This window comes from Thamnophis sirtalis, unplaced genomic scaffold (genome assembly GCF_051295495.1).
Source record: "Thamnophis sirtalis isolate CommonGarterSnake01/CBP01778 unplaced genomic scaffold, rThaSir2_p1.2 scaffold_2, whole genome shotgun sequence".
Classification (NCBI taxonomy): domain Eukaryota; kingdom Metazoa; phylum Chordata; class Lepidosauria; order Squamata; family Natricidae; genus Thamnophis; species Thamnophis sirtalis.
This window is the reverse complement of record NW_028261382.1, coordinates 167,734,607-167,850,698: the sequence shown is the minus strand read 5'-3', so window position 1 is coordinate 167,850,698 and position 116,092 is coordinate 167,734,607. Positions and strand designations below refer to the sequence as shown.

Below are 116,092 nucleotides of genomic sequence, written 5' to 3'. Positions count from 1 at the left end.
CCAACCTTGGCAACTTTAAGACTTGTGGACTTCAACTCCCAGAGTTCCTCAGCCAGCAAAGCTGGCTGAGGAACTCTGGGAGTTGAAGTCCACAAGTCTTAAAGTTGCCAAGGTTGGAGACCACTGGCTCTAGTCTAAGTGAAAAGATTTAGCCCATAGAATTATGTAGCTGGTCCCCAAATCATCAATTCAGTCTTCCTTCAACAAAAAGCCTCTATTGTTTTTCTCTAAACTAACTGATCACCGTTGTCATTTTCACACATTCTTCCAGATTCTTTTATAATCTGATCCAGGGGTGGCAATAGCAATAGCAATAGCAGTTAGACTTATATACCGCTTCATAGGGCTTTCAGCCCTCTCTAAGCGGTTTACAGAGTCAGCATATTGCCCCCAACAACAATCCGGCCCCTCATTTTACCCACCTCGGAAGGATGGAAGGCTGAGTCAACCCTGAGCCGGTGAGATTTGAACCGCTGAACTGCAGTCAGCTGAAATAGCCTGCAGTGCTGCATTTAACCACTGCACCACCTCGGCTCGATGAAACTCAATTTCATTGAGGGCCGCATCAGGGTTGTGTTTGACCTCGGCTGGGATGGGGGTGGCCAGGGTAGGCGGGTCCCATTTTCGCTGGCAGAGTGCTGCAGGAGGCTCCGGGGGAGCTTCACATGGCCCCCCCAAGCTCCATTTTTGCTGTCAGAGGGCTGCAGGAGGCCGTTGTAGCCAAAAATGGGACTCGGGAAGACCATGTGTGGCCCTCCTGAGCTCCATTTTCATTGACAGAGGCACCTCAGGCCAGTCTTTTGCTATTCCCAGGGCGTCCCCACGGGCCAGATCTAAGTACCCTATGAGCCATATCCGGCCAACGGGCCTTGAGGTTGACACCCCTGATCCAATCTATCACTTTGGCCATTTCATTATTCTATGTTTGTGCATATAATAATCTTGCCTCAAATGCTGTACACAGTACTGGTTTCTCAGTACTGAGCCGAGGTGGCGCAGTGGTTAAATGCAGCACTGCAGGCTACGCAGTGGTTAAATGCAGCACTGCAGGCTACTTCAGCTGACTGCAGTTCTGCAGTTCGGCTGTTCAAATCTCACTGGCTCAGGGTTGACTCAGCCTTCCATCCTTCCGAGGTGGGTAAAATGAGGACCCGGATTGTTGGGGGCAATATGCTGACTCTGTAAACCGCTTAGAGAGGGCTGAAAGCCCTATGAAGCAGTATATAAGTCTAACTGCTATTGCTATTGCTATAATTCTTTTCTTATTCAATGTCCATAAAACCCAATAGAAACAATTCTGCTTTCATCATACCATTACTTTGCTATATTAATTAGGATTTGTACCCAAGATCTCTGCTTTTTCACAGGTCCACCATGCATGAGAGAAGATCCCCCTTTTTTTATTTTTACTCCCCCAACACAGGTTTGGTATTCCTTTATACAATTTTCATAGCTAGTGTGAAACAGACTAGTGTTCAACGATATATCATTTTATAAAAAAAAATCTTAAATTGTGACATGGCATAAATTTAACACAAGTATCACACATTTTTTCCATGTATCTATATTTATAAGCAAAATTTGAAGTTCATGCAGTCCATTTTACCATGGACTTTTTAAACATTTTATCTTCTGTTTCAAGGTCTTGACCTTCCTTTATGTCAGGGGTGTCCAAACTTGGGAACTTTAAGACTTGTGAACTTCAAATCCCAGAATTCCCCACCCAACCATGCTGGCTGGGTAATTCTGGGAGTTGAAGTCCACAAGTCTTAAAGTTCCCAAGTTTGGACACACCTGCTTTATGTGATCCCTCTTGTGTTTGAAGAGAGCTATCCTCCCCCCACTCTTTAACTGATGCTGAACATGTTCAGTGCTCTCAACCTCTCATTGAGCTGTTAGGCTTCCAGATCCTTCAGAACAGTTTCACAGTTTATTATTCCATGCCTTGTGCTTAGTTATACAGGTCTTCCTTACTTACTGGACATAATTGGGACTAGGAACTCTGTGGTTAAGCATGAAGTCATAAGTTGAAAATCCAAGGGACTGTTGCTCAGTCACACAGCAGTTCAGCCAGTCCCAGTTGCTGTCATTAAGTAAGGACCATGAAGGCTATTTAACAAGGATCTTACCTGACTGTTGTGACTCAGCAGCAGTCTTCTGTGAGTCTTTTCGGGATGCAAGTTTTACCAATGCAGCTGGGGCTCGTTAGTGGGTCTTCTGGTGATAAAAGGACGGATGATGCCACGCCCTGGTTGCAGGAGTCAACGTTCATTTGTTCGTTCAACATTCATTGATCATGGTTTATTTGAGATACACTTGGAGGAGTGATTTGCTTTCTGTAACCCTGATTCAAGGAGACACTTGGAGAAGTGCATTGCTTTGTAAGAGTTTTTGTTTGGTATTCTGTTATCTTGTCAGAGACTTTATTTATGTTTATTTTTGGGCTCGCAGCCAATCTGAACCGAGAACTGATAAAGTGAGTTCTTTTTACGTTTGTCTGCCTGTCGTCTGTTAACGAGCGGAGAAGGGGGGACAGAACACCTGACTATGACTTCCAACCTATCAGCTTCCCCACTGACTTTGCTTGTGGGAAATTGGCAGAGAAAGTCACCAATTGCAATTTGGGATGCTCTAACGTCATGATCACGATTGGTGTGATGAACATCTGGTTTTCTGATCTTGTGACTATGGGATACTGTGCTATCTGTAAGTATAAGGTCCAGTCACTCGTTCAGTACTATTGCAAGTTTGAATGGTCATTAAATGAGCGGTCATTAAACGAGGATCACTTATAATGACAGAAAGAGGCATTGTATGAATTTTTGACATTTTGATTTTGTGTTTATGAATAGTCTGAATGGAATTTTTTTTCATGTGAACGCTAGAGGGAGCTTTGCTTCAAAGTGCAACAATGATTTTTGTAATCCTCAGGTTTAGTTAAAACAGATTTTCAGGATCGACTTTCATGCACACATAAGCAATGTTAGGAATTTTTTTTATAAGATTTGAGTTAAACTTGCAAAACATTTAGCTATAATAAAAGCTTCATACAAGATAAAACCCATTGTTTCAATTTCCTTATTTCCCCTCTCTGTTACAATAATAGACTTTAAAAAAAACCTCAAAAATGCAATGCAGGTAGTCCTTGAGTTGTGATGCAATGGGGACCATTGCTAAACAGTGTGGTCATAAAGCATGATGTCATGTGACCACATTGGCTAATGGGGGCAATCCAGGCAGTCTCTAGTGTCATTGTCACCTGAGATGTGTGGGTCATCAAGTGGGAAGCATGGGTGTCCCAAATAATGAGCTGTGGCAATATCTCAGGGTGTGAGGGAGACTCTAAGAGGGCCAGCACAGGCCACATGTGAGTGGAGGGAGAGGGCTGCTGCAGTGTGGCACAACCCATAGGAATGCAGGGAGGCCAGGGAAGGAGGGTATGTCTGTTGGTGAGTATAGGAAGACCTGGGAAGGAGGTGCATGGTATATTCAGAGAGACCCAAGAAAGAGGGGGGGGGGGTGCATGCAAATATAGGGAGGCCCAGAAAGGAGGGTGCAGATGTAGAATGCGAGTTCTGCCCCGTGCAATGAGGTTCTGCTCGGGCAGCCAGTTAACTCCAGAAAGAATTGCTACCAATTGTTTCTGCTTTTCATGAAGCGTTTCCCTGCAGTTCTTCCTTAACAGTTCTGTGATTCCTCAGTCTTTCCATTGAACCTGGATCTGAAGAAGCAATAATCTATTTTTGTAAACAGAAGACATTTGGGGAACAATCCTGACCATGGTGTCTTTTTGGGCCATCTGAAGGGTTGGAACTTGAGGGCACTTTTCTTTCTCTTCCTATTGGGCCAATTTTAGGGTGTGTCAAAAACTTTCAACTTTCAATTTCCAAATATTAGAATTGCTCAAAAGTGCCTTGGGGATTGTAAAGATATTTTGGTTACTTTAATATAATTTAGATGTGCTTGGTATGTAACTACCCTGTTTCCCTGAAAATAAGACGTCCCCGTATAATAAGCCCAATTGGACTTTTGAGCACATGCACTAAAATAAACTCTCCCCTGAAAATATTGCAACATAGCAGCAGCCATGAGGTGACCACGCTCGCCACCTCCTGCACCTCAAAAATAATAAGATCTCCCTGAAAATAAGGCCAAGCGCTTATTTCAGGGGTCATAAGAAAATAAGACCCTGTCTTATTTTGGGGGAAACACGGTACATAAAAATCATCACTTTTTAACATTTCATTTGTTTCATTTGCACCATCTATGAACGATGATTTGAGGGATAAGAACAGTTAGTGGGTCATATTGTGTTAGTGGCACAACTGGCATTTCTACTGGGACACATTTGTCTTCCATGTAGTGACTCTGCTATAGATAGAGATCTAATGTACTAATGGGTGGGCAATGATGATACTTTGTATGTGTTTAGGAGCTGATAGTTATATTTTGCTGTGATTCCCTGCTAAATAATGAATTCTCTATGAACAAACTTATCATACATTACTTTTTGTTTTCCTTTGCAAATACCTTATGGGCATTTCCTCCCTCTTTGGGAGCTCATAAGAAAATAAGCAGAGATAAATTGATCCTATAAATACATCGTGATCTATTATTTGTATATCTATCAGATTTTTCCCCTATCTTTTATGTTCGAACCTAGTCAACGCATGCAAAGGAATAGAATGCATTCATTAATCTTATAATCTCATAGACAGAAACTTGAGAAAGAGAATGAAGAAGACATATATTATTTATAGCTTCTGTGTAATTTTGAGAGTACAGCTTGATTCCCAAATATTTGTTTGATGCATTTCCATCCTCAGAAGGGATGATTCTATCATTTGGCAGTTTGAGGCAATTGCCTCAGGCTCAGATGCTGGGAGATGGCAGCAGCTGTGGAAAGAGAAAGCTGAGGGCAGCATCTGTCTTGCACACTCAGCTATCCTGTTTTCTTCAAGTTGAGTGATAGATGTTATTCTATCCCAACTGTGAAAAAAGGGTTAGTCATCAGTCAATTTATAGAATTAGGTGAATACCAGTTCGCTTGCACTGGAGGCATCCCAATGTCTTCCAAGAAGCCCTGTGTCAGATCTGCCTCACTCTGATCCCTTAGAGAAGGAAAACTCTTGATTCCATTTGGTTGAAGCGAAAAGCACTTTTACTAAGAGATGCTTGTTGCAATAAAGCCAGCCGGAATCTAAAGTTCCTGAGCAACAATACAGAACTATGCCCCTTGGTTCCCTATTCCTTCCCCCATGAGCAGTCCATCTTTAGCCAATCTGACATCGCCGAGATGTTTTGGGAAACGCTGAGGTGTCGAGGCTGGTGAAATTCCACTCTCAGGCAAATGGCCTTGAAGATGCCCGGCATGGACCAAAATGCTCTGCTCTCCATTCCTCCCTCCCTAATTCCCACCATAGGCACATATTTATTGCCCATGTGTTCCCCCTCCCTTCCCCGGTGTTTTGATGGCAGGATGCCAACAAGATGCCAAGCCGAAGATGGTGGACCTGATTTTTCAGACACATTGGTACTCTAATAGAGAATGTCAACATCATTGTGGGTCTAACAGCTGAACAATGCTGAAAAGGAAATTATCCTTACTGTTTGGCAATATCTATAGAAGATATTCTCCAATTTCTGGTAAAAATGGAAAAGGCAGTAGCATATCTTTATATTTTTCATCAAGCTGAATGTTTACTAATGGATCAACAGCAATAAATATTGATATCCACTAAAGTACAGATAGGCCTATTTTAGAGACTACTTGCAGTTAGAAAAGTGGTGAAAAAGTAACTTTATGATGATATGATCATCCTTCATAGATCTGTAAAGGAAAGCTGAAATGATCATAAGTACAGTCATGTTTTCCCTTAACTTGGCTTAACAACTGAAATACCAGTCCCAATTCTGATTGCTAAACAAAGACTACCTGTAGAGGTCTGAGGAAAGCTTTAGAAACATTACATCCATGCAAGGATTAACACAGATTTCTCTAAACTAGTACTTCCCAAATGTGTGGGTTGCACTCAGCCTAAAGTGATTATTCCTGAAAGATCTTTCTTTCCTAAAGAATAGTTTGGTCTGATTGTTTTGGTACTGTATGTTTCATAGTGTTATTCAAATTCCTAGCACTCCTTGGGTAGAGATAATAACCACGAAGTTAACAGTCACCACAATAATAACATTAATTTGGAAATATTCCTTTTATAAGTAGCATTTGGAACTTCTTTGGATAAGGAGAGAACAGTAGATTGTCTACTTGTGCTCTGGATGGTGGAGACACTGGCTCTAAAAGTTGTTTTGAAAGAGAAACATGTTCTACCTGAAAGATTAAGACTGAGTTGAAAGATTTACAAATGACAGGCTACAGATATGACATGGGAAAAGTGTTACACCGTATGTACAAAAGAAACCGACGTACTTAATTATTAAATTAAAAGAGACATGCAAACAGTAAACCAAGAGAGTCACCTGACTAATTTTCCTATATTGGATTTACAAAAGAGGCTTGCTAATGTTTCAAAGATCCTTCCGTAACATTGTAAATGTTACAACAGTGTATTTTTTTCTGTTGCATTTTTTCTTTCTTCCCTTTTTAAAACAGGTTTTATATATTGTTCTCTTTTTTTGAGAATGCATATATCTGCATTATAATTATTTTTGTGTTTATTCATTTTTCTGTTAGTATTTTAGAAGCAATACAAATAAAAATGTTAAGGTGATTAGCAGTAAAAGAAAGAAATAAAAGTTGGTTTATTTGATCAAAGTTAAAATAGATACGTTGTTATTTCTGGTAACTCTTAATAGACTTTGGTGACATCAAGACTGAAATGATGTTGTATGGATTTGTTTATAGATTAGAGATGAAATATGGAAGAAGTCATTTGCTAGATTTAAAGAGAAGGCAATAAGTTTTTAAAATTTATAATAGTTGAAATGAAGATAGAAAGTCCTGTATATATTTGTTTTATTTCTCCTTTTGGTACTCTTATTTTCTTTTCTATTTTACTATTTGTCCCTTGTTTTCTTTCTTTTCTGTACCTTCAACGCTTCCTTTTTATTTTATCTTTTTTTCAGTTTGCATTAGTTTTTACTGTTGTAAATTATAATCTTTAATAAAATTACCAGGAAAGAAACATCAGATTACCAGGCCAGTTTTGCAGAGCTACCTCAGGGTATCAGCAGATCAGAATGATTTCCCCCCTATTTCTGTGATACTTTATTTTATTTTTGTGATCCCTTTCCCCCACAATAAGTTGGAGATTCTGCTGATTCTAGTATGAGGAAGTTTGGCCGGATTAATCTATTGTGCCAATGCTACAATTTATTGAATCAACATAATTGGGTGGGAACATTCAACTGAATCAAAACGAAAGAAAACACAACATTATATGAAGTAGTCCACAGAGAATGAATACAAGTTTAAATCAAACTTTTACATACAGTATGTCAAAATGTGTGATTTGTATTACAGTCTTTTTCTACTTGCCTGCTTTAAAAAAGAAACAACCCTTCCTCTTTTTTTTTTGCGGAATATCACATTTGTTCTTGAGATAGGAAAAAGGAAGGAGCTACTTCAAAGGCAATTTCACCTGTGCTCATTTTCAAATATTTGTTTCGGCACAGGTAGGAATGTGTTTAATCTTGTTCTTTTCTGGCAGGCTACTTTGTAAAACCTGTCTGAGTAGTCCCCCCCACACCCAATCCTTCAACTAAACCTATTCAATTACATCCAGCTTTACTAATAACACGGTAGCAAGTAGCAGTTTACAGTTGGCACTGGGGAAATCCAGTTTCAAGTCATGAAGCTCACAGGGTGACTTTGGGCTAGGCACATTCAGTCGGTTCACCGACAAATGCGCGCTCGACAAAAGCGTGCCGACAAAACTGCAGCGAGAAAACCGCGAGGTCGAAATCGCGCCCACAGAAGAGCGCCGACAAATGCGCGCCGACGAAAGCGCGCCATAAAAATAGCAATAGTTAGACTTATATACCGCTTCATAGGGCTTTCAGCCCTCTCTAAGCGGTTTACAGAGTCAGAATATTGCCCCCAACAACAATCCGGGTCCTCATTTTACCCACCTCGGGAGGATGGAAGGCTGAGTCAACCCTGAGCCGGTGAGATTTGAACAGCCGAACTGCTGAACTGCAGTGCTGCATTTAACCACTGCGCCACCTCGGCTCAAAACAATGAAAACAACGTAATAACCCTAACCCTAACCGTAACCCTTACCTTAACCCTAATAGTGCTTTTATGGGCACGGTTTTGTCGGCGCTCTTTTGTGGGAGCACTTTCGACCTCACGGTTTTCTCACCACGGTTTTGTCGGCGCGCTTTTGTCGGGCGCGCATTTGACGGGTCACACATTCAGTCTGCTACACAACATTGTGATGGAGGGAAAAGTGAGGATGAAGTACATTGTAAGGTATCCTCAGTTCTTGAAAGAAAGGCGGGCTATGCATCTGTTGGTTCTTCACCAGAAATGTAAACATTATATGTAACTTTCAAGAAGTGGGGATTATAACAAGCAAAATCACAGCTCCCTCTGTTGATAGAAAAGTGGCGTTTTAAAAGCAATTCACTATTACTGCACCTAAAACAACATAGCAGAAATAAATTGTAAGCACAAAACAGAGAAAAATTGCCCTGCTTCATGTTCAATTCTACTACTTTTGGGGTATAGTCTTTAACATACCACAAAAATATGATGTGACTCTTCCATAATCCAAAATTGCCTGTCCTGCACTTAAGCCGTAAATCACAATTTACTATTTCCTGTAGCTGTTTTTTTTTTTGGTGACAGTTACCAAAAATGCACAGAGCCATTGCTTGGTGCATGTAGCATTAGTTGTTGACTACAGTTTTTGAAATGTTATTTCCTAGGTAACGGCAAACATTCTCATTTTATCCTCCTTGTTTTGACTCATGCTTGATAGAGGCAATCTAGTAAACCACACTGATTACTGGATTTCTTCATGTTTTGGTTTCAAAAATATTTACTCAGACTTTTCTAAGAGAATAATATCTGCAACCCCTTCACTTTATTTGCCCAGCAAAGTAGCCTGTTGAATTACAGACACTCGTATAAACTGTTCCTACCTTATATTTATTCAGTGAAAACAATAAATTCAAAAAGCAGGAAAATATACTTTTTTTTTTGCTTTAATGTGATCAAATGCAAACGTATAAATACCACAAATAGAATTCTATAAATAAATACAACCTCCAATTCAAGGTGTTAGTTATTATTTTATGGCATGGGGCCAAGTTACCGGAGGAACTGTCTCGCCCTAATGGGATTGGCCAATCCCATGTGCACCGGCAGAAAGGGCATGCTGCGGACCACATCAGCCAAGCAATTTCAGCTGGCAGTGTCCAAGAAAAGCCTTTTCTGCCACAGGGTCTGGCCTTTGGAACGTCATATCCTTCGGGTGAGATCTGCCCCCAATCTTATTGGCCTTCCATAGTAAAGGTCTTAAAACCCGAGTCTGCCAATTGGCTTGTGGCCCAGGTAGGGGAGTGTCATCCTGGTTACTGGATTAACTGGAAGATCTCACCACCACTCTATTATCCTCCTCCCAGCTACCTTGGCTATTTCTTGTTAAGTTTGATGTTTTGTTTTATTGCTTTACTGTACAAGAGAAGGCGCGATGACTCAGTGGTTAAAGATGCTGAGCTACTCTGCTGAAAAGCTGACAGCCCGAGTTTCAGATCTGAGCGTTGCGCAACGGGGCGAGCTCCGTTATTTGCGCCAGCTCCTGCCCACCTACCAGTTTGAAAGCATGCGAATGCGAGTAGATTAATAGGTATCACTTCGGTGGGCAGATACCAGCATTCCTTGCATATTGGCACATAATCATGTTGGCCACCTGACCAGAGAAATGTCTTTGGACAATGCTGGCTCCCTCAGCTAAGACATGGAGATGAGCGTTATCCTCTAAAGTTGACACAACTGGAAATAGGAACTTTTCGCCTTTACATTTTAATGTTTATACTATAGTTTTATCGAATTGTAAGCTTCCCAGAGCTGTACAACAGTGAGATGGGAGATGAGTAAATTTAATAAGTACATGAATAAATAAGAACTGTGTGGGTTGAAAGGATTAAAAGTTTTGCTCGCTGTCTTCCTCTCACAAAGACCATGAAGATCAGGTTCTAAGAACTGTGGACATTCCATCATTAGGAATGGGTACATTGTGCCATTGCACAGCTGCTTCCTTGTAAGAAATAGGCAGGTACAAATCCCTCAGAACATGATAATCGACATGTATTCTGCGGGTGGATTGTGTCCTCAGAGGTGATGAGCTATTAAGATTGTTGCCTCTGTTCTCATTGTGATAAGCCACAATTTACTTTGTTGGCTAAGGCCAACTGGATGACTTCAAGTATCACTCTAAGGCCAAATTATAAACCAGTGCTTACAAAGCATTCAGATAATCCTCCGCGAGCTGCACTGGCTGCCTATTAGTCTCCGGATACGCTTCAAGGCGCTAGTCGTCACTTATAAAGCCCTTCATGGTATTGGACCTGGGTACTTGAGAGACCGCCTGCTGCCAATTACCTCCTCTAGACTGATTAGATCCCACAGATTAGGCCTCCTCCGAATTCCATCCGCCGGCCAGTGTCGACTGGTGACTACCCGGAGGAGAGCCTTCTCTGTGGCCGCTCCGACCCTCTGGAACGAACTCCCCGTGGAGATTCGAACCCTCACCACCCTCCAGACCTTCTGCAAAGCCCTTAAAACCTGGCTATTCCGACAGGCCTGGGGCTAAAAAGCTTCTACCCCCTTCTCGAATGGTATGACTGTTGTGTGTTTTAAATTATGTATTGTTGCATGTCGTTTTAATTTTTGTCTGCATCCCCCTCCCTTGGTTGAGTTGTGAGCCGCCCTGAGTCCCCTTCGGGGGGAAAAGGGCAACATATAAATAAAATAAACATTCAAACATTCAACATAATACATTATAGTCAAACCATCCAAAAGTGGGTTTAGGACAACTTGCTCCAGCCAACTTTCCATGGGTCAATTCAATGCAGGATAACTCAAGAGAGAATTGCAGAGACCTGCCTTGCTATAGGTTTGAACCTTCTCAATTTAGGAGTCTATGGCGATCTGTAATTCGACTTGTCTCTGCCTTGAGTAATCCCACATTGAATGGGTGGCGAGTTGTCCTATGGTTGCCCTGCGGCAATTTAGCTGGGGTGAGTCGGCTGGGGCAACTTGCCTCGTTCTGTCTAAAAGTTACACTTAGAACCATAAATATATCTGTCTATTAATTGTTTCTACAATTTCATTTTAGCTGTAAAAAGGGACAGGGCTCTTTAAATCAAGGCCTGGTGTCCCCTAGAAAGAATCAGTTGAGTACCTTATACAGCTGTTGATTTAATTTTGTTTCACTATATATTCTTTACATTTTAAAATTGTGCAAATGTTACACTACCTTCTATTATGATCACAGGGATATTGCTTTTTCTATTTTTCTTTTTTTGGGGGGCTACTCAGAATAAGATCCCTATCATCGATCAGAGAAGCAAGTGAAGGTCCTTTTATTGCTAATGATGTAGAAAATGGGAAGCTTGGGATTCTAGGAATGAAGATTCATCACCCTGTTTTTCTAAGCAATGATTTTCTTTTTTCAGTACAGTGCAATGGATTTTTTTTAACATAATCTATTGGTGATGTCTAAGCCAGATGATGATTGATATTTACTCCAATGTTGCAATTGTTTCAAAAGTGAGCAGAAAATTGACAAAGAAAGCAACTTAAATCAGAATAAAGTGATGGCATCTCAAACCAAGGGAAGGACAGACATTATTTTAGTGCTAGTAAAAATAGAATTCTACCTACTGTTCCACTTTTGTATCTATCCACTGTATAATTTGGGATAACAATGCAGTAGTTAGATAGTGGGTGTGAAATTCCATATTCCAAAGAGATTAATTTTATTAGCCTTTGTTTCTGCTCTGAATTAGAAAGAGATGCATTTGGTACTATAATCCCCAGTAGTGGAACAAGGGTCTTAAAAAAATCCTCTGTGTATTGAATTTTCAATATGTTTTAAAATGTATGTGTTATGGGCTTACCAAATCATACAGGTGGAAATGTCCATTGAGTCTATTCCAGGGGCCTCCAAACTTGGCAACTTTAAGACTTGTGGACTTCAACTCCTAGAATTCCTCAGCCAGTGGTCTCTTCCATTGCTTGGAGCAAGAATCCAAATTAAAAACTGCCATGAGAGATATAGCCTGTGCTTAAACATATCCAGAGAAGAGAAACCCATTCCATTCTGGATCATTGTCTTACACGAATCTGCCGCCTTATAATTGAAATTCATTATCCCATGTCCTGTATTCTATTCAGCTCTATATTGTCCAGTTAATTGACATGAAATGGAGAATCTCTCAATTCCAAGACGGGATAGCATCCGTCTTCCTGGGAGGCTGCCATTTTTAAAACACACTGTGTATCTTGAAGCAGTTGGGCCCAATTGATTTTGCTTCTACCTGATCATTCCCAGCAGGAACTGAGAAGAATTTTGGATATTTCAACTTTCTACTTTCTACCAGTTCCTTGAAGTAATGGCTGCATGATCCCAACTTTGCAAGTCCCTCACTTTTCCATGTGAAAGGGAAAAAAGATGTGAATTCAGGAAGGATGAGGAGTGTCTCCTAAGGCCTTTACACTCAGAGATCTTCTGTGGTTCTATACAGTATTCACAGAGGTGGGCTTCAAAAACTTCAGCAATGGGTTCTCTTCTCAGTTGCTGGGTGGGCATGGCCATGGTAGGCGTGGCCTAGTCAGCCACCTGCACCACAGTGGGGGGCATTTTTGCCCTCCCTGGGCTCCGGAGGCTTTCCTCAAGCCTCTGGGAGGGCAAAAACTCTGGAGGCCCTCCAGAAGCGAATGGAGGCCCTCCAGAAGCAAATGCTGGCTGGGGAATTCTGGGAGTTGAAGTCCAGACATCTTCAAGTTGCCAAGGTTGAGAAACACTGCTTTAGAGTTTGCCTGCCAGAAATGATACTATCTACTGAAGTCTGATGTGCACCAGTTACAGGTAGTCATGTTATACTGCACTGAAGTTATGAAAGGCACTCAGTCTTGGCAAATTGATTGTTTTCATAATAAGGAACATCGGACTCATAATCAAAGAAAGTACATCTCAGGTTTTTTTAACGGCTTATTGCAGAAATCCAGTTATAGGTGACTTAGAACAGTGGTCCCCAACCCCCGGTCCACGGACCGGTGCCGGGCCGTGGAGTACCTGGCACCGGGCCGCGCAGCGGCCGGGGGCCATGATCGCTCTTTTAAATCCGCTCCTCTTAAATGCATTTCTCTCCCCCCCCTTTGGTCCCACCCTCGGCTCTCTCTCCCTCCCTCCCTCGCCGTCTCCTCCCTTCTCTCCCCCCCCTCCCGCACCGATCCATCGCCAGGGAAAGAGAGAGTGAGAGAGGAGAGAGAGAGGGAGAGAGGGAGGGAGTCAAGAAAACTGTTCCGGCCGCCGCTGAAATGACTCAGTAACTTTTGCGCTTGGATCTGCTTTTTCAAACCTCCCCCAATCATCATCGCCTTCCTTCCCGCCCTGCCGCGCTTGGTCTGTCTCTTTTCTTTTTTTGCTCTCTCCTCGGCTTTTCCTGCTTTCTCCCTGCAATTTTGTCACCCAGATGCATGCTGTGGTTCGAGAGTGCGGCTCGGTTTTATGTGTCCACTTCTCTCCCTTTCCCTCCACACACACCCCACCTCCATTTAATTATTTTTTTAAAAAAGAAAGAAAACCGTAGTTCTGCCAATTGCAAAAAAAAAAAAGTGTGTGTGCGTGCATATCTGCCGGTGGGTGTGTGTTTGTGTGGTGTGTGTGTGTGTGTGTGTATGCGCGCGCGGAGAGAGACTGGTTGGAAAGGAAGGACAGGACTGGCAGTGTGTGTTTCTGCAGCCCCTCCGGTGGAGGCTGCACTAGCTGTCAGATCTGGTTTTTTTTTTCCCCCCCTCTCCTTTTTCCGGCAGGTCGTTTTAATCCTTGCTAATTACTTTCTGTTCTTCGCTTGCCAGCTTCCTTCCCACCCTCCTTCCTCCTCCTCCCCCGCCCCCCGCCGGGTGCGCCTCCCCGCTTTTACTCTCAAACAGTTATATATTTATATATATATTTATTTTCTCTCTCTCCACGGCATTCGCGCGTGGGCGCTCTGTTCTTTGCCCGCCGAATGTGGTGGGGAGGGGGAGGGCAGGCAGAAAGGTTGGTCCGGGTTGAGGGTTCAGGATGGTCTTTGAGGAACATAAGTCTGTCCGGGTGGGGGGGGCATATTAAAGCACTTTATATTTATGTAATTGTATTTTATTTTGTAAGGCATGTTTAAATACAATAAAATAAAAGTTGTTTAATCAAAACAATCTGATATATAAACAATCAATGTGTCGTCGTGAACAACGCCCCCCCACCCCTGCGCGCGCTCAGCGGGCCACAGTAAAATTATCAAAGGCTGACTGGTCCGCGGCGATAAAAAGGTTGGGGACCACTGACTTAGAACATGCACTCCGTCTTAGCGCAAAGTCATCTACGCTCCTATTTCTCTTTTAGCTTATGCTATTTTTTCTCCTGCTCCGAAACCAATTGAACAACAACCACTGGTAAACGGCTGGAAAAATTTAGGGTAGCCTTGGACACTTCTTCAGATTTCCAAGGCAAGGCAAATTTCATGCTGATTCAACGAGGGGAGGAAATATAGCATTTCAGTTCAGCAATAGGAAAGCCTCATTGGTACGGTTTAATATTTCAGGATATGGCAGCAGTATTTGTATATTTTTACACTGATAATGTCTGCCTGCCTGCCTGCCTACCTACCAGTGGTGGGTTCCGGATTCGTTTACAGCTACAATGCATGCGCGCACCGCGCACATGTGCACACATGCTGCATGCGTCCATGTGGGCGATGCCGGGCCCGGCGTCGGCCACATGGATGCATGCAGCATGCGCGCACATGTGTGCGGTGCGCACATGCATTGTAGCTGCAAACGACGCTTCCGCAAGCCTCCGTGATGCTCCAGCTGCTCAGCGCAGGTGCTGTACATGGCATGCAAATGCGCAGAAGTGCCGAAAGCTTTAAACCACGGTAAGGAGCTCAGGCAGGCGGGCCCTCCGGAGAACCATACCGGAACATATCCGGTGCTCTGGGCAGGCTCCGGTATGCCCGTACTGGGGCGTACCACCTGCAACCCACCACGCCTGCCTGCCTGCCTGCCTGCCTGCCTGCCTGCCTGCCTGCCTGCCTGCCTGCCTGCCTGCCTGCCTGCCTGCCTGCCTGCCTGCCTGCCTACCTACCTACCTACCTACCTACCTACCTACCTACCTACCTACCTACCTACCTACCTATCTATCTATCTATCTATCTATCTATCTATCAATCATTTCTATCCCATCTTTAATTTGCAGACATACAGTCAAGGAGATATAACATAATGCATCTGGTCCCTACTTTCCCCATAATAACAGTCCTGGGTTGAGCTGAGAGAAGGTTCCTTGCCAGTCACACAGCCAGATTTCATGCCTAAAGGAGAACTTGGACTCAGTCTCCCAGTTTCTAGTTAGCATCTTAACCACTACTACCTCAATCTAATGTTGCTTTTCCGTGTTACATTCAGTATAGTTTCTCTACCATGCCTAAACTTTGGGGGTGCTGAATAAGGCAACAGAAGAATGAATTCTGAGCAACATAGCCCATCTCTAGTCTAAACACACCGGCTGTGTCATTAATAGATGTGTATAAGGTAAAGAAATTCAGTGGATGCAGCCCTTATGATACCTTTTATTGTGTTTCTGCGTCTTTCACAACAGTTAAAGACCAAGAAGTCTGGAGGAAATAAAAAGCAGCAGCTCTAATCAAAAGCTTATGATGCTTTTGTCTTTGTGTGTGTGTGTGTGTGTCTGTGTGTTCCAAATCAATTGTGATCCAGCTCTTTAATTACAGCTGGAACAAAATGTTTTGATAGCTTTCCTGGACTAACCAGTTAGAATTCAGGAAGTATTTGCTCTTAATTAAAAAAAAAAAAAAAGGTAAGTTAGACATCAGCCAACCTCTGGGAGGGTTAAAAATAATCTCACCTGCAGTTGAAATGGGACTTGGGAACTAGGAAGTGATGTGGCTCTGGCTTCTTGTATAAATAAGTATAGCTTTCACACAGCTTTTGTATATGTGTGGTGACATGTGCTTTACGAGATAATGGTAACATGCTAATAGCAGGGAGGAGATTATTTCTCGTAGTGAAGAGAGGGAGGGAGAGATGAGTGCACTTTCAAGTGTATAATGTGTAAAGCTTTCCCATGCAGCAGGGAAGAAAGACGGAAAGGGGAAAATGGTTTTATTTTTCAGTCTCTGAGCTCTTGCTGGCTGTGACATGTCTTGGAACTACTGAAATGTGAGAGAAGCTGTTGAAAAGTCTTAGCGCCGAAGAGGAAATCCTCTCCGTTCATAAGGTACGTCAGAAAGATCTGCATTTCTTAAGAGCAACGACTGTTGATTCAGGGCTGTAAAGGTTTTTTTTTTCCATTTTCACATGGAATCTTAAACAGAAGTCATGATTGCTATCTAATTTAAACTTAAACTGTGGGTAGTGCAATTCTAAGAAAACCGAGGCAAAAATATATATTGTTTTTAGATGTTCATTGCCAGGGTTGAAACGGCAACACAATTGTGTGACTGTAAATATGTGTTTTGTGAGTGGGTATTTCTGAAAAAAAAAAAAAAGGATGATTTGGTCAGTGCAGCATTTAAAAAGAGTAATTTTATCTGTAGGGAAGATGAAACTCAAATGGCTAAAGTTACAGGCTCATCCATTTGAAATGGAAACTTAACAATTTATGCAAAAAAAGGGATGAATGAGAGGGTCTGCCTGAAAACATACTCATGTATTGTGGCTTATGGATATAATTGGCAGTACAGTTTATCTGCAACTTGTCTGTGGAAAAAAAACCACCAGTTTCTAGGGATATTTTATTTGTTCAGTAATTTAGAAAGTACATTACAGTGATAGGTTGGCTGGCAAATATTGAATCAGTAGTATGTGGAGGTCTGTCTTTTAAGACAGATTACCATTTTCTAAGCAGAAAATGAAATGTGTGTTTACATATTTATAGACCTCTGGGAAACCAAATCCTCGTGTGATGGTCTTGGTACCAAGCAGTTGTTTCTGCTTTGCCTTTGAAATATTATTGTATGCCACAAAGGAGCTAATAAACCCCCAGAGTTCGAATTTCAGTTAAGTACTTTTTAAAAAAATACTTGTATAAAATGTGTTTTTTTTGCAACGTACATTGGTTTACTTCTGGAAACACAGTTTCAGAGACTTCGTACAGCCTTTGCTCGTGGAATTTTGATTCTTTCACTTTCATCTTAGCCTTGTTGGGATGATCCAGACCGGATTTATGCACGAGTAAGAGAGATTTAGTATCATACCTGCTGGCATTTTCACAATATCCAGGCACTAATTGTAACCCTTGCTACCTGCCATTTCTGCACAGTATACAATATGTGCGCAGTGTTTACCTTCTTTGGATGAATGTTTGCTTAGATACTGTAATACTGGCAGGAATTAGGCAGGGCTTCAGGCAAGTTCCTCACCCCACTATAATGACCTCACCCACTATGGTACAGAATAACAGAATTGAAAGGAATCTTGGAGGTCTTCTAGTCCCACTCCCTGCTCAAGCTGGAGATGCCAGGAAAAATGTTTGTCCAATCTCTTCTTAAAAATCTCCAATGATGGAATACTCACAACCTCTGAAGTCAAGCTGTTCCACTGGTTAATTGTTTTGTCAAAATTTCTCCTTAGTTCTAGATTGTATCTCTCATCGATTAGTTTCCATCCATTGCTTGTTGTTCTGCGTTCGGGTGCTTTGGGGAATGGGTTGACCCCTCTTCTTTGTGGCAGCCCCTTAGATATTGAAAAACTGCTATCGTGTCACCCCCAGACTTTCTAATTTGCTCTTGAAAATCAGCAATGCTCTCAAAGCTTAATTTATATCCACTTTCCCCCTTGCAAGCAACCTTACAATATAGTAGGACAGGGCAGCTCTCATTATCTGGCAAATAAGAAGACTGGAGAAGTAAAATTGTAGTATTACAACCACTGGAGAGGGAAACGGTGACATTAGCTGATAGAAGGACTAGTTCTAGTCGACAGTTCAGTCAGGGTTTATGATATTCTCCCAATAAAACCTTTTCTTGTCTTTTATTCTGCTTTTTGCTTTGAAAGCAGCTGAATGACAATCCCTGGTAAGTGGCTTGGAAGAGTTTAGTGTGGTTCCTGGCATTTCTTCAGGTTTCCAAGGCATGCTGAATAAGTCCTATCTGAGAACCCTTTGTAAATATTACTATTAACCTTGGCACTTGGAACACTTCTCCTATCTCCCTCACCCCTGGAGAGCTGGATGTTTTTGAGTTTTCCTATTAATCTGTTGCTTTCAGTAGAGGTATGCTAATCTGAGTAAGTTCCCCATTGCATGGTAATGACCAAAGGAAAAAAAAATGACAAAGTGAAGTCCTTAATTCATTCTGCAGACACGCTGAGGACTTTGGAATATCGAGATACGAAGAGCACAGACTTTTTCTGTTAAATTGTGGCTAATAGCCTGCAATCAGTAAACTTGACTGAGCTCATTTTCATTCAGGTGCAACGCTGGATCAGCTCTGCCAAATGTTTTGAATAACAGACGGGGCCTTTTTTCTTCTTCTTCTTTCTGCATGTGATTCAGATCTATGTTTATTTTGGTAGAGCTAAGGGAAGAAAGCCTGAATTGGAAGAAGACGAAAGTCTGTATGAACCAAGGCAGACATTGTTACGGATGAGAATACAATAGTTAAAAGGGGCTAACAAATCTAACACTGCTCAGTGTAGGAAGACAAACGAAAGCACATTTTTCAGCACATTATTGTCTTGTCTCCACTTCAATACATCCATAACTGACTACAAAAACTTATTTGCCTCTGAATAAGCTAAAAACAGCCTGGAATTTTCTCAAAGAGGATTTTTTTTTTCCAGCCTTGAGAATTAGAAATTAACACAGCCGACTTTTCTCACTGTGCTAGGCTAGAATGCTTCAGGTTTCCAATTTATTGATTATAAGCAAGAATTCCAGTGCACCCTGCCTTATCACTACCACGTGGCTCCTCCTCCAAGTGGGAGGCACTAAATTAATTAGGACTTCAAGTCTTAAAAAGCATAATTCTATGGCTCACTCTGGACTTCGTTTTCCTTAAGGTTTGGTGAGTAGAAGCAACAGTCCTTAACTTATCGAAATAAGATACAGAGTACCTAACTGTGAGGCAAAGGCAAATATTCTTAAACAATAAATCCAGGAGTAATATGATACTTGTTTTATTCTCTGCTGACATTTCTGAACACAAAAGTTTTGGGATCCCCTGTACTTTCACCCTCATCAAGAGACAATTCTGAGTATTATTCAGTAGTAGGTAAAGTAGCCAGGTTCCAAATGTTGATTTAGTGGTCTGTGCCAAATAACTCTAGGCTCAGAGTTTGCTATCTTTGTTTTCATACATACATTCATACATACATACATACAAACACACACACACACACAGACACACACACAAACACACATATATGGGTCTTTCAGGAGGGACTTAATTGATCTTTACTGTACAGTAACAAGAAAGTCTAAAAACTAAATTTTAATTTGAAAATGATATGGCCAGGTGTAATGATGAACTTCCTGTCTTGATACATTCATATGTTTGAAAGCCAAATCATAAAATGTATGTTTTCATTAAACTGGCTTAAGCTATGACACTTCCAAATTCTTTTATGATGAATAATAGAGTAAAATTTCCATTGTTATTATGAAAGCAGCTTGTAGCTGAGTAGGGTAGGAAATACTATGTGACCAGTAATGGTTTTAAGGTCTAGGTTTAGCAACTTGGGGGCTAATCTTTTCCTACAGATACAGGACTCTTGTGAAAATTGGTGAAAAATAAATGATCTTGTGAAAAATGGTGAAAAATAAAGTCAGCCCCTGATTTTTAGCGAGAACCTACATCATTATCATCCAATTATTCTGCGTGGCACGACAAAACCGCGCTCGACTAAAGCGCGCCCGATTAAACCGCGTCGCTGACGTCATCAACAGGGCGACAACAGCGAGCGCGGAGAAAAAAGGGTGCTTTAAATAACGCTTTGAAAGCAAGCCGATTCAAGTTAAGGTAAGGGTTAGGTTTAGGGTTAGGTTAAGGGTTAGGGTTAGGGTTAGGGTTAGGTTAAGGGTTAGGATTAGGTTTAGCGTTAGGTTAAGGGTTAGGTTTAGGGTTAGGTTTAGGGTTAGGTTAAGGGTTAGGTTTAGGGTTAGGTTTAGGATTAGGTTTAGGGGGGTTAGGTTTAGGTTTAGGGGTTAATTTTAGGTTTAGCGTTTACAGCGTGCTTTTTTCTCTGCGCTGTTGTCGCGCTGTGATGACGTCAGCTATGCGGTTTCGTCGAGCGCCCTTTAGTCGAACGCGGTTTTGTGGTGGAACCATTACTCTGCACATTTATTTTGGTCGATTGCACTCTAATGCTAATGAAAAGGGATGGAATTAGAGTGTTTTGATCCTATAATTTTTCTTTCCTTTTTCTTTGTCTTTAGTTGGTTTATAATAATCTACCCAGCCCAGTTTCACAGTTGGGGAATTGAATCAGGTTTTTTTTCCCCCCATGAATGATGTAGAACGGGACAGGATAAAAATTTTGGTGTCATTTGAATAAGTGAGCGATTAATCCGCTAGAAAATTAGCACTGAGGGATATTTGTGCCCATACTTCTTTCCCTTTGGGCCCTGCCCACTGTTTGACATTCCGTACAAGACTGAATGTGCCTCTTGGCACAAAGGAGTCGTGCCGTCTCTGCTTTGATAAATTGCTGTTCTTTTGTTCCAGGAGTTTCGGTTCTGTAAATTGGTTAGTGAACCTGAACAGTGCTGTTGACCTTTATCTGGAGACGCTAGCATTTATGATATCCACAAGACTTGGCATAGATAATACTACATTCCATTCCAATACCACAATGTCCTGGCTTCCTTACAAAGATTGTCGAAGTTTGGTCCAGACTGGATGCAATGTTTTTGTTGTCTACCTTTGTTTTCCTTTACTTCTGACCAGACTAAAGCTAGTGGAAACGCATGCATTGGAAATCAGTGAGAAGAAAATTCAGCTATAGTAGCGGAATTCAACGGGGATTCTGGGAGGTCCAGGACCTCTGCTGTTGCTTAGAGCTGGTGCTTTACAAAAAATAGGCGGCTCATTGAACTAAGCCGAGGTGGCGCAGTGGTTAGAGTGCAGTACTGCAGGCCACTTCAGCTGACTGCTGTCTGCAGTTCGGCGGTTCAAATCTCACCGGCTCAAGGTTGACTCAGCCTTCCATCCTTCCGAGGTGGGTGAAATGAGGACCCAGACTGTGGGGGCGATATGCTGACTCTGTAAACTGCTTAGAGAGGGCTGAAAGCCATATGAAGCGGTATATAAGTCTAACTGCTATTGCTATTGCTATTGCTTTTTATTTAGTGCAAGGATCTCCACAGAGGCAGCCCTCCACTTATGACTGCAATCGAACCCAAAATTTGTATTTCTAAGCCAGACAGTCGTTAAGTACATTTGTCCCCATTTTATGACCTTTCTTGCCACAGTTATTAAGTGAGACACTGCAGTTGTTAGGTTAGTAACATGGCTGTTAAGGGAATCTGGCTTCCCCATTGACTTTGAAAGGTTGCAAAAGGTGATCACATGACCCTGGGACACTGCAACCATCTTCAATATGAACCAATTGCCAAGCAACTGAAATTTGAACATGGCCATGGGGATGCTGCAGTGGTTGCAAGTGTGAAAAATGGTTGTAAGTTCAAACGGTCAGTAAATGAATGGTTGCAAAGTCCAGGCTTACCTGTACTGCTTTGGAGTTGTTATTGTTACTTATTGGGTCTTGAGCAGAGGTGGTATTCAGCCGGTCCTCTCCGGTTCGGGTGAGCTGGTAGGGGCGGCTGCGGGAGGCTCCTGCCAACCGCCCTGACGTAATTTGCGAGCACTGTGCATGCATAGAAGGCAGTGCGCATGTGCAGACGAGGCCCGTGCGCTCACTTTTGCGAACTGGTAGGGAAGGTAGGTGAATCCCACTCCTGGTCTTGCGATGACGATGATCACAAAGAGGCATGATGGAACGGTAGCCTTACTGTTTATAATTTTTTCTGGGTTTTTGTACCCAAGCTTACTCCCACTTGTGAAATATTGACATTTCAATATTGGAAAGGTGAGGAATGATGTATTGTTTTGTCTCTCTTCCTCTACTGTAGTCATGGAGTTAATGAGGCATTTAGAAACACACAAATATGAGTCATCCATTAAGAAGATTGCTCTTCCTGAGAAGAGGCGGCAGAATGTTGCTTGGGTATATGGATAACGTATTATTCCCGCTTTAGGTAGAAGTCACTGACTTGAGACTTCTTTCGTATCCTATATGCCTGCTCTTTTGGATTTAATTTAACAGCCTTTATGTACAGCTGCTCAGCTCCTGTCAGACTAATATAATTTAGCTTCCTTGAATGGAGCAAAACAGTGTAAGACCATCTGTAAAACTTGCCATTATTTGATTGCCTTGAAGATGTAGTTACAATTATATGTTTATATTGTACTTAACTTGAAACAGGATTCATTTATTTTATTAACCTACAGAATTCTGGTCCATAAATGTAATAAAGAACTATAGAGGTAGTCCTCAACTTATGAATAGAGCCGAGGTGGCGCAGTGGTTAGAGTGCTGTACTGCAGGCCACTTCAGCTGACTGTTATCTGCAGTTCAGCGGTTCTAATCTCACCGGCTCAAGGTTGACTCAGCTTTCCATCCTTCCGAGGTGGGTGAAACGAGGACCCAGACTGTGGGGGCCATATGCTGACTCTGTAAACCGCTTAGAGAGGGCTGAAAGCCCTACGAAGCGGTATATAAGTCTAACTGCTATTGCTATTGCTATGATCACAATTGAGCCCAAAATTTCTTTTCCTATATATGAGAAATTTATTAAGTAGGTTTTGCCCCATTTGACAACTTTCCTTGCCACATTTGTTAAGTGAATCACTGCAGGTATTAAATTAGTAACAAGTGCTAATTTGTGACGTGAATCCGGTTTCCCCCTGCTTGTCAGAAGGTCACATGACTCCGGGACACTGCAACCGGCATAAATGTGAGTCAGTTGCAAGCATCCAAATGTAAATCAGGCCACCGTGGGGATGCTGCAACAGTCATAACTGTGAAAAGTGGTCATAAGTAACTTTTTTCAGTCCCTTTGTAACTTTGAACGGTTACTAAGTGAACTTTTCTAAGTCAAGGACTACTTGTATTACACTTTTGCTCTTGGCTAGACTGAACCAGATGGCAATGGTGGCTGGAAATCGTGACCTGACAAAATCGGGCACGACAAAAGCATGCCTACAAAACCACGTCGCTAAAACCACGACGTCATCAACGTGCCGACAACAGCGCGTTGACAGAAGGGCGCTTTACAACAGCGCTTCAACAGAAAGCCGATTTAACTTAAGATAAGGGTTAGGTTTAGGGTTAGGTTTAGGTTTAGGGTTAGGGTTAGGTTTAGGGTTAGGTTGAGGGTTAGGTTGAGGGTTAGGTTGAGGGTTAGCGTTACGTTTAGGGTTAGGGTTAGCGTTACGTTTAGGGTTAGGGTTAGGGTTAGTTTTACAGCGCGCTTCTGTCGCTGCGCTGTTGTTGGCGCGATTCAGCGCTCATTCGTCGGAGCGCTTTAGAACTCACGGTTTTGTCACCGCAGTTTAGTCGGGCGCGGTTTTGTCGTTCGCCCTTTTGTCGGTGAACCGCTGGGAATACTTTCCTCCTCAACATATGTTAGTATACCAGCTTTGTCTTTTTATGGAAAGGAATGATCTATGTATTATCAGCCTTGCCCTATTTATGGTCAGATGCCACACACTCATCTTTAAAATGGATTTTCACTGCAATGACACAGTGCCTTTGAAAAAGATTTGGAGGTATCCAAACTCCTGTAGGGAAAATTTCATGGGGCATAAAGATACATACATATCCACTTTTTCTTCATCCACAAATCAGATAACCAGTGGTGAGATCCTGCCGGTTTAACAACCGGTTTCATGATTGCATGTTTTGTGTTGAGCGCACGAGCACAGTTTTACCGAAATTTATCTTTCATGTTACTTCTTGGGGAGTAACACAGCTGAGATTGTGGCAATCTGCTCTGCCGCGCTAATCAGCTGAGAGGATATAGGTAAGTAAAGCGCAAGGGCAGGTGGGTAGGTGGGTGGGTGGGTTGGCCAACCTGATCATTGGAGTGAACTAGTTCGCTCTCAGCTGATCGTCAGAGCTACCGGTTTGCCTGAATCGGTCCAAACCGGCTGAATCCCACCTCTGCAGATAACGGTTGAGAAAATTCAAAGGGAAGAATTTACAAAAGGTGGTTTTTGACTAGGAATCTTAACTATTAACTTATTGGGTCTGATTTGATTCTAAATCCAGTTCTAAATTCGGAAACTAACCCCTGGTGCTGAATTATTGCTTCAGTAAAATTCTATCGAAGACTGCTAACTTCCCTTTAAACTTTCCCAGGCCTCTGAAGAATTCTGGGGACTTTGTTTCATCTATCTCCATCACCTCTGGGAAACTGTGAAATTATGGAAATATTATTTCTAGGGAAACTGATTCATTTACAATGTAAAGGATGATCCTGACAATTATAGACCAATTATCCTCCTCAACATAAACAGCAAACTTTATGCAAGACACTAGAATGGAAACTCCAGTACTGGCTGAAAGAGAGAAGCAATTTGGCTTTAGGGAAGACCAATCTACCATTGATCAATAGTAGATTGGCCTAGTATTCGATCATCTCATTGAAAAATGCTTCTCCTTCAGCACAGCTTCCCTACATGCTGCTTTCGTAGACTTCAAAGCAATTTTTGATTCTATATCCCAAGCTAAATTGTGGGAAAAACTAGAAGCCTCCTTCTGATCAACATCTACTTCATTTAATAGGTGTGCTACATGAAGGGACTTCACTCAAAATAAGATGTAACTCCTGGGACAATCTCACCAGTGCCGTTGGAACTGAGTAAGGCATAAAACAAGGCTTTATATTGACCCCCGTGTTATTCAGTTTCTGTATTAACTTCATGGTGGGCCATCATCTCAACATGAAATTTCATACATACCCAAACCCACACTCAGAAGTTATTGGAAGACATATATCTCATGCATACATTTTACTCTATAAAGACAATGTAGCAATATTTTCAAAAGCATCCATTGGCCTTAAAAGAACCTTGATAACACAGTAGTGCAAGGAGGCCAACTGATGCTCAAATATCAGAAAACCAAAATCATGACATTTGCCAAAAAGCCCAAGAACCACTCCTGGAGGATCGATGGCCACCAGGTTGAGCAGGTCTCCTGGAGATAGTCCTTCATTCTGCCAAGCATAGGGAACGCCATGGAGAATACACTGCTGAAAATGCCATCCTCAAATTACTTGAGAGTTGGCTACTGTACACTTCCCGCACTCAAATTATTTGAAGCTAAGCCAACAACACAACTACTTTATGGTGCTTCAGATCCCCTTCCCGAATTTTGCATCAATAGAACTTGTTCAATCTAAATTTCTAAGATCAGCCACTCAAAGAGCCACTCAAAGAGCCGCTTAAAGAGCTGAGGTGGCGCAGTGGTTAAATGCAGCACTGCAGGCTACTTCAGCTGACTGCAGTTCTGCAGTTCGGCTGTTCAAATCTCACCGGCTCAGGATTGACTCAGCCTTCCATCCTTCCGAGGTGGGTAAAATGAGGACCCGGATTGTTGTTGGGGGCAATATGCTGATTCTGTAAACCGCTTAGAGAGGGCTGAAAGCCCTATGAAGCGCTTTATAAGTCTAACTGCTATTGCTATTGTTATAAGTCCCCAAATGGGTCTCTAATGCCATCCTGAGACTGGAGACAGGCCTGATAAAAGTGGAATCTAGAGTGTGGGTGACATACTCAATTATTAGCTCAGACTATGCTTTTTTCATGAATGAAGGTGAATATAGGTGTCTCGGGATAATGTTGCAGTATCCAATCTGAATCGGTCACTGGGACCAGCAGTTTTGTCTTTCAGGTTTTCGGCCTCATACTGGAGCCCATCTTCAGGGATCTTCTCTCTAGAAGAGTGTGTGCACTGAAGATGGGCTCACGTCCAAAAGCTCAGATGATAGAACCACTGGATGACCAACCCAGATTAGATCCTATCCTTCTTTTCACATTTGGTCTTGCCTCATTTACTCTGAGGGATGACTTTCGGTTCACTTTGAAGAAACAAACAATGGCAAGTGAAATCTCTCCAGGTTTTCCATTCAGCGTGAGTTATGACGATCAGGCCAAAGCTCTCATTAAACAGTGTGTAGCAGACACAGAGCACTAATTGGACTTAGCCAAGTCCCCAAACTTTATTGCCAATGAATCCAATAGGTACTCTGTCTCCCTTGTGACATACCTAGCTAAAAATACCTAACAACCAGAGACCTTTACCCTGGTACAATGTCATACCCTCAGCTGTCCTTGAAGGCTGATAACAGGAAAATTCCCTACCCAGAGAGACAATGTCCTTGTAACTCGGGACACACAGGAACAACACAGCACGTATTTTTCCAGTGCCTGTATTACAGAGAAATCCATACTAGTGTCATCTCACCATTACAATATAAATACCTAGAGTGCATAGGACAATTCCACATCTTCCTGTTGCTTGCAGATCCTAATCCTGCTACAACTTATAATGTTGTGAGGTACCGGGCAGCAGTGCATCATTGTGGATCTGTGCCATAAACTAATCTTAATGAGTGTTTAATTTGTTGTTTAAGAATTCCTTGCATTGTGATAGATTTAGTCCTCCCTATACTAGATTTGTGGCTCAGTGGCTAAGATGCTGAGCTTGTTGATCAGAAAGGTTGGCAGTTCGGTGGTTGAAATCCCTAGAGCCGCATAACAGTGTGAGCTCCCGTGACTTGTCCCAGCTTCTGCCAACCTAGCAGTTCGAAAGCACATACAAAATGCAAGTAGAAAAATAGGGACCACCTTTGGTGGGAAGTTAACAGCATATAATATTCTTGTAAGCTGCCTTGAGAGACGCAGTGGTTCAGTGGCTAAGATGCTGAGCTTGTCGATCAGAAAGGTCGGCAGTTCGGTGGTTTGAATCCCTAACGCTGCGTAACAGAGTGAGCTCCTATTACTTGTCCCAGCTTCTGCCAACCTAGCAGTTCAAAAGCATGTAAAAATGCAAGCATAAAAATAGGAACCACCTTTGGTGGGAAGGTAACAGCATTCTTTGGCATTTAGTCATGCCGGCCACATGACCACAGAGACGTCTTCGGACAGCGCTGGCTCTTCGGCTTCGAAACGGAGATGAGCATCGCCCCCTAGAGCCAGGAACGACTAGCACATAAGTGCGAGGGGAACCTTAACCTTTACCTTTATAGTAGATTTTAAGTTTCCCTGAATCAATATGATGTTCTTACCTCTCCCTTTAGATTTTTAATGATTGTTTTTAAACATGTTTTAGTTTTGTTCTCATATTGTTAGCTATTTTTTATACTTTTATACTATTTTCTTTATCTGTTGTACTTGTTTTTTAAATCCTCCGAACGCCATCCTCTTTATGGCTGTTGTGTGTGTGGGTGTTTGCGTAGGTACTGTATATAATAATAGTTTTATCCTTTTAAAAATTATTGTTTATATTCCACTCTCCTTATGCTGGTCTGTGACCTTAATAAAGATCTGATTGATATCTACAACAAGAAAAGGGAGTTAGCCTTGAATCTGTTGCTGCTCTGAGTCAGGATTGTATGAGCTTTTTGACAACAACAAAAAAACAACCACATGACCATCCCAGGAATTTGCACGGCAAAGCACGGGGCCTGAAGGAAAACATCTGAGAGCTAAGATAGACAAAATAGGTTTCTGTGGCTAAAGCTTGCTCCATCTGTCCTTCAAATCTACTTTCAGGCCTGCATGGTTTTGTTAAAGTAATCTTAGAGTAAAATAGAGTAGATAGTTCTGAGTTTGCACATTGAGGCAACCGATATTGTTTAGCCCTAAAAAGGAATGGATACGGCGATCCATGGAAGCTGTTTCGGCTGGATATACCCAAGGGGACGCCAGTCCCAAGGGTCGACAGAGCCCGATTTCAAAACCGTTGCTTGCGTAGACTTACGAAAATCAAGTACTCTGAAAGAATATCCAATGCTGAAATCCGCCGAAGATGTGATATCAATGAAAATGTATCTGCCATTATAGAACTTAGACGCTGGCGCTGGCTAGGCCATACATTGAGAATGCCAGATAATCGAATCCCAAAAATTTCCCTGCTTGCAGAGCCTGGTCCGACCTGGAAACGGCCAAAAGGAGGTGTTCGTCTAACCACTCTGCGTCACTTCAAACGGAAAGCTGAAGATATAGTCATGCGCCCATTCAATCTTAGCCGAAAATCATATAATAGCGACTGGCTGCACCACCTGACAACCTTAGCCCAGGACCGAAAACAGTGGCGTCAAATTTCAATGGAAGTCGCCTATACCCATGATGGGTGAAGAGGCGTCAAGTACAAGTACAAGTACAAGTTCTGAGTGTGCTTCTTGTCTGGATTACCTCGCAAGCAGAGCAGAGGTGGGTTGCTCCCGGTTCACCCCGGATTGGGCAAACTGGCAGTAGCGGCAGTGGGAGCCGAAGAGGCAGCGGAGGTGGCGTTGGTGCTTCAGGAGGACAGGCGGCAGGTGGATGTCCTGGGGCTGTTGCACATGTGCACCATCTGCCCTCCTAGAGCACTGCTGCCACCACCCCTCTCAGCCCCAGAGCAGTGGCTGCGTCTTCATTAAGGGCTGCCTGCCCACCCACCCACTGGCCAGCCTGGCCTGGATGCCAACCTCGGAAGGCAAGCAGGCATTGGGGATTGCCAGGAAGGCCGTGTGGAAGGCAAGCAAGCATGGCAGGTCTGCAGGGAAGGGAGTAGGTTGTTAGCAAAAAGAGCCGAGGTGGCGCAGTGGTTAGGGTGCAGTACTGCAGGCCACTTCAGCTGACTGTTATCTGCAGTTCAGCAGTTCTAATCTCACCGGCTCAAGGTTGACTCAGCCTTCCATCCTTCCGAGGTGGGTGAAATGAGGACCCAGACTGTGGGGGCGATATGCTGACTCTGTAAACCGCTTAGAGACGGCTGAAAGCCCTATGAAGCGGTATATAAGTCTAACTGCTATTGCTATTCACATAAATCTCGGCATAAAAACTTTCTCCTGGAATGTCTCCCAAGGACCTTTTGCAGGCAGAAAAGTAGAGTCAGCCAAGGAAGTCATACAATAATGAAGAGTTGGGCAAAGCAAAGCAAAACTGACACCTTCTGCTATTTGCAACCATAAAAATATGCCAAAGAACATTATTTCTTTAGTAAGCTACATGAACAGCAAGGGAGAAAAATAGAAAGCTTTTCCACAGGAAAATGAGGATTTGGGGAAATGGGCAGCAGATTTCAGCCCAGTAGAGCTTTTGAATATAGATCTAAGTGTTGGCAATGCTCTGGTGTATTATTTACTGCCTGAGATATTTTCTTTTTTTTTTTCAATAGCCTTGGGGCATGGCATATCACTCCTGCTTCTGCCAACCTTCATTAGATCTCTAAATATCGCAACATTGCTTGTGCAAAACTGGCCTGCTTACTTTAAAAAAAAAATAAAAGATGTTGTTTTGAAAATTGTACACAGTTCTAGGACTGTCCTGGGTTTAGGATGCTTTGTTTTGGGTTTGTGTTAGTTTAGGTTACCGTTGGTACCCAGAGTCAATTGGAGTCAGGCAGTGTCCAAGTTGAATTAAATAAATAAATAAATAATAAAATGAGATAAAAATGATGAAGAAACAATGAAAGAAACGACAGTGCTTGACTTGAGGTTTCTTTCTTTCTTTCTTTCTTTCTTTCTTTCTTTCTTTCTTTCTTTCTTTCTTTCTTTCTTTCTTTCTTTCTTTCTTTCTTTCTTTCTTTCTTTCTTTCTTTCTTTCTTTCTTTCTTTCTTTCTTTCTTTCTTTCTGCCTGCCTGCCTGCCTGCCTGCCTGCCTGCCTGCCTGCCTGCCTGCCTGCCTGCCTGCCTGCCTGCCTGCCTGCCTGCCTGCCTGCCTTTCTCCTTCCTTCCTTCCTTCCTTCCTTCCTTCCTTCCTTCCTTCCTTCCTTCCCTCCCTCCCTCCCTCCCTTCCTTCCTCCATCCCTCCTTCCTTCCTTCCTTCCTTCCTTCCTTCCTTCCTTCCTTCCTTCCTTCCTTCCTTCCTTCCTTCCTTCCTTCCTGGTGTATGTAGGATGATTTCAATTGAAGACTTCTATCTAATGCAGTGTTTCTCAACCTTGGCGACTTTCAGTCCTGTGGAGTTGAAGTCCACAGGACTGAAAGTCGCCAAGGTTGAGAAACACTGATCTAATGCATGATTGTCAAACTCAAGTCCTGCAGGGTTCCCCTAGAAACAGTGAAGGACTGGCCCGCAGTGCCTCTGCCAGCAAAAACGGAGCTCGGGAGGACCCTCCTGAGCTCTGTTTTCACTGGTAGAGCATTGCAGGAGGCCATCCCAGGCAAAAACAGAGCTTGGGAGGATCACACCTGGCCCTCTTGAGCTCCATTTTTGCTGGCAGAGGGTTTCAGGAGATCATTGCAACCGAAAATGGAGCTCGGGGACCTGTTTTCACTGGTGGAGTGCTCAGGCCACCACAGGCACCCCCAACAGGAGTGACATCAAGGTAGCCATGCTCCCCCCCCTTGAGGTCAAACACAACCCTGATGCGGCCCTCAATGAAATTGAGTTTGACACCCCTGATCTAATGCAATCTTTCTCAGCTTTGGAATTTGAAGTTGTGTGGTCTTCAACTCCCAGACTATCACAGTATCATCTTCCTTTCTGCCAGCCTCGAAAGCAATGTTTTTCGACCTTGTCAACTTGAAGATATGTGGACTTCAACTCTCAGAATTCCTCAGCCAGATGCGCTGCCCGAGGAGTTCTGGGAATTGGAGTCCATGCATCTTAAAGCTGCCAAGGTTGAGAAACACTATTCAAACGAAAAGCGAAATGAACAGTTCATATGCGGGATCAGAATCAGTGATTGTCAAAGGTTGGATCGTTATTGCATAATTGGACAAACTCTTATTAGAATAGAATAGAATAGAATTTTATTATTTGCATGCCGCCCTTCTCTGGGAGGACTCAGGGCGGCGAACAATTCAAGGGGGAAAAAGGGGAACATAAAAAACAAAATACAAATAATAAAAGTAAACAACAGTCGCACAACCATACATGTCGAGAGGGGAGGGAACTCATCACCCCCAGGCCTGCCGGCAAAGCCAGGTTTTGACGGCTTTTCGGAAGGCCTGGAGAGAGGTGAGGGTCCGAATCCCTGCGGGGAGCTCATTCCAGAGGGCCGGAGCTGCCACAGAGAAGGCCCTCCCCCGGGTAATAGCCAGGTGGCATTGGCTGGTAGATGGCACCCGGAGGAGGCCAACCCTGTGAGATCTAATGGGTCTGTGGGAGGTAATTGGCAGCAGGCGGTCTCTCAAGTACCCAGATCCCATACCATGAAGGGCTTTATAAGTTACGACTAGCACCTTGAAGCGTATCCGGAGACTGATCGGTAACCAGTGCAGCTCGCGGAGGATAGGTGTAACGTGGGTGTACCGAGGTGCACCCACAATCGCTCGCGCGGCTGCGTTCTGGACAAGTTGAAGTCTCCGAATACTCTTCAAGGGCTGCCCCATTTAGAGCGCATTGCAGTAGTCCAGTCTTATTCAAGTTTCCATTTAGTGTTGGAAAATCAATTAAAATGAATCCATGTTAGGATAATGGATTTTGTTGGCTTTTCATTCCTTTTTCATAATTGTTGCGGTAGACCCCTCAAACTAAATTGATCTTGTCAGTCATCTTCACTTTCTTGTATCATATCTCAGCTATGCATTTGATTCCATTATGCATCCATTACGGTACAGTTGTTATGATGCTGTAAAATCTCTTTTCTACTTAAAGTATTTATTCTTACTTGGTAAGGGAAGCTGACATCTTTGATAGGCTGTTTTCAGCTTTCATTGTACCTACTGTATATAAAATTCATGAATGTAGCTAGTGCCCAATAAAACAGCCAGGAAATATATAACTAATGAACTGTATCAGCTCTTAGCATTGTTTTATATTCTAATTGCTCAGCTTTGAAATGTCATACAACGTAGAAATGCAATCACAGCATTCTCTTACATGGTGCCACAAAATGTTTGCCATTCTAATCTGCATTGGTTCCACCACAAAACCGCGTTCGACTAAACCGTACTCGACGAAACCGCGTAGCTGACATAATCAACAGCGCAACAACAGCGCGGAGACAGAAGCACGCTGTAAACGCTAAACCTAAAATTAACCCCTAAACCTAACCCCCCTAAACCTAAACCTAATCCTAATCCTAAACCTAACCCTAAACCTAACCCTTAACCTAACCCTAACCCTAACCCTAACCCTAACCCTAACCCTTAACCTAACCCTTAACCTAACCCTAAACCTAAACCTAACCCTTAACCTAACCCTAAACCTAACCCTAACCCTTAACCTAACCCTAAAGCTAACCCTAAAGCTAACCCTAAAGCTAACCCTTACCTTAAGTTGAATCGGCTTGCTTTCAAAGCGTTATTTAAAGCGCCCTTCTTCCTCCGCGCTCGCTGTTGTCGCCCTGTTGATGACGTCAGCGACGCGGTTTAATCGGGCGCGGCTTAGTCGAGCGCGGTTTTGTCGTGCCATGATCTGCATCATTTCTCAAGACGGTGAGCCAATACTTCTGGGGGACCCCCAAGTTGAGAAAAGCTGCTTTAATTTATTGTTGGCCTTTGGAAAGTAACACATTTTATGCATAACAAAGATCTTGATAGAAAAAATATTTTGCATAGCTGCATCGTACTACCACTCAATTTCTCTCTCTCTTTCCTGTTAGTTGTGTTTTATTGCTTCCAAGCAACATAATGTATTCTTCACATTGGGTGCTTTTAAATGGACGAAGCATTAGCATTTGCTTATCTCTTCTAGTCTTTCCCAATATTCTGTGGGGAAATTAATTTTTAAATAGACTTTGTTATAATCTATACTCATAATGTTCTTGAAAGATTAGAAAGAAAAATGCTGTGTTGCAGCGTTGAAGATAAAACTTCCCGAAGCCAATTTTAAAAAAAGAAGTTTGCTTTATGATACATTAAGGACTCAGATTTTTAGACTAACAGGTTTCAAAGGTTAAGATTGCTTTAGCTTAAGGACTTAGATTTTTGGACCAGCAGGTTTCAAAGTAAGTATAAGTTCTTTGTCAAATGTTGATTTTCTAAAAAAGTAGGCTACTGTTTAAATATTAAGAGTTGTAGTACATAGAAACCCACTCAGACAGTGTATTGAATATTTTTATACACTTTAGCTGTAAAGTTAAGCAGGTTTGATCCTGGCCAATTTCTGGGAGAAAATCATAAAAGAGAATTCCTATGGGCATATTTATTTATTTATTTGGAAATTTATATTGCCGCCTATTTGCACATGGCGATTTAAGGCAGCTTAAGGGTAAAGGTAAAGGTTCCCCTTGCACATATGTGCTAGTCGTTCCCGACTCCAGGGGGGCGATGCTCATCTCTGTTTCAAAGCCAAAGAGCCAGCGTTGTCTGAAGACATTTCCGTGGTCATGTGGCCGGCGTGAGTAAACGCCAAAGGCACACGGAATGTTGTTACCTTCCCACCAAAGGTGGTTCCTATTTTTATGCTTGCATTTTTACATGCTTTTGAACTGCTAGGTTGGCAGAAGCTGGGACAAGTAATAGGAGCTCACTCTGTTACGCAGCGCTAGGGATTCGAACGTCCGAACTGCTGACCTTTCTGATCGACAAGCTCAGCATCTTAGCCACTGAGCCACTGCGTCTCTCAAGGCAGCTCACAAGAATATTATATATATATACAGTTTATATTTGTATATATATGCTGGTTTTCGGCTTAAAACATCAGCCTGAAGATGGCGAGTGAGACCACGCCGAAACGTTGCCAAGACAATCTCAATCTTACACGGGAAAACACCCAAATACAACAAAACCAGCATAACTACACCCATGAAAATCTACAAACACACACACACACACACACACACACACACACACACAAAACAATATAAAAACAATAAAACTAATAAAAGAGAATAATAAATTAATAACATAATATAATAAAATAACCCTCCACCCTGTCGACAACACATCACACGAGCCATCCAATTCGCTCCATCTCGCTCTGCGTTCCCCAGGCCTGGGGTGTCTTCCAGAAGAGTGTTAGAGTGGGGGCCATTCTAATCTCTGGGGGAATGATGTTCCAGAGAGAGGGAGCCACCATGGAGAAGGCCCTTCTTCTGGGTCCCATCAGGTATATCTCCCTCGGGGATGGGACCTGCAACATTCCTTGCCTCCATTCTATGGAGAAAGAATGTACAATAATGTTACAAATAAAGAATTTCAGTGGGCAATTCTAATTAAGTTCTATTTTCTGATGAAAACTCTACTATTTTCAATCATAAATGCCTTGATTAGATAATCATAAAAAATTTAGTGACAGCCAACTAACTAGTTAATCCTGGTTGTATGTTATATATGATTGCATCAAGTTGTGCCATTCTACTGATGGAACAACATTTATCAGCAAAACAAAGACACATTTATACATTGATGCATACAATATATCTTAGGATGTTCAATGACGCCAGAGATCAACAGGATAAAGTAGTGGCTTTTTGCTAAGCCGAATGGACAGAAATGCTGATGCTACACTATAGATAAATGCTGAGAGTCTACAAAATGAAGCCATGGCGACTCTCCTGATTATTTCACTGGAAGCTGACGCCATGTTCTCTTTGAAGATATCTTTATACTGATTAAGAATTCTGGGACACAATTGCGTCCTATGTCATACAGTCCCTGTACTGCAATAATACTGGAAATAGAATTTTGCAATGTTCTGATTCTACCTTGCTGCTTATTTTAAGTTAGGAAGAACAGACCTTATGTAATGAAGAGTGAACTGGGATTGCTGGTTCAATAATTCCATCCAGATCATTCTGTTCTCCCTTACTCAGGAGCCTAGGGATTAGCTCTGTAAGGTTGCCAAAATAGATTTGCTCTTGATATCATCAGGAGTCATGGTTGACTTAAGGGAAATGTTACTTTTATGTGTATAGTAATAAAACATTGGCAAATATGCACTTGACTTTACAGGGCATAGAAAAAGGAAGGCCTGGCCAGGAAGAGAGCCCTGAAGAAGACCGGAGGGATATGGAATGGGTGGATCAAATGGAAAATAAATTGTCACCCCAAATAAATACAATCTTTGATGTGTCGGTGTACCGTTGTTGCTTCATTAATAAGAATAGCTGCCTCCGTTATAGAACAGTAGCTTGTAGATTGTGAGTTTGCTAAAAGATGTTGCCAAAATTCCTGGTAATGTTTGAAAGGGACAGTTTGTTGTGTGAAAGAGTTGTCATTGTACCCCATTAGAGGAAGACAATTACTTTCATAGAAAGAGATTCTGCAATCCAATGAACATTCATTGTGTAATTTCCTTTTGAAAGCAGGGACAATTGTTAGCTTTTTTGTGCAAAAAGATTAAATATCTGGTAGTACATGCATATACAAAGTTTAAGTTGGTGATTGATACAACACAAACCGTGGCACGACAAAACCGCGCTCCACTAAAGCGCGCCCGATTAAACCGCGTCGCTGACATCATCAGCAGGGCGACAACAGCGACCGCGGAGAAAAAAGGGTGCTTTAAATAGCGCTTTGAAAGCAAGCCGATTCAAGTTAAGGTAAGGGTTAGGTTTAGGGTTAGGTTTAGGGTTAGGTTAAGGGTTAGGGTTAGGTTTAGGGTTAGGGTTAGGTTTAGCGTTAGGTTAAGGGTTAGGTTTAGGGTTAGGTTTAGGTTAAGGGTTAGGTTTAGGGTTAGGTTTAGGTTAAGGGTTAGGTTAAGGGTTAGGTTTAGGATTAGGTTTAGGGGGGTTAGGTTTAGGTTTAGGGGTTAATTTTAGCTTTAGCGTTCACAGCGTGCTTTTTTCGTCGCGCTGTGATGACGTCAGCTACGCGGTTTCGTCGAGCGCGCTTTAGTCGAACGCGGTTTTGTGGTGGAACCACGCAAACATCAATTATTGTTCCTTGGTGCTTTGCTGAACAGTGAGAGATATGTTACACAGATTGCATTTTGTTAATATGAAAAATCCTGCGTGTATGAATAACATATTCGGACAGATGTGATGTGCAGGCCAAGTTCTTACTTTGAAGAAAGTTTAAAAGCAATGTATGTTCTGGCTTCCGGTATTCATGAAGGAGAAATATAATGGGTAAAAACAAACCAGCTAAGCTATTGGATAAAACACATTTAATCAAAATGTGTCTGTATAGCAGAAATAATTTATGTTTCTGCTTTATGGCAGCATTTTCAAAAGTCTAGGACAGGTACTTTCCTAGACTTTTGTCTGTAAGGCTTGTACAACCTTGATGAACTTCAAAGTTGGTTTGCTATTGCAGTACACAAGTTTGCTGGCAAGCCAGACCTATGAATTATTTAATTAGATTAGGTTTGCAAATGTTTATGAGGTCTTTAAGCCACTTCTCATAAAATACATGCTTCTAGAACAGTGTTTCTCAACCTTGGCAACTTGAAGATGTCTGGACTTCAACTCAGCGAATGCTGGCTGGGGAATTCTGGGAGTTGAAGTCCGGACATCTTCAAGTTGCCAAGGTTGAGAAACACTGTTCTAGAAACTCACCCTGTACAGAATATAAAGAAGCAGCATTAATAGATTTCAAGCCAAGATACTAGCATTTCAGTAAACCAGATTTTTTTTAAAATTCCAGTATTTGGCAAACCATTTGGATTTGCAGTTCACCAAAACTCCCAACTGGGATTGCCAAAATATTTGCTGTGTATTACGGTATTTATGCATTTATGCTTCTTTATAATTTGGATTTATAAGGCTGTCCCCACTCAAAAATGATTAGGGGGAGTGGAAATTAAAAACTCGAGATGTTCTTATGCTAAAAAAGCAAACAAAATGAACCCAAAGTGAACTCACATATCAGGAAACACACATCACAAAACAAATAATATGTAACAGATTGACATATCCGTGACCTGCTGCTCCAGTGTTTATGAAAAAAGAGGGTTTTTGAAAAAAAAAAATCCAAAGTTTTTTACTTTTTCATACAAGTTTACACATATTATAGAAACAACGTGTTGATAGGATCTTTCATCCTCTCATTTACATAATTCATTTTACATCATAGTTTTGTTTTCACTTTTGGTCAAATTATTTTCTTCCATTATTTTTCATTTTTATACTTATTTTTTCTTAACACACGAACAATATCTTCACTTGCCCCTTCAAAGTACACCAAATTATCATTCCATATTTCTCTATTGGTATATTTTACTATAAACAATATATATATATATCCTTTAATTAAATTTTAACATAGAGAGCATTTTTTTCAATTTTTTTCTGCAATTAACAATATACTATAATTTCTTTATTTCTTAATTAGTTACATAACAATATCAATCACACTACTATTCCCTTTAATCTACTAATGTAGATTTTTTTTTAAAAAAGAGGTTTTTAAAGACCTTTTGAAGACTGGCAAGGTTTGATGCAGTCTGAACTCTTGGAGTGGGGAGGAGCCATTTTAAAGGACAAGAGCCATGATAGAATAAACTGTTTACTTCAATTACCATTTGTCAGGACATAAAGACACACAGACTGCCAGATTTTACAAGGCTGACAGAAATGTCAGAAGAAAAACTGGCCCTCAGAATGCCAGGGTCTTTGCCATGAAGAAGTATATAGTTGATCCCCAGGACGTATTGGTATAGAACATATTGATAACCAATGCAGTTTGTGTAACAGAGATGGTACATGAGTGCAGTGCACCGAGGTGCATGCACAACTGCTTGTGCCCCTGCATTTTGACCAGCCTTACTGCCAAATGGTCTTCAAGAACAGGCCTGTGTACAGTGTATTGCAATAGTCCACACACGAAACAGGGCTTCTACTCAGAGGTCTGCAGATACAATCGCCATGGAGAAGAATTGACATGTGGGAAGTTATCACCAAGCCCTCTCCCAGAAAAATGAAATATCCTAGGAAATATTGAAAAGGCAGAATATTTCTCTGGATGTGAAAAGAAAGAAACATGTTTTAAAAGACAGAATAGTTGCCTGTAGCTTCCTGCCCATCCCCACTTTGTTAATGGGCCATTAAGAAGGACCAGCTAGTCCCTTTTACATAATAAAGACTTCTCCACTGCAGCAACAGGGGGGATGGGAGTAAAGGCATGATAATATTGGCCCTTTACTCAACTGACCTCATGGCATCTGAGAACTCAACTAAACCGGATTCAAAACACAGCCTAGAGAGTTGCCCCTGCATGGCCCCATGGGAGTCTGACAACCAATCAGAATACATTTCTTACACAGGAACAGGAAACAGAGAGGTGGGACTAAACAGGTTATAAAAAGCCTAGCAAGCCCCTCCTTCAGCCCTTCTCTTCTTCTCCACCAACATTAAAGCATGTGATCACCTTTTCTGTTCAGGGCTCAAGCCATGTGGTCCCGTCCACCAATAAACCATCTTTCCAAGCAGCCTCCATGTCTCCAGTGTCTTTTTCCCCACTTGGAGCCGAACCCAGAAGGACATTTCTTTCATCAGACACTCTTGCCATTCTTATCACCAGTGGGTAGACTGAGACCTGAGCTCTTAACAGTACTTGGTGGTGTCCACTTTGAGTTTTATACCAACATCTCTTCAGGCACTCCATTTCCCTCAAATTCTTCAGTAAAGCAAACATTTGTTTTTCGACTGGAGAGAAATTGTGCTATTTTATCAAGTGCTCTGGCCATATTACATAGGTCACCCAAACATAAGGTGAATTGTTTACCAGACTGGATGATCTGGATCTTTCTGGGAAGTGCTTGAATAAATATACAGGTTGAAATTGTTGGTTGCTTAGGGGTTTATGGTCTGGGATAGATGCCAACTGGACACAGTCCATAGCAGATCTGCAGACTTAGTACACAGGAAAGTGTCACATTGATAAATTAAAAATCATTGCAGGCCACAAAGGAATACCTGGTATATTTAGCAGCTGATGGAATGGCAGCAATGCTGGAGGTGGCACTGTGGCCTGGAGGTTTTGTAGGATCTTGACAGTGCATCTTTTGGGGCAACAATGGTGAATTTATTAACTTTTAAAAAATGTCTGTGGGCTATGCAGATCTGCTCAGAAAGCTACATATTGGCAGGCCTGGTCTATAGTGATGAGCAGGGCAATGTCTTGGGGAATCATCAGGGATTATTTTGAGCATGTAGAGCAGGGGTGTCAAACTCGATTTCACTGAGGGCCGCATCAGAGTTGTATTTGACCTCGGGTGGCTGGGGGAGCATGGTTGGGGTTGATGTGGACAGGGTGGGCATAGTCAGCTTAACGTCACTCTTCGAGGCTCCGTTTTTGGCTATGACAGCCTCCTGCAGACTTCTGCCAGGGAATGGGCTCTGTTTTCAGCTGCAACAGCCTCCTGCAGCCCTCTGCCAGTAAAAACAGAGCCCAGGGGACCTGCACATGGCCCGCCCAGGCTCCGTTTTTGGCTGAGACAGCCTCCTGAGCCTCCTTTTGGGCTGAGACATCTGCCAGCAAAAACGAGCTCGGGGGGCCGTGTGTGGCCCATCCGGGCTCTATTTTCCCTGGCAGAAGCTGCATGAGGCCATTGCAACCAAAAATGGAGCTTGGTAGGTCTGCACAAAGGCAGCATGGGACGGTGTTTTACTGTTTTCAGGGCGGCCCCGTGGGCCAGATCTAAGCACTTTGCAGGCCGGATTCAGCCCATGGGTCTTGAGTTTGACACCCCTGTTGTAGAGTCTGAGGAAGTGGCTCATTTTGTCTAGTTGTGGGCCATGCTATACCTTCTTGAGCACGTTACGAACATTTCTGATAGAAAATATTTATTTCTGGTAAGCTTATGTTGTTGATTTACCTGAATGTGTTTTCTCCGCCTGAATTGATGAAGGCTGCTGTAGAATTAGGAGGGAATATACTTGAGATACTTAAGAGCCGAGGTGGCGCAGTGGTTAGGGTGCAGTACTGCAGGCTGCTTCACCTTACTGTTATCTGCAGTTCAGCGGTTCAAATCTCACCGGCTCAAGGTTGACTCAGCCTTCCATCCTTCCGAGGTGGGTAAAATGAGGACCCGGATTGTTGGGGGCGATATGCTGACTCTGTAAACCGCTTAGAGAGGGCTGAAAGCCCTATGAAGCGGTATATAAGTCTAACTGCTATTGCTATTGCTACTTGTGTTACCTTGCCCAAAACATAAGCGGGTTAGCCCTATCAGTGTATTTGACAGTCTATATTGATGAGTAAAAGAACAGGTTAAAACACAGAGCTGTGGAAGACGTCACTTATACATTGCTTAAAATTCCGCTATGTTAATTTTTAGCTTGCCAAATAATTCTCATTGGTACCTTCTGATTTATATCTTGTAGAATTGCCGGGTGTATTTAAATTGATGACCTCTACCACTGAAATCTGCTTCAGCACCATGACAACCGAAGTAGCAGAAGTTGGGGAATTGTCTTTGGAGTCTTTGGTGACTTGCAAACTGTGCTTATCTGAATATTCACTGGATAAGATGACCGCTCTTCAGGCTTGCAATTGCATCTTTTGTACCTCAGTAAGTATGGACAACAATATTGTTGAAAGAAAATAATGGGCTAAAAAAACATTTCTGTAACATTAACTAGCAGATTACTGCAGTAATTAATGATATTTTAAATATTATATTCTTTGTTAGTTGCGTGTCCGGTCCATTAAGACCCCTTGGACAACATTCCTCTAGGCATTCCTGTCCTCTACCATCCTCTGGAGTCCATTGCTTTGGTGACTCCATCCAGCCACCTCATTCCCTGTCGTCCCCTTCTTCTTTTGCCTTTAATCTTTCCCAGCATGAGGCTCTTCTCCAGTGAGTCCTTCCTTCTCATTAGGTGGCCAAAGTATTTGAGTTTCATCTTCAGGATCTGGGCTTCTAAAGAGCAGTCAGGGTTGATCTCCTCTAGGACTAACCGGCTTGCTTGCCTTCAGTGGTGGGTTCCTACTGGCATTGGTACCGTTTTGCTTTGTGTATGTTTCGCTGGCGTTGCACTCGCATGCGCACTGTAAATAGTTCTGTGCATGCGTGAAGACCATGAACAGCTAATAAAAAACATAATGGCAATGGCAGCGGAGACCAGGGAACTGATTCGGGGGCGTGGCCAGCCTGGGTTGCTGCCAGTTCTGCGACCCAGGCCAAATTACCACTACCAGTTCGCCTGAACCGGTGCGAACTGGTAGAAACCCACCTCTGATCACCTTGCTGTCCAAGAGACTCGCAGGAGTCTTCTCCAGCACCATAGTTCAAAGGCCTCAATTCTTGGGCGTTCAGTCTTTCTTATGGTCCAACTTTCACAGCCATACATTGCAACTGGGAAAACCCATAGCCTTGACTACACACACTTTTTTTTGGCAGGTTATATTCTAGAGCAGGGTAGACAACATGATGTTTATGGTCACCAATGACTTTGTGCACCAGGTTCTAAACAGACTCCCTTCATCTTAAAAAAAAATATTAGATATTTGGCCTTCCCAGATGCTTTATTTTTATTTTTTTTAAATAGGAGAAATCTGGCATCTGCAAAAGCCCTGACCTTTCCCATCAGTAATAAATATACAGCTGTATTTTTTCTGATTTTTATAAAACTGTATTACATTGAACCCGGTTCAGGGCTGTCTGTTCTAATTGGGTAGCAGCATTCCGGGGCCTCTGCAACAGAGCATTCCCTACCCTTTGCTGACATCTTTTAGATGCATGATATTACACCCAAAATCCAGCCATGCAGATCATGCGCTTGTCTGCCAAGCTGTGGGTCCTTTTTTATTCCTACTAACCCAGTGAAATGATGGAGAAATATTATTTCTGTAAGGGACTGCAAAACTCTTGTCAATCCACCTGTCAATAGGACAACTGTCTCAAAATAGATGAAAAAGAAAAGATTGACTTTGAAAATGGGAGAAGTTTGGACTGAGGTGAAAAAAAAATAGTATAGAAAAAAAAGGCATCCTTATGGGATGGACAGTGATGGAAGTGACTCAGAATGATAGCTTCTGCTCAGTGGTGGGTTTCAAAAATTTTTGGAACCTACTCTGTGGGTGTGGTCTCCTTTGTGGGAGTGGCTTGCCAGCCATGTGACCTGGTGGGAGTGGCTTGCCGGCCATGTGTTTTCTTTCTTTCTCTCTCTCTCTTTCCTTCCTTTTGTCTCTCTGTTCCTTTTTTCTTTTTTTTCATCTCTCTCTCACTCTTTTTCTTTCTTATTTATTTATTTATTTATTTCGTCCTTTCTTTCTCTTTCTCTCTCTCTCTGTGTCAGTCTGTGTGTGTGTGAGTGTGTGTGTGTGTGTGTGTGTGTGTGGCAGTGGTGGGTTTCCAAAATTTTTGGAACCTCTTCTGTAGGTGTGGCCTGCTTTCCGGGTCCACTGGTGGAACCTCTTCTAACCGGTTCGGTAGATTTGACGAACCGGTTCTACCGAACAGGTACGAACTGGTAGGAACCCACCTCTGCTTCTGCTCCATTCTAAACTTATTATTTGTTGCCTATAGACAAGATCATCAGAATAGTTCTCAGACATTAAACTAGTGATGGTTAACCTTTTCCGGGCCGAGTGCCCAAAGCCCATGTGCACACATACGAATGCATGTGCACATGTCTGAATTCCCAAAATGCAATGCATGCACTCTGCCCCAACACATGCGTGTGTGACTCCTGAGTATATCCCCTGTGCATGCACGGCAGAGAATCGAAGGCCAGCTGGCTGGTGGAAGGCATGTGCGCATGCATGTCAAAGCTGAACTGGAGTGATGGCTCATGTGCCATCAGAGAGGGCATTGCATGCCACCTCTGGCACGCTTGCCATAGGTTTGCCATCATGAGTTTAAACAATCCTAAACCAGAAAGGCATTTTATTGATGTATACCTGCCTATGTTTGTATGTGTTTGTATCTGGGGTGGGTTCGGCTTCTACTGGTTCGCTCAAGGATGTGCTTTGGGTGCGTACGTGCTAGATTAGTGCTATGTGCGCATGCGCAGAAGCAACAAACAAGATGGTGGAGCCTACAGTGCCATTGATAGAACCAGTTTCAGGCATGTGTTTCAGGCCGAACCAGTCTGAACCTGTAGGAACCCACTTCTAGTATGTATGTATGTATGCATGCATGCATGCAATTTAAATTCTGGGAGTTGAAGTCCACAAGTCTTAAAGCTGTCAAGTTTGAACACCCCTGGGGGTTTTTTTCTAAAGGGTTGGGGGAGCAAAGGTCTTGTAATTTGACAGTTTTAAGACTTGCACACTTCAATGCCAGAGTTCCTGAGCCAACATGACTGGAGGAGGAATTCTGGGAGTTGAAGTCCATAAGTCTTAAAGCTGTCAAGTTTGAACACCCCTGTTTTTTCTTCTTCCAAGGATTAGGGGTTCAAGGGTCTTGTAACTTGACAGCTTTAAGACTTGCGTGCTTCAAATGCCAGAGTTTCTGAGCCAACATTTTGGTTGCTAAGCAAGAGCGTTGTTAAGTGAGTTTCACCACATTTTACAAGTTGGCCACGCCCACCCAGTCACATGACAGCCAAGCTACTGCCACAAAACAGGCCACACCTACAGAATAGGTTCTAAAATTTTTTGAAACCCACCACTGCTATATATATGCATGTGACTGGAACAGCATATACATCCGAGTGAATATTTAAATAATAAATAATTTGAGTGCTGAGGCTCTTTGGGAATTAAGCCACAAAAGCAGGCTGCCAATAGCTCTGAACTAGTGAAGAAACCAATGTTCATACTTTTGACGTATAACAAAGAATTCTTGAAAATCAGTTTGGATAATGGTAAAGTTTTTCATAAACTTTATGAAACTTTATAAACACGTATTTGGATCAAGTTTCTCCTTATTAATTTTATTAATTTTACAATAATATTTTTGTTATTGAATTGTCTAGAACAGTAAATAAGGGGTTACATATAGTACTACTCATTTTAAGCAAACACATGCACATTAAGGAATGCAGAATTACAAGTCCTTCAAGCCTTGATAATGGCCTCCTAGAACTCTTATTTGGCAGGAATAGTAGATTGGGGCAACTGAAGTTCAATGACATTGACTTCATATTTCACAAGATGTTTGTTGCTTACATGACCTCTTACAACATTTGTTTGAACTCTTAACAAGTTTATTTGGGGTGAGCTAGATAATGTATACTATCTTTTGAAACCTGAGTATTATTTCGGCATTTTATTCCCGTAAATTAGAATCCAAGAGAAGACCTTGGGTGTTGTCTCAGTGCCTTTCAGCCTTAATAGCTCATCTTACAAAACCTACTCTTACAATTAAGTTGATAATATCGATAGATCATTAATTGTATTTTTTTTAAGTTTCTTTTCAAGGGAAGTATTTTCATTACAATCATAGAATGTAGAGGTTAGGATTACTTTTGTTGTAACAGCTATAGGAACAGAATGTTGGAAGTCTAAAGATGCATTCCTCTCCCACGTTTTATATTTCTGTGCACTAGGAAAGGGTCTGTTTGAGATGTTTATTGAAACTAATTTTTGGCCCAGGTTAAAGCCCCTCCTAATATGATTGTTGCCTTAGTAATGGTTCATCTTCCTGTCCTTTAAGGTCACTCCATAGGGTCTCTATACCAGCGGTGGGTTCCTACCAGTTCGCACCAGTTCGGTAGAACCGGTTCGTCAAGTCTACCGAACCGGTTAGAAGAGGTTCCACCAGTGGATCCGGAAAGAGGCCACACCTACAGAACAGGTTCCAAATTTTTTTGAAACCCACCACACACACACACACACACACACACACACACACACACACACACACTCTCACACAGAGAGAGAAAGAGAAAGAAAGGAAGAAAGAAAGAAAGAAAGAAAGAAAAGAAAAAGTGAGAGAGAGATGAAAGAAAAAAAGGAAAAAGGGACAGAGAGACAAAAGGAAGGAAAAAGAGAGAGAGAGAGAGAAAACACATGGCAGGCAAGCCACTCCCACCAGGTCACATGGTTGGCAAGCCACTCCCACAAAGGAGGCCACACCCACAGAATAGGTTCAAAATTTTTTTGAAACCCACCACTGCTCTATGCCTAGTGATATACAGGGGTGGGCTTCTGGGGGTTCGCATGGGTTCAGGCGATCCTCTAGTTAGGATTCTACCCAGTTTGGCGAACCCCCAAATGCTACCCCTGGCTGGCCACTCCCACCCTGACCCTCCCACCCCAGGAATCTCCATGCAGCCCATTCATCATGCTAGGTAAGTGCAGGGCCCACATGGACGCTTGGGGAGGGGGGGGAACGGACCTACTAGAAGTTCTGGAAGTCTGAAAACCGGTCTGTTTCCAGCCTCTGGAGGGCCTTTAGAGCTTGGGGGAAGCACTTTAGGTCCTCCTGGAGGCTCAAGGAAAGCCTCCGGAGACTGGGAAGGGTGAAAAACGCCCCCTCCCTGCCATGGTGCAGGAGGCTGACTAGGCCACGCCCACCATGGCCACACCCACCGAGCAACAGGGCAGCGAATCCAATGCTGCAATTTTTGAAGCCCATCCCTGGCGATATAGTATATCAGACATTGATAAAAACAAGATAAGAGTAGTAGTTGCAATAATAGGTGTATGACTTTCTTTAAAAAAGAATCTTTTTTGAACCAGTTGTGGCCCAACTTTGACTAATATACCACATAACAGAGTTCTGAACGCTGTATTTGCTTGAGTCTGCAAATATTAAGCAATTTACCTGTATAGCATGTCCAATGTATATTAACCTACCCAGCCAAGTAACTGTTAAGATAAAGATAATCCTCAAGACCACAACTGAGCCCAACATTTATGTCACTAAGCAAGACAGTTGGTTTTGTAGGTTTTGCCCCATTTTACATCCTTTCTTGCCACCTTTGTTAAGTGAATCACTGCAATTGTTAAATTAGTAACATGGTTCTTAAGTGAATCTGGGTTTTCTCATTGATTTTGCTTGTCAGAAGGTCGCAAAAGGTGATCACATGACCCTGGGACACTGCAACCGTCGCAAATACGAATCAATCGCCAAGCATCCGAATTTCGATCAGGTGACCACTATCTGAATTACAGACAGTATGGTACTATCTTCTGAGTTACAGGCAGCATATGGAGAATTATTAGCCTCACATCTGATTTATGGCCCTTGGATCTGGCTGGCTTCTGTGAATCTTGATTCAATAGGTTTTTGGTCTGATTCAAAAAAAATAGCTGCCCTTAAGCAGGGATAAAGTTAGTTATCTGAATTTTCAGTGCTATGTTTTGGGATGGCTTGAAGACAAGTGCAAATTTACATTTGATTTGCTATAAACAGCAATAGCAATAGTTAGACTTATATACCGCTTCATAGGGCTTTCGGCCCTCTCTAAGCCGTTTACAGAGTCAGCATATTGCCCCCAACAACAATCCGGGTCCTCATTTTACCCACCTCGGAAGGATGGAAGGCTGAGGCAACCTTGAGCCTGGTGGGATTTGAACAGCCGAACTGCTGAACTGCAGTCAGCTGAAGTAGCCTGCAGTGCTGCATTTAACCACTGCGCCACCTTGGCTCTAAATCAGAGATACTAACAATTTATAGAGAGTATCTCTCTGCAGGGGTATCAAATGGTGGTCTGCGGGCTGGATGCATCACGTGAAAGGGAAAAAAATGTCCCAATATGTCACGTGACAGCAACGTGATGCTGCGAGTTTGACACCTGTGTTCTATAGAGATAAAGAATACCTCTTCATAGCGAATTCTATAAATTTTGCATTGGTATGAGAAGTTCTTCCACACTAAGACTAGTACTATTATAATGTTTTAAATGAAAACAATGCCTACCAGTTTGTCTTTATTAAAAAGCCCTACATGGCATCGGACTGGGTACCTGAGAGACCGCCTCCTGCCGATTACCTCCCATAGACTGATTAGATCTCACAGGTTAGGTCTCCTCCGGATTCCATCTGCCAGCCAATGTCGGCTGGCGACTCCCCGGGGGAGAGCCTTCTCTGTTGCAGATCCAGCCCTCTGGAATGACCTCCCCATGGAGATCCGGACCCTCCCGGCCTTCCGCAAAGCCACCAAGTCCTGGCTGCTCCAGCAGGCCGGGGGGGGGGGGGGCTTGTGAAACATCCAGCCCCACGGAAACTGTGAATGTTGCCTTTTTTAAAGTGTTGTCTTTGTCTATTTATCCCCCTTCCCTTGTCTATTGTGAGCCGCCTGGAGTCCTTCGGGAGTGGGCGGCATACAAGACAAATAAACTAAACTAAACTAAACTAAAAATAAGTGACTTTTGTCACTTCCCTGCTCTTGTGTGATCAGCTGCATTTAACTAGCTGTACATTGGGGAATGTGGCCTCCACAAAAAGTTAGCTTAACATTATAAACCTACTTTATCTTGTATACTGTATAATACAGTGCAGATTGGCATCCAGTTTCTGTTTTGAATATGTCCCTTGAGAACTGGCAGGTAAACTCATCCGTTACTTCCTTTCTTTGTTTTAGGTTAAATTCTTTTGCAGAAATAGAGCTATGTGGCAACATGTGGTTTCGGTTGTTTATCTTGTTTCTCAATGCCCTGTTCTTGAGAACTATGCAGAGATGTGAACTAAGGATGAATGGATGTACGTGGAGTTTGCTTGTATGCCTCTAGAAATGGTATTACAAGAGACCTGTTCCAGTTAGATACACATTTCGCTCTATTCCTATTTGATCCCTTTGAACTAAGCTCTGTCATTTAAAATACGTTATTCGCTTCTCATCTAACAGCAAGCACTTTTTGAAATGGTACTTCTATTTCTGTAACTGACCATTGATCTCAGAGAGCTAAGCAGGATCAGACTTGGTTAGCACATAGATGGGAAAGCATCCAGATGTGCCAGGACTGGAGGCTAGCCTGGGAAAATTGAAAAAAAGCATGTCAGAAAAATAGCAATAGCAATAGCAGTTAGACTTATATACCGCTTCATAGGGCTTTCAGCCCTCTCTAAGCGGTTTACAGAGTCAGCATATCGCCCCCAACAACAATCCGGGTCCTCATTTTACCCATCTCGGAAGGATGGAAGGCTGAGTCAACCCTGAGCCGGTGAGATTTGAACAGCCGAACTGCAGAACTGCAGTCAGCTGAAGTAGCCTGCAGTGCTGCATTTAACCACTGCGCCACCTCGGCTCTAAAATGTCAATAGCAAACATTTATCTATTGTTCTTAAGAAAATGACTTGGTAGTATCCATGGCATCAGAAGAAGATGGAGTTGATTTGAAAGATACATTATGTTTTGTGTGTGTTTTATTCCTAAAAATGTTGACAAAGCCAGGAAACATGCTACTCGGCAGACCAAGTGTAATGGATTTTCTGCATCACACACTAATTACTGCTTAACATGCAGTTCATGAGCCTGCTTTAAAAGGTGATTGATTATGAGAATCAAACCGAGAACCATTTTAAAACTATATGTGGGCAACTCCCTTGATAGAATTACATCAGGAGCCTAATGCCAATTGCAAGTGTACCTGTGACAGTGGTTAGGCTCCAGATCTCTACATGTATAGTATTTTATTTAAAAATAAAACAGCAAAGCATCTTTCAAATTTAGGCAGATCATTAAAATGTGTTACTTTTGTTTCACACTGGAATAAGAGAGCCTGGTGTTTTATCACTATAGCTGTATACAGAAGAAATAGCATGACTGCCGAAACCCAAGTGGGGTTGGTGGTTGTGATTATTTGGGTGCAGCTTCTCTGCAAAGATAGCTCTAAGGCAGCATGCCAAGACAGATTTGAGAAAGATGCAAAACAATTGCAGTGGAAAATATAGCAAAGGAGTTGTGAGGTCGAATTAGTGAATATATATATCTAGACTTAAATAAATGAGACTTTTCTGGTTTTGAGAAGTTGATAAATTAAGACTGCTTTTCTATGAATTTATCTAGGAGTAAGCACCATAGCCAGAAAGTCTGACTTATATGGAGCCGAGGTGGCACAGTGGTTAGGGTGCAGTACTGCAGGCCACTTCAGCTGACTGTTATCTGCAGTTCAGCGGTTCAAATCTCACCGGCTCAAGGTTGACTCAGCCTTCCGAGGTGGGTGAAATGAGGACCCAGACTGTGGGGGCAATTTGCTGACTCAATTTGCTAAAAATCTGTAAACCGCTTAGAGAGGGCTGAAAGCCCTTTGAAGCGGTATATAAGTCTAATAAATAAATAAATAAATAAATAAATAAATGTGTGTTTTTATGAAAAGTTTTTAAGTTTAATACAGAGGTGGGTTCCTACCAGTTCGCACCTATTCAGTAGAACCGGTTCGTCAAATCTACCGAACCGGTTAGAAGAGGTTCCACCAGTGGACCCGGAAAGCAGGCCGCACCTACAGAAGAGGTTCCAAACCTTTTAGAAACCCACCACTGGTCCTTGGATATGATTATTCTACACTATCATGCTCCTATTTATAAAACTCAGTGCCTCTGTGAAAGGTAAGGATGACTACTGCGTTTGTGGTGCAATCAGAACATTGCGTGTGTTGAAGTTGTTTTAACGCAAACCGAAGATGCCTTTTAAAAAACAAGTTTACATCATATTCTTATGCATGCCAGTGCTGTGTGTGAGGTAATTTAAGGTGGTTCTGACAAGTGTCGTCGGCATCTTCATATCCGGTCACATGGGTGGCAAGCCACTCCCATTTGGTCACATGGGTGGCAAGCCACTCCCACAAAGGAGGCCACACCCACAGAGTAGGTTCGAACAATTTTTGAAACCCACCACTGGTTTAATATATCATATGGGGAAATGAAGTAAAAGTGTGCTTGAACTGAGTATGGTAATCGGACTCTGTCGAAACTTGTAGGTTAGTAAAATCGGTAAAATTAGTAAAAATCTGTAAACGAATAGTATAAGCTGCTATAATTTTCTGAAGCACAAATAACCAAATATAGCTGTTGTATAGCCTTACTTTACAAATAGCAATTGCAAGTTTTTATTTTTCTTAGCTGCGACCTTCATCCAAGGATGCAAAGTGAGCAATCAGTTATTTAAAAGCTCATGGCAATAATCCTACAAAACTAGTCCTTTTGTTAGGAAAATTACTGTGGAAAAGGTCAATGGCCGGGAAAATGTTTTTATGAGGGAGCTTAACTTTGCTTAATACAGGCAGGGTTCAGCATCACGCTGAATCATGATTGGCCGTAAATCCATAAGGCACGCTAGGCCAAAACCCAGAAAACCTGTGTTGTGGCTTGGAGAATAAGCTCACATGAGAAATAAAATCTCTATTTGCAGTTGCTGCTAAAATAAAGAAAATAATAATTTATTAAATGTATATGCTGCCAGACCCTCCGTGACTGGGTCATTTACAATTCTTTAAAAGAATTAAAAGCAACTTTCTTCCTGTTAATTATTTTATCATTAATATAGTATATAGAGACAGAAAAATAATTTGCAAATAGATTTACTGCTGGTAGTATTTTAAAAAAATGGGGTGTCTGTTTTGCAAGGGGTGGGAATTAATATTGTAGCGATGTGTTAATCACTATTCAGTTAGAGGGGATAACATATGTATATGAGTTTTTTTAATGCCCCTTTTTAATGTCTTAAATGTTTTGTGTTTAGTGTTCTTTTTTGTTTCTTTTGGGGGGATTTTTTTTTAGAGTTTCGTATTTTAACTTACTTTTGAATAAAATAAAACTTTGAAGAAAAACCATTGAAAAGCAAGTAACATTACAATATCGCAGAGAAAGCAAACCTCGGGGTATGCGTGTTTGGGGAAGTTCATTCCAGAGCACGTATGCTGCCACAGGGAAGATGTGCTTCCTGAGAGGCAATACATGGCATTCTTTGGTCAGTGGAACCCAGAGTGTGCCAAATCTTGCCAGATTGAACCAGCTAGGTGTCAGGGTTCCAAGTAACACCCCAAACGAAAGAAGACTCCGAGGCTTAAAGTTCCTCAAAGTTCCATTTGATTAGAGATGTCATATTGGCACATCTGGGAGAACCCGAATCTGAAAGCTTCCAGGTTTTCTCCACCCAACTGAAAGTCTAAGCCCCCGCCCAGCACCCACATGTCCATCCCATGGCCCAATCAGGCCCCATCCCAACTGGAGATACCTCCCAGTCATGCCCCTCCAGGTGCAGGGCAAGATATCCCTGACTCTCTGAGAAAGGAATGTTATTATGTTGTTATGAATGTTATTATATCTCCCATATTCCATATAATCCTCCCTCCCATTTTCTCACAGTAGTAAATGTGACAGGCCGGAAGGCCTAATGCAAAAGATGGCTTCCAGGTCTGACACTAGGCAGATGTTTTGGAAGACAGATGATCTCTAAAGCAATACAATCCGATGCCACATAAGGCTTTACAGGTAAATGTGGATATTCTCAACCATCCAGGTTATAGTTGTTTCAAAGATGCTTTTTCAAAAGCCAACTGGACTGTCTTTTCCTTGAGGAGGAAGAAGAAAATGTTTCATTTCTCATTCCAGAAGCTTCATCAGTTCTGAAAAAGAAACATTTTCTTCTTCTTCCTCAAGGAAAAAAACAGTCCAGTTACGTTTTGAAAAAGCATCTTTGTGGTTTTGTAGGTAGTGACCAGCAACTTGAATCACACCTGGAAGCAAAAGTGGCAACTAGTGCAGCTTGTGAAGCAGCGTGTTACATGGGCATAAAATGCACGTCTCTTACTGCCTGCATTCTGGAGCAGATGAATCTTCTGAGAGGTCTTCAAGGGCAGCCCCATGTACAGTGCATTACAGTAGTCTATAAGTAATACTAAGCCAGTTGGGAGACTATAAAGTGGAGGAATGCTGGTTTAGTGTATGGAATGAGAAACAATATCCAAGAACTGTTTGGAAGGGTTCCACCACAAATCCGTGAAGCCCTTCTGCGCGGAGACATAAGCGCGAAGACTAATTCGCGCCGTTCTAAGCGCTAGGGAAAAACGCGACCCTACCGCGATGACATAATCGCGGAGGGCAAAATCGCGCATTCCCAAGCACTCAGTACCCTAAACCTAACCCTAAATCTAACCCTAAACTTAACCCTAAACCTAACCCTAACCCTAACGCTAAACCTAATGCTAAACCTAATGCTAAACCTAACGCTAAACCTAATGCTAAACCTAACCCTAAACCTAACCCTAACCCTAAACCTAACCCTAACCCTAACCCTAAACCTAACCCTAAACCTAACCCTAAACCTAACCCTAAACCTAACCCTAAAACAAACCCCTAAACCTAATCCTAACGCTTACCTTAATTGAAGTCGGCTTTCTGCCGCGGTGCCGTTTTAAAGCGCCCTTCTGTTGCCGCGCTGTTGTCGTGGCGGTGATGACGCGCGGTAATGATGACGCGTACTTGTCGACGTGTATTTGTCGGCGCTCTTTTGCCTAGTGCGGTTTTGTCGTACCACGGTTTGGAAGCAGCCTGCAAATGTCTTTATTATTATTTTTTAACATGTAACTTTTTATTAGTTTATCAAAGTATAAAATAGAAACAAAAGAAGCATGAAAAAGTAAGAAAGAGAGGGAGGGAAAAAGAAGTGATATAGTGTAACAGGAGAAAAAAGAAAGAAAAAGGCGCTGACTTCCGACTCTCTTTAGCACAGTAGAAGGTAACAACATTACAACCACAACTTTTTGCTTTTACACAATAGTATGTACAAGCCATTTCTATAACAATAAGCCTGTCCAGTTCACAAAAACAGAATCAAAATTTCACTTTTCCCCATTGTAAGCACAAAATCCAGAAGCAATTTCAAAATAGAAACAAAATTAAATATATTTTCTTCTTTAGGTAAAAGGATCTGTCTCTGCTATACATGTCTTTATTTTTGAAGTGTCAGAAATGCCATGGAGCAAAACATTTCCCTCTTCTTTTGAAGAGGAAGAGGAAAATTCACAGAATGTTGTCAATTTTCTTTTGCCCAGCTTTTGAGTGGGGGTTGCAAACGTTTGCGTTTTCTTGAGCAAACCCAGCATAAAAATTTTCCATTTATTAAAAGCCATCTTGCAAATAAGAAAGATATTAGCAAAAATATTTCCTTTTTAAAACCAATATGACAAAAAAAAACTCCAAGTAGAAAAAAAAGTGCTTGGCAGGCGGAGAAACATAAATATTAATGTTTGGTTGGAAATGATCATTCACAGAATTTTAAATAATTCTAATAATATCTTAAATAAGATAATAAAGTGATCTGGTCTATATGTTAATGCTTGAATAGAATTCGAGACTAGATTTCATTGCAGAGAATAGAGACCATGAAAGAAAGATTACCTCCTGGTTATCTTTTTAAACACCCAAAATTGTGAGTAAAATGTCACTTATCTGAGGGAATATCTTCATCTCCTTAGTAGAGTCAGACGGTTATTTTGTCCAATGGTGTGATATTTTTCATAAATCAGATCAAAGATCTAGCCAGCAAATCGGAAGCCCACTTATTTGTTCGTTGGCTTCATTAACAACTGTGTACTTTAATTATAAAAGAAATAACAGTTCTAAGTGAACAAATTGTTGTGCAATGAAATTTAAGATTGGTATACATTTTGGAGACTGTCACAGTACTGTTAAAATCAGTAAAAACCACTCTGTAGTTAAAAGTAAAAGAACTGTTTTGTAATTAAGTCTGGAGAAGTTGTACAGGTGGTAATTGACTTAAGACAACAATTGAGCTATATCTCTCATTGGAATGGTCCTTGAGATATGCTGATATTTTAGCCATCTCTGCTAGGTTTGTTACTTTTAATGTCCATTCTTGAATAGTAGGCAAATCTTCCTTCTTCCAGTATTGCGCCACCAACAGTCTTGCTACAGTTATTAAATGCAAAATCAGGTTAGTCTCTATAACTGAACAATCAGTAATTATACCTAACAAAATAACTGAGGGGTAAACTTTATCCTTTTTTTAAAGAACATTTTGCATAATCCACCATATTTTTATCCAAAATGCTTTAATCTTTTTACAAGTCCACCATATATGATAGTATGTAGCATCAGCACAATCACATCTCCAGCATTTAGGCTGTAAATTCGGATACAATTGGGCTTTTAAACAAGACAGTTGTTAAGTGAATTTTGTCCCATTTTATGACCTTTCTTGCCACAGTTGTTAAGCAAATCACTGTACTTGTTAAGTTAGCAACACGGTTGTTAAGTGAATCTGGCTTCCCCATTGATTTGCTTGTCAGAGGATCACAGAAGGTGATCACGTGATCCTGGGACACTGCGACCGTTATAAATATGAACCCATTGCCAAGCGATTGAATTTTGACTACATGAGCATGGGGGGGGGGAGCACTGCAGTGGTTGTAACTTTGAAAAACAGTTGTAAGTCACATTTTTCATTGCTGCTGTAACTCTGAATGGCCACTAAATGAATGGTTGTAAGCTGAGGATGATCTATATGACCCTCACCTGATTACATGGATAGCCTCTTACCCCAAATAAATTAAGTATGTTTTTTTTAATACAAGTATATAGTCTAGTGGTAGGTTGACAATTTTTTTACTAGCGGTTTGGGTGCGCTCCCATCAGCGCTTGCGTGCGACTCTTCTGCACATGTGCAGACGTGTCCGGGTGGGTGGAGCCTCCCACCATTGCTACCGGTTCGCCCAATCCAGGCCGAATCTGGAGCAACCCACCTCTGATATAGTCCTACGTTTTGTATAAACGTCCTATATCTTCCATACTAGCATTTGCCATATTGCTACAGCAATTTTTTTCCCCTTTCTCCTTTTCCTTTTTTCCTTGCTTTCTGAAAATGTGTAAGACTTGAAGTAAATCAGCTGGAAGCCTTTTAAAGTGTTGAATCACAGGGATAGTTAATGTAACGGGGCTGAAATGGCCACCCGAACAAGCCAGCCCTTTGTTTGTGAATGCCGAGGAAGATTATCTTAAAGTGGCCTTGATGGATTTGAGGTGCGAGGAAGTACAAAATGCCTTCTTAAGCCATTAGTTAGCACCACGAGATCTGAACGGAGCCGTTGCCTGATGGGTTGAGCTACATATTGAGTGCAAATAAATCCCTAAAGGTTTTGGAAACGAACATTTTGAGCAGAGGCTTGGCAGCAAGTGGTACACTTAAATCTTTCCTCGTCGTCATCAGCTGCAAGTTATTTGTGCTTCTCCCTCCACCAATGTCAGTTTCTTTATAAACATGGACAAAGCACTCAGACCTCTGCAGGGGTGGAAGTGGGGTGGGGGAAAGCACAGGTAAATATTGAACAGACCAACATGGAAAGGGTGAAGCCAACTCAAAACTATGTGGAGTGACCACTGGACACTAGGCAGAGAGAAAGATAGAGAACTCCTTGTATGTGAGGCACAGAGCAGAACCTTCCTTCATGCATTATACCTTTGACTGCAATGCAATCCCTAGATTCCTATATAGAACTGAACAGAATATAATTCTTTATTGGCCAAGTGTGGTTGGACGCACAAGGAATATAGCAGAGTTACTGCTTACACTCAAAGCTGAATTAAACATGACTTCTCCCTTCTCTCCCATTCCTTCACTCAGATAGGAAGGGTGTCAAAGAGCAACTTCACCAGATTACCCTCAGAGGTGGGTTTCCACATAATTTTACCACCACACACCGAAACTGTGAGCGTGCGTGCCTTCTGCACATGCATGTAGCTGTCCGTACATGCGCTTGGCTCACATGTGCTGCTTGCACGCATACAGGTGGGTTAGAAATCATGGCTAAGTAGGACAACATAGAGCCGGGGCAGGGGGTGGCCGGGCCCTCCTCCCGCAAGTGACCACTACCGGTTCATCCGAATTGCCTGAATAATACCACTTATTACCTTCTAATTCAGGGATTCTCAAACTTTTTAAACAGGGGGCCAATTCATGGTCCCCCAGGCTGTTGGGGGGGGCCAGACTAAGTGCCTAAGAGGCTAAGTGTCATGTGACTGGATGGGCGTGGCTAGGTGGTCATGTGACTGGGTGGGCGTGGCCAATATAGTAGTCTATTAAATAATACACACAAATTAAACTTTAACATGTTATGCTCCTAGGGGTGGAAAGCAGTTTAGTGATGGGATGTGGCTACTTTGGGGCGACTGTGAGGGACTTCTGTGTGTTTGTGTGTGTGTCCATCTCTCTGTCTGTCTCTCTCTCTCTCTCTGGAAGCCGGAGTGGCCAAAAATGGGCCTGTTTTTGGCTTCCTGGGCCTCCAGAAGGTGGGTGGGAGCCAGCGGGTAGGTGGTGTGATGTGGGCGGGGCAGCTTGGTCCAGCGTGGCCAGATAAATGGCTTCGGTGGGCTGTATCCGGCCCCCGGGCCTTAGTTTGAGGACCCTTGTTCTAATTAATAGATGTTTTCTGATGGGCCACTTCTACTGTAACAACCATTTTGTAAATAGGCAACACACCCCAACCCCTGGCAACCTGACTTGCACACAACTGTTGCCTGCCTCTTGTCTAGACTATTTCTGATCAGGATGGGCTGCCAAAAGACACTGATTATTTAGTATTTAGCAGAAAAACATACTTTGTGTTAGAGATGCCACTTAAATTTCCTATGAAATTCCGGAAATGTGGGCAGTCCCTGAGGTGTACCTTTTGCTCCAGAAGATTAAAATCCTAGTTTCCAGTAGCATTTCTGTGGGAGAATATAATGTATAGAAGTCTTTTAAATGTTACCATTTGTGATATTTGATGAAGGAGTTTATAGTGAGTTTATAAGATCAGAATACCTTATGTGAGGGAGATTGGCAATTCTTAAATATGACAAAATAAGTAAATAACATTTCATAACACCACCTATTGTAGGGATTTATGTAATACAAAATAATTAACATTGAATATGTACTTAATACTATGGATTAGCTGTAATTTCCACAAAAGAGAGATGGATTTGTGGGATATCAATTTCCCAGTTCATGTTTCCCAGCCCATCTTAAACTTCAACCTACATTTATATCTCTGGTAGTCATAATTACATTGCAAGAGAGTGTTTAAATGCTCACCATAAAAAGCTTTAAAAAATTAGAATTCAGTTCATTTACTTCTGGGGATTCAGAACCCTTATTCAGTGAACTTATCTAACTTTAATTGAAAATTGCAAGCATGGCACTTCCTTGACATGAATATATTAACAAATTAGCATTAACACATGTGAATGATTTTTTAAAGTAAACTTATCTAAAGGGTAAATAAAATATGAGGAATGCTTTTCTTATCAAGGTTATAGACCAGTCTTCCCAATCTTGGCAATTTCCCCAAAGTTAATGCTGGGTGGGGAATTCTGGGAATTTAAGTCCACATGTCTTAAAGTTGCCAAGATTGAGAACCCCTGCATAGATCTTCATCTTCATGAGTTTGCTTCAGAGTTATTACTAAATAATGTTTTTATACTGCTAAATATATCCATGCATCAACTTATGCAAATTATATCCACTCCATTGAAAGAAAAATATCAGAAATGAAAACTAGGAAAATATTTCTTTCTCCGGGCCACCTGAATCATGTTCAGGTGGGGTCATGGGTCATGTTCCACAGAGTAGGTCCAGCAACAGGTGATCTATAGTAGCTGGCTGGGGAATTGTGGGCATTGAAGTCCGTAAATCTTAAACTTGCCGTAAATTCCGTAAATTTTAAAGTTGCCAAATTTGAAAGCCCTGATCTAGACTAGGCAAAGCTCTAAATAACTAATCTGTGCCTAGATTAATACATGTAATTGAATTGAATTGAAAGTATAACTGAAATGATTTGACTCTTGGGTAGCGAGAATTGCCTTATCAGTGGATGCTTTCCAGTTCCTGGGTTCTCATTTCCTCTCCTCATATAATGTTATTAGGATAGTCTAGAGCAGACCCATTAGATCTCACAGGGTTGGCCTCCTCCGGGTGCCATCTACCAGCCAATGCCACCTGGCTATTATCCGGGGGAGGGCCTTCTCTGTGGCAGCTCCGGCCCTCTGGAATGAATTCCCCGCAGGGATTTGGACCCTCACCTCTCTCCAGGCCTTCCGAAAAGCCGTCAAAACCTGGCTTTGCTGGCAGGCCTGGGGGTGATGAGTTCCCTCCCCTCTCGACATGTATGGTTGTGCGACTGTTGCCTACTTTTATTATTTGTATTTTGTCTTTTATGTTTCCCCTTTTTTTCCCCTTTGAATTGTTCGCCGCCCTGAGTCCTCCCAGAGAAGGGCGGCATACAAATAATAAAATACCATACCATACCAGTGGTCTCCAACCTTGGCAACTTTAAGACCTGTGGACTTCAACTCCCAGAGTTCCTCAGCCAGCTTTGCCAAGGTTGGAGACCACGGGTCTAGAACTCCCACCCAATCTCAACAACATAGTTGCTTTCTGATATTGAAGTTTGTCAGCTACACAGTGCTTATCTATTAGCTATAACTTGACTGTATGCATTTGCATAACCATTACATGGCAACCAATAGATATAAAGGCTAAAGCCTACTCCTCTAAAGTCTAACTCTTTATACTATTAATCAAAAAGTCTACCAATCCTCCCATAGCAACACAGAGAGAAAGAGTTCAAATTTACAATGGAGCTGAAAAAGATGAGTCAGCTCCAATAGCTAGAGCCGAGGTGGCACAGTGGTTAAATGCAGCACTGCAGGCTACTTCAGTCGACTGCAGTTCTGCTGTTCGGCTGTTCAAATCTCACTGGCTCAGGGTTGACTCAGCCTTCCATCCTTCCGAGGTGGGTAAAATGAGGACCTGGATTGTTGTTGGGGCAATATGCTGACTCTGTAAACCGCTTAGAGAGGGCTGAAAGCCCTATGAAGCGGTATATAAGTCTAACTGCTACTGCTATTGCTAGTGGAGGTGCCTTATGCCATTGTATGTTTATATCTTAGAACATAGGACATAAAAAGAGTTGGAAGGGACCTCGGAAGTCATCTGGTCCAACTCTCCTGCATGAGCAGGAGAGTCTATATGATTTCAGTCTATTCTTGAAAGCCTGCAGTGATGGGGCACCCACAAGTATTGAAGGCAAGCCATTCTATAGGTTGATTGTTTTCACCATTAGGACATTTCTCCTTAGTTCTAGGTTGCTTCTCTCCTTGATTGGTTTCCATCCATTGGAATATAATACATGCATATTATAATTTATGTATGATTTATGACTTATATATTTCTTCTTCTTGTTATAGTGTCTAAAACAATACATGCAATTTGCCATCCGTGAAGGGTGTGGTTCTCCCATCACTTGTCCAGATATGGTCTGCTTAGGCCATGGGATGCTGCAAGAAACAGAGGTATTTATATTTAGTTCTTCTCTCATTGCCTTTTAATCTTCGTCATTCATTTACATAATGAATATATTAGATTGTTTTCCCCCTTAATTACTCTAATGACTGCTTGGCAGGAAGCCCACTTCACAGGAGAAACTAGAAACAAGCAGATGGTTTTTCACTTGTTTTCCCTTTCCTGGGGAAATGTTTACTTGGCATCCAGAGAGTCTCCGAATTGCTTGCTTGCTTGCAACAAGAACATTCTCAATTTGAATGTCCCTAGTTCTTTGTTAGCAATAGATTCTGGAAGATGTACTATGGCAATCAGAATTGTAAAACACAAATGATAGAAATGTTACATGTCGCTTGAGAAGCATAATATATATATATTTATGGTGAAAATGGTGCTTGTTTATGTCCAATTGCAGTTCATTGGATGTCTGAAATGTTACGCATACCCAACTATGCAGTTCTTTTTGATAAAAGCTCAGGATAGAAAAAAGAAAATTCACATGGCCAACTTATATTAAACCTCTTCGTGGAACATTCATGTCATGCTTCTTTCTTATCATGCCCCTTGTCACTATGCGAATTACTTGTATATTTGTCATTGCAAAGAGAGTTTTCTCAGGATAACTGGCCAGATGGCAAAAATTGCAAATTTTAAATTAAGTTGATATATAATAGTATTAAAAATGTGTAAGGATTATCAGTTGGTTAAAAGGTTAGGAGCGGTTTAGACATCAAATGTTAATATTTAACATTCAAGAGCCGAGGTGGCTCAGTGGTTAGGGTGCAGTACTGCAGGCCACTTCAGCTGACTGTTATCTGCAGTTCAGCGGTTCAAATCTCACCGGCTCAAGGTTGACTCAGCCTTCCATCCTTCCGAGGTGGGTGAAATGAGGACCCAGACTGTGGGGGCGATATGCTGACTCTGTAAACCGCTTAGAGAGGGCTGAAAGCCCTATGAAGCAGTATATAAGTCTAACTGCTATTGCTGCTATTGCTAATATGGCTCATTAAAAGGTTTGATGAAATAATGGAGCTTGAGCTATATCTTCCCTTGGAAGGCGTTGCAATGAAATGTGTGGATAACCTTGGGGGACGAAGGGAAGAAATGCTGCCCAGATGAGAGAGGGAGGAGCCACCAATAGATTAGTGGTCAAAGGAAGAAATTTAGGAAAGACTTAGCCTAATTGATCAGGGGATTAAAAGTGCTGGAAGGAAGCTTATATCTTCAGACTCCCAAGATTCTGTTAATGTAGCCTTACAATAAAAGCAGATATAGCTCACTTAGTCATGTTTTTTTTAATCTGGTTTATCCAGGAAGGCTGATATCCATCTTGCAAGTCTGAAGATAAATTTTTTCCATCGGCCACTTTTAACCACCTGATCAAACAGTTTTCTTGAAAAATTGTTTTTTTTTAAAAAGTACTAAATCTAGGCCAAAATTATACAAATAAAAGACTTCCACATTTACATAGAATTCGCATGATTTTCAAGTTGGATTTTCAAGGGGTTACATTGCACATGTTCAGTTTCAAGGGGTACATTACACTGCCCATATTGAATTGCTCAGTTAGCAAATCTGTTAAGGGATAAAGTTGCTTTGTCTTCTTAGATCAAAGTTCTAACGTTATTCACATAGACCTGAAATAGTAATAAGCTTTCGACATTTTGAATGTAGAGAAAATGCAGTGCTAAAGTATACATGAAACTCATAGAAGAGTGTTCCAAGATTATTGTTGGTAAAACTCCTGAAATCTAAACTTCATTTCAGTTAGCCAGGCAAGAGGGCACTTGAGGGTATACATCTAATGGGCCATTAATGTTTTCTTTAGTATGCAACCTTAAATACTGAATGATTAAACAATGAGGAAGATATTTAATGGATCATGCATGAGGGGAAGCACTGAAGTTTGTTATGGGTTTTGTTCCTTATGTATTTGTGATCTTCACTGATATATTATAGTGACGAGTAATCATTCCATTCAGAATAGATGCTCTTAAAAGCAGCAAATGATCTATGCTGGATCAAAACGTTAGTAAAGAGCTTTTATCCCTCTTAATGAATAAACCGTATGGGTATGTTACTGTTTGCTACTATTTGCTACTACTATTACTTCCTACACCGCTCTGATTATATTTCTAAATGTTTTCTATTCTGAAGACCAGCTTTATCTGTTGTCCACCGAACATGTTGTGTTGATGGCCTTTGATCATACTTGCTCGGAGAGACTGTATGTTATTTGTTAAACAGGTTTATATATTATATCATCATCAAAGCTGACACTAGCCAGAGCATAGAACAACTCAAAGAAATAATGCAAGACCAAAGGACATGGGTACTTGAGAGACCGCCTACTGCCAATTACCTCCACTAGACCGATACGATCGCATAGATTAGGCCTCCTCCGAATTCCATCATCTAGCCAGTGTAGACTGGCAACTACCCGGAGGAGAGCCTTCTCGGTGGCTGCTCCGACCCTCTGGAACGAACTCCCCGTAGAGATTCGGACCCTCACCACCCTCCAGTCCTTCCGCGCCGCCCTAAAGATCTGGCTGTCCCGGCTGGCCTGGGGTTAAGACTCTAACCCCACTCGAATTGTGTGGCTGTTGTGTGTGTGTTTTTTTAAATATGTCTGTATGTTGGAAACTGTTTGTCCTTCCCCCCCGCTTTTTGAACTGTGAGCCGCCCTGAGTCCCCCCAGGGAAAAGGGCGGCATACAAATAAAGGGAAAATAAAAAATGAAAAAACATGGAGAGACACGGCCCATACAATTTCCAAGAGTTTGATACAACTGAATGGATATATCATCCTGATCATGTATTAGGTAGCTAGCTAGAGATAGAGAGATGTGTTACACATTATAACGCATGTCACAGGCAACCCATTGGGGAAGGAGGCATTCTAGGGTGCAGAGAGGCAAGGATACTCCTCTTGTCCTGGTACTCTTGGTATAAGATTGTCAAGATCGGAAAAGGGCTTGTTAGAATAATTAGCAGGACTTTCAAGATAATTTCTTGTTAGGGTCCTCAGTTATGCCTCATTTCAAAATTTCATGCTAAGGACCCGAAGTTCTCCAAGGAACCCTGTCATAGAAAGATATTTGGAGTGGGTATATACATGGTACTCCCCAAATTTTGTTCCACTTGCCTAGAGGTCTTGACCTATCTTTAAAAGATGGCCTCAAACTGTTCTCCTTTTCAATTCTCAGGGGCTTGTCATCTGGAACTTATCCACGCATGGATGCCATTGTATGCTGATTCATGTAGTTACAAGTTTATGCTATTTGGTCACTGGACTAATAAGGTGCAAGCTTATAAATTCAGTAGTATTTCTTGGCTTAGATAGTAAAACCAATTCTTACTTTAAAACATTTAGATTAAAACAGCCTAGAGATCAACAAAAAGAGGCCCAGTCTGCTGACTTGCATTAGAACTAAGAAAAATAAGAGCTCTATGAAAGGTTTTGTTGTGGCCCAGCAGGTGCCGTTGGAGCTGCCACCAGACTCCGACAGCGAGGGGCACTCTGAGTCGGCTCTGGAGAAGGTGGAGGACCCTGGATAGGGTTCCGACTCTGAGCAGGGCGCAGAGAGGCTGGTTGGCCACCAGGTGGCACCTGAGCCTTGGACCAGTGGGGAGGAGACAAGGGAGAGTGAGCCGGAGGCCAGTAGTGAGTTGTTCCTGGATGCACGCCATAGAAGAGCTACTAGGTGTCAGGAACAATTACGCAATTTCAGGAGGTGATTGTACTCAGCTGGTGGTCATTAGGCTCCTCTCCAGACTATAAAAAGCTACTTGTGCACACGGCCCTCTTTGCAGAAGTCAACGCAGGAGTGAATGTCGGAGGACAGTACTGTGAGCTTGGCAGGCTGGATTGCTGCCAAGCCTTATCTGTGTTTATTGCTGCCTGAGTTTGTCGGAGTTGCTGCCAAGATCCTTATCTGTTTGTTTGCTTGGCTTTCAGCCACTGAGGTTTTGGTGTCTTGCTATTAAAATACATTCCAGTTAAGCTTGTCTTGGCATCCGTTACTGGACGGAGGAGCGGGTCAGAACAGGTTTAGTGGGAAAAGACCTATTTTTGTACATGGGGATGTACTATAATGGTAACTCTATTACTGAGATAGTATAAACCAGTGATGGCGAACCTTTTTGGCACCGAGTGCCTAAAAGGAAGCACGTGTGCACTCGATGTAGCCGCAACCTGGAAGAGGAGTTGCCTAGGTGGCATGTGTGTGCCGGAAAATGAACTACCGGTTTTTGGTGCGTGCATGCGCACCAGCCAGCTAGTTTTCTGGTTACTGGTGCATATGCATGTGTGACAATCAGCTGGCCGGCGCAGAAGACCAGCTCTTCCAGTTTCCAGCACTGCCACATGCCAGGTGATCGTTGTGTGCGCATGGGTGCCAGAAACCTGGAAGAAGAACGAGCAACACCATACGTGCCAGACAACATGGGTCCATGTGCCATTTCAGGCACACGTGCCATAGATTCGCATCAAGGGTATAAACCATTTTAACATACTTTCTAGGTAACTCCAGAAAGAATAATCCAAGACTGTAAATGACTAGGAATGATGGAAACGGTCAAAACAGTTGTAGATTCCAATCTGGTTCTATGGTTATTATCCTTACGGTCCTTTAATGGTAACTTTTTTGAAAAGTCACATCTGCATATTCCACTAAACGGGCACTATTCAGTGCCCAAATGATAAATACAAATTGCTATGGAAAAGTAGGCAGTGTGACTTTATGGTGTGGTCTTAAAACCCCAGATTTCCACTTGATAAGCGAAGCTTTTAAAATCCCTCCTTGTCTGAAGTAATTTGTTGTCTGCAGAGAACTACAAGAAGTTCTAATATGTGCACTCCAAAGTATTGTTAGGAGTGAATTGGAAGTAGTCCATTTGAAGTACCTTTGCGAGTCCCATTTGGTATCCTGGAGAAAGTTGGTCAACAGGAATAACATTGTTTTGAGTATCATTCCAAGGCCTACATTATCCACTAGAGCAGAAAAACACTTTCCCCTCCATATCCGTTTACCTGAAACCCGAAATAGCATTAATTGGTTACATAGGTTTTCTTGGAATAAGTTCTGTTCAAAAGCAACTATAATAAGCCTTTGGAACACTTCCATGGCAACTGAAGCAAGATTTGAATAGTACTCAGTGTCTAAAAATAGTGACACAACTCCTGTTTAGTTTGCTTATCCTGTTCTTTTCATAGAACACAGCCGGGTGATTAAGGCTCCTCCTGAGCCCTGTTCATTTTCTTTTAAATTTGAGGGAAATAATAGGAATTAGAAGTAGAGGGGGGATAATTGTATGGAGGGGAAATGAGACAGCAAGTGAATGATGGGTGACATTTAAAAGACAAGCCTGATTGTTTCCTCTACCTTTATTTTTGAGTACATTTTTAAAAGATTTGTTGGCAGTGCTAGGAAAGGATGAAGTGTCTTTGTAATGGCTCTCTTGAGCATTTATTTTGGCGCTGCCTTGGTTGAGCAGCGGGCAAAGAAGTGGCAGCTATAAGTATAGAATAGGGGAGCTCACTCTCATATGAATAACATCTTGTTGCCTTCAACTCATCTGCATACAACTTTGTTTGGGAAGTTGTACTGAAAGAATAGATAGGTGGATCAGTGTGAAGCAGTAGAAAAGTTAAGGTTGAACTATTCAAATAACCCGAAGGGACGTGGTGGCTCAGTGTCTAAGACAGAAATGTTCTTGGTTTAGCTCCAAGTGGGGAAAAAGACACTGGAGACTTGGAGGCTGCTTGGAAAGATGTTTTTAATGATGGACAGGACTACATGGCTTGAATCCTGAACAGAAAAGGTGATCACATGCTTCAATGTTGGTGGAGAAAAAGAGAAGGGAAGGGAGAGAAGCTGAGTTCCTGGTTTTATCCCCTTCTGGCCTTTGATCTTGAGCTTGTATTCTGATTGGTTGTCAGACTCCCATGGGCCCATGCAGGGGCAACTCTCTAGGCTGCGTTTTGAATCCAGGTTTGGTTGAGTTCTCAGATGCCATGTGGCGAGTTGGGTAAAGGGCCAATATTATCATGCCTTAATCCCATCCCCCTGAAGCTGAAGGGGATAACTCTTTATTATGTAAAGTGGACTAGCTCAGGCTTTAATGGCTCATTGACAAAGGGGGATGGGCAGGAAGCTGCAGGCAGCTATTCTGTCTTTTAAAACATGTTTCTTCCTTTTCACATCCAGAGAAATATTCTGCCTTTTCAATATTTCCTAGGATATTTCATTTTTCTGGGAGAGGGCTGGGTGATAACTTCCTACCCGATATAGAAGTCATTTGCATCACGCCAAACATGTGGAATGACAATTAGGAATGGATCGCTTTTGTCGTCATTTCAGTGACACATATAAAAGTGTTGACTTAAAGATAGCAACTGTAGCTACCTGTCTTTATTGTAAAATAGTAAGCACTTAAAGAAAGCAACAACGCTTCATCCAGAAACTGAATCTAGCCTTGCCAATATTTCATAATGTTTCTAAAAAGAAATCTATCTTCAAATTACAGTGGCTCCGTACGCCTCTGTTGTATTGAGTAAAAGCAGAAATAGTAGATACACTGCAAAACTAATGCTGCTGTGGAAAAATCACGATAATTTATAATGCAACTCTGATGGATGCTGAAATTGAAAGATGGGAATCTTACAGAAATCTCCCTCCCATTGGTTGCCAGGTAGATATTCATTCAGCACATTTTGCTGCCTGAAGTATAACAAATAGTATTTCACTACCAAAGTCAGGTTTTGAATATTTAACAGGGACAAACCAGGGAAAATGTCTTTACGGTGCTTAAGCCAAATGTTGTTGCCTTGCCTGACTTGTTTTGAATTTGTGTTTCCTTTTTCAAGAGTTCTGTAGTCCAAAGGAAACATAAAATAATATTTGTGAAAACAAAATATTTGACCTGAAGTCATTAGGTAACAATTGTTGCCATCACAAAAGGAAACTGAAGGCAATGAAACAACTACTTCCTAATTAGAATGAATATAACCAACTTAATATAGTATTTCCCTGAACAAAAGGTCATTTTAAACTGGGGGAAAAAACTGTTTTTTTCAGATGTGTGTTGTGAGTTCTGCCCCAAATTGGTAGTACAGGCAATCCTCAACTTAGAACCACAATTGAGCCCAAACTTTATGTTGCTAAGTGAGAAATTTGTTAAGTGACTTTTGCTCCATTTTACCACTTTCCTTGCTACATTTCTTAAGTGAATCACTGCAGTTGTTAAATTAGTAACACAGTGAATCTGGTTTCCCCGTTGTCTTTCCTTGTCAGAAGGTCGCAAAAGGAGATCATGTGACCCCGGGACACTGCAACTGTTATAAATGTGAGTCAGTTCTCAAGCATCCAAATGTAAATCACGTGACTATGGGGATGCTGCAACAGTCGTAAGTGTGAATAATGGTAATAAGTCATTTTTTCAGTACCGTTCAGGGGTGGGTTCCTGCCAGTTCTAACCTCTTCTATAGAAGAGGTTCCACAAATCTACAGTGCCGTTTAGAACCGGTTCCAGCTCCCTCCCCCCGCCCGTCCACACATCATCGAGATGAAGAGCGAGAGGAGGAATTCTGGGAGTTGAAGTCCACAAGTCTTAAACCTGTCAAGTTTGAACACCCCTGGGTTTTTTTCCCCTAAAGGGTTAGGGGTGCAAGGGTCTTGTAACTTGACAGCTTTAAGACTTGCGTGCTTCAAATGCCAGAGTTTCTGAGCCAACATTTTGGTTGCTAAGCAAGAGTGTTGTTAAGTGAGTTTCACCACATTTTACAAGTTGGTCACGCCCACCCAGTCACATGAGTGCCAAGCCACTCCCACTCGATCACATGGCTGGCAAGCCACTCCCACAAAGCAGGCCACACCTACAGAAAAGGTTCTAAAAAAATTTGAAACCCACCACTGGTACCGTTGTAAATGTGAATGATCAGTAAGCGAACTATTGTTATGTCAAGGACTACCTGTACAGGTTTTCCGTTACTTCAGCCAACAAGGGCTTTTGTGTAGCTATCCTTTATACTGCTCTTGTTTGCAGGTAAAGAGAACATCATTTTGGTTAAGGCACCAGGCTAAAAAACAGGAGACTCTTGAGTTCTAGTTCTATCTTAGCCATGAACGTTGGGTGGGTGACTATGGGCAACTCACTCTCTCTCACGCAACGTATCTCACAGGATTGTTATTGTAGGGAAAATAAAAGGAAGGTGTGTTGTATACGTTTGCTGCCTCGAGGTATCTGTGAAAACAATAAAGGCAGGATAAAAATAGATAGATAAATAAATCTGACCATTCCATTTTACATACTAGGGGTGACAGGATAGAAGTGTTCCAATATCTCAGGGGCTGCCCCAAAGAAGAGGGAGTCAAGCTATTCTCCGAAGCAACTGAAAGCAGGACAAGGAGCAATGGATGGAAACTCATCAAGGAGAGAATCTAGAACTAAGAAGAACTTTCCTGACACTTAGAACAATTAATCAGTGGAACAGCTTGTCTCCAGAAGTTGTGAATGCTCCAACACTGGTGCATTAAAAAGAGATTGGACAGATATTTGTTTGAAATGGTATAGGATTTCCTGCCTGAGCGGGGGTGGGGTGGTGGTGGACTAGAAGACCTCCAAGTCTCCTCTCCTCTCCTTACACACATAGCAATAGCAGTTAGACTTATATACCGCTTCATAGGGCTTTCAGCCCTCTCTAAGCGGTTTACAGAGTCAGCATATTGCCCCCAACAACAATCCGGGTCCACATTTTACCCACCTTGGAAGGATGGAAGGCTGAGTCAACCCTGAGCCGGTGAGATTTGAACAGCCGAACTGCAGAACTGCAGCCAGCTGAAGTAGCCTGCAGTGCTGCATTTAACCACTGCGCCACCTCGCACATACATTTTACATTCTCCCCGGAATACCCCAAGATGCTGCTTTCTGGAACTACTCGTTCCCCCCTAGTGTCTTTGGAACATTGGGAAGTTGGGATTAACTGTGAGGGTCCCTGGTGCTCTCTGAGCTTGGGTGTTTCCTTGCAGACATTTCATTACCAAACTAGATAACACCCTCAGTGCTAGAGGATATTAAATTAGCAGGGGTTTAGCCAGTTTCCCTTTCTGGGGGGGGGGGGGAAGCAAATGAGAAGCAGTTAGGTTTCTGAAAAGATGTGTATTGCTAGTAAGGTAATATAACAGGATCTTGAAAGCCTGTGAAAGCAATTCTCCTGCTTAGGTTATACCCACCATAATTAAGCCAGAATTACTGTGTGTTTGTTTCTCACGCTTTCCCCTGCCCTTGCTGTGGTGTTTCTTGTGGAAAGTCCTGTTTCCTCTTCCACTTTCCCAGACTCTGTTAGCCATGCCCTCACAGCCTGTGACCTATTATTCAGGCTACTACTGAAAGTAAAGTAACTTCACTGGAAGATTGGTAAAATTCTGTCCAAAATTAGTTCATCTGATAAAAGGAAAGGGGCAGAGGTAAGAAGACAGACCCAGGGCGAAGCGTGAGAAACTTTTTCAATGTACCGGGTTAATTTTCTCCAGTTTTACAATTGTTCTTTGCCTCACCAACCTATCAGATGGACTATTTTTGGAGGTAGAGTGACTGTTTTTTTGGTTCCACCACAAAACCGCGGAGGAGAAAATCGCGCTCGACGAAAGCGCGCATTTGACGTCATCACAGCACGATGAAAACATCGCGCTGTGATCGAAAAATGTAAAAATAAAGCGAAAACCTTACCCTAACTCCCCCAAACCTAACCCTAAACCTAACCCTAAACCTAACCCTTAACATAACCCTAAATCTAACCCTAAACCTAACCGTTAACGTAACGCTAAACCTAACGCTAACCCTTAACCTAACGCTAAACGTAACCCTAACGCTCTAAACCTAACCCTAACCCTTAACCTAACCCTAACCCTAGCCCTAAACCTAACCCTTACCTTTATGTGAATCGGCTTGCTTTAATTTTAATTTTATTTCAATTTTTAATTTTTTTCATCGTGCTGTGATGACGTCACATGCGCGCTTTCATCGAGCACGATTTTGTCCTCCGCGGTTTTGACGGGTCACGGGTTTTTTTAGGAGACCAATAGACCCAAGGGTTAATTACGTCATGAAACACTTTTGCTGTGACATCTTTCTTGCACAGGCAACTTGAAACGTGGCTGTAGTTTCCATCCCGGGCATCTAACTCACTGTTTCTCAACATGATGGCTGGAGAACGCTGGGAGTTAAAGACCACATATCTTAAAGTTGCTTAGCTTGAAAAACACTGACTTAACCATTCTGCTCAGACCTGCCCCAGACTTCAATTGCTGATGGTGTTTTTTTTTTCTTTTCTTGTCGGCTTGTGGTGTTGGAGTGAGAAAGCAATTGAAGTTTGGGAAGTTTACCCATCATTTCCCTTAAATTGTCGTGCAGTAAAAGTTGAAAACAGAACCATTCACATGCCTTGTTAGCAAGTAAGATTTGTGCTTGTCAGTTGGAGCAGTGAAGATTACGTTGGGATTTCCTCCCCTCTTTTTGTGTTTTTTTGCTGATTTAAGGACTGGAGAAATGCACATTAACAAGGGTTGTGGGACAGAGACCCCTAAATGTGCAAGTAACTCTTTCAGTGCAGATTTAAGAGAGAAGCTTGAGACATTGAAAATTTGATTTGATTTGATTTTCCTTTATTTGTATGCCGCCCTTTTCCCTGGGGGGACTCAGGGCGGCTCACAATTCAAAAGGGGGGGGGAAGACAAACAGTAGACAATACAACATGTTAAAAAAGAGCACAACAGTCACACAGTTCGGGTGGGGCTACAATCTTAACCCCAGGCCAGCCGGGACAGCCAGATCTTTAAAGGGGCGCGGAAGGACTGGAGGGTGGTGAGGGTCCGAATCTCCATGGGGAGTTCGTTCCAAAGGGAAAAGCCTTTGTCCTGGGCTTAGAGGATAGGGTAACAAGGAAATACCATTTTAATTTAGTTATATATTTACTTCTGTTTCGTTGTGCTTAAATCCTTGTCCCTATTTATTGCCTTCAGCTTCTCCGTGACCTGTCATTAGCTGTCTTTTTTTTTTTTTCCTGAGATCAAGTCTTAATGGTATTGTAATGAGAGATCTTTGGGAGATAAATGGCTTTGTTTGGAAGAGCTGTGCCTTTATTTCCTATCGCAACAAATATGATCTGACAGTAAACATCTGTTTTCCATTGACTGCTATAAAAATTTGCATTATATAACCTCATTGTCTGGGGAAGACAAATGTCCGTCTCTGAATACGTTCTTCAGCTCTTTATTATTAATAACAACACAACGCTCTCTTGTGTGATAGCTCTTCACTATTCCATTGTTTTGATTTGGGCTTGTTTTATTTTTAAAACAAAAAGCAAAAAGGAGGAACACTGCCCAAAGATGTTTTGCTTTCCTATATCCAATTATTTCACTTTTCTTTCTGCAGCTCCGAACAAATCCTCAAAGTCTTGTTTGAGATGGCGAGGGAGGTATTTAATGAACAGAAATGAATATTTTATGATAGGAGTAATGTGCACTCTCTTGCTAAAGTAGGGGTAGCAATAAACTGACATCCATGGGAAGCCAAAACTAGGAGTGATGAAAGAAAGAGCAAGAGAAAAAGCACCTTAAATCTGTCCTCTTGATTTGTAGAAACATGATTCTGAAATCACAGCGTCAATAGCATTCATTAACTTGCATACATCACTAATTACTGGCATTTAAATTAAACTTGAGAGACCGCCTACTGCCAATTACCTCCACTAGACCGATAAGATCGCATAGATTAGGCCTCCTCCGAATTCCATCAGCCAGCCAGTGTAGACTGGCAACTACCCGGAGGAGAGCCTTCTCGGTGGCTGCTCCGACCCTCTGGAACGAACTCCCCGTGGAGATTCGAACCCTCACCACCCTCCAGTCCTTCCGCGCCGCCCTTAAAATCTGGCTGTCCTGGCTGGCCTGGGGTTAAACGATTCTAACCCCACTCGAATTGTATGACTGTTGTGTTCTTAAATGATGTAGTGTCTCCATGTTGTAAATTGTTTGTCCTTCCCCCCTCCCTTTTGAACTGTGAGCCACCCTGAGTCCCCCCAGGGAAAAGGGCGGCATACAAATAAAATGAAAATGAAAATGAATGAAATTAGAATTGCTCTAGGTCAGGAGTCTCCAACTATGGCAACTTTAAACCCGGTGGACTTCAAGTCCCAGAATTCTGGGAGTTGAAGTCTGCCGGGATTAAAGCTGCCAAGGTTGGAGACCCCTGCTCTAGGTGATTTATCTGTAGACAGTTGTGTTGTCTACTACATATTCACATTTAAAGAGAATCAGAATGTCCCTGAGAAGTTATTTTGAAGTTGGTAATAAAAGAGTAAGATAGGAATACTACCATCCATCATTATTTGCTGCAGAGAAACATTTTGATGAGGCGCTTTTATTAGCTGCAGAGCTACAATTTCTGAAACAGCAAGAATTCACAAACTAGCTATTCCTATGAGAGTCAAAGAAGTTAATGGCATGTATATGCGGGTAGGGATAGAGGCAATTTTAGCATATCCTGTTCCCTTTTGAAGTACGGATATGGCAGCAGATAGCAGCAGGGGTTTTACTAAGATAGTTTCTTGTAATCTTTGTCCCATTTCCTTCTTTGGTGTGGTTTTTTTTTGTGTGTGTGTGTGTGTGTGTGTGTGTGTGTGTGTGTGTGTGTATGTATAGATATGATGTTACTTACCAATACATATACTTTAAACTATATTTTAAAATATACTTTAAAGTATATTAAACCCCTCCTATCCTTACATGAAACACAAACCCCCAACCAATCGGAACACACCTCCACCCAATCAGAACACAGCCAACCTCCCACCCAATCAGCTCAAAGCCCCACTGGCAGTTAAAAGGAAGAAACAGCAAAGTATTATACTGAATACTGAAAAACATGGCTCATCTTTCACATTGCTCCGGGAAGCACCAAGCCGAGCAAACAAGCCTGAAGATGACGAATGAGACTTCATCGAACCATCGCCAAGACACTTCCAATTTTACGCGGGAGAAAACCCGAATAACCAAAGACCTACATACTAACACCCGCGAAAACCTCAGAAAACAGAAAACACACACACGTGTGTGTGTGTGTGTGTGTGAGTGTGAGTGTGTGTGCCCGGAGTCCTTCGGGATTGGGTGGCATATAAATTTTAATAATAAATAAATAAATAAATAAATTTTAAAGGGCAGGATACTCGTATGAACAAAATTGCATATGCTCCTTCTCATGATGGGCGGCGTAGAATTCTGATGCATAAAATAAATACAATTCCTGATCCTCCGATGTCAGATATCAAAGGCTATGCCTTAGAACAGCGTTTCAATTTAGGATAATCACAGATGTTATTAACTGCTGCCACGGAAAGCGGAATAAAATCCAAATGATTAATATCAGTGGGAGATGCTAACAGGGCCCTTTCTGTCTGATAATAAATCCGTTTTGCCTAGGGATACATTTGCTCTGCGTAGGGAGGGAGCTGAGTGCTGGGATGATTAGAATGTGGCACAGGGGAATAATCTGAGTATATTCAGCAAGTGATGTTTTAGTTATTATGATCATTACCATGTGACAGTTCTGGTCATTTGAATCTTCCATACTGACACATAGTCAATCATCACCTTAGAGTTGTTACTGTCATTGGGGGGGGCGGAAACCCGCAAAGCAAAGTATTATACTGAATACTGAAAAACATGGCTCATCTTTCAAAGCCTTCAGAAGAGATTCTACATAGCTAGACCTGAAATAAGTGTGTTAATATTATTTAAATGCGAATGACCTAAAGATTTGTTTGGGACATTTTGAGATACCGTACTTTCTGGTGTATAAGATTACTTTTTAACCCCCCAAAATTATTTCAAAAATCGGGGGTCGTCTTATACGCCGGGTATACGAGCTGAAACTGATCCTCCACCTACATGCTTGCACTGTATAGCACGATTCTCCCTCCCCTTCCACCACCCCGCTCCACCTAAAACTAGCACGAATCAACGTAGGGGTGGAAAGACACATGTGCATTGACCAGAGAAAGCCCCAAACCAACTTCACGCCCCCCCAAAAAAGGGTGACTCTCCCTCCAGCTATCTATCTATCTATCTATCTATCTATCTATCTATCTATCTATCTATCTATCTATCTATCTATCTATCTATCTATCTTATCTATATCTGTACACACACACACACACATACACACACACATACATAGATATATATTTATGCAGGAAACTGAATGTAAAATTCAAAAATGTGGTCCTCTGGAGTGAGTTTGATAAAGAGAAACATTTTTTAAAAACTATTCACTAAGATTTTGAGAGTATTTATTAATAATTGCATTTAGGCTACTTTCTTTTTAAATTCACCTCAATCACTAGTGTTGCAATTGTTCTGTGAGTGAGCGGGAAAAAAATCTTCATTGAGTTATTTTTAGAAATGAAATTGTAATCCACACTTTCTTTTTAACATTTTGCTATTGTGTTCTTCATTCCAGATAGCCAGCTTGGTGTCTGCAGACCAATTTCAGTTGTACAAGCAGTTGAAATTTGAAAGAGGTAATTTTTTTACATTAATATGTAGGGGTTCAGATTGCCTTGTTAAATTCACAAAGTAGCAAAGAAGATGTAGCAAAAGTTACTTGACTAGTTGTACTATCTTATGGAGGTCTATTCAAAAATAATTTATTAATTTTATAATTACAATTGTTTTTACAATTCTTAAATCTGCAGATCAGATTAAGGAAGAAGATTGCCACTTATCTCCTGATCAGAAATCATAAGATTTTTCTGGTGCAATGTGGCTGATGACAGCAGGGTTATGGAAAGAGATGTGTAGACTCTTCATGGGAATCAACAGGAGTTCATGCTATGTGCATGCATACACACACTTACATGTGTGTGGTTTTTTTTGCCATAGGAAAAGTTTAACCCTTGCTGTTCATTCTTCATGGTGTTGAACGCTCTTTCCTTGCCTGGTGTCCATGGCAGTTGGGAGGCAATACATTTAAACAAATTACCGTACTAATAATAAGCCATTTGAAAAATTAAGGCATAAACTGACAGTGGTGGTCCCAGTGGTTATCAGCACACTGGGTGGCATACCAAAAGGTCTTGGATGACACTTAGAAAATCTGCACCTTGACAACATTTTCATCTGTCAATTACAAAAGACCACGCTGCTTGGATCCATGAATGTATTATGCCAATTCATTAAAGGTTATTGGAAAGAGGAAAGCCAACTTCAGCTAAAGATCTGGAAGCAGTGACTTCATGTTGTTGTGTTTATTATAATAGCCTTTTACTGTCAATGTTTTAAAATTCAGAAAATTGCATTCCTTCCTTTCTTACATAACATAGTCAAATTGGGCTAAAAGTGGAGTTTCCTTTTGAAAGTTTTACCAAGCTAGAATACCTGACACGATGCTCTCGTAGTTCTTCCTCATGTGAAATGAATTATATGAATTATTTTTTTTTGGAGGATGCTTGGAGGATTCAGACCACTGGATGAATTCTGATGTAATGAAAGAACAATCCCTTTTGCCTAATGATTCATTCCCTGTGGGATGTTGGATATTCAATTACTTTTCAGAAGCAACTTCACATTTCCTAAAATACTGTACAGTAAGGAAACTCATGCTAGGGAAATCAATCATTTTTTTCCCCAGTTTACACCAGGGGTGGGTTTCAGGCGGTTCGTGGCGGTCCCCGCGAACCGGTTGGTCGGCGAACCCGGAAGTAAGTAACTTCCGGGAACGCTGAAATGTCCACCCGCCCGCCCGCGTTTCTTACCCGGTTTTGACAAGTTCTACGCTTCCACGCATGCGCAGGACGCATACAGCGCCTGCGCGATCCTCCAGGAGCAGCTGGAGCATCACACAGGTGCTAGTACGCATGCGTGCTCTGAGCGCATGCACGGGGACGCCGCCAGCCCCGTTCCAACTGAACCGGTTGGAACGGGGCGAGAAACCCACCCCTGGTTTACACTGAGGGTATATTCATAATTGCCAAACTGGCGGCCTGCGGGCAGGATGCATCACGAGCAGACCACGCCCACACTGCCTCCACAAAGGAAAAAAATGTCACAATAGGTCACATGATGCGAATGAGTTTGACACCTATAGTTTAGATAAAGACAAGATAGACAAGATGGATAAGCAATTTCCTCTTTTCTAAAATATGCTGGTAGATATAAACCATATAATATCCCATGTTTATAACTTTGGTTTCTCTTCTGATTGTATAAATCTTTCACCTTTTCCAAAACTTACGTTTTGATCTGTAACATTCTCAGAAGTGCATTTGGATCCACTGAGGACCTGGTGTCCGTCTGCTAATTGTCAGACCGTGTGCCAAATTGAACCAAGTGACTCTGGATTACCGGTGCCTATAAAATGTCAGACGTGTTACTTGACATTCTGTTCATCATGCAAAGAACCTTGGCATGTGGAGGGATCATGCTCAGAAAGCCATTTGGTGGGGACTGCAAATGAGCAAGGGTAAGCGAAGAATCTGTCCAGCTGTTGCGAAATCTTTCTATCATTCAAATTGCTATAAACACTATATTTCTTTAGCAAGAAATTACATTTCTGACCCTGGTTCAATAATGCAATTAATTAATTGTTTGCTAGCTGAAGGGAAGACATTCTGGGCTTTGATTGAGGCACCTCAAGTATTTGAAATGCTGCTTCAGCATTCTTGATTCTGGAAGGTCTGTTAGCCCAAATGACGGTTCCACCACAAAACTGCGGTAGACTAAAGCGCGCTCGACAAAAGCACGTACGTGACGTCATCACAGTGCGACGAAAACAGCACGCTGTGAGCGGTAAACTTAAAATTAACGCGTAAATCTAAACCTAACCCCCCCCAAACCTAACCCTAAACCTAACCCTAAGCCTAACCCTTAACCTAACCCTAAACCTAACCCTATACCTAACCCTTAACCTAACGCTAAACCTAACGCTAACCCTTAACCTAACCCTAAACCTAACCCTAACGCTTAACGTAACCCTAAACCTAACCCTAACCCTTAACCTAACCCTAACCCTAACCCTAAACCTAAACCTAAACCTAACCCTTACCTTTATGTGAATTGGCTTGCTTTAAAAGCGCTTTTTAAAGCGCCCTTTTTTCTCCGCGGTCGTATTTGTCGCGCTGCTGATGACGTCACATACGCGCTTTAATCGGGCGCGCTTTAGTGACCGCGGTTTTGACGGGTCACGCAAATGGCAGATTTAGGGATCAGGGTTAGCTAGGTAATATGGTAATTTCTTGGTGGGCATTTCTTGGTGCAATCGAAGCTGTTTGCCTGGGTATAACTTCTACAGAGTAAATACAAGGAATTATTTAAGGGCTGTTTTGTATCTTATGAGGAAGCATGGATGAGAATTATATTTTAATTTCATATCAACTTCTTAAAACAGAATACTAAAGCAAAAAGAAGATGAACTTATCGGCTCATTTTCCCAGTGGAGGAAATATGTGAATGCCAACATTATCCAACCATTAAACACAGTAACAAAACAAATGGGGGACCTTCTGCTATTTTTGCATGTGTTTGCAAAGGTTGCAGTGGATAATTGTTGCATAAGGGAAGTGCTTTTTATCCAGCTGAAGCACATTTACATGGGTCAATAATATTCTTCTAGGCAACTGTGCTTCAGTTCAGTCTGAATGATTAGCGAAATAGCCAAGGTACCCTTAAGACTGTTTCAGTTTTTTTTCCTCCTTTTCTTTTCCAGAACACTTATTAAAAACAACCCAGAAGCTCCAATTAAACAGTGTCCAGTCTGTCGGATCTATATTGAGCGGAACGAAGGCTGCGCTCAAATGATGTGCAAAAATTGCAAGCACACATTTTGCTGGTACTGCCTACAAAATTTGGATGTAAGTCGTCTCTGGCAAAAAGGTTTTTCCTCTATAGTTGTTTAACCCTTCTAGCTAGGAAGACCGATGCTTAAAACTATTAACTTTCCATGATGGCATCTCTTGGTTTTCCTTCTGCTTTTTTTTTGAGTTCTTCATCCAAATCTTATGGCAGCAGATCTCAGGCATATAACATTTGATGAGGATAAATTGAATTTGAATTGAATTGAATTTATTGCATTTATATGCCGCCCTTTTCCCCAAAGGGGACTCAGGGCGGCTCACAATCCAAGTCAGGGAAGGGGGTACAGATAAGGGATAAAAAGACGAACAGAACAATGCACAATTTAAAAGCACACAACAACCATACCATTCGAGGGCGGGGGCAAAAGCTCTTTAGCCCCAGGACTGTCGGAACAGCCAGGTTTTAAGGGCTTTGCGGAAGGCCTGGAGGGTGGTGAGGGTTCGAATCTCCATGGGGAGCTCGTTCCAGAGGGTCGGAGCAGCCACAGAGAAGGCTCTCCTCCGGGTAGTCGCCAGTCGGCATTGACCGGCGGATGGAATTCGGAGGAGGCCTAATCTGTGGGATCTAATCGGTCTATTGGAGGTAATTGGCAGCAGGCGGTCTCTCAAGTAAATGGAGTTTTGCAAATGTTACGTCTTCCTTTTTGTTCCTCGTTTGCCAGTGATTCTTTTTCCTGCTTTATAAAGCTGTACACTCTACAAAGCCTTATAAAACATGCAGTAAATGCATCATAGAAGGTTAATTGGTGTCAAAGTGTTGGTGACACTAATTTTTGTGAAATTCCAAGTTTATAAAATAGAGCTCGAAGAAGCCTAAGACCCTCCTGTTGCCACTTCGTTATCCAAGAAGGTTGAATATATACATAATGGGGTACTATTTTGCCTTTCAGAACGACATCTTCTTAAGGCATTATGACAAAGGTCCCTGTCGAAATAAACTGGGCCATTCACGAGCTTCAGTTATGTGGAACAGAACACAGGTATGCCAATAACATGGATTTGTGTTTATTATAAGACCCTTGGTTTTAAAGCACCAAAGTCGGAAATCGGGAGACCATGAGTTCTAGTCCCATCTTAGGCACGAAAACTGGGTTGACTTTGGGCCAGTCACTCTCTTTCTCTCTCTCTCTCTTAGCCCAACTCACCTCACAAGATTGTAGGGAAAATAGGAAAGGGAAGGAGTATTAGGTATGTTTACTACCTCGAGTTATTTAAAACAATTAAATTAAAGAATAATAAAAGGCAGGATAAAATAATCTAAAAATAAGGTTCGATGGTGTATAGCAGGGTTGTCAAACTTGATTTCATTGAGAGCCGCATCAGGGTTGTGTTTGACCTTGGGGGGCCTGGGGTGGGTGTGGCCGGCATAGGCGGGCCCCGTTTTCACTGGCAGAGTGCAGCAGGAGGCCATTGTGGCTAAACATGGGGTCCAGGGGGGCTGCGCATGCCCCCCGAGCTCTATTTTCGCTAGCAGATGGCTGCAAAATGCCATCATGGCTGAAAACAGGCCCCCAGAAGGGCCGTGTCTGGCCCTATTGAGCTCCGTTTTCACTGACAGAGGCACCGCAGGCCAGTCCTTTGCTATTTCCAGGGTGGCCCCACAGGCCAGACCAATGGTGGGTTTCAAAAATTGTTCGAACCTACTCTATGGGTGTGGCCTCCTTTGTGGGAGTGGCTTGCCACCCATGTGACCGGCTATGAAGATGCCGATGACACTTGTCAGAACCACCTTAAATTACCTCACACACAGCACTGGCAGGCATAAGAATATGAGGTAAACTTGTTTTTTAAAGGGCATCTTTGGTTTGCGTTAAAACAACTTCAACACACGCATTGTTCTGATTGCACCACAAACGCAGTAGTCATCCTTACCTTTCACAGAGGCCCTGAGTTTTATAAATATGAGCATGATAGTGTAGAATAATCATATCCAAGGACCAGTAGTGGGTTTCAAAAAAGTTTGGAACCTCTTCTGTAGGTGTGGCCTGCTTTCCGGGTCCACTGGTGGAACCTCTTCTAACCGGTTCGGTAGATTTGACGAACCGGTTCTACCGAACAGGTGCGAACTGGTAGGAACCCACCTCTGGGCCAGACCTAAGTACCCTACGGGCCAAATTTGGCCCATGGGCCTTGAGTTTGACACCCCTGGTGTATAGATATGGATACAGGTTTTTTTTAATAGATATAGGGTTTTCCTTCTTATTTCTTATTTCTTCTTTTCAATTTTTAGGTTGTTGGCATCCTAGTGGGCCTGGGAATCGTCGTTTTGGTCACATCTCCGTTGCTGCTCTTAGCTTCGCCCTGCATCATTTGTTGCGTCTGCAAATCCTGCCAAAGCAAGAAAAAGAAACACAGCCCACCACCAACATAAAATATTCTGCCTATTTTGGATGTGGATGTCCGTCGCGTTTGTCAGGGAGAAGACTTAATGGTTGACGTCTTGCACTCGGCTTTACCAACCAATCCTCCTTTGTTCTGCCAACCTCTGTAAAAAGTGCCTACTGGTTCACAGATTGCCACTTTATTTGCAAGCTGCAGCTCAGCTGGGGTGGGGTGGGGCTATTTGTTATGATCTGGGTTAACTCTGCTTTTTCCTTTTTTTCTTTGAATGGAGCCGGACTTGTAAAGGTATTTTAAGGTGTTTCAAAATGACTGCTTGGTTGAAATTGGCAGATGAAACTGCAGCCGTTCACAAGAATGCTGAATGACCATTGATTTTCAGAGCACCTTGATACTATATTTCCTGAAGCAGTTATACAGTTTGAGTAAGAAAATAAAATGGATAATTCAGCACTTTTAAAAGAAAACGTGGGTTACTTTAAATTGTAGATTTCTAGCGCAGACTTAGTGGCAGTTGAAAAAAACAACTCCCAACTCTTTTAGTAACTGTACAACTTTTTATTTTTTAAAAAAAGATCTATCGCTGAAAAGGGGGAAACCATAAAACTCAAGCGTTGAACATTATTGATAGATCACCTTGCCAATTTACATTTTTTTTCAGAGGCAAGTCAGGTCAAATAATTTATTTACAATAAGTTCTACTTTGCGACAGCACCAAAACCAATAATACAAGTCTGGCCTTACATTTTAAGCCTAAAATGCTGAGCAGATCACCCTATTTGTATTATTAATATGGCCTATACATTAATTGCTTCCAAGCAGTTGATAAATCCTGAGTGCTAGTTGAGATGCTAGCTTTGGTCCAGAAGTCGGAAGGGTGGCATAACCAACTTGAATGTGACATAACTGGGCCTTTATTTATTTTTCTCTAGATTTCATTATTACTGTCTTATTCCTCATGGTTGAAGTTTAGCAGAGGAGTGAAAACGATATTGAGCCATAAGGACTTTGATCATCAACTAGAAGAACTGAACTTGTCAAAAGGTTTGCCTTTGTAGACATACTGTTCAGTAAAGAATAGTAACTACTTAAAAAACCAAGAACTTGAATGACCCTAATAAATATTGTTGCAACAAATAAGAGCCATTTTGTTGAGCTAGGGAGAAACTGTGAAAATAACACAGTGTTCTCCGAACAAATATTTGTAAGTTGTGGACTAGCTGTATATCTACAACAAAACTGTGAAGATATCATATAACTCAAAACAAGTTACATGCATAAGCATTGTTAATAAATCTAATTTTCAGATGAAATAACTACTTGCCCATGTTGGAATATCTACTATCTCAAAACAGATCTTCAGCTAGTGTGAAATAAAAAAAAAAAAGAGGCGTCTTGAAAATATTCTAAAAGAACAAAGGATGTTGGAGAATATCCAACCAATCTTGGCTACAAGAAAATAATTCTATATTCTGATCATGCCTTCATCCACACCATCCCATTCTATAATAAAAGGTGGCATTACATATACAAGGCACTCAATTATTTCTTGAACAATTAAGTTTATGTATGCTGTGGTATCTAGTCTAGTACATCAAGGAAAGCCATGTATGTTTCATAATGCTCAAAATGTTGTCTAATGTCATAAAATAAGAGCCAAGGTGGCGCAGTGGTTAAATGCAGCACTGCAGGCTACTGCTAGATCAGCAGGTCAGCGGTTCAAATCTCACCGGCTCAGGGTTGACTCAGCCTTCCATCCTTCCGAGGTGGGTAAAATGAGGACCCAGATTGTTGGGGGCAATATGCTGACTCTCTGTAAACCGCTTAGAGAGGCCTGAAAGGCCTATGAAGCGGTATATAAGTCTACTGCTATTACTGCTATAATTGTGTGGACTTCCACAAAAAAAAACCTTTTTAATAAGCTTAAATTATTGGATCATTTACTGTAGAAATAAATTGCCATATCATCAAGGAATATTGTGGTTAATATATCTCACGTATTTCTTATGAAACAGCAAAGTTCTATCTAGCATGGTGGCTGGGGAATTCTGGGAGTTGAAATCCAAATATCTTAAGATTGCTGAGGTTGAGAATCACTGACCAAGAACTACCTGACTTGTATGTATCTAATTTTCGGGTATCTAGCTTGATAGTAAAATATAAGCCTTAGGAACCTTGGCCGGTGTAAAAATTTAATAAATAATAATAATTAGGGCTTGAATCTTTATTATTTGAATGAAAAGGGAGAGGACAAAGGAACCACAATGAAGAACCAGTTGTCCTACTGTAAATTTCTCTATGTCCCTCCCCCCCCAAGAATCTTTCCGCTTCCCCAGTTCTTTTTAGAATTAAAATAGATGAAACTTATAGGAAATCAATAAGACAGAATGTTTACCAGAAAATAGTAGCCCATGAGATAAAGGATGCATATTTCTTTTTCTTTTTCTTTTTCTTTGTGTAAAACTTGTTAACATGAATAAATAAAACTTATTTTGACAAAAAGCTGTTGACCCACTACGGGAAATATATATTTTTTAATGTTTTAAAGTCTATCGCTATTTTCAACAGACATTTCAGTAATTTTTCTATACGTTCAGCATTAAATGGAAAACGGCAGGAAATAATGGGCCAAAGCGTGTGCTTTCATTTCTACTGCGCATTGTCTCAGGTGAAGAATGGCAAATGGATATGATAGAAAATGTATTTAGGTTTTATTAGGAAAATGTATTTAGGGAAAAAAAATTAGGCCTTTAGACATTCACAGAGGTTATCATGCTAATGAAGGATTTCAAAAAGGAGATAATTGTCTGTTTGTTTACGCTAGTACAATTTTATTAGTCTCTTAGTGTAATGGAGGTGCAAGGCTACCATTTTTTAAAAGATTCATTAGAAACTCTGCAGGAAGAAAGTGCAAATGTACTAAGTTATTTAATGATTCAGCATTAGGAGTTTTCAAAAATAGAAGTATACATGAGTCTTTGTTATTAGAAGACGTTTCAGTCGTGACCTGACAAATGCGCGCATGACAAAAGCACTCCGAAGAAACCGCGATGAGAAAACCGCGACATCATAAACGCACCCATAACAACGCGCCGACAAAACCGCACTCACAAAAGCGCGATTTAAGTTAAGGTAAGCGTTAGATTCAGGGTTAGGTTCAGGGTTAGGTTCAGGGTTAGGTTTAGGGTTAGGTTTAGGGTTAGGTTTAGGGTTAGGTTTAATGTTAGGGTTACGATTAGGGTTAGGGTTATTAGGTTGTTATTAGTTCTGCGTTGAAGGCGCACTTTTGTCGGTGCTCTGTTGTCGTCGCGCTTCTGTGCTCATTTGTCGGCACGATTTCAACCTTGCGGTTTTCTCGCCGCGGTTTCGTCGGCGCGCTTTTGTCGAGCGTGCATTTGTCGGTGAACCCATTTCAGTTACATATAAGTATTGCCAAGAGAGGAATGCAGAAAACAGGGAAAGTAACATTTGTCTTGTGGATTTAGCAGCATACTTCAAAAGTTCAAAAAGCATTGGGACGCAAGGTCAAAATCGCGCCGACGAATGAGTGCAGAAGCGTGCCGACAAATGCACGCCGACGAAAGCACGCCATTAAAAAAGCAACAAAAACAACGTAACAACCCTAACCCTAGCCCTAACCTTAACCCTAATCATGCTTTTGTGGGCGCGGTTTTGTCAGCGCTCTTTTGTGGGAGCGCTTTCAACCTTGCGGTTTTCTCGCCGCGGTTTTGTCGGCACGTGTTGTCGGGCGCGCATTTGACGGGTCACGGGGATGGTGTAGTAGTCATTTGAAAAATAGTCACAAGTCAGTTTTTTCAGTGCCGTTTAACTTCAGACTATCACTAAACAAATGTTTGTAAGTTGAGATCTACACGTATATCGACAACAAAACATGTCCAATACTGTCCACCCTGTGTAACATCTGCTGAGACCAAAGACAAAGGTGGGTATAGTTATAAAGCATCTGTGTTCATGATACAATGCAAGTTTCCCTAACTTTGTATTGCTGATGAGTTGAACTACAATTCACAGCCAATATATTTAGCTGATATATGGATACAAAACGGGGGGGGGGGGGGAAATCCCCAAACACTTAATATCATATTGAGAAACACAGGCTCAGCTTTTCCTATCCCTTTGTGTATGCAGTACAAAGCCCAAATTGTTTCAAAAACAGAATTTTAATTTCTATTTCAAGAGCATTCAAACCTGTCACTAATATTAATGGTTGGCACTTCAAGTGAAACAAGCAATATATTCTGTCTCCTGAGAGAGGTGACAGATTCAAAATACAGATCAAGAGCCAAGCTATAAAACGTAGAGAAAATGTGACAAAATGACATTGGGCTAATTATGCATCTGATCCTTTTAAAGTATTTCTTCCATCAAGGGATTATGTTTGAAACCAAGGTCACTGAAGCTTTGATTTGTTTTGATTTTGGTATATGCAGTCTCCAAATAATTTGACATGGCCATTAGCTTTAAGTTGTGGTCATATTTACACAGTTGTATAAAATATATTTTCTTTTTTAAAATAATGTTGTTGAATAATCCTCTGACCTTTTTCTCCCTGAGAATGTTGAAACTCTTATTTTATGCGAACAAGGATTCTTACCTTTTTCCGACTAAGTCTTCCTTGCCTTTAGGAACTGTATTCCCAGAAAAGATCCCATATCTTCACCCCTCCCTCAATTATAAGCTTCCCACAAATGCTTATAAGTGTGTTGGAAGGAAAATACATCTGGTTCAGTTCCACGCGGCGAAAAAGATGCTGGAAACAACATGGAGGTTGATTGAAAAGAGAATTTAATGATGAATAGAACTAACAGCAGTTCTGGATCAGCTGAACAAATGAATGAATATATAGATCTTTATAGGTTTTTGTGACTGTGAAGTTTGAACTGTTTTGGGGGGTTGTGCAATTAAGTGTCTTGTGTCGTTTGCTAAATGGCGGTGGGTTAATCCTACTATGTCCTGAAGGGTCATGTCCTGTTCTTAGAATTTGGGTGGAGGAGAATGTAAACTTTAATCCCATCCTTAGAGGTGAAGTTCTTTTGTGAATAGGCTGGCCCAAACTTTCTTAATGGGCACAAAATATCTGCTGGGGGTTATTAAGAAAGATTGACTTTGTAATCTGCCTCTAAAAATGTTTCTCCATTTCTCCTTTAGGGGAATATAATATTCTGCCTTTTTAATATTTCCCAAAATATTTCATTCTTCTAGGAGAGAGGGCTTCCCACAAAATGTATAAGACTTTTGCCAGGAGAAAGCCTTGAGTAGCTAGCTAACTAATCATACCAGCCATGTGTGTTCATTTTTTTAAAAAAAAGCATTCCTTGTTTCTATTTGCAGTCTTGGATGTACAAAAAAAAAGGAGAAAAATGGTATATGCTAAATCTCCCAACCAACGGTATAATATTTCCTCCTTTAAAACAAACAAGGAAAACCTATACCCCTATCCCTTTTCCTTTTGGAAATGACCATGGAATCCATTTGGACTCTCCAGCCACAGAATGCAGTAGAATCTAGAAGCTACTACATAGGTAGAAATGATTGAGGAATTAATCTGCATCAAAGTTTTCACCATCGTTACTAGATTTGTTTGCTGAAGTTACAGATTTTGTATTTTTACATTTATTTCCCCAAATTTGGCTGCCTTGCAAATATGTATATGAATTCCATTGTTTGGAATTCTGGGAGATGAAATCCATCCATGTGACGGATATCCACCCCATATCCATCTTGGGGATTTATACTCTTTATTTATACTCTTCCCAAGTCTCCTGGCCATTTTGTGCCTTGCCAAACTGCCTGTCCAAGTAGGTTATCTCTGTTGAGAATTATTATGGAATTATAGGAATGTTCTATATATGATATTTGATGTACCCCTACAATTTTATGCGGGTGAGAAAGTAGAGAATTTAACTTTCCATGAGCTATGATGTAGAGAGAGACAAAGGGCAGAAGTATGTCCATTTTAAAAAATATGTCGTTTATGCATTTTTACTGAAAAATCATGCCCTTCTCTGGCTTAATGAATGAAAACTACACAGCGTAAAACCTCTAGATTAGCAGTTTTCTACCAAATGAAGTCAATTTGTGCTTTATAAATTAATGCATATAGAAATGTATTGTTAATTATGAGCAAAACAAGCTTCTAATGGTTTGAACAGTATCTTTGTTGACTTTAAAATATGCCAGAAGCATCAATATGATTCAGCTAGACAATCTGGCTATTCTGACTCACAACAAACCAGTTATGGATTATTTTTGCAAATTCTATTTGCCCACAGTGACCATTTTCCTGATTTATAGAAGTGGAACAGATACAAGAGGGTGTAGTGCAGTATTTGTGCACCACCTAGTGGTCCCATAGTCTGAGTAATTTTATTTTGTGTTTTGTATTTTAATATTTAAACATGTGGAAGAGGCCTTCATCCTGAAGTAGATAGAATAGACAATGGTTAAATGATATTATGTATTAAATACAAATAAATATAAATCTTTAATATATGTATACTATATGTGTGAAACGTATATAAATATGTTTTTCCTTACAAATGTAGTAATTAGCAGTAATAGGTTTATAGTTAAGCTATGCAACTTTTATAAGAAAAACTATATGCATAAAATAAACTATACAGCTAACTTAAAAAAAGTCAAATCTGAGAAAGAAAAATATATTAAAAAAGCAAAAAGAAAATGACATCAAAAGGGAAAAACCCAATAACATAACACATTTCAAAAATTTGTTATTTTGTATTTTGAAATTTTAATTTTATATTTAAACAAATTACTGCAATCCAGTTTTTTAAATAACAAACTATCCACCTGCCATGTAACCAATTTTACCTATCGACTGAAAGCAAATTTAAAGTTTGTTACTGTGCCAGTTTTCAGAATCTGGATACCGTATATACTCGAGTATAAGCCGAGTTTTTCAGCCCACTTTTTGGGCTGAAAAAAGCCGCCTCGGCTTATACTCGAGTCAGTGAAAAATTTGCCCAAAATGGAGAAGAAAAAGGGGCGGGGCCATGCCGCTGGGTGACGCTCGTGAATGGCCCGGCGCCCCTGTGAGTTTCCCCTCCCTCTGTGTCAGTTTGCCGCGCAGCGCGGTGTGGCGGCGTCTGTGCTGCGCGGTTCCCAGCGACCATGCCGCGAGTCCGCGAGGCGTGGTAGCGTCCCGCCGCCCTCCCCTGCGGCTCTCCTGCGGCAGTGTCCGTTTCAGTCGCGCAGAGAACTTCCACTCGGTCCCGGGGCTTGTGCCGCCCGGCACAAGCCCCGGGAACGAGTGGAAGTTCTCTGCGCGAGGTGAAACGGCCGGCAGCCGCCTCGCTCTCCTGCCTCTCCGTTCCCAAGCAGCCCCATCCTCTCCTCCTCCCTCGGTCCTTCCCGCGGCCGCCTCGCCAAAATCTCGCTCTCCCTCCCCCTGCTTCGGCCGCGGCTGGCCATCGCCCAGCCGACGCAGCCACCTCCCCTTCCTCCCTCCCTCCCCCTCAGACTCCTCTTCCCGCCCCCGCCGCCTCAGCTTGGAAGGGCCAGGAGAGCGAGAGAGAGAGAGAGAGAATGGGGGAATCTCTCGGGGCTCGCCAGAGTGCTGCTCCTTTCCCAGAGCAGAGAGAGAGAAGGAAAGAAGGGGGGAGAGAAAACTGGGTGCCCGAGCTCTTTCCCCACATCCCTATGCAGCGGGGAAAGAGAGGTCACTCCCAGTGAAGTGTCACCCCCACGCTCGCTGCTTCTGCCACAGCCACCCGAGGCTGAGACGGGATTCGGGGTTTTGACAGATGCCAGTTTCCCCGTCCCCGCGCCCGAGCCCTTCCCCCACATCCCTATGCAGCGGGGAAAGCTCACTGCTTCTGCCGCAGCCACCCGAGGCCGAGATGGGATTCCCCTCTGCCAGCGCTGGGCAGCAAAGCTGAGATGTTAAGCTCACTCCCTCTTCTTGCAACACGCCCCAATGCGAAAAACGCTGAGATCCCGCGCACTTGGGGCTGCTGCGATGTCCAGGGAGCTCCAGGATGACTGAGAATCCCCCGTGTTATTCCAGATAGGATAGAATATTGCCTTTTCCACTTTTTCCATTCCCCCCAATGGCGGTTAAGAATCGGCAAAAATTTGGGGCGTGTGTCTGCGGGAGAAAGAAAAGAAAAGAAAGGAAAAGGAAAGAATGGAAAAGAAAAAGAGAAGAAAAGGAGGGGAGAAGAGGGGAGAAAAAGGGGTTTGTTGTAGAGTTGATAAAGCTTTAAGAGTTTGGCGGCGAGAGGATTCTGAATGGATCCCGAATGATCGGGACTCGTAACAGCTCTATTATGTCCTGCTTTTTGTGGGGGGGAAAGAGAGAGAAAGAGGGAGAGGGAAAAATTTTTGGGAATGGCCGTAGCCTTCCTCATCTGGATCCTGGAACGAAGCGCAAAAAAGCACAAAAAAAGTGTTGGGTTGGGTTTTTTTTGGATACTCTGATTTTTGTCTCTCTCGTTACTGTTTTCAATTCAATTCTTTTTTTCCCCAGTCTTTTTTTTAAAAACTGAACGCTTCTACCTCCACCCCTCCTTCGCCGTCTGCCCCGAGGAGTTTTGGAGTGATGGGGAGGAAGAGGGTTTGAGGCGCGGGGATGGAGATGGTCGCCGCTGAGTCCCCCCGCCCGGGTTCCGGCGGAGAAAAGAGGACGGGATGCGGGGGGGGGGGGATCGGCTGGCCAAGACGGCGTAATCCCCCGCTTTCCAAGCTCTTTTCCACTTACAGAGCTAGTTTACTGTTTTTCTTTCAAATAAATATTCAAAAACATTATTGGTATCTATTTTTATTTTTGAAATTTACCGGTAGCTGCTGCATTTCCCACCCTAGGCTTATACTCGAGTCAATAACTTTTCCAGTTTTTTGTGGTAAAATTAGGTGCCTCGGCTTATATTCGGGTCGGCCTATACTCGAGTATATACGGTACCTAAATATCTTTTCAGGAATACATAATCATGCTCTTCATAATAATTCAGGCATAAGAAATCTAAAGTTCTCATAAATTGATCAATTCCAGGTTTCTGGAAATATATGTTCCTTTTTTATGTTTAAGAAATTTTAGTGAGGGGCATTAATATCCTGCGCTAAAAGCAAGTCTATCAGAGTGTTATAATTTAAATATTATTATTCAGGAGTATTTGTATTGTTTGATGAAGATAAAATTACCACGTACATACAGTTATGAATATCCATTAGAATTTAGTTTATTGACATAGACAGTCACTGACCAAACACTCAAAAGCTAAAAACACCCCATTCTATGATGATCCAATAAAAGCGTCTTTATGCCTGAGAGACTGCCGAGAAGCATTCAGATCCAAAACCTCCTAATTGTTATAGCGTGATGATGATGTTAGCCATTCAGTCTTATCCAACTCTTGGCGGTTCTATGGGTCAGATCTCTACACAACTTCCAGTTTGCACTATTTCTTTGAGATTTTCTATGCTCTGGCTGGTGTTATCTGTGATGGTGGCCTGGTTTTCTTTTACCACTAACTCTTCCCAACATAATTGAATTCCTCCTCATGACATACAGTTATAAGTGAGACACAGTTTGCTAATTGTTATATTAAAGGTAAAACATTTGGCTTTAATTCTTGAGACTTCCCAGTCCTGGTCATTGAATCAGTAACACACGTTTGCCACGTAAAAGCATTCTGAATAGTCTGTAATTAGAAGGGAGGTTAACTCTTCCCTTTAAAAATGGTAGACAGAATATTTCCAGAATACAGTAGAGGTAGTCCTCGGCTTACAACAGTTTGTTTAATGATCGTTCAAAGTTACAACAGCACTGAAAAATTGTTACATGACATTTTTTCGTAGTTATGATTTTTGCCGCATCCCCATGGTTATGTGATCAAAATTCAGATGCTTGGCAACTGGTTCATATTTATAAACTTTGCTTTGTCCCAAGCTCATGGGATCCACTTTTGTGACCTTCTGACACGCAGAGTCAATGGGGAAGTCAGATTCACTGAACAAGGGTGTTACTAAACTTATCAACTGCGGTGATTCACTCAGAGGTGGGTTCCTACCAGTTCGCACCTATTCGGTAGAACCGGTTTGTCAAATCTACTGAACCGGTTAGAAGAGGTTCCACCAGTGGACCCGGAAAGCAGGCTACAGAAGAGCTTCCAAAATTTTTTGAAACCCACCACTGGTCCTTGGATATGATTATTCTACACTATCATGCTCATAGTTATAAAACTCAGTGCCTCTGTGAAAGGTAAGGATGACTACTGCGTTTGTGGTGCAATCAGAACATTGTGTGTGTTGAAGTTGTTTTAACGCAAACCAAAGATGCCTTTTAAAAAACAAGTTTACATCATATTCTTATGCATGCCAGTGCTGTGTGTGAGGTAATTTAAGGTGGTTCTGACAAGTGTCGTCGGCATCTTCATATCCGGTCACATGGGCGGCAAGCCACTCCCATCCGGTCACACGAGTGGCAAGCCACTCCCACAAAGGAGGCCACACCCACAGAGTAGGTTCGAACAATTTTTGAAACCCACCACTGGATTCACTTAACAACTGTGGCAAGAAATGTCGTAAAATAGGGCAAAACTCACTTAACAAATGTCTCACTTAACAACATAAATTTTGGGCTCAATTGTGATCGTAAGTTGAGGACTGCCTGTACATGTGCTACTGTCTCAGTTTCAAACCCTGTGCAAATTACATGAAACTTCTTGGTGAGGAATTCCATCTACCTATTTATCCAGTATTACAGAATTCTGTAATACAGAATTCCACTGTGTCTGTGCAAAGATCATCCAGTGAGGCAGGATTAATAAATGATATACAGTAGATATATGGAAAATGTAAGAAGAGGATACAAGAGCTCTTTGTAGCATAGATAAATTCTGGTTCCATCTATTTATAAAATACTAACAAAATGTCTCTTATTTGAGGTTTTCTGGCTTTACTAAAAAATATAGAGTGGGAGGTGATCCCACATTAGCCTAGCCACCCATTCCAAGAAGATTCAAAACTAGTTCAGCTAAAAAAATTGATTCCTTCTCCCCCTCCCCTCACCTTTTTTGAACCAATACTTCCCCTGGCAGAATTTTAATTAAGCTTTGATTGAAATAAAGCCAAATTCTAGATCGAGAAGTACATTAGTGACAGAGCAGGAAAACTGAAGGACCCAGAAGTTTAGACTGTACAGCTTCTAATGCATGAGTTTTCTTCTAAGTGGAATGAAAACATGTATTAAAACACTTAGCGTTTGGGCTTTAAAAACCTTAATTGCTGTGGGCATGTATTTCTTATCCCATGGGTTGAATCCCTAATGATTGCATTATAGGCTCACAAAGAAAGGTTTGGAAAGTAAAGCTTCCAGGAAGATGATGGCTGGATGTAGAGGCCAAGGCATTTGAAAGCTTTCTCCTGCTCAGGTTGGTAGTTATCCATATTCCAAATATGGAGCACGATTAGTGCTTTGCTTGATGAATACGACCACCTTGGGCTTCGTGCAATTAATTTCTAGCATTACCAATTGACAGTAGGATGCTAAAGCATGAAGGGATTGCAGTCCTGCTTGAGAAAAAGATGAGATTAGCACGTCACCAGAATACATGGAGATTGGTTTGCCGGCCAGACAAGGGGGATGAAATCCAGCTTTGATGTTAAAATTAAATAATCAAGGGGTATCCATCACAGAGCCTTATTTAATTATTACACAGCTATCAGATTTCATGGGTAATCCAAAACATTTATTTTTAATCAAACGTATTTTAAAAACCCAAAACATTTATATACTACCAAATAAGGGAAGGGAAGGAGCAGTGCCGGATTTAGATGAAAAGAGGCCCTAGGCTATTCCACTTATGAGGCCCTTTCACCTCCCATTTTTAAGTTTGTAAATTACATGAGAGACAATAAAATACATCATTACTGTGATATATATCAATATATATAACTGGCCTCCCGACGGAGGGCAGCTCTGCTCTGCGGCAAAGGCAGCGAGGCCAGCCGCCTCCCCTGCTGTGCTCAGCTGTCCGGCTCGGCCCCCTCGCCCTCACCTGCCTGGCCGCTGGTGGGCTCCGTGTTGATGGGGCGGCTACTGGAAGCGGCCGCGCCTCTCGCCCGACTGCCGGTGCCAGGAATGTGGGGGGGCTCCCCAACTGCTGCGGTGCTGGAACGATCTTAACCAATACATTTTTATGTTTGTTTATTAGTCATATGCGTAGAATTTCTCCTTATTTTCGGTTCAGTGTTTTAGTGTTCACTGTTTTTAGAATAGTGTAATTTTAATTTTGCTAACAATTTGAATGTAGGCCCCTCTTGATCTTGAGGCCCTAGGCTGAAGCCTAGTTAGCTTATAGGAAAATCCGGCCCTGGGAAGGAGCTTATCATGTGTTGGTTATTGTGGACAGAATGTCCCCTCAGCAATGCATCATACAGGAGATGCCCAGGTCAATGTTTCACGGCCAATGAATTCCTCAGTCATATATGTGAACCTTTACCATAGTTCCACAATCTGATTTAGCCTCCTCCTTACTGTTTGACAGTTTAGTAAAAAGCAGGAAAGCACTTTATGATGAAATTCCTGCCTGTAAATTGCTCATGAGTTGGACATTAAGAATGGCTGATTGAAGAAGAAAATGATGCCTTCGGATTGTGGTGCTGGCATAAATTACCAAAGACATAAGGTAATGTGCATGGGTGTCAAACTCAATTTCATTGAAAGCCACACCAGGGTTTTGTTTGACCATGGGGGGGGGGGGGTAGGCGTGGCCAGGGTGAGTATGGCCAACTCAAGGTCACTCGTGTCAGGATGCCTGTGGTGGCCTGACCGCTCTGCCAGAGAAAATGGGCTCCTGAGCTCCATTTCGGCTGCGACGGCCTCCTGCAACCCTCTGCCAACAAAAACCCTCCCGAGCTTTGTTTTTTTTTTATTGTATTTTTTTACTTTTTTCCTGTTTTTTATTTTTTTATTTTTTTTCCCCCCGTTTTAAATGTGTTTTTATTTTCCATTTCATTTTCGTACAGTCACATATATGCTGTGCATAACCGGGGCCATATAACATTAAACAATAAACACAGCCATTCCTCTTGTCGACAATACCCCCCAAAATAGAAACCCAATGTACCTCTTCGACCCTCCATACACCCTTTCTTTCGCCCCCCTCCAACTTCCCTTCTTCCCTCCATCATTCCCCTCTACCCTACTTCCCCTCCCCCTCTACCACTCCTCTCTCCTGATACACTCCCTCCCTTCCTTCTCCCCCTCCCTCCAGTCCTCTCTCCCACCCTCTCTACCCCTCTTTCTTCTATCCCACTCCTCCTCCCTTCGGTGTATTTCTACAATCTATTAATATATTCAGCTTTGTTTTTCTTGGCAGAGGCACTGCGGGCCAGTCCCTTGCTGTTTCCAGGGTGGCGCCGTGGGCCGGATCTACACAGCCCGGGTATTGACTTTGACACCCCTGGTAGGGTGTATACCATAGACAACCAGAGTAACTAACTGAGAAGTGCTAAATTGTATAAAACCAGGAACACCACTAGAAGCTAAAATCATTAGATGACATCGGATTTACTTTGGCCAGAGGTGCGTTCCTACCAGTTCGCACCTATTCGGTAGAACCGGTTCATCAAATCTACCGAACCGGTTAGAAGAGGTTCCACCAGTGGACCCGGAAAGCAGGCCACACCTACAGAAGAGGTTCCAAGATTTTTTGAAACCCACCACTGGTCCTTGGATATGATTATTCTACACTATCAGGCTCATATTTATAAAACTCAGTGCCTCTGTGAAGGGTAAGGATGACTACTGCGTTTGTGGTGCAATCAGAACATTGCGTGTGTTGAAGTTGTTTTAACACAAACCAAAGATGCCTTTTAAAAAACAAGTTTACATCATATTCTTATGCATGCCAGTGCTGTGTGTGGGGTAATTTAAGGTGGTTCTGACAAGTGTCGTCGGCGTCTTCACATGGGCGGCAAGCCACTCCCATCCGGTCACATGGGTGGCAAGCCACTCCCACAAAGGAGGCCACACCCACAGAGTAGGTTCGAACAATTTTTGAAACCCAGCACTGACTTTGGCCATGTCTTGCCTGCAAATTCATTGGAAGAATCAGTGATGCTGGGAAAGGTTAGTGGAACAAGAAGAAAAGGGGCAAGCAAAGAACATGCTGGCTTGATAACATCAAATCTGATACACAGTTGAAAATCCAACAATTGAAAGAAGCTGTGCTTGAACGGGTGGGGCAGAGAGCGCTTGCCTTTAAAGTCAACAAGAGGCAGAGATTCTTAAATGGTTAAAACAACAACAAATTACTCATGTTATCAAGGCAGCCAGTTTCAGCCAGATGTTTTGGCTGGGGTGGTTAGAGCTGGTGTCTCTTGTGTTTGGATCTCCACCTATACAGACAAATGTATGTCTCCCATTTCAGATTCTTCTTACCCCAGCTCAGTCCTACCTGTTTGATTTAATCGGAGCGATTACAGGAAGCTGCAGTGCAGCACAATATGCTTTGTTATCAATATTGAAACAAGGTCAAAGAATTTGCTTGGAAACAATATGCAGGTTTTTTTTTAAAAAAAGAAGTATTATTGCCAAATCAACATTAGTCCCTTTGGAGAACTGGGCACTTAGGGGGTATTTTTTTCACATATGCCAGAGACATGCCTGTTTCTTGAGGGAATTGATAAGACACTTCAGTGGATTTGAGAGTCATGAATCAGGGATGTTCTTTGAGTGAACAACTTCAAAACAAGACAGTAAAAGCATTTCTGAGGGTCTCTAACGGTGTATCCATCTTCTTCATGGGGGATTTCTAGAAGAATTTGGATCCTGGGAATTTGCAACCCTTTAATACCTTCTCAAAGTCAAACTTTTCTATACAATTTTTATATTCCCCCAGGTGGTTAAAGCAGAGTTAGTTGACGTGCACCGTTCCCTAAAGTCTAATATGTGCCCCTCATGGTTATTATCATTTATATTATTCTTCATTCTGGATCTATTTGCTTTTTGTTAGGAAGAGTCAATGTGTCCTTGTTCTCTCCTGTGGATGATATCCGTCCCTTCAAAGCAAAATACAAGTAGAGATGGATGTTCACAATGCATTCTTACATTGTTCTGGTCTGTCCACCTTTGTGAGAAAAGGAGCAGGGCATCACAACCATTCCCTCCTTTTCATGTAGTCAATAACAATAAAATCAGTCATTATATGGGACAGCCATTTGGCAAAGACTCCGCAGTCTTCTCTTAATGCATCACTTAAAAGGTATGTTGTGCTTATTGGGAATTACGGGAGATGAGAATATGGAGTTGGAGAAACCACGCTGAAAAAATGCTATTCTAAAATGTTTTGGAGAGAGATTGTATCAATTCTGATCTGGCAGTCCTCAACTTACAACAGTTCATTTATTGACCATTCAGACTTACAATGGAACTGAAAAAAGTGACTTACGACCATTTTTCATACTTATGATTATTGGAGCATCCTCTTAGTCACATGATCAAAACTCAGATGCTTGGCAATTGGTTCATTTATGACAGTTGCAGTGTTCAGGGTCATGTGATCACTTCTTGTGACCTTCTGATAAGCAAAGTCAATGGGGAAGGTAGGTTCACTTAACAGCTGCGTTACTAACTTAACAATTACAGTTAGCCTGGAGGAGCCAGAAGCTGAGCTCCTCGTCGAATTCCCTGGCATTGTATGCCACGTGCTAAGTAAATAAATAAATGCATTGCCCAGTATCTGATCTTTATCACATGATCGTGGGAAGGCTCCAATGGTTGTACTTGTGAAAAATGGCCATAAGTCACTTTTTTTCGGTGATGTTGTAACTTTGAATGGGCACTGAATGAATTATCATAAGTCCAGGTCTACCTGTAAAGGAATCACCTTCTCCCCCACTAAAGAACCAGAAGGGGAAAAAAATCACAATCTTTATATGGTGCAGTCTTGCCCATGCTGCATCATTGCTCAGTCCAGTGGTGGGCCGCTAACCGGTTTACTACTGGTTCTCTTGTGCTCGCATGCTCGCTTGCACGCCCAACACTTCTGCACATGTGCAGAAGCGTCTGGGCGGGTGGGCAGAGCCTCCCAGCAGAAACCCACCTTTGGCTTAGTCCCCTAAATATCAGCTCCCTCTCTCCTTAAAGGAATGCTAATTTTACCAAGCATGGCTGCATAAAAACCGGTTCTACCACAAAACCGCGGACGACAAAATCGCAGACGACGAAAGCGCGTCTGTGACGTCATCACAGCGCGACGAAAAAGATAAAAAAATGTAAAAATAAAGCGAAAACCTTACCCTAACCCCCCCAAGCCTAACCCTAAACCTAACCCTAAACCTAACCCTTAACCTAACCCTAAACCTAACCCTAAACCTAACCCTTAACGTAACGAAAAACCTAACGCTAACCCTTAACCTAACGCTAAACGTAACGCTAACGCTCTAACCCTAACCCTAACCCTTAACCTAACCCTAACCCTAACCCTAACCCTTAACCTAACCCTTACCTTTATGTGAATCGGCTTGCTGTAATTTAATTTTTATTGCAATTTTTCGATCTTTTTCGTCGCGTTGTGATGACGTCACATACGCGATTTCGTCGACCGCGCTTTTGTGGAACGCGGTTTTGACGGGTCACGTAAAAACCAATCTTGTTAGATCAGATTTCTTCTCACAGACAAATCTCTGCCCTGAATAAAGCAACACATCCAAGTAAATTCGTTCCTTGCTTCCAACTGTTAATTCAGGCCATTATGAAGTGGTTAAAATAAGCGTAAATCAAAGCCCCGTGAATGATGGACCCTCATCTCCTCTTCAGCCCCTATCCGCCACAAGAGCAAAATATGTTTTAACCCTCAAATTAAACCCTGGAAAAGGGAAAGGCATCCCTGAGATAATTTAATGAGCTATCCATCTGGATTAAATAAGCACGATTTGGCTGCTGAGCAATTCTGAAAACCTAGGAACATGTTAGATGTTGATGAGCAAAGAATGCCCAGGAATTCTTTCTGGCACAAAGCCTAATGACTTCGAAAACAAGGACTTAACAGCTGTAACAATATTAATACGCTCCACAGTAATGAAGGTGACTTATTTTGGAGGAAGAGATGGTTCAGCTCAGAATGCCTGATGAGCCTAAACCCTCATGATTGGTGAGTTATGGTGCTGACATCTTAGTTGACTCATCTATTCTCAGAGCCCCTTCCCACAAAGGGAAAACAGACACACTTTTAATGGAAGGCTGTCTTCCCTGATCCCGACAACCCTGGAACATTAAGTGCCTTGCCAAACACAGTTGACTGAGCGTGTATGTATGGTGTTCCCCAAAGGGGCCCAATTAAGCAAGCAGAATCTGAGTTTTGCCATTTGGAGGTGGCTGGGAAGGATGAGAGATGGGTACCAGGAGGGAGACGCTGGGAGGAGAGTGCCATAGCGGTAACTCTCTCTGCTGGATTTAGGCATGTCGATCAAAAATACCCTACAGCCAGTAAATCGTATGTATTTTCCTGAACACCATCAATCTGTTAAACAAATAATTCCCTCACTACTGTCAAACTATTCACTAAGGCTGCATTACTATTACTAATAGTCTTCTCATCGTTCCTATCACCCATCTCCTCCCACTTATGACTCTGGGCTGTAACTTGGTTGCTTGTATCCTTACGATTTATACTGCTATTGTTTCCTGATTGCTTATTTCTACTCTATTGTTGTACCTTATGATTCTTGACGAATGTATCTTGTCTTTTTATGAGAGCATATGCACCAAAGACAAATTCGTTGTGTGTCCAATCACACTTGGCCAATAATGAATTCTATTCTATTCTATTCTATTCTATTCTATTCTATTCTATTCTATTCTATTCTATTCTATTCTATTCTATTCTATTCTATTCTATTCTATTCTATTCTATTCTATTCTATTCTATTCTATTCTATTCTATTCTACTCTACTCTACTCTACTCTACTCTACTCTACTCTACTCTACTCTACTCTATTTATTTTGAGAACATTTGTTCCCAATCATAAAAACAAACAAACATTTAACCGTGTGTAATGCCAGGGAGTGGACCATAAGAGAATTGAAGGGAGGTCATTGGGCAATGTGGAAAAAGTAAAAGTAGAGCCGAGGTGGCGCAGTGGTTAAATGCAGCACTGCATGCTTCTTCAGCTGACTGCAGTTCAGCAGTTCGGCTGTTCAAATCTCACCGGCTCAGGGTTGACTCAGCCTTCCATCCTTCCGAGATGGGTAAAATGAGGACCCGGATTGTTGTTGGGGGCAATATGCTGACTCTGTAAACCGCTTAGAGAGGACTGAAAGCCCTATGAAGCGGTATATAAGTCTAACCGCTATTGCTATTGCTATTGCTATTACAGGTAGCCCTTGACGTATGATCACAACTGACCCCCAAATTTCTGTTGCTAAACAAGACATTTCTTAAGTGAATTTTGCCCAGTTTTACTGCCTTTTTTGCCACTGTTGTTAAGCAAATCCCTGGAATTGTTTAAGTTAGTGACACAGTTGTTAAGTGAATCCTGCTTCCCCATTGACTTTGTTTTGTCAGAAGGTCACAAAGGGGATCACATGACCCTGCAACTGTCATAAATACATGCCAGTTTCCAAGCTTTTGATCACGTGATCGTGGGAATGCTGCAACGGTCGTAAGTGTAAAAAACGATCATACGTCACTTCAGTGCCATTGTAACTCAAGGCCTACCTATACTGCACTAGTTGTCTGTGTGGATTAGCAAAGCTAGAGGATGTCATAACTTCTTAGGAAATACCATCTCTTGAGCAGATCACCGGTTCCTAGTCAGCCACTCCTCATCTCTCATTATTCTTTTTGATATAACTTTGAGGAGTTCTTCTAGGACCCACAAAGCCAACAGTTTCTTCCAACTACTGGGGCTGAGTAGGCTAAGCAATTCAAGCAAGTCCTTGAAGCAAGGACTAGTTTTTAGCATTGTCTCTCTCTTTTAAGAAGTAGTACCATGGTGTCTTATAACAAAAAGTGACAGGAAACTGCAGCCTTATGATTTGTTGGAAATGTGCCTAAAGAAAGAGTAAAACGGGTGTGACAGACAGCCACCCAGGAGCCTCAAGGAAGATGTAATCTCACCAATTTGTTTACTGGTCAATATGGTTATTGACTGGCCATGTTTACTGTGAAGGTAATATTGTGGTTCCTTAAGCCCCCAAGAGACCGCCTTCTGCCAATTACCTCCCACAGACCCGTTAGATCGCACAGGGTCGGCCTCCTCCGGGTTCCGTCTCTAGCCAATGCCATCTGGCTATTACCCGGGGGAGGGCCTTCTCTGTTGCAGCTCCGGCCCTTTGGAATGAACTCCCCATGGAGATTCGGACCCTCACCCCTCTCCAGGCCTTCCGGAAAGCCGTCAAAACCTGGCTGTGCCGGCAGGCCTGGGGTTGATGAGTTCCCCTCCCCTCTCGACTTGTATGGCCGTATGACTCTTGTGTATTTTAATTATATGTATTGTGTTTGTATCCCCTTTCCCCTTTTGAGTTGTTCGCCGCCCTGAGTCCCTCCCGGAGAAGGGCGGCATACAAATAAATTAAATCTGAAATCTGAATCTGAAATCAATGTTTTGTTTCATTTTTTGTAAGCTGCCACAATATAATTTCCAAAGTTAGCAGCTCTAAAGTGCTTTCAGCCGTAGAAATGTGTGAGTTAAAAGTCTGAAAAATTGTGAAAGACCACCCTTTGTATAGGATTAAATTCTACTACAATACAAATGCATATCTTGCACATCGTATGACACTAAAGAAAAAAGCAGTGATAAAATTTGTCATGATTGTACTATTCATACTTGTATAACAAGACATGCTATATGTTCAAAAAACCTCTTTAAATCATCATTGTTCTTGATGCAGAGAGAGCTTTGTGTTTGTATGGTTTATCTCTGTGTGTGAGAGACTAATTTATGATTGCTTTTCCATGCAAACTTTTTTTTCTGCAGGAAATACCAAACATAAATGTATTCAGTGTGGAATTTACTGTCCATTTCCAAATTTGTTCTTTACTTGATCATATAACAAGACAATGATTGTAGCTTGTCTATCTGGTTTTGTGAAAGCACAAATTCTGGCAGTTTTCTTTGTAAATTTCGTGGCACGACAAAACCGCGGTCCACTAAAGCGCGCCTGATTAAAGCGCGTCGCTGACGTCATCAGCAGCGCGACAACAACGACCGCGGAGAAAAAAGGGCGCTTTAAAAAGCGCTTTTAAAGCAAGCCGATTCACGTAAAGGTAAGGGTTAGGTTTAGGGTTAGGTTTAGGATTACGTTAAGCGTTAGGGTTAGGGTTAGGTTTAGGGTTAGGTTAAGGGTTAGCATTAGGTTTAGGGTTAGGTTAAGGGTTAGGTTTAGGGTTAGGTTTAGGGTTAGGTTAAGGGTTAGGGTTAGGGTTAGGGTTAGGTTTAGGTTTAGGGTTAGGTTTGGGGGGGTTAGGTTTAGGTTTACGCGTTAATTTTAGCTTTACTGCTCACAGCGTGCTTTTTTCGTCACGCTGTGATGACGTCAGGTACGCGGTTTCGTCAAGCGCGCTTTAGTCGACTGCGGTTTTGTGGTGGAACCGTAAATTTTAATTTTGCCAGTGGTTTCTTCCTAGAGCCAAGAGAGAGTAAACGTCTCCCAGTTCCCTTTGAACCTAAGGCAGGACTAGAACTCACTGTCTCCCAATTTCTAGCCTTTAACCGCTATCCCTCTCATGATAAGCCTAAAATATATATTAGGATGAGAGGCCTAATGTTCCGAGATTTAAATGCCAGCCCAGGACAGGCTGTTTGTTTAATTTATTTTGGAATGGAATAAAATAGTAGAATTCCTTAAAGAACATATTTAACATTAAATATTCTAAAAAGTCAGAGAATGAATGAAATCAATTGCAGGATTTCTGTCAGTGATTATATCGACTTAAATCATTTTATTAATTTGTATAGCTCAAAAGACGGACTGTACTAAGAATGTTATATCACTGAGGAATTATTTCCTGGTTCAGGATACCAGATGAGATTCTATTTATATATGATTAGTTTTCAGCAAAAAAAGATTATCCAATGTCTATTGCTTTATGGGTTGATGAAAGAAATGTTCTTTTGGGTTTGGCTCCAAGTAGGGAAAAAGACACTGGAGACATGGAGGCTGCTTGGGAAGATGGTTTATTGTTGGACAGGGCCACATGGCTTGAGCCTTGAACAGAAAAGGTGATCACATGCTTCAATGTTGGTGGAGAAGAAGAGAAGGGCTGAGGGAGGGGCGTGCTAGGCTTTTTATAACCTGTTCAGTCCCACCTCTCTGTTTCCTGTTCCTGAGTAAGAAATGTATTCTGATTGGTTGTCAGACTCCCATGAGGCCATGCAGGGGCAACTCTCTAGGCTGTGTTTTGAATCCAGGTTTGGTTGAGTTCTCAGATGCCATGTGGTCAGTTGGGGCCAATATTATCATGCTTTAATCCCAACTCCCTGTAGCTGAAGGGGAGAAGTCTTTATTATGTAAAGGGACTAGCTTGGCCTTCTTAATCGCCCATTGACAAAGTGGGGATGGGCAGGAAGCTACAGGCAGCTATTCTGTCTTTTTAAAAACATCTTTCTTTCTTTTCACATCCAGAGAAATATTCTGCCTCTTCAATATTTCCTAGGATATTTCATTTTTCTGCGAGAGGGCTGGGTGATAACTTCCTACAGGGTACTGTGTGAAATTGGGTTATTAGTTATGGTGGTTGAGGGATTAAGGGTAGTTCCCAGAGAAATCTAGAAAGTGTGTTGGGTTATTATGGGCCAAACACTATTTCTTTGTCTAGTCTACCAATAGATTATTGGAGCAGAGAATTTTATATAGCTATCTTGAACTTTTGAAGAAAAGTTTGGGATATACATTAACAAATAAATAATCTATATTGAAATTCAGGGGATCTATTATTCAGTGATACCATCTACCAATACACCTATAAAATATCTCATTGCTTTCTTGCAATAATGTTAATGCCGTTGAAAATCTTCACTTGCTCATTCTGAGTACATCAATTCTAATTTGGAGTGGTTCATCCTTTGTAAAAAAAAATTGTATTATTGATCCCAGGGCCAATATTTGATAAGAACAATTTTCCCTATAGCTGACTGGGAGAGCAACCTTTCCTAAGATGACTAGGAATTATTTTCTTTCTTCCCCCTTGCAAGATGTTTGGATGGCCTGGGGTTTTGGAAAGTCATGATGGGTATTTTGTATTGTGGGAAGTTATCATCCAGCCCTCTCCCAGAAAAATGAAATATCCTAGGAAATATTGAAAAGGCAGAATATTTCTCTGGATGTGAGGAGAAAGAGACAGGTTTTGAAAGAAACAGAATAGTTGCCTGTAGCTTCCTGCCCATCCCCACTGTTAATGGGCCATTAACACGGCCCGAGCCAGTCCACTTTACATAATAAAGACTTCACCAGCAGCTTTCCAGTTACAGGAAAGCATGATAATATTGGCCCTTTACTCAACTGACCACATGGCATCTGAGAACTCATCCATACCTGGATTCAAAACACAGCCTAGAGAGTAGCCCCTGCATGGCCCTATGGGAGTCTGACAACCAATCAGAATACATTTCTTACACAGGAATAGGAAACAGAGAGGTGGGACTGAACAGGTTATAAAAAGCCTAGCAAGCCCCTCCCTCAGCCCTTCTCTTCTTCTCCACCAACATTGAAGCATGTGATCACCTTTTCTGTTCAGGGCTCAAGCCATGTGGCCCTGTCCAACAATAAACCATCTTTCCAAGCAGCCTCCATGTCTCCAGTGTCTTTTTCCCCACTTGGAGCTGAACCCAGAAGGACATTTCTTTCATCAGTATCTTGAATAGTCTTGCAGGCCAGCTGTGGAGGCAACACGAAACTCAAGAACCTTGATGGACTGTATCAGCTGCTGCCTTACAACCACAGTCTTTTCTACTAACTTTCTCCATACCATGTTGTACTTTTCAACTGCAACCTTTTCTCTGCATCTGGCTATATTATTCTCTTCCTATCATTTGCTGTTTTTTTTTGGTACTATGCCATTGCTAGGGGTGATACTTCAAATTCTAAATGGTATTAGTAATAATCAGGCCAGTGTAAGCAATGAAAAAAAAAATCTTACTTAAATAGTGATAACTAGTGAAATGTCATTCAACATCCCTTCCCTGCAATTTCTGCAGTGGCCTTGGCAGAGGAAGAATATGCCTTTTCTACCTTGTACAGGAAGGAGCTCATTATTTCTTATTAATTAGGCTTTCAGTCCCTAATCTGTTTATGTGTATCTCCAACAACTGTTTACAGATAACTGTTGTAGGATCTAATTGATGAGAGATAATTAGCTCCTCCCTAATTAGAGTGAAATATGTTCTCTTCACTCTGTGGATTATCACTTACGGATGAAGGGCCATGGAGGGAAAGCCAAGAGATGCAATATGGCTCATCATCATTTGTTTCAGCTATCTTCAAAGGCCATATTAAATGATTAATGCACTATCGAGCTTTGTTGTGGGGGTTCCCTCCCCCCCCCACTTTGCTATGAGTCAGAATCAAGGACTGGTGTTGCAGATTATTCTGTGATAATATTGCAATGCACACCTTGCAGAGAATTCCTCAAATTATGTTGTAGCTTATTTACATTAGAAGGTATTAAAAAAAACCAGTTTGGGATAGAATGGAGGCATTCAGGAAGATTGAGAGGTGCTTTAAATAGTTTTTTTTCTACCTGCTTTCATTGTTCTTTTACTTCTGATTTTAGTTTGCACTAGCTTCTAGTTTTGTAAAACTCTAATAAAAAGTATTTCTAAAAAGATATAACTTTATTAGGACAAAGGTTGTCAAAAAAAGTGGAAATAAATTTCAAAAGGAAACTGAACATTGTTTTTTTCTTGAAGATGTTTCACTTTCCATCCAAGAAGCTTCTTCAGTTCTGACTGAATGATGTGTGGGGTGGGGTATGGAAGGATTTATATTCCTTACAATCATCTGGTTATTAGTACTCTCTCTTAGAGTAACTGAGGCCACTTGGGTGTTTATCTGGGATCTCAGGATCACCTGAATAAGAATGTTGTGTGGAATCTTCTTGATTTGATTTAATTTGATTTGATTTTATTTATTTGGCTTGTATGCCGCCCTATTTCCGGAAGACTCAGGGCGGCTAACAATAAAAAGGAGAGGGGGTACAAAAATAAAAATAGAAAACAGCAATTTAAAATTCAACAACAGTCGTAACCTCGAATGGGGCTGGATAATTCAACAGCCCCAGGCCTGCCGGAACAGCCAGGTCTTAGTTGCTTTGCGGAAGGCCGGAAGGGTTGTAAGGGTTTGGATCTCAATGGGGAGATCGTTCCATAGGGCCGGAGCAGCCACAGAGAAGGCCCTCCCCCAGGGGGTCGCCAGCCGACATTGGCCGGCAGATGGAATTCGCAGGAGGCCTAGTCTGTGGGATCTAATAGGTCTTTGGGAGGTGACTGGCAGGAGATGGTCTCTCAAGTAACCAGGTCCGATACCATGTAGGGGTTTAAAAGTAACGACTAGCACCTTGAAGCGTGTCCGGAGACCAATGGGCAGCCAGTGCAGCTCGCGGAGGATAGGTGTAACGTGGGTGTACCGAGGTGCACCCACAATCGCTCACGCGGCTGCATTCTGGACAAACTGAAGTCTTCGAACACTCTTCAAGGGCAGCCCCATGTAGAGCGCAGTTCTTGGAACTGCTGAAAGGATTGCAATGACCAGATGACTGCAAGATATAGAAGTCCTTCCATCCCCCATTCAATCAGAACTGAAGAAGCTTCTTGGATGAGAAGCGAAACCTCTTCATAGAAAAAACAAACCAAGAAAGTTCCAATTGCCTTTTAAAAAGCAACCATGACCTGTATGGCTGAGAATCCCCATAGAATCTTTATTAGGATTTTCAAAAAATTTACAAAATTAAATGATAAACAGAATAATAGAAAAAGAACGACTTCTAACTTTCTTTAGTACAGATATAAGTAAAATACACTGAATATTGTCCACATTATTTGTCTACATTAGTTCCAAAATAAAAAAAAAAATAGGAATAGGAGTTGCTTAATAGAAGGAGTGTCCATAATATAGGTGCAAAATCTCAAAAGATACACATTGAACCAAACCTCTTGATGATGTGGTTTGGAAGGAATATTTATACAGTTCATAACCTAAACAAAACTTTTTAACATGCTCTCTATCAGTGGTGGGATTCAGCCAATTCGCACCTATTCGGGAGAACCGGTTGTTGGAAGAAATCTCATTGTGTTTTTTTTCTCCACTTTACAGGGCTAATCCTGTAAGGAAGGCAGGAAGGAAACATTCTGGTGTTGTTTCTAGTCTAATCTTTATTGCCCTGCTTATAGAAACTGCCTCTCTGGTTAACTCTCATTACATTGTAACAGCTAATGCGAAGTGCCCATTGATGTCAATGATTTTGAGTTGGCCACACCCACCCAGTCACATGATCACTGGGCTCCGCCTACCCAACTGGTCATTAGGGCAGAGAACCGGTTATTAAATTATTTGAATCCCACCACTGCTCTCTATGCTTTCTTTAGTGAATGTAGCAATTATAGAAGAGGCAAACTTGTGAGATGCTTCCTGGGACCCAAACGCTCAACTGTGTCATTTTTATTTCTGACCTAACATTTCCTTGTTCTCCCTTCAGCCTCTGCTTTGTGACACAGAATTCTGTTTAGTAAGTTATAGCATGCAAGTTTCTGGTAACAAGATATGCCATCGGGGAGATAACATAAATTTCCTGTCTCCTTCATGCTATTAAAAAGAGAAACATTTCCCCCTGGCAGGTTACTCTTTGCTTGTGGACACAAATCTTGCCAGTAGCAAGAGATAAACCCGAGTGGGAATTCTATATTTCCCCCGCTTTCTCTCCTTTTGTAGTATTAAACAACTTCAGGCTCTTTAGAGAACCTTTGGGAGTCTCGGAAGTGAAAGATAACACATCCAGGTACTTTATTCATTCCTTGTCAGTGAAAGGAAGTTTTTTTTTTCTTTCAAAAAAGCCTTCCATCTTAGTTATCCAATATACGGTAATCTTATTAATTGGTAAAGATTTTGAATTCAGCCATTGTTGAGGACGTTACTAGTGCCACTAAATTCCACTAGAGCAAAGGAATTTTACTCACAGGATATAATAATCTGGAATCTGGATTAAATTGTGATATCTGATTTTACAATACAATACAATAGCAGAGTTGGAAGGGACCTTGGAGGTCTTCTAGTCCAACCCCCTGCCTAGGCAGGAAATCTTATACTGTTTCAGACAAATGGCTATCCAACATCTTAAAGATTTCCAGTGTTGGGGGCCCTCTCCCAGAAAAATGAAATATCCTAGGAAATATTGAAAGGCAGAATATTATATTTTTCTGGATGTGAAAAGGAAGAAACATGTTTCAAAAAGACAAAGTAACTCTTCCGGCAGTTTCCTGCCTCCCCCCTTTTTGTCAATGGGTCATTAAGAAGGCCAAGCCAGTCCCTTTACATAAGAAGAGTTAGCAATAGCAATAGCAGTTAGACTTATATACCGCTTCATAGGGCTTTCAGCCCTCTCTAAGCGGTTTAGAGTCAGCATATCGCCCCCACAGTCTGGGTCCTCATTTTACCCACCTCGGAAGGATGGAAGGCTGAGTCAACCTTGAGCCGGTGAGATTAGAACCCCTGAACTGCAGATAACAGTCAGCTGAAGTGGCCTGCAGTACTGCACCCTAACCACTGCGCCACCTCGGCTCTCCCCTTCAGCTCCAGGGGGATGGAATCAAGGCACGCTAGTATAAGCCTTTTACCCAACTGACCACATGGCATCTGAGAATTCAACCAAACCTGGACTCAGCCTAGAGAGTTGCCCCTGCATGGGCCCATGTGAATCTGACAACCAATCAGAATACATTTCTTGCACAGGAGCAGGAAACAGATAGGTGGGGCCGAACAGATTATAAGCCCCTCCCTTGAGCCTTTCTTCTTCTTCACCCAACACCTGGAAGCATGCGATCACCTATTCCCCAGGACCTTCAGCCATGCGGTCCTGTCCACCATTAAAACATTAAACCATCTTTCTAAGCAGCCTCCATGCCTCCAGTGTCTTTTTTCCCCACTTGGAGCCGAACCCAGAAGGACATTTCTTCCAACAGTTGGGGCACTTACAATTTCTGGAGGCAAGCTGTTCCCCTGATTAATTGTTCTAACTGTCAGGAAATTTCTCCTCAGTTCTAAGTTGCTTCTCTCTTTGCTTAGTTTCCACCCATTGCTTCTTGTTCTACACTCAGGTGCCTTGGAGAATAGTTTGACTCCCTCTTCTTTGTGGCAACCTCTGAGATATTGGAACACTGCTATCATGTCTCCCCTAGTCCTTCTTTTCATTAAACTAGGCATACCCAGTTCCTGCAACTGTTCTTCATATGTTTTAGTCTCCAGTCCCCTAATCATCTTTGTTGCTCTTCTCTGCACTCTTTCTAGAGTCTCCACATCTTTTCTACATCGTGGCGACCAAAACTGAATTTATGTTTAATAGCAGCGAAAAAGTCTGAAATTATCAAGGCATGTATGGAAGAAAAGGACTCTCTAAAAGCAGCAGAACTTGTTAAATAAGCATGCATTATTTAGGAAAAATCCCCTAGGTTGTTGTGTTGTTGTGGTCATTCATTTGTAGACTTTAATTGTGTTAGGCATTAATATTCCTAATTTCCTAGCCAATGGCTTTTTCATTATATTCTACAGGAAAAAGAGGGAGGGAGGGAGGGAGAGAGAGAGAGGTGTTTTGCAACAACTCAATAAGCAGAAATTTAGCAGATGGAGTTTTAACTACAGATGGAGTGATGTTAAGTTTCACCAGGGGAGTTTTCCAAATCGCATCGATAATAAATGCTCAGAAGTGTTGCAAGAAAAACAAGAAAGGTAGTGGGGGGGGGAGAATCAGGCTTGAATTCTTTGTTTTGCAAGCATAGGATTGGGAATGAAAATTCAATAAAAATGGTTGTTCATGAAAGAACATTTCCATGGTCATGTGACCAGCATCACTATATACTGAAGCACACAAAACACTGTTAACTTCCCACCAAAGTGGAATCCATTTATCTACTTGCATTTGCATGTGGAACTGCTAGGGGGGCAAGGACAGATGTTCACCGTTGTTACATCCTCCCAGACACGGCTGGCAGCCACAGCCAGATCAGGAAGAAGCTCTGATTGGCTCTGGCACGGCTGCTGGCCGGCGGGAGAATTGCCGTTCCCTGATTGGTTCCCCGCCTGACAACTGTCAGTATAAATAGCTGTCAGGCGGCTGTTTCTGCTTCGGTTCCGTTCTGCGTTCTGTAACCTGTTGCTGTTGTTGCTAAATAAAGAGTTATCGATTCAACACCCCTCAGTCTTTGTCTACCAGAACTTAAAACTGATCTGGCTGTGGCTGCCGGCAGTGTCCGGGAGGACGTAACAACCGTCACTTGGGGTTTGGGTCTCAATGCTGGACAGTTGGAGTCACTTTCCCAGTTCAGGAGTCACAGCCCCAAATACTCCTACCACCACTTTGGCCTACCCCTTTCCATATGTATGATTTCGTGACCCGACAAAAGTGTGAACGTCAAAAGCGCGCCGACAAAACCGCGGCGCTAAAACCGCGATGTCAAAAGCGCGCCGACAACAGCGTGCTGACAACAGCGCGCCGACAGAAACGCGATTTAAGTTAAGGTAAGGTTTAGGGTTAGGTTTAGGGTTAGGTTTAGGGTTAGGTTTAGGGTTAGGTTTAGGGTTAGGTTTAGGGTTAGGTTTAGGGTTAGGTTTAGGGTTAGGTTTAGGGTTAGGTTTAGGGTTAGGTTTAGGGTTATGTTACAGTGCGCTTCTGTCGGTGCGCTGTTGTCGGCGCGCTTCAGCACTCATTCATCAGCGCGGTTTTGTTGGCGCAGTTTTGTCACCGCGGTTTAGTCAGGCGCGCTTTTGTCGTTCGCGCATTTGTGGTGGAACCGTATGATTTTTTTGATCCCACCTTTATTATTTTTATAAATAATTCAAGCAGCAAATATACCTTTTCCTTTTCCTATTTTCCCCACAACGTCCTGGATACTTCTGCTCCGAAGCAAGCCCAATACAGCAGTTCAATACAGTGCTAAATTCACATATTGTGCTTAAATAAAATACAGTTTATCTGGTGTTGCCACAGCGTATTGTGGGAAGCCAGCATATGGCGGTTTATTCATCTGACTCTATACAGCTTAGCTTATTCTAGGACCCCAATCTTGGTATTCTGAACAAGCTTGAATATCAGTTTTATGTTTTGAGGTAGACTTTTCCAAGATCTATTTTAATGTTAAAGTTCAAACGTATTCTGGAAGCAAAACAAATCCGTCAGATCAGAGCGGCAGCGAATTTTTTTTTAATAAGATAATTCTTTCAGGATTTGGCAGTTAAATGTCTCTCCTGGGTGTTCGGCAAGTTAATTGGCTCCCATTTCTTTGTCTCTAAACTTTTCAATGCTGTAATACAGGTTGGCATCTTTAATGGAAGACAAAGTCAGTGGACAGATGTTGCCATCTGGGATAATTAGCAGATGGAAGTCCCTGGCTACCTCTGGAAACAGGAGAGATGGGGACAGGCAGGGACGGTCAGGAGGGCTGCCTCACCACAACAGGAAAAACAAGATGGCTGCAGGGGTGGTTTTAAGATCGAGGCGCTGAGGTAAACGAATCAGCTTTTATTAACGTATAACAGGCAACAGCGAACTCAGAACACGAACGAATAGAAGCCCGCCTGACAGCTATTTATATTTGACAGCTGTCAGGCGGGTAGCCAATCGGCGGCATTTCTCCCGCCGGCCGGCTGGTGCGCCAAAGCCAATCAGGAGCCTGAGGCTCTGGCCACGCCTGCCGGCTGCGTCGGGAAGACGCAACAGGTGGGACCTACTAAACCAGGGGTAGTCAACCTTTTTATACCTACTGCCCACTTTTGTATTTCTGGTAGTATTAAAATTTTCTAACCCCCCAGCGGTTCCACAGTTATGGTGATTTATAAAGTAGGGAAATAACTTTACTTTATAAAATTTATAAAGCAGAGTTACAGCAAACCCCTACTGCCCACCATGAAAGCTGGAACGCCCACTGTACTAAACCATAAAGTCGTCAAACTCATTTTATTTTTATTTTTTTATTTTTTTTCAAAACAAACACAACACAAAATCTTCCTTCCTTACATACTGTAGAAAGTGTATCAGTTGGTTACAAAAGGTTTTTGTGCATCTCTTCCACAGTCCTCAAACATAATTCATATTAACTCAAGTATTTTAACTGAAACATTTATACATGTTACTCTTATACCTCCATTTATATTTGACTATAATTATTTAAACATCCTTCACCATAAAATATACCGGAATTTAAAACTCATTTTATCTTAAGGTGTTATGTAGACAGACAGCCCCACAACTGGGCTTCTGATTTAGTGGAAGCCACCGGTTATTTCCTTACAGTGATAAACTCAAACATAATCTTAGGATTGCAGGGGTTGGAGTGTAGGTGTCTGTGTGTGTGGTGTTATTTTACATTTTAAAAAGAAAAGCCAATTTGTGGGTCTCAACATGCACAAACCACATAGACAGGTGGTCCCCATCTTACAATCATAATTGAGACCCCAGTTTCTACCGTTAAGCAAGGCAGTTGTTAACTGAGTTTTGACCCATTTTATGACCATTTTTTGCCACAGATGTTAAGTGAATCAGTACAGTTGTTAAGTGAGTCGTGTAGTTGTTAAGCAAACCCGTCTTCCTCATTTGATTCTGCTAGCTGGGAAGGTTACAAAAGATGATTACATTACCACGAGACAAATCCATGCCAGTTGCCAAGTGCCCAAATTTTGATCATGTAATGGTCATTAAGTGTGAAAACTGGTCATATGTCCCTTTTTTTGAGTGCCATTGTAGCTTCAAATGGTCAGTAAGTGAATTGTTATAAGTCTAGGACTTCCTGTACGCTGCAGTCCAAAAATTATGTTCGTTTACTGAAAGTGCAAAGGAGAGAGTTCGAAGTGCCGACTGGCGACTACCCGGAGGAGAGCCTTCTCTGTGGCTGCTCTGACCCTCTGGAACGAACTCCCCGTGGAGATTCGAACCCTCACCACCCTCCAGGCCTTCCGCAAAGCCCTTAAAACCTGGCTGTTCCAACAGGCCTGGGGCTAAAGAGCTTTTGCCCCCCTCCTCGAATGGTATGGTTGTTGTGTGTTTTAATTGTGTATTGTTATGTTCGTTTTTTAATCCCCTGTCTGTACCACCTTCCCTGACTGAATTGTGAGCTGCACTGAGTCCCCTTCGGGGAAAAGGGCGGCATATAAATGTAATAAATCCAAATCCAATCCAATCCGAAGTCACAAGCCATGGGAGTGTCTCCTCCATAATATATTTCTTTAAGCCATGGGATATCATTTTTATTAGCTTTAACTTAAAGGTTATCTGGAAACTTTGTTAAGGGCTGTTACAAGTTGATGCAAGGCCTCCTTGGGAGCCCCGGCTCTTCTCATTTGTTGCTTTATTATCATCATTTCCTTTTTTTAAAAAAGTGTTTTTGTAGGATTTTATTCCCACCCCCACAAATAGAGGAATTTCCCTGCCCAAGCGTGCAACAAGAATTCCCCATAACTGCTTGCCCTTCAATAGTTAAAGAGACAGATGTGCCCCCTTTCCCTCTCTCTAGCTCAGCTCACACAATGTCACATTGAGTTTGAAACAGGGAACTTTTTATATCTCCCCTCCCCAATTGTGTTGGCACCTGGCAGATGCCTATTTACCAGAGGCATCAATACACATAGTAATCAAAGGAAATCAGAGGCACAGATTAGCAACAGCTGCAAGTCATTAGTGGCAGACATGGGAAAGCACAGCTCTGCACCCAACTTTGAAATAACTAATATGAGCATTTCGGAGCACAAAGGTTACCGCAGGGCACATCTGAACACCAGAAGCAGGAAACAATTGCTTAGCTTGTCTGCAAGAGATCTTCCTCTCCCTTCTTTAAAAAACAAATATTAAAATAAAATCAGAAAACCATCCCACAGCGATTTGCTGTCTATTGGGGGGATGCCAAATTGACTAAAAAGAAGGAAGATTTAAAAGGATGCACTGGGCAACTGGTGAAGATCAGATGTCTGGATAGCAGGATAGCACAACGCAGAAGCCTTGGAAGTTTGTTGATCATGTTTTCCTACACATTTCTAACTCTGCTGTTAAAGAAGACCTTGGGCAGATGTTATCAGAGGTCAACGTGAAGGAAGGGCTTTAAAGCTGCTGCAACAAACCTTTTAAAAAAGACACTCCTTCAAAGCCAGTTTTGAAGGCATGAAGAAGTTGAAACTTAGCTTTAACTCTCAGCATGGTGTTTGCAGTTGTATCTGTGTTTGTATCTGAGATTCTTATTTTGTTCCTTCTAAGTCTGATGTTATGGGACAGAAATTGAGATGGTCCTGTCTCGCTTAGTATCACATTTCGAGATCACCTTACTTCACAAAGGATGAGTTCACCAAACACATAAGCCAATGCCAAACATCCATATTTAGGGCTCACCAACAAAAGGGCGAATGACAAAAGCGTGCCTGACTAAACCGCGGTGACAAAACCGTGAGTTCTAAAACGCTCCGATGAATGAGCGCTGAAGCGCGGCGACAACAGCGTGGCAACAGAAGCGCATTGTAACCCTAACCCTAACCCTAACCCTAACCCTAACCCTAACCCTAACCCTAACCCTAACCCTAACCCTAACCCTAACCCTAACCCTTACCTTAACTTAAATCACGCTTCTGTGGGCACGCTGTTGTCGCCGCATTGATGACATTGCGTTGATGACATCGCGGTTTTAGCACCGCAGTTTTGTCGGCGTGCTTTTGTCGTGCGCGTATTTGTCAGGTCACTCATATTTAGATTTAGTGCAGTTATGTGAATCCAACCATTTGAAATGATCATTGGTTTATCTAACCAATTACAATTTAAAATGTTATCTGGAGACAGTTGGTGGGTGGGAGTGGACACAAAACCTTGCCACAATGAATCTGTGATGTTTTAAGACCTCCAGTTGCAATTCTCAGTTATTTTCAAAGGGACGAGGCTCTTTCGCAGAGAGGATTTGTACCATTAATGAAGATGCTGTAGTCATGTTATCCCAAATACAGTGTAATTTACCCATCTCCAGTGTAAATGTCTTCCAGGTGCTTTGGCTTCAGTCTCCAAGTTCCCAAGACAATGTGCCAACACTGAGACTTTGGGGATTAGAGAAGGCTGGCATTGTTGTTTCATGCCAAATTGTTGCTGTTATTATTATTATTATTAGATTTCTATCTTACATAATATGCCCAAGTTCTATTTTCCTCACAAGAATTCTTTAAGGTGAGTTGGGCTGAATAAGTGAATCAAAATTACTCAGATTATGTCCATGCCTGAAAGAGGATTAGAATTGACAGTTGTCCAGTTTCTAGTCCAATCCATCAATGTGTACGCCAAATTGGTTGCTTGTTTCTTAAATGGTAGCCTGATTTTATGCTATGAAATGGAGATGATTGCTTTTCCTCATAAGTTAATCCATTGTAGAAGAATGTGGTTGCAGGTCGGTGACACTGCATGCTTGGCGTGCAAGATCAGGCAGTTTGATCATAATTTTTCTGAACCCAAGGCTGTGTTGGCTTCATAAGCCATGCTCTATTCAAAGGGTGTGGACCATTAAAAAAAGGCTTTTTAATGGGGGCACAAGAGACCTCATTAAATTATGAAGTGTAGTGTCAGTTTTCAAGCCTTGGCAGATTTCTGTTGTCCTTGTTAAGACTATACACGTTTGCCTTAAATAGGAACTTTTTTGGGGGGCATTTCTGGAATGCACCTCAAATCACCAGCCATTATAAACGAATGATTATGATTACAGCATATTCTGTTTAGCTGGATATTTGCTTTATTTCCCCTCCACCAATCCTTGTACTCATTTATACATTGGGAAGAAAAATAAATCTAATGTCAACAAGGAGTGCTGCTAATAAGTAATAATGCCTTATCTCCAACATTCTATTTATATTTAACCATCAAAAAAGGAGGAATACTTTGTGACATTATGATTCTACGTTGTGACTTAATATTGAGAGAATAATGCTATAATAAGAATGAATTATGGACTATATTGTCAATTACAGTACAGTCAATTACAGTACAGTGAAATATGGTTATGGTTTAGTGAAACAGCTCATATATGCATGTATCTCCATCCCTGTATCACACATACATACATGTGTGGATCTCTTTCCCTTTCCCTTCCCCTCCCCTTTCTTTCTCCTTCTTTTATCCTTTCTCCTTTCTCCCCTCTCCTTTCCACTCCTGCCCCCTTTTGCTCTCTCTTTCTCCCTCTCTTTCTCTCTATCCCTCCTCTTACCCTCTGTTGCGTTTAAATAAAAAGTGCCCTCTAATACCACTGTCCCTTCAAAGCCCCCAACTGCAGTTAGAGGAAGATGGCTATTCCCTCATATACCAGAGGTTTAAAGTGCTATCTTGAATACTTATGTAAGGTGACCAGACGTCCCGCTTTTGGTGGGACAGTCCCGATTTTTAATAATTTGTCCCGCGGCGTTTTTAAAAAGTCCCGATTTTTGTAGAAAGGGTGCCCCTCCCCTTTTTTGGCTCCACCACGTGGCTTCCTCTTGCAAACATTTTCACTCATTTTTCCAGATCTATCTTTGTCTATAGTGGCTGCGCGCCAGGAGGGCGGCCTGCGGGGCTGGAGGCTGCGTGGCGGCTGCGCACTGCCAAGCACTAGCAGGAGTCATGGGGCGGGCTGGCTGAGCGGCCTCGCATGCAGCTCACCTCGCCACCCGATGGAGGCTGCCTGGCTGCTGGTGCTGCTGCTGCTGGCGCTGCTGCGTCTCGGGTCCACCGTTGAAGATGTCATCGCTACCCCTTCGCCGGCCCTTCCTGCCCGGACGCCCACCACCCAGGAGCCACCCAAAGCCTTCCAGCCCGCCCGGGGTGAGTTGGCCACGGTGCAGCCGGTGTGGGCATCAGCCAGAGGGTGAAGATGAGGCCAGGTGATAAGAAGGACCTGGGCACACTGGGCTACATGTTGGGCATCCCTTTGATTCCCCCTCCCACTTTTCTCCTTCAGTATTGAACTAGGTGGTGAGTATTTTAACTTGTTGGGCCTAGACTGTCCTATCAACTTCCATAGACCAAATTTCTAATCAAGAACCCCCCCCCCCGGTCAATGGTGTCCCGCTTTACCAATTTTAAAATCTGGTCACTTTACACTTATGAGCAATCTGAAGTCCTTTCATCTGGAGAGGAATTATCAAAGAGCTGGTTTTTGCTGGTTCTTCATTTCACCACAGTTGTTGACTTTTTTTGGAACTATCCACAGTCCATCATTTTATCTCCCAGAACTGTGAATTTCAGGGAGAGGATGAACATGATGGAACACGACCCTGTCCCTAAGGCTTTATCCATAGGAATGGATCATATGTTTTGCTGTGCTTTAAAACATCAAGGTTGGTGAAATCCAAATGAAACCCAATAGAAGGGGAAATAATATAAGGTGAGCGGTATCAATTGATATTTGCTATTAGAAAGAACAGGAAGCTCCTGTTCGTATTGTATTGTGTAAATGTGGTGTACGTCTAAGTTTTGTGTGTGTGTATTTTACATGTTTGTGAATAAAAAAAGAAAATCACGGTTGAGAAGCAACATGGATTGATTATGGCCTTGTCTCTCAGCTGCAAACCAGACGCCTTTATTTCTTGTAGAGATTCTTTTTAAATGTCATAGTCCTTTCTATGACTAAAACGAGTGAGCAACTCCAAATTCATTAGATTTAAGAGAGGATAAATATTAAAGTTATTTCTTCAACAATGTTAATACAATTGTTGTTAAGGCAATTATCTGAAGTTTGGGCCTTGGACTGATATACTCCACATTCTCTTTCTAATTATCTCATAACTAAAGTCTAAGTAGCCATTTCTTTTACTTTCTGGCTAGGGAATTCTGGGAATTGAAGTTCATCTCAAAATTGCCAAAGTTGAAAAATACTGGTTTAGTGTGATATGTGTATCCAGAGTGGATGGTTCTATTCTTTAATCAAAGTAAACAATTTAGCATTTTATTGGAATGTCAGACAAAGCAAGATAATTAAGTCAGTTATAATTAAATTCCTGCCATGTCAAACACGTACTTGGAATGCTATTTTCTTATTGGTTTTTTTTGGTTATCACATTCAGGTATGTTCCTTCTCATTAATGTCTCAATATACTAAAAAAGTTTTTTTTTTAAAAAAGAAAGTTATTGGAACCCAGTTTGGCCACCATGCAGCAATTTTTGCAAGCCTGTGTCTTTAAACGCTATTAAGCATTTCTAAATTATAAACAGTATTTTCCTGCTTCTTTTTTAATTTAAATTTTACTGGAGAGAA

At 41.9% G+C, this 116,092-nt stretch overlaps 1 protein-coding gene across 2 annotated transcripts; it reads left to right on the top strand.

The window, feature by feature from the left end:
- Positions 1–16,112: 16,112 nt before the first annotated feature.
- RNF144B (ring finger protein 144B) lies at positions 16,113–82,164 on the top strand. Of its 2 annotated transcripts, XM_014060603.2 has the most exons (9): positions 16,113–16,469; positions 25,040–25,115; positions 40,625–40,812; positions 59,322–59,426; positions 73,932–73,992; positions 75,728–75,932; positions 77,175–77,319; positions 78,213–78,302; positions 79,553–82,164. In XM_014060603.2, the coding sequence occupies exons 3-9, from the start codon at positions 40,648–40,650 to the stop codon at positions 79,691–79,693; spliced, it is 912 nt and encodes a 303-aa protein (XP_013916078.2). In that variant the 5' UTR covers positions 16,113–16,469; positions 25,040–25,115; positions 40,625–40,647; the 3' UTR covers positions 79,694–82,164. The 2 variants fall into 2 exon arrangements, with proteins under 2 accessions (XP_013916078.2, XP_013916077.2); XM_014060602.2 differs by lacking the exon at positions 25,040–25,115.
- Positions 82,165–116,092: the final 33,928 nt, after the last annotated feature.

Bases quoted from the DNA above. Each gene is read 5' to 3' on its own strand.
- RNF144B (XM_014060602.2), top strand. From the start codon at position 40,648: ATGACCTCTACCACTGAAATCTGCTTCAGCACCATGACAACCGAAGTA. The intron at 40,813-59,321 runs GTAAGTATGGAC...TTCTTGTTATAG, and splicing joins ATTGCATCTTTTGTACCTCA to TGTCTAAAACAATACATGCA. The intron at 78,303-79,552 runs GTATGCCAATAA...TTCAATTTTTAG, and splicing joins TTATGTGGAACAGAACACAG to GTTGTTGGCATCCTAGTGGG.